This window comes from Coptis chinensis, chromosome 4 (assembly GCF_015680905.1).
Source record: "Coptis chinensis isolate HL-2020 chromosome 4, ASM1568090v1, whole genome shotgun sequence".
NCBI lineage: Eukaryota > Viridiplantae > Streptophyta > Magnoliopsida > Ranunculales > Ranunculaceae > Coptis > Coptis chinensis.
This window is the reverse complement of record NC_141459.1, coordinates 50,922,528-51,066,706: the sequence shown is the minus strand read 5'-3', so window position 1 is coordinate 51,066,706 and position 144,179 is coordinate 50,922,528. Positions and strand designations below refer to the sequence as shown.

The 144,179-nt window shown below is 39.3% G+C and overlaps 4 protein-coding genes across 13 annotated transcripts; 3 read left to right on the top strand and 1 right to left on the bottom strand.

Annotated features, from left to right (window-relative positions):
* Positions 1–74,148: 74,148 nt before the first annotated feature.
* On the top strand, positions 74,149–74,457 carry LOC147503883 (uncharacterized). The gene has a single exon (XM_086604995.1). It carries the CDS (start codon positions 74,149–74,151, stop codon positions 74,455–74,457), a length of 309 nt encoding a protein of 102 aa, XP_086461121.1.
* Positions 74,458–79,235: 4,778 nt separating this feature from the next.
* On the top strand, positions 79,236–87,461 carry LOC147503882 (uncharacterized). 10 transcript variants are annotated; one of them, XR_015192857.1, is made up of 9 exons: positions 79,236–79,351; positions 79,427–79,582; positions 79,692–79,733; positions 83,055–83,167; positions 83,561–83,941; positions 84,245–84,310; positions 84,626–84,735; positions 84,931–84,996; positions 85,569–85,842. XR_015192857.1 is itself a non-coding variant. In XM_086557031.1 (8 exons), exons 6-8 carry the CDS (start codon positions 84,631–84,633, stop codon positions 86,720–86,722), a joined length of 225 nt encoding a protein of 74 aa, XP_086413157.1. In that variant the 5' UTR covers positions 79,236–79,351; positions 79,427–79,582; positions 79,692–79,733; positions 83,055–83,167; positions 84,245–84,310; positions 84,626–84,630; the 3' UTR covers positions 86,723–87,461. The 10 variants fall into 10 exon arrangements, 3 of the variants coding, with proteins under 3 accessions (XP_086413157.1, XP_086413156.1, XP_086413158.1); XR_015192854.1 differs by having other exon boundaries at positions 85,519–85,842; XR_015192855.1 differs by having other exon boundaries at positions 79,682–79,733; positions 85,519–85,842.
* Positions 87,462–88,429: 968 nt separating this feature from the next.
* LOC147503881 (putative F-box protein At5g55150) lies at positions 88,430–89,799 on the top strand. Its single transcript, XM_086604010.1, has one exon. The coding sequence runs from the start codon at positions 88,430–88,432 to the stop codon at positions 89,639–89,641; it is 1,212 nt and encodes a 403-aa protein (XP_086460136.1). The 3' UTR covers positions 89,642–89,799.
* A 28,871-nt stretch (positions 89,800–118,670) lies between these two features.
* LOC147503880 (uncharacterized) lies at positions 118,671–119,795 on the bottom strand. Its single transcript, XM_086604994.1, has one exon. The coding sequence runs from the start codon at positions 119,793–119,795 to the stop codon at positions 118,671–118,673; it is 1,125 nt and encodes a 374-aa protein (XP_086461120.1).
* Positions 119,796–144,179: the final 24,384 nt, after the last annotated feature.

The window sequence follows — 144,179 nt, the reverse complement described above, 5'->3', positions numbered from 1 at the left end:
GAGAAGAAATCCAAGTATTTGGACATAGTTTCATGTTGTCGCCTCGTCCTGTCGCACATGCCCAACACGTGCGTTCGAAATTAAATTCTTTGACGCCACCTTGCCGTCAGTATATTTTCTAAATATTTCTTAAAAAAATTAAATGAAATATTTGATTAATTGTGATGGCAAAACCCACACAGTGACGCCATAATGGCGTCACAAAACGAAAAAAGCCCTTGTCACAAAAAAAGTTGTTATGGTGTAGTGAGCGCCTGGAGCTCGAGTTGGACATCAGCGCTACCCGCGCCTTACCTAGGCTGATTCTAAGCGCGACCTGCACCCTCTACTCTGAACCACCCGATTTTCACAGGTTAGTTCAAACTTCCATTACTTTAAGTTATTCAGTGTTTCTAACTCGTTATACACACTGAGCACGCGTATACAAGACGCTATTCATAAGCGAAGTAAGGAGGCATTCAGGTATTTCTTTCTTCCACACCTCGCATCTCCTGTTAGAGGTTCATACTACCATATCAGGATTGTTTGGAGTGTTGTCGTGTTTAGTTAAGATTGGTCTTAGCCTTACCTAAAATTAAGGTCAGACCGAAGAAAAACGCCTAACATAATCAACCGACAATGTCAACAAACACGCCTTTCTAGTATACCACTCACTACACCTCTAACTAATATACCACACACCACACCTGAAATAATGGCTGAAGAAAGAGAGTCTCCTCTCTCTGACTTTTACAAAGCCTTGAACGATAGCCCAAAATCTTGTATCGTTCTATCAGACCTAGTGGGGGATTTTCGAATCCCCCCAAATATATTTAATTTGTTACCCGTTTTTCATGGGTTAGACCATGAAAAGCCTTATCCGCACATGCGTAGGATTGACCAAGTCCTTACTACATTCCACTATCCTACGGTTGGTGCTGAACAAATTAAACTGAGGGTGTTTCCTTTCACTTTAGCCGATAAGGTGGCGTCTTGGTTAACTGCCCAAGCGCCTAATTTTGTGGACTCGTGGGCCAAACTTGTTCAACTATTTATGGAACATTTTAACCCACCACTGAAGACCGATGAAATGCTTTCCAAGATTCATTTCTTTCAACAGAATCCTCATGAATCATTTTCAGAGGCTTGGAATCGTTTCACCGATCTTCTTATAGAGTGCCCACACCATAATCTCGCGAAAGACACGTTAGTTCGTGCCTTTTTCAAGGGACTATTACACCACCACAAAAAGGTGCTTGACATAATGAATGGGGGTAGTTTCCTCAGTAAGGGAGCCTCAAAAGCTTATAAATTTTTAGAAGATCAAACAAAGCGTAATAATAACTAGGGGGGGGGGGGTAGTGACGATATCTTCCGTTCCGCTAGTTCTTCTACAACAGTTAAGGCCGTCGGGATGTTCGAGATGAAACCCGATCCTGAACTTAAAAATTTAATTGAATCTCTCACTAAAAAGGTAGAGGCTATTTCTGTTCAACAAAAGCCTATTTTCGTCATGAATGTCAACACAAATCCATGTAATTTCTGTTTGAGTCCAAAGCATCACGACTCTTATTGTCCTCTCGCCTATGAACAACATTAATCACAACAAGATAATGTTTGTTCCATTAATAGCGAACCTAACGCAGCTTGGCGACAAAACCCCAACTTTGGTTGGCGAAATAATTAACAACCTCCAAGGTTTAACAACCAAAATGTTAGGCCAACAAACAATTACAACCACGCTCAACCGAGGCAAGGACAAGGATAAGGAAATTATAATAATTATAACAATAATAATTATAATGCTAATAGAGATATCGTTCCGGTAAATAATAATTATCAAAATCCACCCATTAATAATCAACGTGACATAGTTCCTGTCACACAACCTATAGCTAACACTCCTCCACAACCGGATCATTTTGACGCCTTTATGCAAACCCAACAATAGATTTTACAAGCTATCAAACTTTCCTTACAACAGATAGCACAAGAGAAGGTACAAACAAAAGGTGTGTTTCCAGGTCAAGCAATACCAAATCTTAAAACAACAAACACAGCCTTTGAGGTAAACGGTAATATTAGTACTGAAAATGCAAACGTAGGTGAGCTAAATGCCATCACCACTCTCCGTTCTGGCAGAGTGATTGATAACGCCATAACTATGCCTATAGTTACCCCACCTGTAGTCCCTACACCGGATATCGAACTAGATACTAAAATGATAACTGAAGATCATACCCCTATAGAGGTACCAGTTAAACCACAACCTAAGAAGCAGAAAACCAAAGTTAAACATCCTGTTGATCCATATGCTAAATATAGAGAGAAACCACTATTTCCTCAGAGATTAGCTATGTTAAACAAGGATACAAATTTTGACGAGATTAGGGAAGTTTTTAAAAATCTAACGATAAACTTACCTTTTCTTGAAGCAATTAAAAAGTTACCTCACCATGCTAAGTTTCTCAAAGAGTTGTGCACTACTAGGTGTAAGACAAAGATTCCTAAAGACGCCTTTTTAACTGAACAGTTTGCAACTTTAACGGAACACAATGGAATCGTTAAGTACAAGGACCCTGGTCGTCCTACTATACAATACACCTTATGGGATACTCACATGACCATTGCTTTATTAGACCTGGGGGCTAGTGTTAACTTAATCCCCTATTATTTTTATAGACAAATAGGTCTACAGGAGATGCAACCTACAACAATGATGTTGGAATTAGCTGATAGGTCTATCAAGTTTCCTAAGGGTGTAGTGGAAAACGTGATGGTTAAGGTTCAGGATTTCTACTATCCTGCAAATTTTGTTATCCTCGATATAGAAGTCGCTAATGACTCTATTCCGATTATTTTAGGGCATCCTTTCTTGGCAACTGCCAACGCGCTTATAAACTACTGCGATGGTTCGATGTCCTTGTCCTTTGGCCATCTTTCTGTTGAGGTCAATGTTTTTAAAATGAGGAAATAGTTTCTTAACACGAATATCGATGGAAAGGTTAGCATGATCGAGAGCTTAGCTCATGATTATTTCAAAACCACGTTTCCAGATGATCAGATGCACAAATTTCTTTCCTTTGGAAGTTCCAACTTCGACGAGAACTCCCTGGAAGTCGAGGAAGATTTCTTTCGTCTATTTTGCAACTCTTCCTTGCCACCTCGCGAGTCCCACCCTGCCAACATTCCTTCATCCCTTGACACTATGAGGGAAGATGAATTTTTCACCCTATATCCCAGTGATTCTTTTGACCCACCTGATAAAAGCCCAAAACTGTAGTTTTAACCCTGTAACAGTCATACTATTAGACCAATTATGTGAGTAATAATTAAGAGTTAACACTGATCACGTGTTTTTATGCATTTCAGGTTTCAAAGTCCATTATGTGCAGAAATGTGCCACTTTAGCGAAATAAAGGAGCAAAGGTCAGTTACTAAGGAGTTCCGTGATTAAAGGCCAAGATTCAAGAAGACAAAGCCTTTCTAAAGCCCGGTCAAAAGCTGAAAAGTCGGCCAGGCGTAAACAAAGACACAAAGTAAGCAAAACTTCCGAAGGCCATATCTTTGGACTCAGACCTCGGAATGGGGCCTACCTTATGTCAAAACGACCGGCTCGGAAAGAGCTTTCCAATGGTCCAAGCCTTGATCCAATTAGAGGATCAGAAGTGGACGAAAAGTCTGTTGAAGCCAACTGCAGCTGAAGAGGCCTTTTTGGACTGAAAGAATTGGGTTTTGGGCCTGATTCTATGGCCCAAAACATGGCTCCAAGCCCATGCACGATTTTTGGATCTGAAAGTATAAAAACCAAAGCTTAGCTCTTTGTTAATGGTAGATTTTTTAGTAGAGAGTTAGGTTAGAAAATAAAAGTAGCTTAGAATAGAAAGTAGCCATTAGAATATCTTCTAGATCTAGATTTAATTCTTTATGTTAAGTTTAGTTCAAATCCAATTCTTGTTTTAGATTAAACTCTAGAATCTTTATTCTTAATTAGATTGATTAATAAAATAGCTAGTTTGTTAATTTCGATTCTTGTCATTTACATTTGTGTTAGATCTGATTTCATTTATTACTTGTTATTCAATTCTTAGTTATTAATTAGATTTTAATTATTGTTTAATTTAGATTAGTAAATTTCAATTCTTTATATCATGTTTAGTTTAAATTTAATTGGAAATGATTGCGTAATGATTCTCGGCTAAACCTCCATTAGAGGGGGTTGAGAAGCCTTGATGAAAGCTTGATTCCGATTATCGTAGAGTTGTCATAATTTCCTTTCCACTCTAGAAACGATTAGTTCACCATGAGAATGGGTTTAATCGTTCACATGCTAGTTATGAATTGGTAGGAATGCCATGTGTAATTAGGGATTAGGAAGAACTAATTGTTCTGCGAAGCAGTTCAATTCTGATTACGACGATTTGTCGTTAATAGGATTAAGTTGAGTTAAGGTGGAATCAATCCCCCTCTAACTCCTTATAATCGAATCAACATAGCATTCCCATAGTTATTTTGATAACCGACTAGTTGCATCTTGTGGGTAGTTGCATCGTAGTCTAGTTGTCACTTCGTAAATCTCTCATTAGACTTTTTAGTTAAGATTACTTATACGTAGAGAACATTAACATGCGGAAGAACTAGGAGTGCAACGAACTTCCTACTCCATTATATCTCATAGGATTGAGAGTAGAATCTTTGATAAAATTAGGCACGTAAATTATCGTTTAGTTTTACTTACGTTTAGAGTTTCATCGTTGAAAAGTTCCGGTTAAAAATACACTGAGCGCGACCGCGCCTATAAGGAGCGCACCTGCGCCCTATAGCCTGGAACACGAGCACGACCTGTACCCATGTGGAGCACGACCCGCCCTAAAAACACTGTAATTTGAAAATTACACGGAGCGCGACCGCGCCCTATGAGAGCGCACCCGCGCCCTTTGCTAATTTTTCTGGAATTCAACAGTTTTGACTCGAACTTTCAATTTTCAAGTTTTTCAGTGTTCTAACTTGTTATATACACTGAACACGCGTGAACAAGACGCTATTTATAAGCGAAGCAAGGACGCAATCAGGTATTCCTTTCTTCCACACCTCGTGATCTCGGTTAGAGGTTTCTACTAGTATATCGAATTGTTTGGAGTGTTGCATGTTTAGTTAAGTTCGACTTAGTCTTGCATGAGATTAAGGTGCGGTGAAGAAAAACAACTAACGTAATTACACAACGTCGACAAATACGTCTATCTAGTATACCACCCATTACACCTCTAGCTACTATTCCACATACACCACCGATATAATGGTGAAGAAAGAGAGACTCCTCTCTCGACTTCTACAAAGCCTTGGCGATAGCCCCAAATCTTGCATCGTTCTAGCAGACCCGATGGGGATTTCGAATCCCCAAATATTTTAATTTGTTACCCGTTTTTCATGGATTAGACCATGAAAAACCTTATCACACGCGTAGGATTGAACAAGTCCTAACAACATTCCACCATCCTACGGTTGGTGCGGAACAAATTAAACTTCGGGGTATTCCCTTTCACCTTAGCCCGATAAAGCGGCGTCTTAGTTAACTGCCCAAACGCCTAATTTCGTGGACTCGTGGGCTAAACTTGTTCATTTGTTTATGGAACATTTTACCCACCCCTAAAGACGGATGAGATGCTTTCCAAGATTCATTTCTTTTCGACAAAATCCTCATGAAACATTTTGGAGGCTTGGAATCGTTTCACCGATCTCCTTATAGAGTGTCCACATCATAATTTAGCGAAAGACACGTTAGTTAAATTGCCTTTTCAAAGTTCTACACCACCATAAAGAAGTCCTAGACATAATGAATGGGGTAGTTTCTTAAGCAAAGGAGCCTCGGAGGCTTATAAATTTTTAGATGATCAAACTAAAGCGAAAAATAACAACTGGGGTAGTGATGATATCCACCGCTCCGCTAGTTCTTCTAATCTGATTAAGGCCCGGTATGTTTGAAATTAAACACGACCCTAGCTTAAAACTCTAATCGAATCACTCACTAAAAAGGTAGAGGCCATTTTGTTCAACAAAAGCCTATCCCGTCATGAGCGTAAATTCAAATCCATGTAGTTTCATTTGGAGCCTTGAGCATCCGACTCCCAACGTCCTATTGCCTATGAGCGGGCTTGTTCCATTAATAATGAACCTAACGCCCCTTGGAGACAAAATCCCAACATCGGTTGGAGAAATAACCAACCGTCACACCTCCGAGGTACAATAATCAATATGTTAGGCCAACACAAAGTTTTAACCAAGCTCCACCACGACAAGGGCGGGGTCGGGGTAATTTTAATAATTATAACAACCAAATGCAACCTCGACAAGGTCAAGCACAAAGTCAAGGTATTTATAATAATTATAATGCTAATAGAGGTATCGTTAGATAAATAATAACTATCAAAATCCACCCATAAATAATTCGCGAAATAGTTCGATCCACACCACCCGTGACTACTACACCCACAATGGTTGGATCGTCTTGACACTTTCATACAAGTGAGCCAAAAACTTTTCAAACCATGGCTCAATCTAACCAACGGCTTCTACAATTCGTTAATAATTTAACCCAACAGTTGGCTCAAGATAAAGCCCAACCCAAAGGTGTGTTTCCAAGTCACGAAATACCTAATCCTAAAACAACAAATACAGCCTTTGAGGTAACCGATAATACTAGTAATGAATATGAAAATGTAGGTGAGCTAAAGGCCATCACCACTCTCCGATTACGGCAGAGTGGTTGATAACAAAGTAACTATGCCTATAGTTACCCCACCAAGAGCCCCTACACCTGCTATTTTACTAGATCTTGAAATAGAAACCAAGAGCCTACCCTTTGTAGAGGTACCCGGTTACAACACAACCTAAGAAACAGAAAGCCCGCGGTTAAACATCCGGGTGATACCATCGCTAAATATAAACAGAAACCACCGTTTCCACAAAAATTAGCCGTGTTAACTAGGGATACTAATTATGAGGAGATTAGGGACGTTTTCAAGAATCTAACTATAAACCTTCCTTTCCTCGAAGCTATTAAAAAGCTACCACACCATGCTAAGTTTCTTAATGAATTATGTACTACTAGGCGTAAGACCAATATACCAAATGACGCCTTTTTAATAGAACAATTCCCAACTCTATCTGAACATAATGGAATTGTTAAGTACAAGGACCCTGGTCGTCCTACTGTACAATGCACCTTAGGAGATTCTTATACGACGACCGCGTTATTAGACTTAGGGGCTAGTGTTAACTTACTCCCGTTTTATTTGTATAGACAAATAGGTCTAGACGAGATGCAACCCACTAAAATGATGTTGCAATTAGCTGATCAGTCTATTAAGTATCCTAAAGGAGTCGTCGAAAATGTTCTCGTAAAAGTTCAGGATTTTTACTATCCGGCTGATTTTGTCATCCTCGACCACGAGGAAGTGGATTACGACTCTGTCCGATCATCTTAGGGCATCCTTTTCCATTAACCGCCAATCGCTCATTAATTGCCGCGATGGTTTAATGTCCATGTCTTTTGGCCATCTTGATGTTGAAGTCAATGTTTTTAAAACAAAGACACAGTTACTCGATTCGTCTATGGATGGAGAGGTTAGCATGATCGAGAGCTTTGCTAGAGATTATTTCAACAACACGTTCCCTGATAATCATATGCCCAAATTTCTTTCTTTTGGAAGTTCAGACTCCAACATTTCCATCCCTACACTAGTTGATACACATATTACGGATGAGGATGAGATAGATGACTTTCTCAAAGATGTAGAGGACTATCATAGTAACGAGGATATGACCAATCTAGATGAGCAATTCGATGAGTTTCTTAGAGCAGGTGATAATTCACCCTATCAAGAACTACTTTCCACAACATCCACCTCGACTTCCCTCCTTCCACCCTTTCAAAGGAATCTCGAGTTTGCACTCGATCCTTTTGTTTCTTCTGTGCTTCATAAGTTTTTAAATCCACCTAGTAAATGAATACTTCAGAAGACAAAAGCGTTTGACACCTTCATTTTCAGACTTGAGACAGTCCCTACCTACACCATGAATGAGTTTTGTGCTAAACCCACATCCTTATTTTTTACATGCTATCCTTCTACAACTTATCCATATCCACCATATTCTCCACAACCATTCACTTTTCCACACTTATTTACTAGAACACCCACTCATTCAAAAAATGAAAAAGAAGGTGCATGCTAGGTTACGTAATAGGGTGATCCGACTTCGCTTTCATTTCACTAGGTTGCGTCATTGGAAATCATGGTGCTTGATTGTGTTTGGATATGTTTTTTACGTGATATTTATTTATGGAATAATCCACAACTATTTGGTTGTTGATATATGATAAACTGCATGTTCATACATATGTTTAGATCTGATCTCGAGTATCGACTATAAACGACTCAACTTTTGTGTTTGGTGCATTTCCTTTCATTTTCATATATTGGTGAGTGCACCATTAAGGTAACGGGCCATCCCTACGGAGTGTGTGTGGGCTGTAAGTACGGATCCTAAGTCCCCGTTTAACATAATTCCGTTTTCCACTCTTGCATATTTTTTTCGGATTTTTTTGAGTCATGTTTCTCTACGGGGGTGAATTATGTCTTTCTTGCTCATTGTTTTTCCTTATAAAAGTAAAAAAATATTAAATAATAAACATAGTAAACTAGGAAGTCGGGAATCGACTTTAAAAGACCCATTGCTAAAACAAATTTTCTAAGCCGTTGTAAAAATTTGTTTTGGGTGGGTATATTGTGTTTCCGATCCTAAAATGTTTTATGTCCCATTAGAATTGCTTAGGCCGTTTAATTGTGTTCGATTCGGGTTGACATAATCTATGAATTTAGAGTTGATCGTTAAGCGATAACGTCGTCATGCCGCGACTTCGAGGCATTTTCCATTATCTTATATGTCATCCACGGTCGGAATAGAGTGTTTTATGGATCATTGGATTGGAAATTCTCTCCTGATCATTTTCATATCTCATTCGCAAAAATCGGACCGGTAACGAAGCAGCAATTTTGATTTGAAGTTTCGCGAAAAAATCGAAAAATTCACAAATTTCGAATTGGGCTTGGGCCCAACCCGCGCCCTTACCTTCAACAGTCGCGTTCATATTCTCCAAACCGCCATTAACGCCATTAACAAAGCTTCCAAAACCTAAAAAAAAAAATAAAAAAAAACAAAACCCAATTACCCACGCTCACAATCCAAGACCCAACCCAAATCGACTCCAACCGCACCGCCCACAACCTCCACCAATTTAAATCAACAAAAAACACCAAAAAATCAAAATAAAATAAAAATTTTTGTGCTGCTGCCACCACACCACCACCACCATCGTTCCTTTTTAGTGAGGTGTCCCTCATTGCTTTCCCTTACCTTCTACAAACCTCAAACCGTATTCAAACTTCCAATGGCTCAACAACGAATTTTGCGAGAGCAAGCTTTTACGGGACGACCACCGCAGACCGTTTTCACGGTGATGAAATGATCGATCGAGACTAGAATAGCTTGTGGTACTTTCGACTGAAGCCTATTACCCGAAAACTTAGTCCGGCGATTCTACAATACGAGGGAGTTGGAAGGGACTAGGATTTTTGTTTTGGTGGCGAAGAGGAGGAAGGAAGTGAATACTGGGTTGTTGGATGAGATTCTAGGCATTCCGCCTAGAATCCATCTAGATGTCACGTTACAGGAGTCCCAATATAATGGGGTAGAGCCATTGATGAGCGCGTGGCGATTCTGAAGGAACTACAATGCGAGATCGCACTGTGTTCGCCAGGCATCCCTTAGGACCAACCAGCTGGCTGCAGCTCAGTGGATTGGTCGGAACGTCCTGGGGAAGGAGAAGGTCAGCGACATCGGCCTGAATTGCCTCCACATCTTATGGATACTCCAGGAGCAAAAGTAACGAGTTCTGCATCTTGGAGTTTTGCTTAGCATGATTAGGGGGTAGGGAAGTCATTTGCACCTCTCCCTGTGTTGATAACCAAGATCATCTTTGAAGTTGAGAGCGGCTTCGAGCGTCGATAGGACATACATCACCTACACCAAAAACCCACGCATCTATAAGGAGTGTGTCCAACGAGTTTGGAGGGTTGGTGAGGATAGAAGAAGCGAAGAGGATGGGGAAACGAGAATGCCGAGGAGGATGGGGAAATGAGAATGCCCGGAGGATGAGGAGGATTTGACTTGTTTTGATCGCGGATGCCCCGGAGAGGTCTTTGGTCGGGCGCTTAACGCATGGCCGTAATTCATGCGTGGCATCGCGTTAAGCTCAACACCATCTGCGAAGACCTCCGGACTCGACGGGCAACTATCCATCATAACCGAGATCCATTACCGGAGAGGATGAGAGGGGGGAACAGATGAGGGCGAGCTAGAAGCTTCGGCGCCCGATTCGGACCGACATGCTCGCCGACGATTCCCACCTCACGGGGACTCTCGCCGAGGACACACCATCGAGGCACGAGCGTCGTCGCCGAAGGACGAATGGTGCTGGCCCATCGGGAGCTCAGGAGCCATCTCCTGGGCGTGTGCCCTCCGCTACCAGTACAGGAGTGATTAGGGATAGTATCGTTTGATGTTCTATTTTTATTTGTAGTTTCATTATTGTCATTTATTTTCATGTAAGTTTTATTTCCGTAATTTGAATTTTGTAGTGAAATGTACTTCGAATGAAAATTTTAATATAATGTGGTTATTTTCATTATGCGTGGTTGTTTAATATTGATCCCACCTTCCCAAATTGTTTGGGGGTGGTTTTATCTATTCCAGCATTATTTTTATATGACCCTCGTCTTAGAATTTATTATGAGTCAAGGTGAAAATATGGCGTTTAGGCATATCTATGAATAAGTATTATGGTAGGATGAAATATCGATTAAATAGGTAGATTCTATCATAAATTCAACCTAAAAGATACTAGGTTTGTTTTAGAATCAAGAAATGAGTTGTTTCCGTTTTCGGGTTTGGAAATTTTGGTATTTCCTGAAACTGCCGTAAAAACCTTTTGGAAACTTCCCGATCCGGTTTAGCAACTTAAAACCTATATAAACTTCATACATTATACACTCACAACTCACAATACACCTAACCTCCATAACTTCGCGTTCACTCCCACGAATCCCGCGTTTAGTCTCATTTTTTCGAGTTTCGGCAACTCGCGCATTTCTCTGAGGAGTGCACTCGCTCTGCAAATTTTTTCAGTTTTTTGTCGGGCCTTTTCAAGGTAAGGCTTTTAAGCGACCGCTCAAACACTGGATTTCCAATTCTTGGAGCGCTTTTCGGCTCTAACTTCCGTGGACTGAAAAATTCGGTTTTCTTGGGTAGTTTCGGATCATTCGCACCTATTCGGGCGTAATTTTGAGATGACATCTCCAACATTGATACGGAATAGTCTTTCGAAGATTTGTTCCAAAGCACTACTTATGGTGCTTGGTTTTGTGGCGATCACATCACGTTGGTTGGGAGCAGCTTTATGGTAAGACCGGATGCACTTTATTCTCCAACACTAGCATCTTATTTTTACGATAACTGCATTTTCTTTGAAAGACCAGATGGAGAACAAGTGTTCTCCATCAACATTGATAATGAACTAATGGAAATTACCAGGTTCTTGCTAGCATTTGTTCTTGGACTTGCTATGCCCGCTAAAATAGAAGACCCATGGTGTTATTGGGTAGATAATATGTATGTCTACACTTATGAGTTTTTGCATGAGTCGTATGGGGCGGGCATTTTCCGTATCGAGGACCAAGGGGACTATAACGTCGCTTTTGGTAGCCTGTCCACGAATATAGGAACTGTTATGTTTTGTATCATGCTAAACATTTTAGGGGAATGACATTTTTCTTCTGTGAATGATGCCACTTGCAGCGTTTTCCTTGCTTTAGACACGGGACGTATGTGTCATGACCTTCCCCGAACCTTGATGTCTAGTTTAGCTCGATCTCATAGCATGAGGCATAAGTTCCTTCTTATGCCTGTTCTAGTTTCCGTATTATGCTATGTTTCTTTCCTATTTTTGTACACGTTTCCGCGGATTGGATTACGGTCGATTAACGACGACCCACCAATAGTATTATTCGATCCTTCCGTGTAATGACTTGGCAGGGGTGGAGGATACAACCTCATCAGGTTGCACCCTACACCCCGTCGCAAAGTGGCCCTTAATAGGTTAGCAATAATAGATGATAAATGGCGGGAAGCCCGGCAAATTATCATGGCATGGCAGACTCAAAGGAACCTCACTTCTTTATGGAAGAAGAGGATGAGGAAGATAATGAGTAATCACGAGAGCTAAGGTAAGTTTTCATTCTAGTTAGTGTCTGCTTATGTCCCGAAGCAATTTCATTCTTGTTAACCCCATAATGGGTAGAACTTCATTATAGAGTTGCGTCGGTTTTATTTCCTATATTAGTGCGTTCTAACTTTGTTTTGCAGATGTTCACGAATTTCCACGTTTCAATGGTATTTTTCCTACCCTCTTTATTTACAATCTTGTGAGGACAAAGCATGCTTCTTGTTTGGGGGCATAGAAACCGCGTGTAATTAAGGCATCTGCTAGGATATAGATATGTATAATATCCATTTGTTTTCTAGTTAAAATTTCAAAATTTCAAAAATATAAATAAATAAGTTCTTGTTATACACTTAGGAATATTGGTATTGTTTTCCTTCTCTATGCTCTTAACAATCTAAAAGTCTCACGTAGCTTTTGCATCAGAATAATTGTTAGGAACTTAGGTTAATATGTAGGTAATAATCTTTGCATCTATCTATAAATATATTACATGAGTATCTATGATTGTTAGCAGTAAGTTTCTGAAATCTAGGCTAGAGTACTTATTCTACAAATCCTGTGAGAATATAGCCTAAAGCCTTATATGAAGCGAAACATTTGAGAAATGACACAAGGAGAAGTAAAATCCGGATAGAGAAATCACCGTCCACTTGCTTGATCACTATGCCATATCCTAAGCGAGAATTTAGGCCCTCTTTGGATCGATATAGCCAGAAATTCAAACCTATGAATTATTTTCCGCTAGTCACCCCTCTGAGCCTTTCTTTAGCCTTTCATAAACCACAAATCCTTTACCCTGTTACAAAACAAAACAAAATAAAAAATTCAACCTACCCAATTTAGATAAGTCTGAAAATAGAATGAGGAAGAAAGAAGAAGAGAAAAACTTGTGTAAACAAAAGTTAGTTAATGGTTTCAGAAAATAAAGAAAAGAAGTTTCCATCCAAAGAAAAGAAAAATAAAAATAGAAATAAAATAAAAACTCCAAAAATAAAATAAAAGGGAGTCAAAAGCCAAAGAAAAGAAAAAGAAAAAAAAAATGGCTAAGGATGGAAACAAAGTGTAGAAGCAAAAGTAAATAACAAGGTTTTCTCTAGTTACATAATCTGAAGACTCTATTATCTCAGACTTGTCCTTTTTGAATATCCATTTCCTTCCTTCTTAAACCACCTCCTAATCCCCGCAATACCTAATAAAGACCTCTAGCTCAATTAGGAATATGTTACTGTGATAGTAAGTGGCAGATGTGTTTGATCGACTCCGGCTTCCTTGTTGTCATTGAGATTGTAAGGTAAAAGTGTGCCCACTGACTTTGGAGTAATGTGGAACTTTGAGTGGAAAAATCGAGTGTTGTATCTTGACTATTATTGTGAGAACCTACTTAAGGCGGCTATTCGAGTTTTGAAACGGACTGCTAGGCATTTCATAGTATTACTCATTGTATATATGTTTATTGTAGATGATTGATTATTATGCATATATTAGCTTAGGTTTCGATTTGATTACTCTATATGCATTGCTAGTGAGAGGTATAGTTAATTTGAGCATGAATATGGAGACAATAGTTTTATTTCTTAGTCGTTGTAGTATAGATGAAGTTTGTGAGTACCTTCACTGGAAAACTCTCACGAGGCTATAACTTCGTCCATTAGGGAATTCTAGTGGTTTAAGGCCTTGTTGCGTATAATCAATGCAATCGCTCAATAAACGCGAGTAGATAGAACTCCATTTTTTGGTCACTTATTCTAATTTCTCATCTTTGCTTGAGGACAAGCAAAATGCTGTTTGGGGGTGGTTTGATAAGAGCCCAAAACTGTAGTTTTAACCATGTGAATGCATCATACTATTAGACCAATTATGTGAGTAATAATTAAGAGTTAACAACGATCGTGTTTTATGCATTTCGAGGTTTCAAAGTCCATTTGTGTAGAAATGTGCCACTTTAGCGAAATAAAGGAGCAAAGGTGGGTTACTAAGGAGTTCCGTGATTAAAGGCCAAGATTCAAGAAGACAAAGCCTTTCTAAAGCCCGGTCCAAAAGCTGAAAAGTCGATCTTGTAAAACAAAGCTTGACACAAAGTCGTGAGAACTTCCAAAGGCCATATCTTTGGACTCAGACCTCGGAATGGGGCCTACCTTATGTCAAAACGACCGGCTCGGAAAGAGCTTTCGAATGGTCTAAGCCTTGATCCAATCAGAGGAGTAAAAGTGGATGAAAAGTCTGTTAAAGCTAACTGTAGCTGAAGAGGCCTTTTTGGACTGAAAGAATTGGGTTTTGGGCCTGATTCTCTGGCCCAAAACATGGCTCCAAGCCCATGCACGATTTTTGGATCTGAAAGTATAAAAACCAAAACTTAGCTCTTTGTTAATGGTAGATTTTTTAGTAGAGAGTTAGGTTAGAAAATAAAAGTAGCTTAGAATAGAAAGTAGCCATTAGAATAGCTTCTAGATCTAGATTTAATTCTTTATGTTAAGTTTAGTTCAAATCCAATTCTTGTTTTAGATTAAACTCTAGAATCTTTATTCTTAATTAGATTGATTAATAAAATAGCTAGTTTGTTAATTTAGATTCTTGTCATTTATATTTGTGTTAGATCGATTTTATTTATTACTTGTTATTCAATTCTTAGTTATTAATTAGATTTTAATTATTGTTTAATTTAGATTAGTCAATTTCAATTCTTTATATCATGTTTAGTTTAAATTTAATCGAAATGATTGCGTAATGATTCTCTCGGCTAAACCTCCATTAGAGGGGTGAGAAAGCCTTGATGAAAGCTTGATTAGATTATCGTAGAAGTCGTCGTAATTTTTCTTTCCACTCTAGAAACAATTAGTTCACCATGAGAATGGGTTTAATCGTTCACATGCTAGTTATGAATTGGTAGGAATGCCATGTGTAATTAGGGATTAGGAAGAACCAATTGTTCGTGAGGAAGTTCAATTCGATTCTGACGATTAAATGCCGTTAATAGGATTAAGTTGAGTTAAGGTGGAGTCAATCCCCTCTAACTCCTTATAATCAAATCAGCATTAGCATTCCCATAGTTATTTTGATAACCCGACTAGTTGCATCTTGTGGGTAGTTGCATCGTAGTCTAGTTGCCCATAGCAAAATCTCATTAGACTTTTTAGTTAAGATTACTTATACGTAGAGAACATTAACATCGGAAGAACTAGGAGTGGAGCGAACTTCCTACTCCATTATATCTCATAGGATTGAGATTAGAATCTTTGATAAAATTAGGTAACGTAAATTATCGTTTAGTTTTACTTACGTTTAGAGTTTCATCGCTTTATTCATTAGTAAAATTATTCTTTTACGTTTATCACCACCTATCGAGGAATGTCTTGCATATCTCAAGGCTTCTAATAATCTAGACATGAGAGCTCTAGCTGACATTCATTCATCTTCCATCACCAATTTTCCCCACCTCCCACCTTTTCAAAGGAACACGGAGTTTGTGCTTGACCATCTTGCTTCTTCTGTGTTTAATGATTTTCTAAATCCTCTTAATACAGAAATAATTCCCAAGGGAAATGCACTTGACACCTTCATTTTCAAAATTGAGACAGTTCCCACCTGCACCATGAATGAGTTTTGTGCTAAACCCACATTCTCCTTTTTTCCATTCCTTACTTCTAAAACTTATCCATATCTAACATATCTTCCACAAACATCTATTTTCTCACGATCATTCACTTGGACACCCTTTCGTTCAAAGATGAAGAAGAAGGTGCATGCTCGGTTACGTTCTAGATCTATCAGACTTCGCTTTCATTTCAATAAGTTGCGTCATAGAAAATCTTGGTGCTTGATTCTGTTTGGGGGTGCATTCCATATTATTTATTTATGGAAAGACCCACAACTCTTTAGGTTATTGATATATGGAAAACTGCAGAGTATATATAAATATATATATCCAATTATTTGTTAAAGTCTCGAGTATTTGACTATAAACGGCTCATTTTGTTGTTTTGTGTACTTCCTTACAATTTCATATATTGGTAAGTGCACCATTCAGGTAACCGGGTGATAAAACATATGTTTACACACGTTTATTGGTTTTCGATTACTTATTTCCTTAAGTCAGAGGTCTACGGTCAAAGTCCGAGGTCCACATCCAAGTCCAAAGTCCAAAGTCCAACGTCCATTATAGTTAAATGCGTTTTAGTCAAGTTACCTTACTCCGTGGGATTGGCGGGATAGGTCGAGTAAAGGGATCGTCAAACCTTAGGGCTCGGATAGGTTCACAACGGAGGAGTTACACTTTAAGTGAGTAGGATTTTTAGGTTTCTTTTTAGTTGGTTTTAATTAAAATAGCGGTAATGCAAATAAAATAAATTACTACGGTGATTATATATAGGTAAACAAAAGTAGAGAAACAGGGGAGAGTTAATCATGCTCATGCAAGAATCATTTTTCAAGGTTTTATTCTTGAATCATTACATCTCTAATTCGTCTCGTTTAGGAGCGACGCCGAATATTGATCCCTAGTGCATGCCCACATCTCTAGGTCGCATTTCACTAGCATAAGGAGTTTCGATAATACCTCATCTACGGTATATTATTTCAGCTCGGCACAAGTTCACATCAGGTTGGACGAATTGGAGAGGAAATTTTGTCGACACCAGAGGAGAGTAGCGAGACATTTTAGACATTTTGGCGAAGGCTGTTCTGGAGCATCGGACTCCAACTTTATGCGATCTCGATCATTTTGGGACGGATGTTAATTCTATGCCTAATTCTAAGTAGTGATTCTAGAATATTAACGAGTCAATCCGGATTTTTCACCACGGCGGCATAACCACTCCCCACGGGGGATTAGCTTCATCATCATAGTAGGAATAATAAAACTTCTTTGTATACATTAAGTAAATAAATGCGGGGAGATGAAATTAAACAAGACAAGAAATGGTCATTTATTAAGGGTAAAATAACTTCTAGCGTATTAAGGCTCTTTGAAATAAAATGGCGGAAGGTAAATCTTGAAGAAAAACTAAGCGTAGCTAAAGCATTAATATCTTTGAAGACCTTATAATGAAGGCGAACCCCTCATATATATAAGCGGATGTCCGGAGGATCATTTAATTCGGTTTTTGGCTTTGTTTACTCCATTTGAGACATTCAAAACTTTGAATGTCGAGGTTTTTGTTTTCACGTGACTAAGTTTTGTTTATGAAACAAAACTTATTTAAAGTTTATGTTTTGTTTGCCTTATATTTGTCCCTTTGCTTAATTTCATTTCCATCTTGAGCAGTGCGTGTCTTCTCTCATTGCAAGGTGGCATCAATTTGAAACCATTCTTTGCCACCGCCTATCTTTGACTCATCATGTCTTACGGGCCCGATAGTGTGATTAATGGCGGCCAAAATTGGCGTTTTACGACTTTTTGTCTTTTGCGCGAGTTCGCCGCCGGGTTGCTATATGGCGGCTTCACTAGCCAATGTCGGCACCTAGATTTATCGATTTGAACCGGAAGTTTCACCGCCTCTTTATATGTGGGCGGATTACGCGGTGGTCGTTTTTTGGAAACCCGGCTCTAGTCGGGCTTTGTTTGGGCTTTTACGGGGATTGGCGGGAATTCAATATTCCCGTATTCTTGTACTTGGCGGCTTCACTAGCCAACGTCGGCACCTAGATTTATCGATTTGAGCATCGAAAGTTTCTGTTTCTTTATATGTGGGCCCGTTACGACCGGTTACGTTTCTTTTGGGAACCGGCTCTAGTCGGGGCTTTGTTGAGCTTCCGCGGGGATTGAGTGTGAATTCCAAATATTCGTATTCTTGTACTTGGCGGCTTCACCAGCCAAGCGTCGGCACCTAGATTTATCGATTTGAGCATCGGAAATTTGCTTCTTCATATGTGGGCCCGTTAAAAATGCGGTTACGTTCTTTTGGAAACCCGAACTTGCGGGGTCGAGTGGGAAACTCCAAATATTCCGTATTCACGTACTTTGATGCATGTTTTATCCTATATTCATTTTAATTGCGGAAAACGCAAAGTCACGAAAATATAGTTATTACATGATTATTAAACACATAATCGACCAAAATGTTATGTCTCGGGGTTTAATATTACAGTTTTGGGTGCTTATCACACCACCCCAAACAGCACTTTGCTTGTCCTCAAGCAAAGAAGAGACGATAAAAGCGATAAGTGATCAAAAATGTGTTGTCCTAAGCTAAATCTCATTTAGCGAGTCGCGGTTGCATTGACCGTATGCAACAAAGCCTTGAACCACTAGGAATTCCTAAGTGGGCCGAGTTATACCTCGTGAGAGTTTTCTAGAGAAGATACTCACAAACTTCATTTATACTCAACGACTTCATTAACAAAGGCTTGTTTCCTTAATTAATCTCAGGTATCTAGTCATCTCTAAAGCGAGGGAAACAAGGATTTTATTCTTTCGAAATTCAAGTTAATATACATACAATAATCGAAACATCTACGTATGAGCATACATGCGATTGATCTAATAATGAAATGTCTGGCGGGGCCGTTTTCGGATCCTTTGGATAAGCGTCCTTAAGTAGGTTCTCACGGTGTATGTGTCGAAACACAATTTCTCTCTTATTTTTCCACTCAAGCTTTGCTATCTCGATTGTGCGGTGGGCACACGTTTCCTCACATACTCAATGGCGGTCGGAGGGCGAGGTCGAGAAGTCACAACTACTACTTATTATCACACTATCCTATTCCTAATTGAGCTAGAGGTCTTTATTAGGTGTTATGGGGCTTAGGTGGTAGTGTAGAAGAAAATGGAATGGAAAGTTCAAAAAAAAATGATAAGTATGAGAGAATAAGGTCTTGAGATATTTATACTAGAGAAATCTTTTTTTCTTTCCTTGCTTCCAACATGGTTTCCATACTTGGATTTTTCAAGCTTTTGTATTCCCTTTTTGATTTGATCTTTGGGGAAATTCTAACCTTGATATTTCTTTTGATTTTTGGAAACATATTTCTATTTTTCTTTTTTTTCTTAAAGTAAGTGGCGATTTTGATTTGTGACAAGGTTTTTCTCTTCATTTTTCGCAAGACTTCATCCTATTTCTCATACTCATCATCTAGGTAGGCTTATTTATTTGTGGTTACTAGATGGGTAATGATTTTATTGGTGAAGTAGAAAGGATTAATGAAAGGTTCGATTAAGGCGACTAAGCGGTAAAAAAATTTTTTACAGGTGCGAATTTTTGGCTATATCGATCCAAAAAGGCCTAAATTCTCGCCTAGGATTTGGGTAGTGATCAAGTAAGTAGGCGTGTGAACTTCTCTATTAGGAAGAACTACTCTTCGTGTCATTACTCATATATCATACAGTTTGAGGCTTTTGGTTAGATTCTTACGAGGATATGGAAACTAAGTTGTCTAACCGTGGGTCCCTTAAACTTCTTATCATTGTACATTTAATGATAGTCGGTCGTGAATGCTCATGAAAAGATGTAAAAACTATTGCATCGTATTAAATTAAGTTTCTAAGGACAAGTCCTAATTTTGATGCTAGGGTGAGATTTCTAAATATTTTTCATCATATAAAGAAAGCGAGAATTTGTCACTAAATCGTTTATTTAGACATTAAGTAACTATGTACAACTATGCATGCCTAATTTTTGCAAAGGTTCTCACCACCCCAAACAATTAGGACCTTTGTGTCCTCAAAGTGTTAAGAGGAAGAAAGAGTATACACCGAGAGGCTTTGAGCAAAAATAAAGTGACATCTTCCACAGAAATTTATTGTAACACACTATATATTATACATCATAAAAGTAGAAGCACACCTTGTTAGAGTAGCACCTTTGTTAGGTCCTTATTTATTTCACATCAAAACATAAAACAAATATGTACATGCATCAACTCACATTGCCCTGACCTTGAGGCGGGGGATAGTCCTTCCTTGCCTCGTCCACAGCCAGAAATGCCATTCTCGGCATCCGCCAATCTATCATAGCTTTCCGGACTTCACTCCACTTCCTTTTCTTTGCATTGTCTAGATGAGCTATCATTTTATCATCATTAGGGAAAAGAGCGAACTTTCTTAAGATACCTTGCAGAGGCGTGTCCATGTCGAAATCGCAAAGGAGCGAATTATCTTGTTTGTTGGACACATAAAGTCGACCTTTACCCGGTCTTGAAGGTGGCTGCAAACTTCGAGGAAATACGTCCTCACTATCCGCATCTTTATGTGGCGGGGTGATATAGTCTTTGCGAAAAAGACCGAGCCTTCTTAAGATTCTCAATTACTAGTTACGTAATGTCGAAGGTGGTGCGTTCTTTGGGCCAATGCATGGAATGTCTTACTGCTGCCTTTGATGCCGTGGAAAAATGCCAATCTCCCATGATGTTGAGGAAGAATAAATAACATAGCGGTTCCCACATTCATGGTCATCTTGGCTAGTGGAATAGTGAATTTCGGCCATCGGCCCGACCAAACTGCGTTCTTTGGCGTGGGCAAGGCCATCGCCATAGCGGGCGACAAAATCTTCCTAGAGTAGTCATTAAGGTCATTCTCTATCATGTATTGGATGGGGAGATCTGGTGAAAGAAGGAAGGTCTAGAGCCATAGCCCCGCTGTTGGCTCATAAAGGCGTGTCGGGTGTTACCAATCGTGAGTGTAAACCCATTCAAAGAAAACTGTGGACGGTGGTAGATCTTCCATGTTATTATAAAATAAGTTGCCAAACTGGGGAGTATGCGCTCGGGTGTAGAATGAGAGAGTTCCATCGACTTGGTGATGTAGTCTCACGAAAAGATGTCCATATCTTGGGAGAATTTAGCAAGGAATGGAAAGATTGTTGCAGGATCATCTTTGGAGCTTCCATTATGAAAAAAATGTGACTGTTTAGACAAGGATAAACAAATATTAGAGCATGATGAGATTAAGTAAAACAAATTACCATACGAAAATTAAAAATTAAAAAGAAAATGATAAATAAATAATATAAAATTGCAAAATTTAAATGGTTTTATTGGTGAAATGCTTGGCGAGGATCCTTTTGTGGAAGGGATCCGTTTATAAGATTTTCTATCTTGCGTCAATCCGTGCAATGACTGTTTGCAACATTTTGCTTTAAATGCGGTAAATCTCGGTAGTTTTCCATTATGAGAGTGTGATTTGCCAAGAATTGGTTGTGGTACGTGCAAGAATTGTGCTTGTTCCTCTTAGTTTATTGTCCGCGGGTCTTGAAATTCAAGAAATTTGGTGATAATAATGTTTCGGCGTTTGAATAATGTCATCAGTCCTTGTTGAATTAAGCGAAGCCCTTCCATGGGATTAAATCGTTGCATAAGGCATTTTCATAAAGATGTTGTCGATTGGAACAATCTTCGTTGGTTCTCTGACCGACATGGTTCTTTGCAACGTCGGGGTTCGAATCCATTCCTACATCTTGAGTGAATGGTAAGAATGTTAGGCTGTTGAAGAGGTGTATGAGGAGAAGTACTAGAAAAATCCCAATGTATCATGATAAGTGTCATAATGGTTGGTAAAGGGGCTGCCTTTTTTCGCAGCGCGTCGCGATCGCATTCGAGAGAAATTTTATAATGCAAAAATCATTGCGGTTAGTCTGCAACACCCGTGAGTAAATGGAGGAGTGGTTTGGTTATTTTGGAAGTCTTAGATGTGCCTAGGACATTATGAGCTACCCATTGGATCCAGATAATTGGTTCTTTTGTAAAGATCTCGATAAAACAATACGGTTTTCGGTTGTATTACGCCGTGAAGGATAGTTGCAAACATCAGATGCGGATATTCGAAAAGGTGAATCTGAAGGTGAACTCCTTGGTTTTGTAATAGGAATTTGAAGTACCTCGAGAGATGATTTCCATAGTCAATTCATGCTGCATCCGTTAATGCGGACAAAGAATTGTCCGTTTTGGAAATAACCGCTTTTATAGAATAACAAGACCAATTCTACGGAATAAAATGTTTGCTTATGGTGTAAAAGAGGGGTACCATCCTCGGCGTAATATTTCGATGTCAAAAAAGGATGAAAAAGACCATTTTGAAAATTTTCCATAAAATTTTGCTTTCGAGCCTGAAACTTCAGTGAGGGCCATTAAAGATGGAGTGGTGAAAAATTATTTTGGAAAGGGAAGTTAAATATTTTGAGGTGCTCATCCTTGGTATAAATAGCCACCCATCGAAAATGTAAAAGATAACGTTTTGAGGTGTCACGGGGGTAGTTATACCACGTGTATCTTCTAAGATATCGCAAAAGTGGATGAAGTGTGGATGAGAAGAATGGGGCATGTGACAAGGAGTGCCCTTGTTTGTTTTTACGTAGAAGTAGAAGGACAAGGAAAATGTAGATATACTATCACAATAGGATGTAAGAACATACAATGGTATGGAAACACAACATAATGATACGATAACTTAACTACAAACCTAAATATTAGATAGAATAATATGCCACATTAACAACATGACTATAACAAAACAACCTAGCATGAAAAACTTGAGTAGCATATTCAAGGCTCTTTGCTCAAACTTTTCTAGTGCATCCATGAATCTTGAACTTGGAGTGATCTAAAAGCGTTTTTAGAATAAGAAGTGTAGAGGGAAGAATAAGAAATGAGTGAATATGGAGGAAGAGGTGAACTTATTTATAGAAAGAAATTTGCCGTTTTCGACCGTTTTCTAGATGTGGTCATGACCGTTTTCGACCGTTTTTAGATGTGGTTCATGACCGTTTTTCGTTTTTTTTTTTTTTTTTTTTTTTTTTTGTTATTTTTTTTTTTTCATTATCGGTTTCTGAGCGTGTTGAATTCGTTAAAATTTGTTGTTTAAGTATGACATATGAAATATATTTATATATATATGTATGTATATAATTTATTATTAGCAATATATGTTCCTACCTATATACTATTAGATATAGCTAATATATCAAGATAAAATATTTAGGAACCATCTACTATTAAGCTAGAAAGTGCAAAAATCGTAAAATAAAATATCGATATAAATATTATACAAGACCGAAAAAAATAAAACTAGCTCTTGATGATCCTGCAGTGCTGTAGTAGAGTCCCGGGGGCTCGCGGAAGAAGAACCGGGGATTCTGCGACGTCGTGCGATCTGAGCTCCGTGGAGGCTAAGCGCTCTGGATATCACCAAGAGTATCCATCACGAACTGGCCCGATCTTTGGCTCGCCATGAACATTATTTGGCCCGGTTACGGCGGTAAGCATCTTGTCTGAAATGTAGTCATGGAGGCTCTCATTTCCTCTTTGGAATTCACCCATGCTATCTGTCATCGACTTCGTGGCGAGTGGTCATATCGGTCCTTAACTTCGCTTAAAGTGCGTCTCATCGATACCTGGCGAGTGTACATGTCTCTCGGACCCTATTCACTGCCGTAGGACCTCTATGGGTTGGGTGATCTTACTCATGGCGATCTCATCAAAGTATGGTGGGTGAGAGGATCTACAGCTAAGCGTGCTTTCGGCAGCCCCTAGGTGCTTTGGGTTCCCAAGGGTCTTGTATGCATTTCTTAAAGACCAGCATATTCTCATATTGTGGTATAGGGGTAGTGGGGTGGCGCATGAGAAAGCCGGATTAATCATGACTTGCGTTACTAGAGCGGCAAGGGGCTGACCTAAAAAGTGGCATGTGTGATAATATCAAAAAGAAGGGATAGCGATCGAGAAGTTACCGCTTCAGCTCTGAAAAGGATCGAGAGAAGGTGGAGGAAGGTCTTGTTGATGTCGGAAGGCGAGGTGCCAATGGCGTTCAGTCCGACCATTGAGTCACTGCTAGGCTGGTTCCGTCGCACCGTGTCCGATCTGTCTGGCGCATTTCCGTCGATGTTGTACTCTCCACCGATAAAGCGTGTCGAGCATTGGATTACCGTAAGTCGTGGGTACCACGAACTGCTCTTGAGTCGATCCAGGTGGTCGACCTAGTGGAATGCCCCGTGATCGGGAGAAGCAACACCGGTGTGTGACCGTGGCGCACACCCTCGGTGGTGATCAAAATGGTAGCCATTAAAGCTTCCATTGTCGTAGTAGAATTTCATCACCAAATCCTTAGAATAAAGCCCTCCATTGGTATATAACAAACTCTCCCATCCTCTAGAAGTGAATTTTCGTGATCAAAGAATGGAGCAAACATCCGTTTTCAAACAAATTTCCAAAATGTTTTCCACACAAATCCGTACTGTTTCCAGCCATTGCTGATCTAAGAGGGAGGATGGCTATTGATTATTGATGAGGGGAAGAATTGGGATGATAAAATGGGAGGGAAATCTTGATCAGGTTTTGTGAGGGTCTCGCTTGATTGAGACCTGGTTTTAGTGTGGGCCTATCATCCGTGCGAGGAAGCCGATTCGAGAGGGGCAAGATCCGGTTTTAGGAAGGCGAAAGCGTGGATTTGTGGCAGCGTGTTATCGGGTATTTTTGGGTTTAAATGGGCCGAGAAATCGATATTTTTTTTGGGCCAAAAATTTTCTCGAAGCCCAAATCAAAAGCCCCTAAAGCCTGATTTAAACCTAAAAATCTAGTTCGTACCCGACTTCGTTTGGACTCGAATTGGACGAATGAAATATCAAAAGCGATCGGTTACGAAAAATTCTATCCATTATATGAGTCATTCTTGAAAGCCACAATTTTTTTTTTTTTTTTTTTTTTAAAGAAGGAAAGTGTAAAGGGTTTTATTTACATACAAAGGGAGATATACATGAAAAACCTTTGGATGTCGAGTCACCATCTTAAATCATAGACAAGCTGTCATGTAGGCTCTGGAGGCGAACCCAATCCGGCTAATTTGTGGCTTCACCTCTATGTATTATGGGGTTAGAGGCGGGGGCGGTACCATCTGGACCCGTCTTATGCGCTTCGGTCTAATAAAATTGCCCTTTTACATCGGCTATCCTCAGAGCCGCCCCATGGGACTCAAAGTAACCAATTCTAGGGTTGAGTGCGAGGTGGAATCCATTGCCGTTTGTGTTCAAGTATGCAACATCTGAGGTTTGACACGAATCCCTTGTGCTGAAACTTAATGCAAAGGAAAAGGTAACAAAATAAACATATTTACAAAGCGGAGTCTTTTAGCGTCCCGGATCCTCAAGGCGAATCGAGTCTTTTTAGCGTCAGATTCTTAAAGGCGAATCGAGTCTTTTATCGTCAGATTCTCAGGCGATCCGAATCGCATGTGGGGCTTGGTGGCGGCGAAGATTATCATCGCGATTGGTGTTAGACAAAAGTATACCTTAAAGCGGCTAGTATCGGATGAAGTCGGGCCTAAGCGAGGAAGGGTGTTTAACAATGTCATACACCGGCCATCACTTGGCGCCGTCGTTTCACGAGCAAAGAACTCACGACCATTCCCATTAAGTGATGAGTGAGACTTACACCAAATGATTAGCTGAAGTTAAGCGAGGTAGAGAGGTAGAAAAGGGAAGAGAAGGAAGGAGTTGAAATTTTAGGTACCCATCGTTTACGAAAATCGCGTTTGCTGCAAGTAGTTAATTACCCGAATACATTTATACTCCGTTACGTAAAAAGAGTTTTTAAAGTGGACTAAGGTTAAAGGCTTGCAACCACACCTGCTCAAAAAGAACTTTGGAGATCATATGATAGAAGATGCCCGGCTACCAAAATGGTACCCTCTATAGAAACAAGATCGAATGCGTAAGCGAAACATCTAGTCGATTTAGCGAGTTTAGAAGAAGAGTCATTGACATCACGGTGGCGTAATTTGTGGTAATGTTTTGGCGTTGTCCATTGACTTGAAATTGATGTTATCTTTTGGATTAAGCAAAGAGATTGCCCCATAATGTTTCACCCGGTGACACAATGAAAGGACGGACCATCGTGTTTTCAATAAGGAATCTCGAAGTTTGCACTCTGATCCTTTTGTTTTCCAGGCTTCATAAGTTTTAAATCCACCTAGTAAAATGAATACTTGTAAGACAAAAAGCGCTTTGACACCTTCATTTTCAGACTTTGAGACATCCCCTACCTACACCCATTTAACGAGTTTTGTGCTAAACCCACATCCTTATTTTTACATGCTATCCTTCTACAACTTATCCATATCCACCATATTCTCCACAACCATTCACTTTTCCACACTTATTTACTAGAACACCCACTCATTCAAAAAATGAAAAAGAAGGTGCATGCTAGGTTACGTAATAGGGTGATCCGACTTCGCTTTCATTTCACTAGGTTGCGTCATTGGAAATCATGGTGCTTGATTGTGTTTGGATATGTTTTCTGTGATATTTATTTATGGAATAATCCACAACTATTTCGGTTGTTGATATATGATAAACTGCATGTTCATACATATGTTTTAGATACTCGAAAGTATCCGGACTATAAACGACTCAACTTTTTGTGTTTGGTGCATTTCCTTTCATTTTCATATATTGGTGAGTGCACCATTAAGGTAACGGGCCATCCCTACGGAGTGTGGTTTATGAAGTACCGGATCCTAAGTCCACGCTTAACATAATTAATGTTTTTTTCCACTCTTGCATATTTTTTTCGTTTTTTGAGTCATGTTTCTCTACGGAGGTGAATTATGTCTTTTCTTGCTCATTGTTTTCCTTATAAAAGTAAAAATATTAAATAATAAACATAGTAAACTAGGAAGTCTCGAATCGACTTTAAAAAGACCTACTGCTAAAACAAATTTTCTAAGCTTCGTTTGTAAAAATTTGTTTTGGGGAATGTACGGTATTTTCCGCCCCTAAAATGTTTTATGTCCCATTAGAATTGCTTAGGCCGTTTAATTGTGTTCGATTCGGGTTGACATAATCTATGAATTTAGAGTTCAGCTGCCGTGATAACGACGTCATGCACGCACTTCTCGGCATTTTCCATTATCTTATATGTCATCCACGGTCGAATAGAGTGTTTTATGGATCATTGATTGGAAATTCTCTCCTGATCATTTTCATATCTCATTCGCAAAAAATCGGACCCGTCTGAAGCAGCAATTTTGATTTGAAGTTTAGCGAAAAAATCGAAAAATTCACAAATTTAATTGGGCTTGGGCCCAACCCGCCATACTTACCTTCAACAATACGGCGTTCATATTCTCCAAACCGCCATTAACGCCATTAACAAAGCTTCCAAAACCTAAAAAAAAAATAAAAAAACAAAACCCAATTACCCACGCCACAATCCAAGACCAACCCAATCGACTCCAACCCGCACCGCCCACAACCTCCACCAATTTAAATCAACAAAAAACACCAAAAATCAAAATAAAATAAAAATTTTGGTGCTGCCGCCACCACACCACCACCACCATCCTTTTAGTGAGGTGTCCCTCATTGCTTCCCCTTACCTTCTACAAACCTCAAACCGTATTCAAACTTCCAATGGCTCAACAACTTAATTTTACCGTGAGCAAGCTTTATAGCGACCACTTCAAGACCGCTTTACGGTGATGAATCGATCAACGAGACTAGAATAGCTTGTGGTACTCGACCGAAGTTTTCTATTACCCTAAAACTTAGTCCCGACGATTCTACAATACGAGGGAGTTGGAAGGGACTAGGATTTTTGTTTTGGTGGCTAAGAGGAGGAAGGAAGTGAATCTTTGGGTTTGATGAGATTCTAGGCATTCCGCTTAGAATCCATCTAGATGTCACGCTACAGGAGTCCCAATATAATGGGGTAGAGCCATTGATGAACGGATGACGCATTCTGAGGAACTACAATGCGAGATCGATCGCGGTTCGCCAGGCATCCCCTTAGGACCAACCACTGGTCAGCAGATGGATTGGCCGGAACGCCCGGGAAGGAGAAGGTCAGCGACATCGGCCTGAATTGCCTCCACATCTTATGGATACCCGGAGTGAGCAAAAGTAACGAAGTTCTGCATCTTGGAGTTTTTGCTTAGCATGATTAGGGGAGTAGGGAAGTCCGGTTGCACCTCTCCCCGTGTTGATAACCAAGATCATGTTGAGGTTGAGAGCACTCAAAGGCCCGATAGGACATACATCACCCCTACAATCAAACCCCTCGCGATCTATAAGGAGTGTGTCCAACGAAGTTTGGAGGTTGGTGAGGATAGAGAAGAAGACGAAGAGGATGGGGGAAACGAGAATGCCGAGGGAGGATGGGGAAATGAGAATGCCTCGGAGGAGGATGAGGAGGATTTGACTTGTTTTGATGCGGATGCCCCTGGAGAGTCTTTGGTGTCAGACGCCAGCAACGCATGGCCGTAATTCATCGGCATGCGCTCGGCCAACACCATCTGCTGAAGACCGACTCGACATGCAACTATCCATCATAACTTCGAGATCCGGCATCTACGAGAGAGAGGATGAGAGGTGGGAACAGATGAGGTCGAGCTAGAAGCCTCACGCCGATTCACGGACCGACATGCTCGCGACGATTCCCACCTCACGGGGGGGACTCTCCTTCTGAGGACACACCATCGAGGCACGTCGCGCCGTCACGAAGGATCTAATGGTGCTTCGGCCATCGGAGCTTTCGGGAGCCATCTCCGAGCGTGCCATCGCTACTAGTACAGAGTGATTAGGGATAGTATCGTTTGATGTTCTATTTTTATTTGTAGTTTCATTATTGTCATTTATTTTCATGTAAGTTTTATTTCCGTGAATTTGAATTTTGTAGTGAAATGTTCAATGAAAATTTTAATATAATGTGGTTATTTTCATTATCGTGGTTGTTTAATATTGATCCCACCTTCCCAAATTGTTTGGGGTGGTTTTTATCTATTCCAAAGCATTATTTTTATATGACCCTCGCCTTAGAATTTATTGGCGGAGTCAAGGTGAAAATATGGCGTTTAGGCATATCTATGAATAAGTATTATGGTAGGATGAAATATCGATTAAATAGGTAGATTCTATCATAAATTCAACCTAAAAGATACTAGGTTTGTTTTTAGAATCAAGAAATGAGTTGTTTTCCGTTTTGGGTTTGGAAATTTTGGTATTTTAAACCGCCAAAACTTTTGGAAACTTCCCGATCCGGTTTAGCAACTTAAAACCTATATAAACTTCATACATTATACACTCACAACTCACAATACACCTAACCTCCATAACTCACCGTTTCACTCCCCAACGAATCCCGTTTGCGTCTCATTTTCGAGTTTCAAGAACTCCGAAAGCTCTCTCGCCTCTACAGAGTGCATTTCGCTTCGCAAATTTTTTTCAGTTTTTTTGTCGAGCGCTTCTCGGCTTCAAGGTGAGCGACCAGCGCTCAAACACTGGATTTCCAATTCTTCTTGAGCGACTTTCGCCTCTAACTTCCGTGGACCTGAAAAATTCCAGTTTTCTTCCGGGTAGTTTCCGGATCATTCGCACCTATTCCGGGCGTAATTTTGAGGATGACATCTCCAACATTGATACCGAATAGTCTTTCGAAGATTTGTTCCAAAGCACTACTTATGGTGCTTGGTTTTGTGGCGATCACATACGTTGGTTGGGAGCCGCTTATGGTAAGACCGGATGCACTTTATTCTCCAACACTAGCATCTTATTTTTCACGATAACTGCATTTTCTTTTGAAAGACCGGATGGAGAACAAGTGTTCTCCATCAACATTGATAATGAACTAATGGAAATTACCGGGTTCTTGCTAGCATTTGTTCTTGGACTTGCTATGCCGCTTAAAATAGAAGACCCATGGTGTTATTGGGTAGATAATATGTATATGTCACTTATGAGTTTTTGCATGAGTCGTACGGTAGGGCATTTTCGTATCGAGGACCAAAGGGGACTATAACGCCGCTTTTGGTAGCCCTCCGGTCCACTAATATAGGAACTGTTATGTTTTGTATCATGCTAAACATTTTAGGGGAATGACATTTTTTCCTCGAATGAATGATGCCACTTGCGGCGTTTTCCTTGCTTTAGCCACGGGACGTATGTGTCATGACCTTCCCGAACCTTGATGTCTAGTTTAGCTCGATCTCATAGCATGAGGCATAAGTTCCTTCTTATGCCCTGTTCTAGTTTCCGTATTATGCTATGTTTCTTTCCTATTTTTTGTACCGCTTCACGGATTGGATTACGGTGATTAATCGCACGACCCACCAATAGTATTATTCGATCCTTCCGTGGTAATGATTTGGCAAAGGTGGAGGATACAACCTCATCGTTGCACCCTACACCCCACGTAATTAAAGTGGCCCTTAATAGGTTAGCAATAATAGATGATAAATGGCGGGAAGCCTGGCAAATTATCATGGCATGGCAGGACTCAAAGGAACCTCACTTCTTTATGGAAGAAGAGGATGAGGAAGATAATGAGTAATGCGAGAGCTAAGGTAAGTTTTCATTCTAGTTAGTGTCTGCTTATGTCCCAAGCAATTTCATTCTTGTTAACCCCATAATGGGTAGAACTCGTATAGAGTTGCGTCAGTTTTTATTTCCTATATTAGTACGTTCTAACTTTGTTTTGCAGATGTTCCTGAATTTCACACGTTTCAATGGTATTTTTCCTACCCTCTTTATTTACAATACTGTGAGGACAAAGCATGCTTCTTGTTTGGGGGCATAGAAACACGCGGTAATTAAGGCATCCGCTAGATATAGATATGTATAATATCCATTTGTTTTCTAGTTAAAATTTCAAAATTTCAAAAATATAAATAAATAAGTTCATGTTATACACTTAGGAATATTGGTATTGTTTTCCTTCTCTATGCTCTTAACAATCTAAAAGTCTCAATAGCTTTTGCATCTAATAATTGTTAGGAACTTAGGTTAATATGTAGGTAATAATCTTTGCATCTATCTATAAATATATTACATGAGTATCTATGATTGTTAGCAGTAAGTTTTTTCAAATCTAGGCTAGAGTACTTATTCTACAAATCTGCAGGAGAATATAGCCTAAAGCCTTATATGAGATTTAAACATTTGAGAAATGACACAAAGGGAGAAGTAAAATCCGGATAGAGAAATCACACGTCCACTTGCTTGATCACTATGCCATATCCTAAGCGAGAATTTAGGCCCTCTTTGGATCGATATAGCCAGAAATTCAAACCTATGAATTATTTTCCTATAGTCACCCCTCCGGGCCTTTCTTTAGCCTTTCATAAACCACAAATCCTTTACCCTGTTACAAAACAAAACAAAATAAAAATTCAACCTACCCAATTTAGATAAGTCCGAAAATAGAATGAGGAAGAAAGAAGAAGAAAAACTTGTGTAAACAAAAGTTAGTTAATGGTTTCAGAAAATAAAGAAAAGAAGTTTCCATCCAAAGAAAAGAAAATAAAAATAGAAATAAAATAAAAACTCCAAAAATAAAATAAAAGGGAGTCAAAAGCCAAAGAAAAAAAAAAAAAAAAAAATGGCTAAGGATGGAAACAAAGTGTAGAAGCAAAAGTAAATAACAAGGTTTTTCTAGTTACATAATCCAAGACTCTATTATCTCGGACTTGTCCTTTTTGAATATCCATTTCCTTCCTTCTTAAACCACCTCCTAATCCCAAATACCTAATAAAGACCTCTAGCTCAATTAGGAATATGTTCTTGTGATAGTAAGTGGCAGATGTGTTTGATCGACTCCGGCTTCCTTGTTGTCATTGAAGAGATTGTAAGGTAAAGTGTGCCCATCGCGACACCGGAGTAAATGAACGAGTGGAAAAATCAGAGTGTTGTATCTTGACTATTATTGTGAGAACCTACTTAGGGACGCTTATTCGAAGTTTGAAACGGACCGGACCGCTAGGCATTTCATAGTATTACTCATTGTATATATGTTTATTGTAGATGATTGATTATTATGCATATATTAGCTTTAGGTTTCGATTTGATTACTCTATATGCATTGCTAGTGAGAGGTATAGTTAATTCAGAGCATGAATATGGAGACAATAGTTTTATTTCTTTAGTCGTTGTAGTATAGATGAAGTTTGTGAGTACCTTCACTGGAAAACTCTCACGAGGCTATAACTTCGTCCACTAGGGAATTCCTAGTGGTTTAAAGCGCCTTGTTGCATATGGTCAATGCAATCGCGACTCAAATAAACGAGTAGATAGAACTCCATTTTTGGTCACTTATTCTAATTTCTCATCTTTGCTTGAGGACAAGCAAAATGCTGTTTGGGGTGGTTTGATAAGAGCCCAAAACTGTAGTTTTAACCCCGTGAATATGATCATACTATTAGACCACAATTATGTGAGTAATAATTAAGAGTTAACACCGACACGTGTTTTATGCATTTCAGGTTTCAAAGTCCATTATGTGTAGAAATGTGCCACTTTAGCGAAATAAAGGAGCAAAGGTCGGTTACTAAGGAGTTCCGTGATTAAAGGCCAAGATTCAAGAAGACAAAGCCTTTCTAAAGCCCGGTCAAAAGCTGAAAAGTCGATCTTGCGTAAAACTTGACACAAAGTCGTACAGAACTTCCAAAGGCCATATCTTTGGACTCAGACCTCGGAATGGGGCCTACCTTATGTCAAAACGACCGGCTCGGAAAGAGCTTTCGAATGGTCTAAGCCTTGATCCAATCAGAGGAGTAAAAGTGGATGAAAAGTCTGTTAAAGCTAACTGTAGCTGAAGAGGCCTTTTTGGACTGAAAGAATTGGGTTTTGGGCCTGATTCTCTGGCCCAAAACATGGCTCCAAGCCCATGCACGATTTTTGGATCTGAAAGTATAAAAACCAAAACTTAGCTCTTTGTTAATGGTAGATTTTTTAGTAGAGAGTTAGGTTAGAAAATAAAAGTAGCTTAGAATAGAAAGTAGCCATTAGAATAGCTTCTAGATCTAGATTTAATTCTTTATGTTAAGTTTAGTTCAAATCCAATTCTTGTTTTAGATTAAACTCTAGAATCTTTATTCTTAATTAGATTGATTAATAAAATAGCTAGTTTGTTAATTTCGATTCTTGTCATTTATATTTGTGTTAGATCTGATTTTATTTATTACTTGTTATTCAATTCTTAGTTATTAATTAGATTTTAATTATTGTTTAATTTAGATTAGTCAATTTCAATTCTTTATATCATGTTTAGTTTAAATTTAATCGGAAATGATTGCGTAATGATTCTCGGCTAAACCTCCATTAGAGCGGGTTGAGAAGCCTTGATGAAAGCTTGATTCCGATTATCGTAGAGTCGTCGTAATTTTCTTTCCACTCTAGAAACAATTAGTTCACCATGAGAATGGGTTTAATCGTTCACATGCTAGTTATGAATTGGTAGGAATGCCATGTGTAATTAGGGATTAGGAAGAACCAATTGTTCTGTGAAGCAGTTCAATTCTGATTACGACGATTCGTCGTTAATAGGATTAAGTTGAGTTAAGGTGGAGTCAATCCCCCTCTAACTCCTTATAATCAAATCAACGTAGCATTCCCATAGTTATTTTGATAACCGACTAGTTGCATCTTGTGGGTAGTTGCATCGTAGTCTAGTTGCCACTTCGCAAATCTCTCATTAGACTTTTTAGTTAAGATTACTTATACGTAGAGAACATTAACATGCGGAAGAACTAGGAGTGGAACGAACTTCCTACTCCATTATATCTCATAGGATTGAGATTAGAATCTTTGATAAAATTAGGCACGTAAATTATCGTTTAGTTTTACTTACGTTTAGAGTTTCATCGCTTTATTCATTAGTAAAATTATTCTTTTTACGTTTATCACCACCTATCGAGGAATGTCTTGCATATCTCAAGGCTTCTAATAATCTAGACATGAGAGCTCTAGCTGACATTCATTCATCTTCCATCACCAATTTTCCCCACCTCCCACCTTTTCAAAGGAACCTGGAGTTTGTGCTTGACCATCTTGCTTCTTCTGTGTTTAATGATTTTCTAAATCCTCTTAATACAGAAATAATTCCCAAGGGAAATGCACTTGACACCTTCATTTTCAAAATTGAGACAGTTCCCACCTGCACCATGAATGAGTTTTGTGCTAAACCCACATTCTCCTTTTTTCCATTCCTTACTTCTAAAACTTATCCATATCTAACATATCTTCCACAAACATCTATTTTCTCACGATCATTCACTTGGACACCCTTTCGTTCAAAGATGAAGAAGAAGGTGCATGCTCGTTTACGTTCTAGATCTATCGACTTTCGCTTTCATTTCAATAAGTCAAGGCCATAGAAAATCTTGGTGCTTGATTCTGTTTGGGGGTGCATTCCATATTATTTATTTATGGAAAGACCCACAACTCTTTAGGTTATTGATATATGGAAAACTGCAGAGTATATATAAATATATATATCCAATTATTTGTTAAAGTCTCGAGTATTTGACTATAAACGGCTCATTTTGTTGTTTTGTGTACTTCCTTACAATTTCATATATTGGTAAGTGCACCATTCAGGTAACCGGGTGATAAAACATATGTTTACACACGTTTATTGGTTTTCAGTTACTTATTTCCTTAAGTCCGAGGTCTACAGTCCAAAGTCCGAGGTCCACAGTCCAAGTCCAAAGTCCAAAGTCCAACGTCCGTATAGTCGTACGTTTTAGTCAAGTTACCTTACTCACGTGGGATTGGCAGGATAGGTCGAGTAAGGGATCGTCCAAACCTTAGGGCTCGGATAGGTTCACAACTGGAGTTACACTTTAAGTGAGTAGGATTTTTAGGTTTCTTTTTTTAGTTGGTTTTTAATTAAAATAACGGAAATGCAAATAAAATAAATTACTACGGTGATTATATATAGGTAAACAAAAGTAGAGAAACAGGGAGAGAGTTAATCATGCTCATGCAAGAATCATTTTTCAACAGTTTTTATTATGAATCATTACATCTCTAATTGCCTCGCTTCGAGACGACGCCGAAAGTATTGATCCCTAGTGCATGCCCACATCTCTAGGTCGATTTCACTAGCATAAGGAGTTTCGATAATACCTCATCTCGGTATATTATTTCAGCTCCCGGCACAAGTTCACATCAATTTGGGACGAATTGGAGAGTCCGTTCGACACTGCAGAAGTCGCTTGAGAGACATTTTTTGTCGCTAAGACCGTTTCGAGCATCGCGACTCAACTTTGTAGTCTCGATCATTTTGGGACCGGATGTTAATTCTATGCCTAATTCCTAAGTAGTGATTCTAGAATATTAACGAAGTCAATCCGGATTTTCACGACGAAAAGATAACCCTCCCCACGGGGATTAGCTCATCATCATAGTAGGAATAATAAAACTTGTTTGTATACATTAAGTAAATAAATGCAGATGTAAATTAAACAAGACAAGAAATGACTGTTATTAAGGGTAAAATAACTTATCGTATTAAGTAAGCTTTGAAATAAAATGGCGGAAGGTAAGTCTTGAGAAAAAAACTAAACGTAGCTAAAGCATTAATATCTTTGAAGACCTTATAATGAAGCGCGAACCCCTCATATATATAGGCGGATGTCTGGAGGATCATTTAATTCGGTTTTTGGCTGTTTACTCCATTTGAGACATTCAAAACTTTGAATGTCGAGGTTTTGTTTTCACGTGACTAAGTTTTGTTTATGAAACAAAACTTATTTAAAGTTTCGTCCGCTTGTGCCTTATATTTGTCCCTTTGCTTAATTTCATTTCCATCTTGAACAGGTACGTGTCTTCTCTCATTGCAAGGTGGCATCAATTTGAAACCATTCTCTGCCACCCGCCTATGCTGACTCATCATGTCTTCTGGGCCCGCATAGTGTGTCCAGTGGCGGCGCCAAAATTGGCGTTTTTACGACTTTTTGTCCTTGCGCAGAGTTCGTCGCCCGGGTTGCTATGGCAGCTTCACTAGCCAATGTCGGCACCTAGATTTATCCGATTTGAACTTCGGAAGTTTCCTGCCTCTTTATATGTGGGCCCGTTCTGCACTGGTTCTGTTCTTTTGGAAACTTCGGCTCTAGTCAGGCTTTGTTTGGGCTTTACGGGGATTGAGCGGGAATTCCAATATTCCTGTATTCTTGTACTTGGCAGCTTCACTAGCCAACGTCGGCACCTAGATTTATCCGATTTGAGCATCGAAAGTTTCCTGTTTCTTTATATGTGGGCCCGTTTACGCGGTTACGTTCTTTTGGGAACTTCGGCTCTAGTCGGGCTTTGTTGAGCTTCCGCGGGGATTGAGTGTGTATTCCAAATATTCCCGTATTCTTGTACTTGGCAGCTTCACTAGCCAACGTCGGCACCTAGATTTATCCGATTTGAGCATCGGAAATTTTCTTCTTCATATGTGGGCCCGTTCGCATCGGTTACGTTCTTTTGGAAACTTCGGCTTCACGGGGTCGAGTGGGAAACTCCAAATATTCCCGTATTCCTGTACTTTGATGCATGTTTTATCCCTATATTCATTTTAATTGCGGAAACCTGCAAAAGTACGAAAATATAGTTATTACATGATTATTAAACACATAATCGACCAAAATGTTATGTCTCTCGGGGTTTAATATTACAGTTTTGGGTGCTTATCACACCACCCCAAAAGCACTTTGCTTTGTCCTCAAGCAAAGAAGAGACATTAAAACGATAAGTGATCAAAATGTGTTGTCTAAGCTAAATCTCATTTCGCAGAGTCGCGGTTGCATTGACCGTATGCAACAAGGCCTTGAACCACTAGGAATTCCCTAGTGGACGAAGTTATAACCTCGTGAGAGTTTTCTAGAGAAGATACTCACAAACTTCATTTATACTACAACGACTTCAAGAACAAAGGCTTGTTTCCTTAATTAATCTCGGTATCTAGTCATCTCTCTAAACAAGGGAAACAAGGATTTTATTCTTTCGAAATTCAAGTTAATATACATACAATAATCGAAACATCTACGTATGAGCATACATGCGATGATCTAATAATGAAATGTACGAAAGCGGGGGGCGTTTCGGATCCTTTGGATAGCGTCCTTAAGTAGGTTCTCATTGTGTATGTGTCGAAACACAATTTCTCTCTTATTTTTCCACTCAAGCTTTGCTATCTCCGTTGCGGTGGGCACACGCGTTTCCTCACATACTCAATGACGGTGAGGGGCGAGGTCGAGAAGTCACAACTACTACTTATTATCACACTATCCTATTCCTAATTGAGCTAGAGGTCTTTATTAGGTGTTATGGGGCTTAGGTGGTAGTGTAGAAGAAAATGGAATGGAAAGTTAAAAAAAATGATAAGTATGAGAGAATAAGGTCTTGAGATATTTATACTAGAGAAATCCTTTTTTCTTTCCCCGCTTCCAACATGGTTTCCATACTTGATTTTTCAAGCTTTTGTATTCCCTTTTGATTTGATCTTTGGGGAAATTCTAACCTTGATATTTCTTTTGATTTTTGGAAACATATTTCTATTTTCTTTTTCTTTTCTTCAAAGCAGTAACCGATTTTGATTTGTGACAAGGTTTTTTCTCTTCATTTTTCTGCACTTCATCCTATTTCTCATACTCATCATCTAGGTAGGCTTATTTATTTGTGGTTACTAGATGGGTAATGATTTTATTGGTGAAGTAGAAAGGATTAATGAAAGGTTCATTGGCAACTAGCGGTAAAAAATTTTTTTACAGTCGCGAATTTTTTTTGGCTATATCGATCCAAAGAAGGCCTAAATTCTCGCCTAGGATTTGGGTAGTGATCAAGTAAGTAGACGTGTGAACTTCTCTATTCGGAAGAACTACTCTTCTGTGTCATTACTCATATATCATACAGTTTGAGGCTTTTGGTTAGATTCTTACGGGATATGGAAACTAAGTTGTCTAACCCGTGGGTCCCGAAAACTTACATTGTGTACATTTAATGATAGTCGATTGCATGAATGCTCATGAAAAGATGTAAAACTATTGCATAATGTATTAAATTAAGTTTCTAAGAACAAGTCCTAATTTTGATGCTAGGGTGAGATTTCTAAATATTTTTCATCATATAAAGAGAAACGAGAATTTGTCACTAAACACGTTTATTTAGACATTAAGTAACTATGTACAACTATGCATGCCTAATTTTTGCAAAAGGTTCTCACCACCCCAAACAATGGGACCTTTGTGTCCTCAAAGTGTTAAGAGGAAGAAAGAGTATACGAGAGGCTTTGAGCAAAAATAAAGTCGACATCTTCCACAGAAATTTATTGTAACACACTATATATTATACATCATAAAAGTAGAAGCACATAATTGTTAGAGTAGCACTTTGTTAGGTCACTTATTTATTTCACATCAAAACATAAAACAAATATGTACATGCATCAACTCACATTGCCCCAACCTTGAACTGGGGGATAGTCCTTCCTTGCCTCGTCCCTGTAGAAATGCCATTCCTTCGCATCCCGCCAATCTATCATAGCTTTCCAGACTTCACTCCACTTCCTTTTCTTTGCATTGTCTAGATGAGCTATCATTTTATCATTAGGAAAGAACGAACTTTCTTAAGATACCTTGCAGGGCGTGTCCATGTCCGAAATCGCAAGGAACGAATTATCTTGTTTGTTGGACACATAGAGTCGACCTTTACCCAGTCTTGAAAGGTGGCTGCAAACTCAGGGAAGTACGTCCTCACTATCCTGCATGCTGTAACTGGCAGGGTGATATAGTCTTGCCGAAAAGACCGAGCCTTCTTAAGATTCTCAATTACTAGTTCTGTAATGTCGAAGGTGGTACGTTGCTGGGCCAATGCATGGAATGTCTTACACGCTGCCTTTGATGCCGTGGAAAAATGCCAATCTCCCATGATGTTCAGAAGAATAAATAACATAGCAGTTCCAACATTCATGGTCATACTGGCTAGTGGAATAGTGAATTCTGGCCATCGGCCAGCTTCGGCACGTTCTTTGACGTGGGCAAGGCCATCGCCATAGCGGGCAGCAAAATCTTCCCTAGAGTAGTCATTAAGGTCATTCTCTATCATGTATTGGATGGGGAGATCTGGGTGAAGAGAAGGAAGGTCTAGAGCCATAGCCTTTTTTGTTGGCTCATAAAAGGCGTGTCGGGTGTTACCAATACGTAGTGTAAACCCATTCAAAGGGAAACCCTGGACACGTTGGTAGATCTTCCATGTTATTATAAAAATAAGTTGCCAAACCTGGGGAGTATGTCTGCTCCGGGTGTAGAATGAGAGAGTTCCATCCAACTTGAGTGATGTAGTCTCTGAAAAGATGTCCATATGCCGGAGAATTTAGCAAGGAATGGAAAGATTGTTCTGGGATCATCTTTGGAGCGTCCATTATGAAAAAAAAATGTGACCTGTTTAGACAAGGATAAACAAATATTAGAGCATGATGAGATTAAGTAAAAACAAATTACCATACGAAAATTAAAAATTAAAAAGAAAATGATAAATAATATAAAATTGCAAAATTTAAATGGTTTTATTGGCCCAAGTAACGGCGAGGATCCTTTTGTGGAAGGGATCCGTTTATAAGATTTTCTATGCCGTCAATCCGTGCAACAGCCTGTTGCAACATTTTGCTTTCTGTCTGGTAAATCTCAGCGTAGTTTTCCATTATGAGAGTGTGATTTGCCAAGAATTGGTTGTGGCTGTGCAAGAATTGTGCTTGTTCCTCTTCGTTTATTGTCCGCAGGTCTTGAAATTCAAGAAGGCTGGTGATAATAATGTTCTGACGTTTGAATAATGTCATCAGTCCTTGTTGAATTAAGCGAAGCCCTTCCATGGGATTAAATACGTTGCATAAGGCATTTTCAGTAAAGATGTTGTCGGTGGAACAATCTTCGTTGGTTCCTGCACCGACATGGTTCTTTGCAACGTCAGGGTTCCAGAATCCATTCCTACATACTGAGTGAATGGTAAGAATGTTAGCTGTTCGAAGAGGTGTATGAGGAGAAGTACTAGAAAAATCCCAATGTATCATGATAAGTGTCATAATGGTTGGTAAAGGGGCCGCCTTTTTCCTGGCACGTGCGATCGCATTCCAGAGAAATTTTATAATGCAAAAATCATTGCAGTTAGTCTGCAACACCGAGTAAATGGAGGAGTGGTTTGGTTATTTCGAAGTCTTAGATGTGCCTAGGACATTATGAGGCTACCCATTGGATCACAGATAATTGGTTCTTTTGTAAAGATCTCTGATAAACAATACGGTTTTTCCGGTTGTATTCGCCGTGAAGGATAGTTGCAAACATCAGATGCCGGATATTATCGAAAGGTGAATCCTGAAGGTGAACTCCTTGGTTTGTAATAGGAATTTGAAGTACCTCAGAGATGATTTCCATAGTCAATTCATGCTCGCATCCGTTAGTACGGACAAAGAATTGTCCGTTTTGGAAATAACCGCTTTTATAGAATAACAAGACCAATTCTCTGGAATAAAATGTTTGCTTATGGTGTAACAGAGGGTACCATCCTCGACGTAATATTTCAGTGTCAAAAAAAGGATGAAAAAGACCATTTTGAAAATTTTCCATAAAATTTTGCTCAGGCACGAAACTTCGAGTGAGGGCCATTAAAGATGGAGTGGTGAAAAATTATTTTGGAAAAAAGGGAAGTTAAATATTTTGAGGTGCTCATCCTTGGTATAAATAGCCACCCATCCGAAAATGTAAAAGATACGTTTCGAGGTGTCACAGGGTAGTTATACCACGTGTATCTTCTAAGATATGCGCAAAAGTGGATGAAGTGTGGATGAGAAGAATGGGGCATGTGACAAGGAGTGCCCCCCCCTTTTTTTTTTTTACGTAAGTAGAAGGACAAGGAAAATGTAGATATACTATCACAATAGGATGTAAGAACATACAATGGTATGGAAACACAACATAATGATACGATAACTTAACTACAAACCTAAATATTAGATAGAATAATATGCCACATTAACAACATGACTATAACAAAACAACCTAGCATGAAAACTTGAGTAGCATATTCAAGCTGCTGCTGCTCAAACTTTTCTAGTGCATCCATGAATCTTGAACTTGGAGTGATCTAAAAACGTTTTTTAGAATAAGAAGTGTAGAGGGAAGAATAAGAAATGAGTGAATATGGAGGAAGAGGTGAACTTATTTATAGAAAGAAATTTGCCGTTTTCTGACCGTTTTCTAGATGTGGTCATGACCGTTTTCTGACCGTTTTTAGATGTGGTTCATGACCGTTTTTTAGTTTTTTTTTTTTTCGTTCATTTTTTTTTTTTTTTTTTTTTTTTTATCGTTTTTCATTATCGGGTTTCGAACGTGTTAGTTACGTTAAAATTTGTTGTTTAAGTATGACATATGAAATATATTTATATATATATGTATGTATATAATTTATTATTAGCAATATATGTTCCTACCTATATACTATTAGATATAGCTAATATATCAAGATAAAAATATTTAGGAACCATCTACTATTAAGCTAGAAAGTGCAAATACGTAAATAAAATATCTGATATAAATATTATACAAGACCAGAAAAAAATAAAACTAGCTACCGATGATCCTCGGTGTTTGTAGTAGAGTCCTCGGGGGGCCGCAGAGAAGAAGAACCGGGATTCCCGCTGACGTCGTGCGATCTGAGCTCCCGTGGAGGCTAACGCTCTGGATATCACCAAGAGTATCCATCACGAGCACTGGAACCGATTTGGCTCGCCATGAACATTCATTGAAACCGGTTCCGCGGCGAAGTAAGCATCTTGTCTTGAAATGTAGTCATGGAGGCTCTCATTTCCTGCTGGAATTCACCCATGCTATCGTCATCATCGACTCGTGGCGAAAGTGGTCATATCGGTCCTTAACTTCGCCCAAGGTACGCGTCTCATCGATACCGGGCGAGTGTACATGTCTCTCGGACCAGCATTTCACTGCACGTAGGGACCTCTATGGGTTGGGTGATCTTACTCATGGCGATCTCATCAAAGTATGGTGGGTGAGAGGATCCTACGCTTAGCGTGCGTTCGGCAGCCCTAGGTGCTTTGGGTTCCAAAGGGTCTTGTATGCATTTCTTAAAGACCGGCATATTCTCATATTGTGGTATAGGGAGTAGTGGGGTGGCAGACAGAAAGCCCAGATTAATCATGACTTGCGTTACTAGAACGGCAAGGGGGGCTGACCTAAAAGTGGCATGTGTGATAATATCAAAAAGAAGGGTAACGATGCAGAAGTTACCCTTTCGCTCCTGAAGGATCCAGAGAAGGTGGAGGAAGGTCTTGTTGATGTCGGAAGGCTTCGAGGTGCCAATGACGTTCAGATCCGACCATTGAGTCATCGCTAGCTGGTTTCGTCGCGACCGAAAGCCGATCTGGCGCATTTCCCATCGATGTTGTACTCTCCCTCGATAAGCGTGTCGAGCATTAGGTCGTAAGTCCGTGGGTACACGAACTGCTGCTGAGTCAGTCCGTGGTCGACTAGTGGAATGCCCGTGATCCCGGAGAGCAACACCGGTGTGACTTCGTGGCGCACACCCTCGACGGTGATCCAAAAATGGTCGCCATTAAAGCTTCCATTGTCGTAGAATTTCATCACCAAATCCTTAGAATAAAGCCCTCCATTGGTATATAACAAACTCTCCCATCCTCTAGAGTGAATTTCGTGATCAAAGAATGGAGCAAACATCCCGTTTTCAAACAAATTTCCAAAATGTTTTTCCACACAAATCCGTCTGTTTCCAGCCATTGCTGATCTAAGAGGGAGGATGGCTATTGATTATTGATGAGGGGAAGAATTGGGATGATCTGACGGAAGGAAATCTTGATCGGGCTGTGAGGGGTCTCGCGAGACCGGTTTTAGTGTGGGCCTATCTCGATGCGAGGATTCGAGGGGCAAGATCCGGTTTTAGGAAGGCCTAAAGCGTGGATTTGTGACGCGTGTGATCGGGTATTTTGGGTTTAAATGGACCGAGAAATCGATATTTGGGCTGGGCCAAAAATTTTCTCGAAGCCCAAATCAAGCCTAAAGCCTGATTTAAACCTAAAAATCTAATTGCGTACCCACGACTCGTTTGGACTCCGAATTGGACGAATGAAATATCAAAACGATCGGCACGAAAAATTCTATCCAATTATATGAGTCATTCTTGAAAGCCACAATTTTTTTTTTTTTTTTTAGAAGGAAAGTGTGAGGGTTTTATTTACATACAAGGGAGATATACATGAAAAACACTGGATGTCCAGGGGAGTCACCATCTTAAATCATAGACAACTGTCATGTCGGCTCTGGAGCGAACCCAATCCAGCCAGACTGTGGCTTCACCTCTATGTATTATGGGGTTAGGGGCAGGACGGTACCATCTGGACCCGGCGCCACGGCCTAATAAAATTGCCCTTTTACATACGGCTATCCTCAAACCCTGGGACTCAAAGTAACCAATTCTAGGGTTGGTCTGGTGGAATCCATTGCCCGTTTGTGTTCCAAGTATGCAACATCTGAGGTTTGACACGAATCCCTTGTGCAAAACTTAATGCAAAGGGAAAAGGTAACAAAATAAACATATTTACAAGGCGAGTCTTTTAACGTCAGATCCTCAAGACGAATCGAGTCTTTTAACGTCGATTTTAAGACTTAATCGAAGTCTTTTATCGTCAGATTCTCAAGACGAATCCCAACCTGTGGGAGAAACGGCGCGGCGACGAAGATTATCCTGCGCAGTTGGTGTTAGACAAAAGTATACCTTAAACTGGCTAGTATCGGATAGGAAGTCCGGGCCTAGACAGAAGGGTGTTTGGCAATGCATACACCAGCCCATCCTTCGCGCACGTCGTTTACGAGCAAAAGAACTACGACCATTCCCTATTCGTGATGAGTGAGACTTACACCAAATGATTAGCTGAAGTTCGCGAGGTAGAGAGTAGAAAAGGGAAGAGAAGGAAGGAGTTGAAATTTTAGGTACCCATCGTTTACCGAAAAGCACGTTTGCTCGTGTTACAGAATACATTTATACTCCGTTCTGTAAAAGAGTTTTCGTGGACTAAGGTTCCGGCGCTTGCAACCACACACTTCAAAGAACTTTGGAGATCATATGATAGAAGATGGCCCGGCTACCAAAATGGCGTACCCTCTATAGAAACAAGATCGAGTACGCCAAACGAAACATCTAGTCAGTGTAAACAGGATTCTGAAGAAGAGTCTGTTCAACATCTGGTGAGCGTAATTCGTGGTAATGTTTTAGGCGTTGTCCATTGACTTGAAATTCGCTGTTATCTTTTGGATTAAGCAAAGAGATTGCCCCATAATGTTTCACAGCTGACACAATGAAAGGACCAGACCATCGTGTTTTCAATTTACGGGGAAAGATGTGTAATCTGGAGTTGTACAGTAAAACTTTTTGGCCAATTTTGAAAACCCTTACGCAAAATGTGCTTGTCGTGCACTCTTTTCATATTAGCCTTGTAGGATTTCGAGAGATCATAAGCATCACTCCGAATCTCCTCCAGCTCATTTAATTGCAGTTTTCGCTTCTCACCTGCCTCGATGATATTGTAATTGAGGCTTTTGATGGCCCAAAAGGCACGGTGCTCAAGTTCAACTAGCAGATGACAAGGTTTTCCAAAAACAATGCGGTAAGGAGACATCCCTATAGGTGTCTTAAATCTTCGTTCGGTATGCCCACAAGGCATTCGATAAAGCGTAGAGACCGATCCTTTCTTGATGGGTTGACGGTTTTTCTCGAATAGACTTTATCTCTGTTGGAGACTTCCACTTGGCCCTCGTTTGTGGGTGGTATGGAGTAGCAACCTTGTGAGTAACTCCATATTTTTCATTAAAACCCAAAAATTTTGTTACAAAATGTGTACCCCCATCACTGATGATAGCTTTGGGAACACCAAAACGAGAGAAAATGTTTTCTTTTACAAATCTCACGACAGTCTTATGGTCATTTGAGTGACATGCGAGTGCCTCAATCCATTTGGACACATAGTCTACAGCGACTAAAATGTATAGAAAACCTTGAGAAATAGGGAAGGGTCCCATAAAATCAATGCCCCAAACATCAAAAATTTCCACAATCAAGATAGGATTTAGGGGCATCATATTTCGTTTGGTAATTCGACCTAGGTGTTGACAACGAATGCAAGCTACGCAATGTTCGTGTGCATCGCGAAAAAGGGTAGGCCAGTAAAAACCACATTGTAACACCTTGGCCGCAGTTTTCTTTCCACTGAAATGACCTCCGCAAGATTGTTCATGGCAAAAGGATAATACGTCGGTGTGTTCCCAATCGGGAATGCAGCGATGAATGAGTTGGTCGGAACAATACTTAAAGAGGTAGGGTTCATCCCGAAATAATATTTTACTGATGGATAAGAACTTTTTATGATCGGGGCGTGACCAAAAGGAGGGACTTCCTCGGTAACTAGGTAGTTAACGATATCCGCATTACCATGGGGATGAGAAAATATAGTACAAGTATTCGATGCGGGAAGGAATCACCGATAGCTTCGAATCACTATCGATGTCACCAACCAGCCTTGATAAATGGTCGGCTTACGACATTTTCGGTTCCTTTCTTGTCTTTGATTTCGGGGTGAATTCTTGTAAGAGAAGGATCAGTGGAACAATCGTTGTTTTCGTCCTTTTCGAAAGTAAGTACCAAATTGCGGCATGGTCGGTATATATACTATGGTCGATGTTCCAACTAGGTAGGCGAAACTTATCCAAAGCATAGACAACAGCTAGGAACTCTTTCTCGGTTGTGGTATAATTACGTTGGCGTCGTTAAGAGTTTTACTAAGCGTAGTAAATGACAACGGGTTTGTCGTCACGTCGTTTGGCCTATACGGCACCAATAGCAAAGTCGCTAGCGTCACACATCGATTCGAATGGTTGAGACCAATCGGGGGTTGAATGATAGGGGCGGTAGTCGAGCGGTTTTAGAGTATCAAAAGCTTGTTTGCAATTGAAATTGAATTCGAATCATGCATCCTTAAGTAGGAGATTGGTTAAAGGGTCGAGCAACTTTAGAGAAATCTGAATGAATCTCTGTAAACCCCCGTGGCCTAAAAAAGGCCGCGGATATCGAACCATGCGTGGGAAAGGGTAGCGAAGAAATTTTAACAATTTTAGCTTTATCAACCTCTATCCCGTCTTTTGAAACAATATGACCTAGAACAAGTCCTTTGGTAACCATGAAATGACACTTCTCCCAATTGATTACCAGATTTTTCTCCTCGCAACGCGTTAAAACTTTGGAAAGGTTGGATAAACAGTCGTTAAAGGAATTTCCGTAAATGGAAAAGTCGTCCATGAAGACTTCCATATAACGTTCCACCATATCACTGAAAATGTGAAGCATGCAGCGTTGGAAAGTGCCTGGAGCATTACAAAGACCAAAAAAGGCATTCGATGCGTATGCAAAGGTTCCAAAGGGACACGTGAAAGTTGTCTTTTCTTGATGGTGGGATCGATGACAATTTGGAAGTATCCGGAATAGCCATCAAGAAAACAGTAGTAAGCATGACCGGCTAAACGTTCTAGCATCTGGTCAATGAATGGGAGAGGAAAGTGATCTTTACGGGTTCTGGCATTAAGTTTGCGATAGTCGATGCAAATTCTCCATTTCAAAGGAATGCGAGTGGAGATGCACTCACTATTTTCATTTTGCACAACTTGAATGCCGGACTTTTTGGGAACAACGTGGACAGGACTAACCCATTCACTATCTGAGATAGGGTATATGATACCCGCATCAAGTAAACGTAGAACTTCCTCTCTCACTACTTCCTTCATAGCGGGATTAAGGCGGCGTTGTGGTTCTCGTGATGTCTTTGTGCCGTCATCAAGATGTATACGATGCGTGCATATGCTAGGGTCTATTCCCTTGATATCATCTAAGGACCATCCGATAGCGGAGCGGTGTTCACGAATGACATGAATCAAACGTGTCTCTTCGTCTGTAGTCAAGTGAGCAGAAATTATTATAGGATGACTACCATCGGAATCGAGATGTACGTACTTCAAATCCGGGGGTAGAGGTTTTAAATCCGGAGTTGGAGGATTGGGGATCAAGGATTCGTGAGGGATCATCTCTTCAATGGAAAAGAGCGAATCCGGTTCTTCTGAATTAGTTTGCACGAAGCATTAGGGTCAAATGGTGATGCCCGACTCTAATAATGCATGGACATCCCTTATGTACGAGTCATCGTCAAACTCCGGATTATCAAAAGAAAAAAATTGGTGTATCTCGTCTGGGGGAAAAGAGTTTGCGAAATAATCATGTTCCAGACTATCAACCAAGCTAATCTCGCCCTCCATCATAGGATCGAAACCTGTTTCATTAATTTGAACCGTTGAGTTAAATGAGAAAGGTTCGAAAAGACAATGTCATTGAACCGTCCCGACAATTTATGAGAGCATTGGCAGTTGCCAGGAAAGGACGTCCCAAGATGATAGGGATGGAGTCACAAGCTACTTCAGTATCTAGAATGACAAAATCAACTGGATAGTAAAAATCTTGGACCTTTACTATAACGTTCTCTACTATGCCTTTTGGGTACTTGATGGAGCGATCCGCGAGTTGCAGAGTCATATTGGTAGGTTTCAATTCATGAAGACCTAACTACTTAAATAAGTAGTAGGGAAGTAGGTTAACACCGGCACCTAGGTCTAAAAAAGCCGCGATAGCGGTATACTTGTCTGTGGCGTGCATGCATGGTACGGTTGGTCGACTGGTCCTTGTACTTTACCACACCATTGGTAGTGGTAATCGAGGGAAACTTTCGATGAGGAACGCTTGTTGAGGTACATTAAATGCGTCGTTTGGTGGTGCACATGTCCTTCAAAAACTTGGCATGCTTGGGCAAATGCTTTAAGCGCATCTAGGAAAGGTAAGTTTATGGTCAAATTTTTGAAGGTTTCCACGGATCTCATCAAAATGTTCGTCATGTTTGTTCTTTACCAAACGGGCGGGGAACGGAGCTTTTGGATGGAATCGCGATATAAGGATCGGTGGTATCTTTTCCTAGAGGCGTGGGTATAGATTTTGAAGGTACAACCGTCCGTTATAGGTTCGCGAGGTAGGAGTTGGAAGGATGTTAGTCGTGGCTTCCGCCGATTTCTCGTCGGCATATGTATATTATTGTCGATGGTTTCGCCGTAGCGAAGAGTCGTAATGGCATTTACCTCACCCGGCTCGGATTACTAGGTCTGGTGCATTGTTGAGTTCAAAGGCGGTGTTTGTAGGCTTAGGGTTTGGATCGCTTGCTTGGCGAGGGAACACCCTTTGACTTTTATCCCGAGCTAACGGTGAAGAGACTTGGATAGAAGCTAGGATTTGATTCTGTTGATTCATGTATGTCGGGGAAAGTTTCAGCCCTTTTTATCGGCTGTGGATTGTACTAAGGAGCAAAGCGGGAACTAGTTCACGGTTGTTATTCACGGGTTGATTTTGGTAGCCATATCCTTGGTTAGTGGGAACAAGGTTTGGTTGTTTTGGTATCCCATATTTGCGTTGTTGGGAAAATTACTTTTGCCCTTGCTGAAATTGTGGAGGATTTCCTTGACGATAGGAATTGTAGTTTTGCGGGTGGTCGACAGAAGCGTTGTTGCCCACGAAGTAGCTTGTTGTTGGACGGGGGTGCCCAAGCTAAATTCGGATGTTGTCGCCAAGGTGCGTTAGGGATGTTGAAAGCACAAACCTCTTGAGGAAGGTTGGGGAGGACACTCGTATACCAAAGGACAATAAGAATCGGGCGCTTTCGGGACTTAAGCAAAGAGGGCATGGGGGAAGCGTTGGCGGCCATGACTGTTTGGGTTTTGTTCATTTACTTGTACTTGAAAAGAGCATCGACCTTTTGTTTAGGGACTCGATTAGAGTTTTTAATTCCGGATCGGGTTTGACCTCGAACATAGACGTAACTTTGGTAGGAGTGTCTTTAGAAGATCTAGAAGAATCAGTGTTTCCCCAATGGGTGCTTCGTGAGGCCTGTTTCTCAAGAAAAGTGTATGCTTCCAGATGGCGCCCTTGTCCATGAAACAACCGCCGTTCATGATATCTAATGTTTCCTTTTGATGGTCAGAGAGACCATTAAAAAATGAACGGACTAATACAGCGGTGTCGAGTTGATGATGGGGACATTCGAGAAGTAGATCAGTAAATCTGCTCCACGCCCGAAAAAAAGATTCTGGGGGTCTTTGGCGAAAAGAATTGAATCTTTTGAAGCATTTCTGTAGTTTTCTTCTCGAGTATAGAACTTTATCATGAATGCTTGAACAAGTTTGGCCCATGTATCAATGGATTTGGCGCTTTGTCCGGGTGAGCGGTGAAGCTTTATCAGCTAAGGTGAAGGGAAACAACCTAAGCAAGACTTGTTCGTTGGTAACGGTCGGATGGCGGAAAGTGGTGACTACTTGTTGCATCCGGCGAAGATGATTATACGGTTTTCATGGTCTAAACCATGGTAAACAAGGTAACAAACCGAAAATGTTTGGCGGAATACTGAAAATCACCTACAATCGCGATCAAGTTTAATGCGGGAGCGAGTCCTTCTGTAAGGCGATATAGAAACCGAAAGGGTTTCTCATTTGTGAGATTTTCTTCACCATAATTAAAGGAGATAATGGAAACGGAGATGTTTGACGAGGTTGATTTACGGAGGAGGAGCTATGCCTAGGAGATAACATAAACAGTTGTTTCTTGTATTTTCGGCGATGATATGTAAGTTCTAATTCCTTATGTTTACCGGACCGTAGTCTCATACAAATATGAATTTTAATTTAGTGCTCATAAAGGAGCGAATAATGACTGGAGTTTTTAGAAGCTAGGAAGGAGGGAGTTGAAGCACGTCTTCCCGAAAGTTGTTGCTAACTTTCGGCGAGGGAAGCTAGGATAGCGTGTGAATATTCAGAGCAGCGGTTACACGAGAGAATTGAGGGAGGTTGTTCGTGCTAGCACGTTCCTTAATTAGGCAACCTCATTTTTTTCTCAAGTTTCCTAGGCACTGATGGAATAGGATGATGATTTATGATGGTGTATTATGCGGGGTGTTATTAAGATGATTTAGATGAAATTTTTAATTACTATGATTTTTTTTTTTTTTTTTTTTTTTTTTTTTTTTTATTTTTTTTATTTACGTAATTAGTGTATTATGGAGACGTGATTACGAAATATGCAATTAAAAACGATAGATGCTAAAATAAAAACTAACTAACATATACTAGTTACGCAGAAAGTCTACCCATGCAAATCTATATTACCTATACGTGCAACTATGTGTAAGTTATACGTGAGCTAGGGGAATGTCGAGAACGAACTCATGCAATTGAATACCGCGTACGTGAATTGATGTAACATACACATACAAAAATATTCTAAGCAGGTGGTTTGACGCTACGCATATATCAAAATATATTCGAATCATATTAATTGTGTTACGTGAATATATGATGACGAACCACCTTTACATGCACAGAGTTCTCATGCCAACATACAAATATACGAGGTAAAACAGGTTATAGCAAATAATATCCTCGACAAAGTTTGAGGAGTTTAAGAGTTTGAAACCTGGCGTCCCGCGATTCCTCGTATAGCGGTCGACTACTCCCAAGCTTATGCTTACTAGAAAAAACAGGACCAAAGAGCCCAAAAGAGTACTGAAAAGGAAAGTGGCATGTACCTAAAACCGGAGTGTTGATACTCCAGGTTAGTTTCGCTTGCTTACTAATTCAGTCTCGTCCGAGACTCTTTTGTCTGTTTAGTACTTCAAATTCCTACGGAGTACTTAGACTGTGCTAATGAAAATAAACAACTTGGCTCACAGTTATTTGTTAGTAGAAAAAATTACGGTAAAAAGTTAGTATTGTAACAGAAATGAAAATTAAAAAGATGATGAGGTAAGGGAGGGGTTTTTATAGATGTATTCCAGTTATTACGTTAAGTCCAGAGTCCTTCGGCGTGCAGCGGCGCCATTTGATAAAACATATGTTTACACACGTTTATTGGTTTTCAGTTACTTATTTCCTTAAGTCCGAGGTCCACAGTCCAAAGTCCGAGTCCCAGTCCAAGTCCAAGTCCAAAGTCCAACGTCCGTGATAGTTAAATGCGTTTTAGTCAAGTTACCTTACTCACGTGGGATTGGTAGGATAGGTCGAGTAAGGGATCGTCCAAACCTTAGGGCTCGGATAGGTTCACAACTGGAGTTACACTTTAAGTGAGTAGGATTTTTAGGTTTCTTTTTTAGTTGGTTTTTAATTAAAATAACGGTAATGCAAATAAAATAAATTACTACGGTGATTATATATAGGTAAACAAAAGTAGAGAAACAGGGAGAGAGTTAATCATGCTCATGCAAGAATCATTTTTCAACAGTTTTTATTATTAAATCACTACATCTCTAATTCGTCTCGTTTCTGAGACGACGTCGAGTATTGATCCCTAGTGCATGCCCACATCTCTAGGTCGCATTTCACTAGCATAAGGAGTTTCGATAATACCTCATCTCTGGTATATTATTTCAGCTCCTGGCACAAGTTCACATCAATTTGGGCCGAATTGGAGAGTCAGTTCGACACCAGAGAGAGTCGTAGCGAGACATTTTTAGTCGCTACAGCGACCGTTTCGAGCATCGACCTCAACTTTTATGCCTCGGTCATTTTGGGACCGGATGTTAATTCTATGCCTAATTCCTAAGTAGTGATTCTAGAATATTAACGAGTCAATCCGATTTTCACACGAAGCAAAGATAACCCTCCCCCGGGGATTAGCTCATCATCATAGTAGGAATAATAAAACTTTGTCGTATACATTAAGTAAATAAATGCAGGATGAGAAATTAAACAAGACAAGAAATGATCATTATTAAGGGTAAAATAACTTCATGTATTAAGCCGCTGAAATAAAAATGGCGGAAGGTAAGTACTGAAGAAAAACTAAACGTAGCTAAAGCATTAATATGCTGAAGACCTTATAATGAAGGCGAACCCTCATATATATATAGGCGGATGTCTGGAGGATCATTTAATTCGGTTTTTGGCTGTTTACTCCATTTGAGACATTCAAAACTTTGAATGTCGAGGTTTTGTTTTCACGTGACTAAGTTTTGTTTATGAAACAAAACTTATTTAAAGTTTCGATCGCCAGGCCTTATATTTGTCCCTTTGCTTAATTTCATTTCCATCTTGAACAGGTACGTGTCTTCTCTCATTGCAAGGTGGCATCAATTTGAAACCATTCTCTGCCACCCGCCTATGCTGACTCATCATGTCTTCTGGGCCCGCATAGTGTGTCCAGTGGCGGCGTCCCCAAAATTGGCGTTTTTACGACTTTTTGTCCTTGCGAGAGTTAAGTTCGCCGCCGTCTCTATGGCAACTTCACTAGCCAACGTCGGCACCTAGATTTATCCGATTTGAGCCGGAAGTTTCCTACCCTCTTTATATGTGGCCCGCTCGCGACTTTGGTTCGTTCTTTTGGAAACTTCCGCTCTAGTCGGGGCTTTGTTTGGGCTTTACGGGGATTGCGGGAATTCCAATATTTCAGTATTCTTGTACTTGGCGGCTTCACTAGCCAACGCGTCGGCACCTAGATTTATCCGATTTGAGCATCGAAAGTTTCCTGTTTCTTTATATGTGGGCCCGTTTGCGCGGTTACGTTCTTTTGGGAACTTCGCTCTAGTCGGGCTTTGTTGAGCTTCACCGGGGATTGAGTGTGAATTCAAATATTCAGTATTCTTGTACTTGGCGGCTTCACTAGCCAACGTCGGCACCTAGATTTATCCGATTTGAGCATCGGAAATTTGCTGCTTCTTCATATGTGGGCCCGTTCCGTACTGGTTCTGTTCTTTTAGAAACTTCGGCTTCACGGGATCGAGTTGGAAACTCCAAATATTCCCGTATTCCTGTACTTTGATGCATGTTTTATCCCTATATTCATTTTAATTGCGGAAACCTGCAAAAGTACGAAAATATAGTTATTACATGATTATTAAACACATAATCGACCAAAATGTTATGTCTCTCGGGGTTTAATATTACAGTTTTGGGTGCTTATCACCGGGCCCTCCCTATAGAGTATGTGGCTGTAAGTACCGGATCCTAAGTCCATGGTTAACATAATTCACGTATTCCACTCGTGCATATTTTCTCAGTTTTTGAGTCATGTTTCTCTATGGTATGAATTATGCATTTATTGCTTTATTGTTTGTCTTATATTAAATTTTATTCATAAAAAGTAAAAAAATATCAAATCCATAAAAATAGTAATCTAAGAAGTCTCGGGAATCTGACTTTAAAAGACCCACGTTTAAACAAATTTTCTAAACTCTGTTGTCTAAAATTTGTTTGGGGGTGGTGTGTCGGTTATTCCATCCGTGATTGCTAAACTTTCCATTTGTGTTGCTTAGGACGTTTAATCATATTACGATTCGGATTGACATTATCTATGAATTTAGATTTCATTCGTTCGCATAACTTACGTCATGCATGCACTTCGAGGCGTTTTCCATCTTATTATATGTCACCCACGGTTGGAATAAAGTGTTTTATGGATCATGGGATTGGAAATTCTCTCTTGATCATTTCCATAGCTCATTCGCAAAAATCAAACCGGTAACGAAGCGGTAATTTTAGTTTGAAGTTGCGTGAAAAATCGAGAAATTTCGATAAATCGAATTGGGCTTAGGCCCAATCTTGTACGCACGTGCGTCTCCTTCCTCAAAATCAAAAACAGAATCGCGATTTTCTTCACTTCCGCCATTAACAAAGCTTTAAACCCTAACTAAAAAAAAACCTAAATACACCTACGCCCAAAGTTCAAATCAAGTTCAAATCTTCTCCAAAACATTCCCCCACCAATTCCGACCTTTCGGAATACCGAAAACATACAAAAATTCACAAATTTCGAACTGCCACTGCCACCACCGCGTCTCCTCCAATTATTTTTAGTGAGTTTGATTTTAACTCCATCCCCACATTGCAATAAAACCCTCAAATCGTTTCAAAACTCCAATAGCGCAAAGACGGAGAATTTTGTCGGAACAAGTTTTTATGGCCGACCGCTTCGCGCCGTTTTACAGTGACGAGATGGTTAGGAGAGATTGGAGGCATTTGTGGTATTCAACAAACGATTTTTACCACGAAGATTTGGTCCGACAATTTTATAGGACGAGGGAGTTGGATGGGAATAGAATTTTTGTTAAGGTGGCTGATAAGAGCCCAAAACTGTAGTTTTAACTCTGTAACAGTCATACTTTTAGACCAATTATGTGAGTAATAATTAAGAGTTAATACTGATTACGTGTTTTTATGCATTTCAAGCTTCAAAGTCCATTATGTGCAGAAATATACTACTTTAGCGAGATAACGGAGCAAAGGTCGGTTGCTAAGGAGTTCTGTGATTAAAGACCAAGATTCAAGAAGACAAAGCCTTTCTAAAGCCAGGTCAAAAGCTGAAAAGTCGACGCGGGTAGAAACAGCACTCAAAGTCAGCAGAACTTCCGAAGGCCGTATCTTTTGACTCAGACCTCGGAATTGGGCCTACCTTATGTCAAAACGACCGGCTCAGAAAGAGCTTTCCAATGGTCTAAGCCTTGACCCAATCAGAGGAGCAAAAGTGGATGAAAAGTCTGTTGAAGCTAACTGCAGCTGAAGAGGCCTTTTTGGACTGAAAGAATTTGGTCTCTGGCCCAAAACATGGCTCCAAGCCCATGCACGATTTTTGGATCTGAAAACATATAAAAACAAAAGCTTAGCTCTTTGTTAATGGTAGCTAATTAGACATAAAAAATATAGATAATTCTAGATCTAGATTTAAGTGTTTTTAATTTAGTTTAGCTTCAATTCAATTCTTGTTTTAGATTAAACTCTTAGAATCATTGTTCTTAATTAGTTTGATAAATAAAATAGCTAGTTGTCAATTTCAATTTTGTCATTTCAAATTATAGATCTAGTTTTAATTCTTATTGATTATCATTTCTGAGTTGTTAAATTAGATTGAAGTATTGTTAGTTAAATTAGTCAAGTTAGAATTTTGATATGATGTTTAGTTATAATAATATGGGAAATGATGGTTTGATGAATCAAGGCTAAACCTCCATTAGAGGGGTTGATGAAGCCTTGATGAAAGCTTAGTTGTATAAGTGTAGAATCGTTGTAGAGTCTATTCCATTCTAGAAGGTCGTGTTTCGCCATGAGAATGGGTAAACGACCTCACATGCTAGTTATAATTGGTAGAAATGCCATGTTAATTAGGGATTAGAACGAGCAATTCTTACAGTAAGAATGTAAGAATTGGATAACAACAGTCTATGCTAGGTGATTAAGTTGGATTCGAGGTGGAATCAATTCCCTTCTAATTCTTTATCTAGATTCACATTCAGTATTCAGTATCATTTCGTTATTCGTAACTTGTTAATTTCATTCACCTCGTAGTATAGAATTCCCCTCGTAAACCTCTCATTAGACTTAAGATCGATTAGTTAACTATGAAATCATTCCATGCTAGAGAACTAGGAGTGGAACGAATTTGTTACTCCACTCTATTTTGATAGAATTGAGAGTAGAAAACTTGATAAATATAGACTCGTAATAAGTTTTAGTTTACTTACGTTTTGAGTTTCATCGTTCATTTCGTAGGTAAACTATTCTTTTTATGTTTTATCAGTGGCCGGGACGAGGAGAGAAGTATCTACGAGGTTGCTGGCTGAGATTTTAGGCATTCTGCCTAGACGCCATCTCGACGCCACATTGCAGGAATCCTAATTTGGTGGGATCGAGCCTTTGATGAATGCAACGGTTTTGGAAGGGAACTACAATGCGAGCTCGCATTGTGTTCGCCAGTCGTCTCTGTGAACCAACCAGCTAGCTGTAGCTCAGTGGATTGGTAGGAATGTCATCGGGAAGGAGAAGGTCAGTGACATCAGTCTGAACTGCCTTCACGTTCTATGGATACTCCAGGAGCAGAAGTATGAATTCTGTATTCTTGAGTTTTTGATTAATATGATTAGGGGAGTTGGGAAGAGTATTGCACCTCTCCCCATTTTGATAACAAAGATAATGATGAGTTTGAGAGCAACTCTGAAAACTAAGCGTACTATGATTAAGTTGCATAGGAATGTCATAGCGTATACGGATTGTGTTCAGAAGGTTTGGAGGGTTGCTGGAGAGGGTAGGTAAAGAAGAGACTTTCGGATGATGATGAGGAGGACATGACATGTTTTGATGTCGATGCCTTGGAGAGGTGTACGTCTGATGCAGAACGCATGACTGTGCTTTATCGTGGCATGCGTTCTCTTAATACAATTTGTGAAGACCTCCGGACTCGCCAGACTGTCATACATCGTAACTATGAGACTCGTGCCCAGCATGAGGATGAGCGTTGGGAAGAGATGAAAGCCGAGATGGAAGCACAACGCAAGTTCCGAGAAGATATGCTTGAACGCTTCCCACCCCACAGGGGTTCTTCTTCTGAGGAAGCGTCTATAAGGCACGAGCGTCGTCGCTGAAGGACGGATGGCTCAGGCCCATCGGGAGCTCAAGGCCCATCCTCATTTCATGCTCTATCTTCAACCAGCAACGCGTGGTTTAGGGATATTATGAGTTGATGTTGTTTGTTTTATTTTTTTTATTAGTTCGGATGTTAAGTTCTTTTGAATTCAGTAGTTAGATTTGTATTTGGTAGTTAATTATATTTGAATTTGAATTTGAATATAATTTGGTTCTATTCAAATTGTGCGTTGATTTTATTGTAATCCCACCTTCTTGAGTTGTTTGGGGGTGGTATTATTTATTCTAGCATGATTTATATATGATCCTCAATGTTAGAAGTTGTTTTGGAGTGATTGTTGGGAATATTGCCGATATTGGCAGGCTATGAGTAGATATGGTGGTAGGATGAAATCTAAAAGAATTTAGAAGTTACTATTCTAAATTCAATCTAAAAGATATTAGGTTTGTTTTAGAATCAAGAATATGGGTTGTTTCCATTTATATTTCGGAAATATTTTGTTTCCGGCAATTGCCTTAAAACTTTTTGGCAACTTGCCGATTCGTTTTGGAAGCTTACAACCTATATAAACTTCCTTCATTCTACACTCACAACCCACACTACATCCCACTTTCATCTCTCACCTTTCACTCCCAAGTTTCCCCTTTTTCTTCTTCACTTTAGGACTTCAGCTGCACGGAGTGCGCCTGCGCCTTAGTTGAGCGCCACTTGCGCTAGCCCACCTGTAACTCAAAATTCACCTGAGCGCGACCCGCGCCCATCCCAGGCAAAAAGTGAGAGCGCCCTGCGCCTAAGTGCCTTGAAATTGAAATTCACCTGAGCGCGACCCACGCCCATCTCAGGCAAAAAGTGAGCGCACCATGCGCCTAAGTGCTTGGAACTCACTCATAGTCAGAGCGCACCCCGTGCCTACACAAGGCTTAATCAGAGCGCACCCCGCGCTCTGACCTCCTTAGGCACGAAAAAAAAAATTCCAAATTTTTGTGGGTTGTTCCGGGATCGATTGTAGCTGTTCTGGAGAGTAGTGTTGTGATGACATCCCCTTGTATCATACCGGAACAGTCTTTTGAAGACTTGTTCCAAAGTGTGCTTGGTTTTGCGAGGTTATTATTCATGTAGGCTGGAAACCGCTAATGGTAAGACCTGATGAACTTTATTCTCCCGCACTTACATTTTATTTTTATGATAATTATAAGTTCTTTGATAGACCAGATGGAGAACAAGTGTTCTCAATCACCATCGGGGATGAACTGATGGAAATTTCCAAGTTTTTGCTAGCCTTTGTTCTTGGACTTGCTATGCCTGCTGAAATACAAGACTCATGGGCATATTTGGTAGATAATATGTACATGTATAACAATGAGGATTTTCATGAGCATTACAGGGCATGAATCTTTAGGATAGATGACCAAGGGGATTATAACGTCGCCCTTGGTAGCCTGTCTATGAACGTGGGCACTGTTATGTTTTGGTTCGGTTCATGCTAAACATTAGAGGGGAATGGCGTTATTCTTCTGTGAATGATAAAACTTGTGATATTTTCCTTGCTTTAGTTGGGAGACGTACACTCTATGATATTCCCTAGACCCTAATGTCTAGTTTAGCCCGAGCCCATAGCAAGAGGCATAAGTACCTTCTTATGCCTGTTTTAATTTGCCGTATTATGCTATGTTTCTTCCCTATTTTTTGTGCCCGCTTCACGGATTGGGTTGGGGTCGACATTGTGAGACCCACCAATTGTATTATTCGATCTTTCCGTGCAATAACTTGGCAAGAGTAGATGATACAACATCATCAGGTTGCACCTTACACCCCATCCGACCAAGTGGCACTTGACAGGTTAGCTATAGTAGATGATAAGTAGCGTGAAGCCTGGCAAATCATCATAGCGTGGAAGGATGCGAAGGAATCTCATTTCTTTATTGAAAAGGATGAGGATAATGCTTAAACGCGGGAGTTAAGGTAAGCTTTTATTTCAGTTAGTGTCTGCTTATGTCCCAAGCAATTTAATTCTTATTAACCTCATAACGGATGGAATTCTTATAAAGTTGCGTCAATTTTTATTTTCTATATTAGTATGTTTAACCTTGTTTTGTAGATGTTCCAGAATTTCACACGTTTCAATGGTATTTCTCTACCTTTTTATTTAAATACTTTGAGGACAAAACATGCTTCTTGTTTGGGAGGGGGCATAGAAACACGTGTAATTAAGGCATTTGTTAGGATATAGATATGTATAATATGCACTTGTTTTCTAATAAAAATTTCAAAATTTCAAAAATATAAATAAAAAGTTATGTTATACACTTAGGAATATCGGTATTGTTTTCTTTCTCTATGCTCTGAATAATCTAGAAACCTCACGTAGCTTTTGCATTAGAATAATTTTTAGAAACTTAGTTTAATATGTAGGTAATAATCTTTGCATCTATCTATCTATAAGTATATTATATGAGTATCTATGATTGTTTGGCAGTAAGTTTCTGAAATCTAGGCTAGAGTATTTATTCTACAAATCCTGTGAAAATATAGCCTAAAGCCTTAGATGAGTGAAACATTTGAGAAATGACACAAGGGAGAAGTAAAATTTGGATAGAGAAATCACATGCCACTTGCTTGATCACTATACCATATCATAAGCGAGAATTTAGGCTCTCTTTGGATCGATATAGCCAGAAATTCAAACCTATGAATTATTTTCCGCTAGTCGCCCCTCTAAGCTTTTCTTTAGCCTTACATAAACCGCAAATCCTTTACCCTATTACAAAAACAAAATAAATATATATATATATATATATATATATATATATATATATATATATATATATATATATATATATATATATATATATATATATTACCTACCCATTCTTTGAATGAGTCTGAGAATAGAGATGAAGAATAGAAAAGAGAAAGACCTTTGAAATCAAGGTTTGTTAGTCGCTTCAGATAAGAAAAGAAAGTTTCCATCCAAATAAAAAAATAAGTTATAAATAAATAAAATAAAATAAAGAGTTAGAACTCCAAAATAGAATCAAAGGAGTCAAAAGCCAAAGAGGAAAAAAAAATATGGCTAAGGATTGAAACAAAGTGTAGAAGCAAAAGTAAAGAACAAGGTTTTCTCTAGTTACATAATATGAAGACTCTATTATCTCAAACTTGTCATTTTTGAATATCCATTTCCTTCCTTCTTAAACCATCTCCTAATCCCCGTAACACCTAATAAAGACCTCTAGCTCAATTAGGAATAAGTTAGTGTGTTAGTAAGTGGCAGTTGTGTTTGATCGACTCTGGCTTCCTTGTGTGTCATTGAGATAGTAAGGTAGAGTGTGCCCACTGCACATTGGAGTAGCAAAACTTGAGCGGAAAAATCAGGGTATTTTTGTCTTGACATTTATGTGAGGACCTACTTAAGGACGTTATTCGGAGTTTTCATAAATGGACCTGCTAGTGCACTTCATAGTTTTATTCATTGCATATATGCTTATTCGTAGATGATTGATTATTATGCATATATTAGCCTAGGTTTTGACTTGATTATTCTTTATTCATTGCTAGTGAGATATATAGATAATTGGGAGCATAAATAAGGAAACAATAGTTTTATTTCTTAGTCGTTGTAGTATAGATGAAGTTTGTGAGTATCTTCACTGGAAACTCTTATGAGGCTATAACTCGTCCACTAGGAAATTCCTAGTGGTTTAAGGCCTTGTTGCGTATGGTCAATGCAATCGCACTCAGCGAAACGAGATTAGTTAGAACTCCATTTTTGGTCACTTATTCTAATTTCTCATATTTGCTTAAGGACAAGCAAAATGGTGTTTAGGGGTGGTTTGATAAAAGGCCAAAACTGTAGTTTTAGCAATAATACTTTTAGACCAATTATGCGAGTAATAAATAAGAGTTAATGCTGATTATGTGCTTTTATGTATTTCAGGCATTGAAGTTAATTATGTGCAGAAATGTGTCACTTTGGCGAGATAAAGGAGCAAGGGTTGGTTGCTAAGAAGTTCTGTGATTAAAGGCCAAGATTCAAGAAGAAAAAAACCTTTGTAAAGCCCGGTCAAAGCTGAAAAGTCAAAGTCAACGCGGGCAGAAACATCACACAAAAGTCAGCAGAACTTCTGAAGACCGTATCTTTGGGCTCAGACCTCAGAATTGGGCCTACCTTATGTCAAAACAACCGGCTTGGAAAGAGCTTCAAAATAGTCCAAGCCTTGACCTAATAAGAGGAGCAGAAGTGGACAAAAAGTTTGTTGAAGCAAAATCCAGCTGAAAAGGCCTCTGTGGACTGAAGAAATTGGGTTTTGGGCTCGATTTCCCAGCCCAAAACATGGCTCCTCAGCCCATGCACGAAAATGTGAATCTTATCTTCTCCATTTCAATACACAAGACTTAACTCTTAAGCAATCCTTAGTTTTAGGTAGAAAGTAGCAATTAGATAATAGTTTTTTAGATCTAGATTTAGACTCTATTAATTAATTAGTTTTTTTATTATCTTTTTTTAACTTAGTTATTGAATTATTGTTATTGTTATTTATTAGATCAATAAAGTTAATTAGTTCTTCATAATTTAGTTTCATTTTCCATTAATTATTTAGTTTCAATTCATAGATTTAGTTATTTGTCATTACTAGTTTCAATTAATTCTTGCATGATTAGATTTCCATTTGAATTAAAATAAGCAAAGTTAGAATCTTTATACCATGTCTTGTTTAAATTCAATTGGAAATGATAGCATAATGATTCTAGGCTAAACCTCCATTAGAGGGGGTTGAAGAAGCCTTGATAAAGCTTGATTTTTGTTAAGCGTAGAATAGTCATGATTTCTCATTCCATTCGAGAAAACAATTAGTTCACCATGAGAATGGGTTTGATTATTTCACATGCTAGATGTTAGTTGGTAGAGATTACCATGAACAATTAGGGATTAGGAAGAACCAATTGTTATGTGAAAGCAGTTCAATTTGGATTACGACAATTCTTCGTTAGTAAATTAAGTCGAGTTAAAGTAGAACGAATGTGTCAAGGAATCATCCAGCCGAGTGCGGTTAGCAAACACAAAGGCCTGGACATGCTCAACCGGAGGGTCCATATTAAGAGAATGCCAATAGTTATCAAATTCTTCCTCCGTCACATCTTTATAAATATCTTCTAATGTGTCATCATTATATTCATCTTCAGATGGATCAGTGGGAGGTTCCTCGGAGGCATCTATCGAATTTGAGTGGTCTTCCAAAACATGTCCTAAAGAGTCGTCTTCAAGAATTTCCTCATCCAGGTGGGGTGTGGAGTCAATATAATGGTTAATGGGAGGGTCATGAGAATGTAATGATTCATGAAATTTAGGGTAGGTCTTAACTAGGTCGAATGGTGTGGTTATAGGAATAGGTTGTTCTAGTTGTGTGTCGATCTCTGACAAGGTTGAAAGTTCTTTATTAGGCGAGGAGATAGTGGAAATCATCTGGGCTATGTTCTGAAGCATAGTTTGGGAAATTTGGTCTGGGAAGGGTGGCGAACTAGATGGGTGGGTGATTTATGGCATGGTGGAAATGTTTTGTTAGTATGGTGTTTGATAGTCATAGTTATTGGCGTTTGAGTGACTCTGGTTGATCTCATATTGTGATGGGATAAGTTGAGGTTGAATAAATATGGGACATGAATGGGCAGTGTGGTGTGGATTTGAACAAATTATGCACGAAAAAATGTTTGGTTCGTTATACACACTCATTACGGAACTAGAATTATACGACACTGGTTGACTCCCTGTATAGTTTGGATGACTAGAAAACTCTTGATTGCATGGGTCACTATAAAAATTTGAAAATTGAGGTTCATAATTATTATTATATCCTATAGTAGGCTCAAACTTTTGATATGATGGGCAATGAGAAGCCCAATGGTAAGGACTACCACAGCATGAACATGGTGAAGGGTTTGCATAATAATCATATGATTGTTGGTCTACATATTGATATGCCATATTGGTTTTACAAATATATTATAGGACAATTAATATGCAACCAAAACTCTAACTATAAATTTCTAGATAGGCATGTACATTGATGTTTACGATAAACAAGCCTGATTATACTAGAATTGAAACTCCTCTGACAGAAGAGGCGAGGAGTGGAAGAAGGAGTATCTGAATGCCATCTTGCTACGCGTATGAATAGCGTCTTGTATACGTAATCTCAGTGTATTGAAGAAGTTAGAAACACCGAATAACTTGAAGAAATGGAAGTTTGGACTGACCTGTGAAAATCGGGCTGCTCCAGAAAAGGGCGCGGGGTGCGCTTAGAATTTACTTGTGAAGGGCGCATGTCACGCTCGTTCCTGAGGCAATTTTCAGTGAGTTGAGTGTGGGGGGCGCTCAGAATTTGCCTGTGAAGGGCGCGGGTCGCGCTCAGGTGGAACTCGAGTTACAGTGTTTTGAGCGCAGGTTGCACTCAAACTTTGCCTTGTATGGGCGTGGGTCGCGTTCTCCAAATACTTTGAAATTTTTACAGTAGGTTGCTAAGATGTCCAGTATGTAGCCTGTAAAATTTCAGAACAATCGGAGCTATGAAAGTCCTTCTACTGCCCTGCAAAGTTTGCGAAACAGTTTTTGGATACAATACAAACAACTGAATGGTTAACCAATCAAAATAGAGCCAAAAATTGCCAAAATTTTACTGGAGACTTCTGACAGATCATGCGTGTTTCTGTAAAAAAATTTAGAGAAATTGGAGTTCTACAAATCCTCCTTATCGGCTATTGTTCCAGAAATTAAGTGTTGCAAAACTGCAGAAACACACTGGAAACACTCCACTAGTTAGGAGGTCAAAACAAATAAAAAACTCGTCAAATTTTTGGAACTGCCTAAGTAACCTACTCGTCTGTTTTTCAAGAACTTACGGTTTGAAAACTGAAATGCAGCACTGTAAAGATCGTATTTGTTCACAAGGTAAAACAATTAGGAAAATTCTGAAAATATTCCAGTAAATCAATAACACGTTAGATATTATGCCTGAAATTTTTTAGAATTTTCAAAAATTTAGAAATACCTTTACCGCAGTATTCGTCACTGTGATTCCACAATCTTAAGGGAGCGCGGGCGCGCTTTGTGCAAGGCAAAAGGGAGGGCAGATTAAAACAGTGAATTTCAAGCATGAACAGTAATGAAAATATGAGAAACAAGAAAGAAAAATTAAAAGGGTGGGTGGGTAGAGAATGGGGGATTGCCCCTTGGATTCAAGCAATTGAATTCTTGTCCTGAAAGAGTTTAAGATGGCAGTGACGCCATTTGATAGCCCGTAAAAACTCAATTAGATTTACTTTAACCTTATTCTTACGGTATCAATTATTTATTTCCTACTCTCACATATAGATTTATGCAATATATAGAGTACGGAATCGTTCCACTCCTAAACTACCAAGACATAAATAAATCAATTAATCAACACAAGGGAACAATGGTGAGAGTAATATTTATAGAGGTGAATTTATACTATGAAACTAAATATATAAATTTAACTAAGCAATTGAATATGAATTGAATAAAATATGGAGAAGAGATTAGGGAGATTTTATTTCATTTAAATAAATTCCTAATATGCTAGTGTAAATTATTGCAATCATATCCAATTAAGATTAATTGTGATCCCTAATTATTCATGGCAATATCTGTCAACTAATAATTAGCATGTGAGGAAGTTCAACCCATTCTCATGGAGAATCAACTAATCTACTAGAGTGAACTCTTAAATACAATAATTCTAACTAACACATCAAGTCTTCATCCAAGCTTCATCAAACTCCTCTAATGGAGGTTTAGCTAGAATTCATTATACTATCATTTCTAACACAAGAACAGTAAAAACAAGTCAGTATTGAATAACTAATTAAACTTTCTTAATCTAAATTAACAATAGTCTAAGAGTCAAACATGGATTACAATTGAAATTTAAATTAATTTAGAACTAAGATTATGAATACAAATTATCAAATTAAAACAACTAAATCTATGAATGCAAGATTAAATTCGAAATTAAAGATTGAAATATAACTAAGTATTTTATTCTAAAACTCAAAAGTTGTTCTAACAACTAATAAAATTGACAACTAACTAGATTAATCTATATAAACTAATTTAATGAATTAAAACTAATTATATATTCCCAAAACTAAATTTTATGAACTAGAACTAGGTTTAGATCTAGATAGCTTAAGAGCTAAGCTTTTGTCTCTTGATATAGAAGAGCTAGATCCCCAAATTCGTGCATGGGCTGAGGAGTCATGTTTTGGGCTGAAAAATCGAGCCCAAAACCCAATTTGTTGAATCCAAGACTTCCTATTATGGTCGTATTACTGTAGCATGAGTTTTCACCAACTTATACTATTCTGATCGAGTCAAGATTAGGACCATTGGAAAGAGCTTTCTGAGCCGGTCATTTTGATATAAAATGGGCCCAAATCCGAGGTCTGAGTCCAAAGATATGGCCTTTTGAAGTTTTATTGACTTTTCTTCAGCTTTCTAATCCGGTTTGACTTTCATTTAACAGCTTTGACTTGGGCTTTTTAAGGGCTTTTTCTCCATGAAACTTGGGTTTTCTTCATAGAACTTTCATAGCAATCCCTTTGGCTTTTTTTAGCACCTAATTAGTAACGAATTTACATTTATTCAACTCCAAAGCCTGAAATACTCAAAAGCACGTAATTAGTGATAAACCTATATTATTAATCACATAATTGGTCTAACAGCACTATTGTTAAGGGGTTAAAACTACAGTTTTGGGCTCTTATCAGTACTGAGGAGTGGAGAATGTATGGACAATCTTCCACTTGTCCAGAAACTCCTTGACTGTCTTTCTCTTGAATTGTGAACCATTGTTTACCACCAATGTATGTGGCAAGCTAAATCTGGTAATGATGTGAGTCTAGATAAAGTTTCTGACATGTGATTCCTTAACATGAGCTAAAGGAATTGCTTCGACCCACTTAGTGAAGTAATCAGTTGCAGCTAATACGGTACATTTTTGTGGGATGAACGGTCCCATGATGTCCATGCCCCACATGTGAAATGGCCAAAGGCTCGCAATGCTAATCAACTCGCAAGCTGGTTGAATGATGTTGTGACCAAAGGTCTGACATTTGATACACTTGAGGACATATGTTTTGGCATCTATCTGCATTCGAGGCCAAAAGTATATTTGGGAGATCGCTTTGTGAGCCAATGAGCGACCTCCTGCATGGTTTCCGTACTCTCCCTCATGAATTTCAACAAAAATTAATTGACCTTGTTCTAGGCTTATGCACCTCAAGTGAGGTCCGCCAGCAGATTTTCGGAATAACTTGTGATTGACCAAGCAATAACAGCATGCCTGATAGGGAATTTGTCTAGCTTTGGCACGCCCGTCTGGGAGTGTACCGTGCTGGATGTACTCTATGATGGGATGCATCCATGTTTGACTCATCTGATCTTCAGAGAGTGGGCACAAGTCGCTGATTTCTAGGATGTGTTCAGATTGGTAAGCAGGTCGGTCAATTACTTCAATGATTAACTGCCTAGGGGCGCAAATCGGTGTTTGGGTAGCAGATACGCTAAACTGTCTGTGTGACGATTTTCGTCACGCAAAAAATGATGTATTGTGGCTTTTTTGAAAGAAGGAAGTAATTGATAGATAACTTGAAGGTATTTAGAAATGTTACCTTCGTGGGTAGTGTACTCTTTAGCAATTTGGCGAATAACCAATTGCGAGTCACTAAAGACTTGGAGCTCTTGTACACCGAGTTGTAGCGCCATTCGAAGCCCCATGATTAATGCCTCGTACTCCGCCTCATTATTGGAGGTCGCAAAGTCGATGCGAACTGATTTCTCCATCATTTCTCAATCTGGTGACACTAAGACAACTCCGATTCCACTTCCTCCGGGGTTGCTAGATCCATCCACATAGAAAGACCAGATGGTTTTGTCCTTTTTCTTTGTGGGTGGGATATCTGCAATAATCTGCCCTTTCTAAGAAGTGCATATGACGAACTCGATGTGGTGTTCCCTGAGTTCTTCGGCCCATACTGCCATGCAAGTTGTCTTGTTCTCCTTGTGAATGATTTTCTTCAGTGGGAGGTCGGTGAGTACTTTAATGGGATGCGCTTGAAAGTACGGCCTGAACTTCCGTGCAGAATATAACAATGTGAGTACTACTCTTTCTATATAAGAATAATTCTTTTTAGCTGGAGTTAGTATCTTACTCATAAAGTAGATCGGTTTCTCTAAATTATTTTCTTCTTTGAAGAAAACCGAACTGATGGCAAAGTCCGATATTGCGAGATAGAGCCCCAGCGTTTTGCCATCTGTTAGTTTTGCCAGGACAGGAGGTGTAGTCAAGTATTCTTTGAGGGTGGAGAACGCTTAGTGGCATTGGTCATTCCATGAGAACTGCTCACCTTTTTTAAGAAGTTGCAGGAACGGTCGGCATTTGTCTGACGCTCTGGAGATGAATCGGTTAAGTGCTGCGACCATTCCTGATAGCTTCTGTATTTGCTTCTTTGTCTATGGATCAGGCATGTCCAAGAACGCTTGGGCTTGGTCTGGGTTAGCCTCGATCCCCCTCTGTGAGACTTGGTACCCCAGAAACTTACCTAAGGACGCTCCAAAAAGGTACTTTTCTGGATTCAGCTTCATTCGAGTTAGGCGTAATCTGGAGAATGTTTGCTCAAGGTGAGTAAGGTGGTCACCTGCTTTCTTGCTCTTGACGACCATGTCGTCGATGTAGACTTCCATGGTGTCTCCTAACATGTCCTAGAACATGTTAATGACCAACCGTTAATAAGTCGCTCCAGCATTCTTGAGACCGAACGGGAGGACGTTGTAGCAATAAATTCCCTGCTCTGTAATGAATGACGTCTTCTCTTGGTATTCTTCAGCTAGTGGTATATGGTTGTACCTACTATATGCATCCATGAAGGACATGAGCTTGTGGCCACAAGTCTGGTCCACAAGTCGATCGATTCTAGGTAAAGGAAAGTTGTCCTTAGGTGTTTCTTGGTTGACATTGGTGAAGTCAACACAAAGGCGAACTGTGCCATTCTTATTTGGAACTGCTACTATGTTAGCGATCCATTCGGGGTAATCAACCTTTCAGATGAAACCGACTTGTTTGAGTTTGTCGACCTCATCGTTGATTGCTTTTTGAAACCGCAGTGATAGTCTCCTAGGTCGCTGTCGAACTGGTCGAGCATTAGGGTTGACATTTAGTTTATGACATGTAACATTAGGATCTATACCCGGTACATCAATATACGACCAAGCGAAAACATCTTTATTCATGGATAAAAAGTTTACAAGCTGGGCCCTGAGTGTAGGATCAAGGTTAGCCCCTACATAGACGAACTTAGGATCGTCTTCGGTTCCTAAGTTCACTCGCTTCCTTTCTTCAGCTTGTACCATGGCTTGTGGTGGCTACACGTCCTCTGGGGGACTGTGTTCTGCAGATGCTTTGGCGATCTGAGGAATAATGGGAGTGGCCGTAGGAATTGGAGTGTCTTCTGTGGTTATGACAACAAGGTCTGGTGTGACTTCTGTGGTCATGACAACAGAGGTTGGAACGATCTTCTGAAGCTGTATTGGTTGTATGATACATGGTGGGGCAACCTATGGGATGGGTGGAGCGACAACTGCTAGAGCTACTTCTAGAGTCCTGACTGGTGGATCAACAACTGCTTTAGCGCCCCTTGGGGTTGGTACAGATGAATAGACCTTTTTGCTAGAGCCCCCAGCGTTCTATTTTGGTGGTTTTGCTCTGAGTTCAGCGACCAAGTTTTTGGCCATTGTGTAGCTAGTGGGCTCGTTCCTTGTGCTGATAGGTGATAAGAGCCCAAAACTGTAATTTTAACCCCTTAATAATCATATTTTTAGACCAATTATGTGAGTAATAATTAAGAGTTAACACTGATTACGTGTTTTTATACATTTCAGGCTTCAAAGTCCATTATGTGCAGAAATGTGCCACTTTAGCGAGATAAAGGAGCAAAGGTCGGTTACTAAGGAGTTCCGTGATTAAAGGCCAAGATTCAAGAAGATAAAGCCTTTCTAAAGCCCGGTCAAAAGCTGAAAAAAGAAGCGGCGCGGGCGTAAAAGACACAAGTCGTGAGAACTTCGAAGGTCAGATCTTTGGACTCAGACCTCGGAATGGGGCCTACCTTATGTCAAAACGACCGACTCGGAAAGAGCTTTCCAATGGTCCAAGTCTTGACCTAATCAGAGGAGCAGAAGTGGACAAAAAGTCTGTTGAAGCCAACTGCAGCTGAAGAGGCATTTTTGGACTGAAAGAATTGGGTTTTGGGCCTGATTCTCTGGCCCAAAACATAGCTCCAAGCCCATGCACGATTTTTGGATCTGAATGTATAAAAACCAAAGCTTCACTCTTTGTTAATGGTAGATATTTAGACCTAGATTAGAAATTAGATTAGTAGCCTCCATTAATTAGTTTTAGATCTGGTTTTAGAATTTCATTCCCGTTTTAGATTAAAACTTTAAATCATTGTTCTTTATTGATTAGATAAATAAAATAGTTATTCTTATCAATTTTGATTTTTGTCATTTACAATTTATTAGATCTAATTTCAATTCTTGTTATCATTCAATTCTTAGTTATTAATTAGATTTCGATTATTGTTTAGTTAAATTTCATAAAGTTAGAATCTTTGTAATATGTTGTATTCAATTTCAATGGGAAATGATGGTTTGATGAATCAAGGCTAAAACCTCCATTAGAGGGGTTGATGAAGCCTTGATGAAAACTTAGTTGTATAGTGTAGAAGCGTTGTAGAGTCTATTCCATTCTAGAAAGGTGTTTCGCCATGAGAATGGGTGGGCGACCTCACATGCTAGTTATAATTGGTAGAAATGCCATGTTAATTAGGGATTAGAGCGAGCAATTCTTTACCGTAAGAACATAAGAATTAGATTACAACAGTCTATTCTAGGTGATTAAGTTGGATTCGAGGTGGATTCAATTCCCTAATTCTTTATCTAGATTCAAGAACATTAGTATTTCCATATATTTAAGTAGTGACATTCAACATATTGCTTTTCATATTGCATCGTAGTATAATTCCCCCTCGTAAAACTCTCATTAGACTTAAGACCGACTAATTAGATTAGAAAACATTCCATGCTAGAGCACTAGGAGTGGAACGAATTTGTTACTCCACTCTATTTCGATAGAATTGAGAGTAGAAACTTTGATAAATATAGACACGTAAATAGTTTAGTTTACTTACGTTTTGAGTTTCATCGCTTTATTTTGTAGGTAAAACTATTCTATTTTACATTTTATCAATAGGTGAGTCAACGGTCTTGTTCGCTGAGAGGATTTGGTTACAATGATAAGTCTCGAGCTGATTGCTTCGAAGCTCTATCATGCCCCTAGGGCCTGGAAAGTGAAGAACTTAATGCAGTGTTGACGGTATAGCTTGCATTTGATGAATCCAACGCCGTCCTAAGATAGCGTTGTAGGACGACTTGATGTCCAGGACGCTGAAATGCATATTGAAGCTGACTTTGTCCTCTCTAGATCCCACTGAGACTAGGAGTATGATATCACCTATTGGGTCGGCTCTAGAGCCATTAAACCCGTAGAGGCGGGCGATTGGATCGATGAAGACTGACTTGGGCAGGTTCATCTCTTGGACGGTATGGTAGAACAAAATGTCACACGAACTACCAGGGTCTATCAGAACACGCTTAACTATCCAGTCGCTGATTTTGACATGGACTACTAGTGCATCATTGTGCGGGAGGCAAACCTTGTTGAGGTCGGCCTTTGTAAAAGTGATATCACCTGAACTGCGACCAGAACTGCATGGAGCAGGTGCGGCCTGAGAAGAGAAATGGTAAACTTCTTGAAGGGCGCCAACATGCCTTCTCTTCTCTCTGGACGATATTACTGAATCATCTGGAAACGTGATCATATGAATGGTTCTGTCATTGTTGCGATCGGATGAGTCGACACATCTTCCATGCGTGAAACGGTCTCGGGGCGTCCTCGCCCCGGGGGGCGAGCTTGAGCATTGTGGCGATCATGGCGGGGTGGAGTTCTACTCCGCACCTTGCGAGCCATAAGTTTATGGCGCAGGTTGCCATCGGTTATGTTAGTGTACTGTTTGATATGCCCTGCTTCGATGAGGTCTTGAAGCTAATGCTTTAGCCCCCAGCATGCATCGGTCTCATGACATTTTGCTCGGTGGAAAGCGCAGTAAGGCTTTATCTTGGTTTATGTAATTGGGACTCATGACATCAGGTCGGTAGTATGCAGCTCGCTTTATCTTTTCCAGTATGTAATTGGGAAAGTGTGTGAGGACAGCGAACTCTTAGTTGTTGTTTGTTCTGTTCTCCAACTTTTGTTCCTACTGATCACGAACCGCTTTTTTGGTGGGTGGGGTCGCGGATCTGAGATCATTTGCTACTTCTTGGTCTTGTTAGCCGTGGACGTCTCGGGCTTTCAGTAGCTTAATGTACTTGTCTACTCGAGCGTATAGCTCGGACAGCGTTTCTAGACACTCTTTCATCAGCGACTTGGAAAGGTCTGTGTTGTGTACTCGACAGGCGTTAGAGAATGCCAGTGTGGCAAAGGACTCTTTGAGACCACTTTCCATGCATAACAGTTAAGCTTTGAATCGACCTAGAAATTGGCGAATGGTTTCATCTACACCAAATGACAGCTGGAAGAGTGAATCAATATCAGCTTTCTTACATCTGTTGTGGACGTACTGACTAGCAAACAAGCCAGTAAGTTGCTCGAAGGTCTTGCGGTAAACAGAAAGATCCTCAGTTCTAAATAACTAAGTGGGAGCGGGAATTTAGTTTCATATAAATCCCACGGTCTCCATTACTGGTTTGTTGGTAATGTAATTATACTTGCGCGTCGGTTTTAGTGCCTTCCTCCATATCGGATGAGTCTAATTACGGATTACTAGAACAAACTTCTAAAGGACAACTATATGAAGTTATTAATGTATGGATTCACTTCTCCATCTGAAGGGATTCATTACTGATAGAGAATTAGTCAGTCTAATTAAATAGACTAATCTAACCCTAGTTAAACCGCAAGCGCACAGCTATCGTTGAAAATAGTTCGCGACAAGCGAATTCGATCCCACGAGGGATTGCTACTCGGAAAGCGAGTACTAAAATATTACCTAACCTAATTCGACAATGTTGTTTTATAGAAATTTGGAATTATTATTAACTAAAATTAACTAATTACTACGAAAAGCAATAAATTAAATGGATTAACTATTACCGAAAAAACACTAAAGGCGTTGAATCCACCCTAGACCGTTGTAGGTTATCCTAGTCAAATCAGTTTATAGTTCTCTTTTAATTACGAGTAGCATGAGGGAAAGGTAACCCTTGCTTGCTCGAAGATGTAATCATGAAGCTCTTATATTTATTAGATTGATTGAATTTCAGCAAACGAAAATATAAATCCCTAGCAAGAGTTGTCTTTTTATAGCACAACTATTCACAGATTTATTTAAATGATAAACGTAGTGCACTGATATCAATAAGAGAATAATCTAACTATTAATTAGTCGAGACATGAAAACATGCAAGATATAATTAATGAAAGTAATCCTATTACTATCTAAAGAAATCAATCAAGTTTAATCTTTAAGTTCTGAGAACAGTAAACTAATTAAACATAAAAAAAACCTACGCAAGTCTAGGGTTTCATCTAAGCCCTAGCTTATAATTTAGCTACACATAATAATCGAACTGAAAATAAAGTAAGGTAAGAAAAAACTCATGTCGACGATTGAAGTCTCCTTGGCTTTCCTTCGTCTCGTTCTCGATTTCCGTCGTCTCTTCTCGCCTCTTGGCTCTCGGTGTTCGTTATCTCTTCCGGATATACGTGATTCGGTGCCTCTTCTGGATATTCTCCTCCCTTTATAATGGATTGGTTAGGGCAGTGTTTTATTTCGATTGGAATTCGAAGTCGGTGGCGAGAGGTTCGGTTGGGCGATTTTATCGGAAAATCGCGAAGTCGGTCTCCTGTTTGTAAACAAAGATCGATAGAAGGTGGTGATCAGGTGGTTCAGTTGTATGGTGGGCTATAGTGGTATGGGATTTAGGTTGCGTGGGCGCGTGTTCGATTTGGTTAGCCAAAATTTGAGGGATCGGTTTCTCTGTTATTGCGAATTCGATTTGGAGAAGAAAACTAGAGACTGCTACGGTACATCAAGCCAGATGGGGGATGGTGTGACCCTTAGTGGGTATGGGATTTTGAGTATTAATCAGGCATACCGAAATTCAGCACTTGATGGGTGCGGTTTTTATAACCCTTTATTTTGACTCCATCCCACATGGCCGGTCTGGGAGAAAGAAATTCAAGTTTAAAAAAAAACCTTGTGATACGAGGTTTAAAATATAGGTAAGGTTACCTTGTGATACGAGGTTTAATAAGGTTTAAGAAAAGTTGGCCCATAGCTTGCAAGTTTGTATTTTTCACGTGCATTTACCAATATTCATATCCATAGTCTCTGGCCTTGTTTCTCTACTAATGATCAGGTGCTAAGATACCAAGTCCAAATCAATAACGCCTCAATTCTCATTAGCAGACACGCAAACGGTATATTCCCAATATCACAGGGCACCTCCATTGAACTGAACAACTAGCGCCAGATCAATCTAACCACAAGTTCGCACAATAATATCCTGGAATCTCGATAGTTTCAACAGTTTTAATCAATAACTCCAATTCCTGTAAAACCACCAAAAATACACTAACTATATCAAACGAATAAATTAAAGCGAACTAACTAATATAAAATTGATCGTAAATATATAACATTTATGCGTTTATCAATTACAAATAATGGACTAAGAAGTTGAGTAATGGTATACAGTTAGATGCAAGTAATGGTATCCTCCCCATCGGAGTCACTGCTATTATTTGTAGGACCAAAGAAGGTCAGCATTTTAGTTTTACTTGTCTAGATGGCATGTGTCCACTCTAACGAGTGGTGTGCTATTAAGTTGACGAGAAGTAGAACTAATAGGAAAAACCTCTCTACATGAATGTTGATAGGGTAAACGTCCATACTATCGTGGCTTACTACATCTCGGTGTGTAGGGTGCTGACGGGTTAATTAATTGATTTTTAAGTTAACTCCATAAGTATTTCCACGAATGTAGGATGGTAAACGTCCACACTATCGTGGCTTACTACTTCTCGGTGTGGAGGGTACAAGTGATGGGTTGATTAATTAATTAATTTTTGTTATTAACTCAAGAAGTTTTTACCCTACATAATAGTTATTTTATGTGATTCTCAGGTTTTCAAAATGGTTACTTTCAACCCACTAGCAACTATTCTTAAGGAAAACAAACTTCTTGACCCTAATTACATAGACTAGAAACACAACTTGGATATCGTGTTGATTGCTGAAGAGTACAAATATGTACTCAATGAGGAATGCCCACCTAAGCCTGAAGATATTGCTGGAGAAGAGGAGAAAGAAGCATATAAGAAGTGGAACAAGGCAGATGAGATGTCGCGGTGTTACATTCTGGCATCTATGTCAGATGTGCTGCAACATCAACATTAGGCCATGACCACGGCTTATGATATGATGCTCAATCTCAAGGAACTCTTCGGACACCAGAATAGGGCTGCTAGGCAAACCGCTTTGAAAAATTTGATGACCACAACTATGACTGAAGGGACTCCTGTAAGGGATCATATACTCAAGATGATGGCTTATCTGAATGAGTTGGAGATCCTTGGAGCTGATATCGATGCGGAAACGCAAGTCGATATCATTCTCATGACGCTGCCTGAAAGGTTTGAACCGTTCCGCCTTAACTACAACATGAACAAAATGTTGTATTATTTGGCGGAATTGATGACAGAACTTTAGTAAGCTGAGAGCCTCTTTAAGCAGAGTTATGTTTAGGTTTATGCTTCTGAGAAGGTTTCTACTTCTACGCCTAATGGCAGAAAGAAGAAGAATAGTGTTCAGAAGCATAAGAATATGGCAAAGAAGGGCATGGGACCTCAAGGAGCTGTGAAAAAGCTTAAGGGCAAATGCTACAAGTGCAAGCAGTCAGGACATTGGAAGCCAGATTGTCCTCTTCTCAACAAAGAGAATAATGGAGGTATGTCTCATGCACTAGTAGTTTAAACATGTTTAGTGGTGTTATCTACCAGAACCTGGTGTGTAGATACGGGAACCACTAACCATGTCTGCATTTCGTTGTAGAGGTTCCAGGAAACTAGAAAACTTAGTGCTGGAGAGATTGCCATATCTTTGGGGATGCTACGAAAGAAGTAGTTGTTGCAGTGGGAGATGTTTATTTATCTTTTGGTAGAAATAAGACTAAGGTGTTAAAGAATTGTCTTTATGTGCCTAATTTTAGAAAGAACTAGATTTCAGTTTCTATGTTAATTAAGGATGGATATTCTGTTTCTTTTAAATGACAAGATTGTCATTAAGAAAAATAAACCTTTTATCTGTTCTAGTACATTAGAAGGCAATTTATACATCATTAATCTTATTCCACCCACAGTGCATTAAATTTTACCCCAAGTAGTATTATTCTAAAAGTATTGAGAGGAGAGACATTAAACTACTTCAGTACCAATTGTACAAGAATAGGAACCACAACGTGTCACCAATGACTTACAAGAACAAGAGGTGCTTCGTCGTGTTGTTAGACAACCTAATAGGTGATTGGTTTGGGAATGTCTTTAGACATAACCACTGATAACCAAGATCTTGATCCCTGGACCTACAATGAAGCACTCCAAGATAGAGATGTAATATCTTGGCAAAAGGCAATGAATTCTGAGATGGAATCTATGGATTCTGATAAGATCTGGGAGCTTGTAGAGCCACCCAATGGTATAAAACCCATTGGATGCAAGTGGGTCTATAAAATGGATGTCAAGATAGCTTTCCTTAATGGAAGTCTTGAGGAAACCATCTATATGGAGCAACCAGAAGGATTCATTGAAAAAGGACAAGAGCATCTTGTTTTGTATAAGAAATTTGATGGAAACATAGTGGTAACTCTTGTGCTTTATGTAGATGACATCTTACTCATTGGAAACAATGTGAAAGTGCTGTCAGATATAACGGTATAGTTATCAAAGAAATTTGATATGAAGGACTTGGGAGAAGCGGATCACGTCCTTGGGATCAAAATTATAAGAGATCGCAAGAAATAGATGTTGTGCTTATCTCAGGCTACCTATATTGATACTATGTTGACTCGTTCTAACATGCAAAACTCCAAGAAAGGTTTTTGCCTTTCAGGCATGGAGTTCCTCTATCAAAAGATATGTGTCCCAAGATACCAAAAGAGATAGAGGACATGAAGGTGGTTCCTTATGCTTCGGCTGTAAGAAGCTTAATATACATCATGCTATGCACGAGGCTAGACATCTGCTTTACCGTTGGCATGGTTAGCAGATATCAGAAGAACCTAGGACAAGGGCACTGACCTACGGTAAAACATATACATCAGTACCTGAAAAAGGACTTAGGATTATATGTTAGTATACCATGCAGATAGTTTGGTTCCCTTAGGGTATACAGTCCACACTATCGTTAAGTCCAAAAGTATTTCCACAAATGTAGAATGGTCAACGTCCACACTATCGTGGCTTACTACTTCTCGGTGTGGAGGGTGCTGAAAGGTCAGATAGGGACAAGAGTAAGTCTACCTCAGGTTGTGTGTTTACCTTATGAGGTGGAGCCATAGTATGGAGGAATGTCAAGCAGAAATGCTTGTCTGACTCCACCATGGAAGTTGAATATGTGGCAGCCATTGAGGTAGCCAAAGAATCAGTTTTGGATCCGAAACTTCTTGTAAGCAAGTAAACACATTGAGCGCAAGTACCACCTAGAAAAGAGGAGATGTTTATGTTACCAAGATAACCTAGCTGACCCCTTGACAGGCATGTTGAGGGGATGGGAATCAGATGCTTGGCAGCATAGCTTTAAGTATAAGTGGGAGATTTGTTAGTAGTATACTAAAAAGCAATGCTTTGAGTATAAGTGGGAGATTGATAGGGTTATATACTAAAAACATTGCTTTTGTATTAACTCTAATTATTTATATTTTGAATGAGAATCATATGGGCAAATGTTATGCATATTATATATGTTATTAGTTATATGCATGTGTCCAATACTTTATGTTGTAGATGATATGGTGTGGACACACAGAAGATTATATCATCAGTACCTTATAAAGTATAAGTAATTGTTCACAACCTAGATAGATTTGGACAAACCATTGGTACGGTTGTAGTATAATATGGTATTAGTCTATCTTGACTATAGGATTACACTAGTACACTTTGTGTCTATTGAACAGGACCAAGTGAGGTTGTTTCTCCTTATACTGACTATATAAGAGAGCAAACACCTCTGTTATTATGGATGTTTGTCCTCCTAATCCGGATATAATAACGGGCACTTACATGCATTGTACATTGTTTTAAATCATCAATGAGTGAGATTCATTTGTGAATCAACAAACTTGATGGATTGGGTAATGACATTGTATGTAAGGTGTGATGTTGATTATAGAAGGAATCCGTGTCCCGCAAGAAGTCGTGCTGATGATGTCTCCTGGAGGAGCTTAAAAAGATTGTCATGTAAACCCTGCAGGTGGATTTATTTCGACATGACAATGAGGTTGAGTGGTACTACTCAAGGATGTAAGAAGTTGATTAATGTAGTTGTCAGTAACTTGACTTAATCAACGGACATTCGATATCTTAAACATGGGGAGATCAACGAGCATATAATATAGAGCCCATAAACGCTGACACGTAATTTGAGATTAGGGCGGTAGTGCAACAATGGCCTTTAGTGGAATAAACCATTTGTTGACGGACTTGGGCTGTGTGTTCTGGGCGAACATGGGAAGCCCAAGCCCGGCAAGAGGCCCAACCCTAATTTCTCCTCATGGTCCTTGTTGTAGCCTATAAATAGAATACTCTCTCTCTGGCCGAAATTTACTATTCACTGTATTAGAAAAAGAGGCAAGAAAAGATAGATCCAAAATTGGATCTAGCTTTGTGAGAAAGAAGGGGATTGGTAGATCATTGCCCACACAACGTCCAATCTGTTCTAAAGGAATACAACATAAGATCAAGGGGTTGATTTCGGATTTGATAAAGCCTTGATTCTCAGAGATTACATTTTAGCCGATTCTAAAAGGTATGTTCTCTAATCCAAAATCGTGAGAACCCATTAATTCCGTTGTGTGTGGTTCTTGCGGTTTGTAGAAATATTTGTTCTGAAATAACGGTTCCTACAGTGCTGACCAGGACACGCGGGTCCATCATACATCGGAAACCGTGGTTGGATGAAATATGGAGGAGAAGCTCTACTGAGTACCTCAGCAGTAAACGGGGACGTGCGGTATGTCTTCAGCATTTTTTGGACGATCTGGGTGGCATTTTTCTTGACTGCACTTTGGTCGATCCATTGTGACAGTTCGTTAATCTGTTGATTAACTACGTTGATGTCGTCTTTTGCTATGGTAGGAAGTGGATTCTGTGTGTCTACTTGCGTGCGAAGTATGATGTTCTCCTGCCTGAGCAGGGTGATTTGCTCATTCATCATTCCTAGCTAACCTGCCAAACTCTGGATTTGAGCTTCGAGGCTTGCCATACTTCGTGGGCTTAAGTATTGTTCTTTTTGGTTTAAAGATTTGTGAAGTAGTTTCTCAAGAAATCAAGACCACAGACGACGCCAATGTAAAGGGAGCGTTTTAGTTCACCTTTACATACAAGGTAAGAAGGATAATGGGATTGAAGGTGGGAAAGATCGAGTTCGTTGATGAGCGAACTGCCTACGTATCTTACTCTCGATTCTGGGGGGAGAGAAGAATCATGTCTGGCGTAGTTCATATAGGAAGTATTTATAGGTGATCAAAGTGAATTTTAACCCAACACGTGTAAAGATCAGCACAAATGTAGGGTGGAGATTGTGGAAGCGTGTGAGAACTGTGCTAGTAGGTCTGCCGTAATGATGTGGATTAGTAGCAGGGGTTAGTAGTTTGCGGCAGTGGTTAGTAGCTGGTGGCAGTGATTTGTGTACATGCAACTTTAGTCATGATTGCTTCTAGAAGGCGGGCTGAGTCATGATATAGAACGATCTGCGTAGTGATACGAACTGTCCTAGAGCGATCTCGTAGCTCATGGACGCGATCTGGTGACGTAGGTCGGAGAAGTAAGTCGGAGATCGGTGTGGTATTTCCACCATGCTAAGCACGTGCTTGATATTCCTGAAGGAGAATATTACTCCCTCACACCCACAAACATATCAGACCCAATATTCTTCTCATTTTTCACCAAAAACTATTAAACGACGGTTTTTAGAAATCAGTTAATCGGAAATTGTCCGATTAAGCGACAATCCCATTCAGACCTCAAACTTTTTACCTGATCGGATCAGTGTAGTATCGCTTAAAGCTTATGCGGCGATTAATCAGCAATTAAGCGGCGCTTAAACTGCACAGTTTTAGGGCTTAGGCATGCCAGGTTGTACGACCTCAAGTTGGGCTTGGGCTCTAACCCGGAAGATCGACGAACACGTGCCAGCTAACCATCGCAACACCTGTCCTTATCTCGTTTCCCACGCCCACAAGTATAAATAAGACCAAAACAGTTGGAAGAAAGAAAGAAAAAAAAATAAAAATGTGCGGGAGGGCTCGTTGTACCGTAAGAGCAGATGACATTCCAAGTGCTTGTCACATCACAAACGGCTTCACTTCCACCCATCAAATGGATCAGTAATATTTTCTTATACTTAACTTTAATTAGAGTCAATTACTGGTGTACGAAATATTGATCAAAATAAATTTCAGGTATCGTCCACGTTACAATGTTTCACCGGGGTCCTACATGCCCGTTGTTCGTAGATGTCATGGTCAAGTTCAAGGGGGTGTTGCTCTTATTGCATGAAATGGGGACTTGTTCCTAGTTTCACTAAAAAAACTGATAAAGTTGATCACTATAAAATGGTACTTCCTCATAAGACATAATTATGCGTAATTTTTTTGTTTAGGTTTATTATTGGACATAGAATGTATTTATTATTAACTTGGGCTAAATGTTTTCAGTTTAATGCAGGTTCGGAGTCCATATGTGAAAAAGCATTGTGACAGTGGAAGGGTATGCTTGTTTACTCAATTTGAGCATTGGAATTTTTAATTCTCTGTTTATCTTAGTTTTAATTCAGATTTTGTCTAGTGTTGACACACCAATCTTGTTGTGTTTCACATTGAAAGCATATTGCGGCTTCTTTTATCGAAACACATTTCAGTTATATCTTTGTTGGAGATAGAACTGGTTATATTGTACTTTTAGGAATTTGAAGTGAGTTATATCTTCATTGTATGTTAAACTTTATCAACCAGTCTGTAATGGATAGGCAGATTGTTTGATAAACTATTATAAATGGAGAAAGATTTTGTTTTCGCTGCCTGTAAAATAGGGAGCACTAACACTGTTGGTTTTGATATTTTTTCCGTTTAGCTAAACAAAAAACGTTGTTGTGCAAAAAAGAAAAAGAAGAAAAGTAGATTACAGAAAGGTTAGAAGGAAAAGGATAGTGAAAGGTTATAATTCTATTCGTAAGAAGACCATTCCCACAAAAATTAGGCCAATCGAACATGTCTATGTGTGTCAAACAAGGTGTGAGTATTTTTCTGTTTTTTCCAATATCCAAGGGTTAGGCAGAGCCCAACCTGTAATGATATACATATTCCTCTTACATCCTCCACTGTTACATATGCTCATTTGTTTAATGGAGGAGTGCTAAGTAGTAACATGTTCTTAGAAAAGTAACTAAAGTTTTCCAATCAAGTCAACTGCTCTACTAGCCAACTGACATGCCATGGTTGAGTAGTATTCCTGAACCTCCTAATGTTTATTTCTTTCTCCAAATGTAGCTCAGTGCAGGACAAGCATTATTGATTTCTGCTTCTAGTGTGCTGTTCTTGCATATCCACATGAGCCAATGCCATTCACTGTTTGTGGTTGGACTATGTAACCCTAGCTGATTCTTCTCTGAGTTCCACACTTGTTTACTATAAGGCCACTCAATAAGTTCTCTCTTCAGTTGTTGCACAAGCAACAAGATGATGTTTGTGACACTTTTCTTTCTATCAACCTGTTGTGTAGGAAGATTTTTTGAGATTTTTTTTTAAGAGGTGAACTACTGTCTAGGCATTACACACTTTCCTTAGACTAGGTTATACCAATTTTCCCTAGGGTTCCTCTCTATTTTTAGTTGTGTACAGGCTTTTTGTAGCTTGACAATGCTCATTTATTCTATTCTAAAAGAAGTTAAAGGCGAGAAAGAGAACACCTACTGAGATATCTTCGGGCCTTGTTGTGTTGCATTGAGATGGTTTTTGGTTTGAGAGTGAATCTGTCTAAGAGTGCTATTTTTGGGGTAGAGAGTTTGGAGGTGGATAGTTTGGACCCCTTCATTGTATGCACTGTGGGGGCTCTACTGTCCCTAAATATTTAGGACTTCCCTTGGGCACTGAGTATAGATCTAGAGCCTTTTGGGACCCGATTATTGAGAGTTTTAGTAAGAAATTTGTTGGTTTGAAAGGGCGTGTCCTATCTACAGGGTATTGGGTTATTTTAATCGAGTACCTTATCTAGTTTACCGGTTTATCACATGTCCCTTTCTCACTTGCCCATGAGTGCTGCTCAACACATTGAGGCGAATAGGTGATTACTACAAATTTTTTTGTGGGATGATACTGAGGATAGACGTAGATATCATTTGGTGGGGTGGAACATACTATGGTCTGGGTTTTAGGATGCTTCATGAGTTGAATTTAGCTCTGTTAGGTTAGTGGCTATGGCGGTTTGGAGACGAAAGAGAGAGTTTGTGAAGAATGGTAATTTCGTCTAGGTTTGGCGAGGTTTGTTTTGGTTGGGCTAGTGGCCTTGTGACTACTCCTTATGGGTGTGGGGTTTGGAAACGTATTTTTATAGTGTCAAGTGCCTTCCAAGGGAACATTAGGTTTTGTCTGCGGGATTGGGTTTGGAAGGATGTCTGGTTAGATGAGAGATCTCTCGATCTACTTATGCTTTAACAGTTTTCAAGAATCGCCCCAGTTTGTGCGTTCACGTGGGATTATATTGATCGTATTGCTTGGGATCTAGGAATTGATACGGAGCTGTCGGACTGGGACGTAGTGATCGTGGAGGCACTCACATGTAACTTGGACTCTATTCCTTATGTGAAATCGGACAGAGATAAACGCCTATGGTCTATTAACAAAAATGAGAGGTTTTCTACAAATTCTTTTACTTTTGGCTTTTAGCCCTTCATCCCCCTCCTTTCCTAAACCATTGGCTTCTTGCTCTTCTCTCCCCTTCTTTTCCTAGATCATTGTCTTTCTTTCCTAGCCATGTTATTTGAGGTTCCAAAGTTGTTTACTTTTTTGGTGTGCTTCTTTGGGTCATATTTCAACTATCGTTGATAACCTTCAAAAGAGATATTTCAAGGAGGTTTTGATCAATTTCTGCCCTTTATCTTTGTTTGATTTGATGGTGATTTTTTAACCATACCCTTATTGCGTGCCCTTTCTCTTGGAGGGTATGGAGTGATTCTGATGACAGGTGCTCATTGGAATTTAACAGTTCACTTTGTTATCCTCTTTGAATTTATATGTTCACTGACAAAAGGGGAGGAGAATTTGGAGTATGGTTCCCTTTGCCACCTTGTGGGGATTATGGTTGGAGCGAAACAACACTTTGAGGGAGTTGGGAATGTCTTTGGAGGTCATTATAGTCATAAAAAGCTTTTTAATTTGGTCTAAGGTGCATGAGGAGATAAAAGACATCCCTTTTGAGCCTTTTGTGTGTAATAGTTTGTGTTCTAAGTTGGAGATGTTTTGTGGAGAGACCTTTTTTGTTTTCTTTTAGTTTTTCTTTCTTTGTAGGGTATAGTAGGAGTTGGAGATCCTTAATTTGTCTTTTTAGTCTTTCTTTTTGTTTCTTGTATTTGTAGGATATCTCATCCTTTGTGTAATAGTTCCTGATTTTACTGATAAAAAAGGAGAATACCTAAGCTCTTTCTGGATAAGAAGGGGTTTAGGTTATATTAGGTGTGCATATTTCTTGAGTCTCTTATGTTGTTTTCCATTTATAATCTCACATCATGAATCATGGCTTGAAAACTTAAGGCCATTGGTTTTGCTTCTGCCGTAAACATATGAATAATGAATTAGCCTGTTCCTTTCTAAAATAAGATGGTTTCATCTTCCTATTCGCCTGCATACTAAGATTCATGCAAGTTAAAACTTCAAAAGTGTCTGTTTCTTGCAAATTTCTGCTTCGAATATACATACACATTGGCTAGTTTACATGAGGATGTTATTTAATTTTGTTTGGTGAAATTCATATGTTTTGAAAATTCACTTTCTCTATGGCTCTTCTCCCCAATGTAGTTTTATAACGTGCTTGCAGATTTTATGAGTGGAAGAAGGACGGGTCTAACAAGCAGCCATTTTATATTCATTTAAAAAATGGTCAGCCTCTTGTTTTTGCAGCTCTTTATGACTCCTGGGTAAACTCCGAGGGTAAGTTTACAAACTCCTATTTCATTCTAGGGCTAACGTATTTTTGTTTCAAAGTGAAACAAGATTTGTATGACTAGAAAGTAATTTGATTACAACTACCCAAACTCTTAAAAGCTGTTTTCTGTTTTTGTAGAAGATGTATGGTTTTTTTTTAGATATGTTTGTTATTCCTGTTTATACATTGTGGCAAATATAATGGTTTTTTAGATGCATAAAATTGACCAACATAAACGTGGCTTGCTAGTCTGTGAGTATACATAACTAGTCAAACACAATTACGGAGAGTTGAAGGCCAATGCCGAATGAGATGCAGAAAACAGTATACTGTTCGTCTCCCTCCCTTTTGACTGCTACATGATACCCACCTAACCATACACTTTTGGTGCTTGACAGGTTTTTGCAATTTGACCGTCATTTTGGAATGTAGATGTGCTTGTAATAGGATAGTTCTGTAATAAGATGGTTATGCCAGCTGAATCCTGTAAAGAACCATAGCACAAGATAAGTCCCCTTTCATAAACGTGCTTATCTCATTATCGAAATAAGGAAGAATGTTTCTTTGGTTTTTGTCAACAGTTGTGAGCTCTGTCAAATTTGGTGGAGATAACAGCGGGTTAAAATTAGATAACTTTTCCAAGATTAGGAAGAAGTTCTGGTGTCTAGCTGCCGCGTCTTCTGCATTGTTGTCAAGTTTGTAATTGTTGCCTTTCCATGTGAGAGATGAAAAACTAGGCCTTGGGAGCTTGGAGGGCAGTTAATTTTGCCAAAGCAGTGGTAGGATATCTAGGCCTTCATTTGTGTTGAGGGTTGAGAGTCAGCATCTCACCACCTATTCTAAATTTTTTTTCTTAATCATTGTAATGTTGGAGAGACTAAACAAGGGTCTTACAAAATGTAAGCATTATATTCTTTATTAATACAATTACCCTTTAGCAAAAAAAAAGGTTGTAAATAATGAACACTTTAAGTATATTTAGAGCTAGTCAATTATCAATCTTTGTGGAGAATGTCTTTATTTTTGCAAGTTGTACAAATGATGCTTTCGATTGCGGACCTGATACTACAAATGCTTTGCAGGAGAGATTTTGTATACATTCACTATTTTGACAACATCTTGTTCTTTAGCTTTGCACTGGCTTCATGGTCAGTTCTGTTTATTTTGCTTGGTTTTCATACTTTCATGTAAATCTTTTTAATTGGAATTGATCTTGGCCTGGCTAAATTCCTCAATCATATATGTGTATGATTCTGTTTGTGCTGACACATTAAGAGTTATTTATTTACCTGGAAAGGCGATAGGTTTAGTAATAAAACTTTCAGGCTGTCTTCATAAATTCAATTTGGCCTACTGGGTTTTTTTGTTTTTATAATGTTATTTATTTTCTAGAAATTAGTGAAATCGTGAATCTGACGTCTAATTTTGTTCTTTTTTTTTTTTTTATTGTGCTCCTCTTGCAGGTAGAATGCCTGTTATCTTGGGTAATAAGAGCTTAATTGATGCATGGCTAAATGACACATCGTCTTCCAATTTTAATACCGTTCTTAAGCCATATGAAGACTCTGAATTGGTAAGAGGTGCCAATTTTATCATATATGTTTGTTATTTTCAACATGCATTTACATGATATTATTTAATGTCTTTTGGAGTTCTTTTTTTACTTTTAATAAGACTGGTTTGTATAAGGTGAGATGTACTTATGTGTTCGAGTTCACTTTCTTGTAACAACTAATCTGTGTTGGTTATTTGTGCTTATCTGTTGTAGGCTTGGCACCCTGTGACACCTGCCATGGGTAAACCATCTTTCGATGGGCTGGAGTGCATTATTGAGGTATGGTTATATACCCGTGTTTACTCCTGTATATATTGACGTACTGATCCACATTGCCTAAGAGATAAGTGCTGTCTGTACCCCTGTCAAACTGTCATAGAGGATCTTCTACAAAGATGATACAGTGCTGTATTAACAAAATGAGTTGGAGAGATTTTATTGATAGTTGTTTATGTACAGTAGCATTGATAAAGGATTTTCGTTACATAACGATGGTAAAATCGTATATCCTACCTTATCACCATTTCAATTTCGATTTGTCTCAGGTATGACAACTCAGGCATTTAAATGGAAAATGACATTGCTTAAGAATAGAAGTAAATCTTAAATATAACCTAAATATCATGATATATTGCACCCTCGTTATGCATCTTTTTTTGGAGTGGCACGGCATGCTACGTCTTTAAAAGATAAAACCTACCAGTAAATCCTATATTGAGGTACTATATTGTATGTGAGGTTAGTATCAAGACCCATCGCTTTGCTCTCTGTTTCAGTCTTTGCTCTCCATTCTCTACACAGATTTACAATTTCCAAATTCTAGTAGACATGATCACCAGTGTTGTCATTAGATGGTAATAGCACGATGTTGGGTGAAGAGATCCAGAAAAAAAGGGTGACCAAAGGATTGGGTGGCTCACTGCAAAAGAGCGATCACATCAGAGGAGATGAAGGAGATGGCCAGTGGTTATATAGACTGTTCAAACTATGTATGTGTGGATGTACAGACATAAGAACCGTCTTGAATGCCCATCTATTGCGTACTAGCAATCAAGATTACGTGTCTATTTATTAATTTTTGCATGTAAATATCTCCGTTCAACTAGTTGATGGGGTTAAGGCTGATTCCAACATGTATGACTAAACTTCAAAGCGTTACATACCTCCCTAAGAGTATGATCGTTAAAGGGAGGTTCATGACTACAAAGATAGGCTGCTAAAGGGTGATTGATTAATAAATAAATTGAGAAAAGTTACAAATAGGAGCAGTACCAAGTAGCCGTGACATTGACCCAGGCTGCTCGCTCCTTAAGACTGCCAAATAGAATTTAACTTCCAATGCACATTGTCACTTCGAAATGCTTGTGCCACTGAAGAAGATTGGGTCACCACCCAAATACTTTTCCAACCCATTTCTAGTGCCTGTTTAACTACTTCCTTTCTGCCATGTACGCCTAAACCCCCAAGTGCGGCTCCCAGCACTACACCATCTACCCCATCCGGACTCCCCAGATTTCAAAATGCCTGCGGGGGTGGGGAACAAGCCAGAAACGAGAATTCTTGGAGCTGTTCTAAGCTTATGGCCTAGTCTAAGAGAGTGAAGAATATGTAAGTCATGCATACTGTTGCTTTTATATCTTTTCGATAGTGCATGAGCCCGAATTGCAGCACTCCTAATGTGATAACATATGCCCTTAAAATCAGAAGCCTTATCATCATAAAGTATTTTGTTTCGGTTCTTCCATAGGCTACAAACCTTACATTCATGAAGCACTCATGAAACAAAATTCACTTGGGTACATGTAAAAACAAATTATCTCCATTACAAAACTAGAATACTCGCCTAAATGAATCTGTCAGTGAGAGCAGTGGATGAACGATAACTTTTATCCAATTGTGTTGTAGTACCTTATCAGTTGGGGATAATTAATGTGTTCTGTCTGCGCTGTAGATACCACTGAAAGCTGAAGAGAACAACCTCATCTCTAAGTTCTTTTCGAAGTAGAAAGTTGATAGTGAACAAAAATCAACTTCACAAATTGTAAGTTCATCAAAAGAATCTGTTGATGAAGATCTAGAAGTGTTGGAGGGAAAAACGTCTTCAACTGATTTTGAAGAACCTAACGAAAGTTCTGACGCTGGTATTTCTCTTATAAATCATAATGAAGCCGAACTGTGTGGATCTAAATGAGATTATGAGTCAATGTCTGACCTGAAGCCATATGCCAACAACACTGAGAAGTGCGCACGAGCCAAGTGAAGAAGAAAAGCAAGCTGAAGAGTACAGAAGATAAGCAACAGACACTGTTTTCTTTCTTCGGAAGAAACAGCTAAATGAAGCCTTGAACATGTAAACGGATGTATATATAGTAGATGGAGTTAAGGGAAGATGTTTTTTTGCTGTATCAAGTCAGCCAAAGAGTAAGCTTTATTTCTTTGGCAGGTTTGAGTTCTTGGACCATTCTTCACTTTTTGAACTGACTTGACTGCTGGGTGATGTTCAATCTCAGAAAAGTTAGTGCGGAATTTTGCTTTGCGTCTCTGTATTGTCCTATATAGAAGTTATGTGAGGGCATGCTCTGTTTATCTTGGAGCAGCCAACTCAACCAATTAGCATGGCTGGAGTGCGCTGAAAATATTGTACACTGTCATGAGTGGCCTTATGCCCAATATGAGAATATATCAAGTGACAACATTTCCTAATTTTGAAGAGTAGAAATCCAAGAGTTCAACATTTTGTGCCATTGTTTACACTTTACTCCATAGACCAAAGTTTTTGCTCGTTTATTATTAACAGTTCTTTCATTGGCTGCAAAAACAGTTCTTTCATTGGCTGAGAGGGTCGTACTAAACTTTGCCAAGGCGTCTGCAGTGATATTTCCTTCCCTGAAGATAGTGGTTATCAATAAATAGAAGTAATAGCTGTTAGATTGAGATTGACCTTAGAGAGTGCAGCATGTTGCCTCCCTAAACACCTTTTGTACGTAAAAGCTATTGAGTACCAAAAATATTAATAACCATTGAGCAGTAGCCTTCGAGTTTGGTTGCAAAACTGCAAAAGCGTGTGTCCGTAAAGAGCCTCCAGGTCACGTTTCATCCTTCAATGCGTAGTTTGCTTGGGTTGTGCGCAACGACTGTGTGACTGTGTACATGAATACGTTTTATTTTATTTATTTCCAAAAAAATGGAGTCTGAATATAAATTGTTGTTCTACTAATGAATAATGACTAAGCAAATGAATTAAAAGGTAATTGCGTTATATATAGTAAAACAATAATAATAATGACGGAAATTTTATCACTACTGAAAAAGAGAGTTACCTATGATTTCCTCCTTAAGTGAGAATATGGATGATTCTTATTGTTTAAGAAATGTCAAAACCAATATTTGACTCTGAAATCCAGAATTGTGTGGCGAATAACATCCTACTAAATTTGTGCAGTATCACTTCAGTTAACTTCCTAAAGCTCTGGATTGCATTTCATGAGCGAGGATACTACCTATAGTCTTATATATATATCTAGATAAGCCACGCACATTAAGACACAGTGCTCAAAAAGGTGATCTCTGAAAACTTTTTCTCCTCTTTCTTATTTCCATTTTGTTTTTCAATGAGAATAATATATGCATTTTTCTGAAATTTTTGGTTTACTACTGTATCTAATACTTCGTTGTATAATCACTTTTTCTTGTTTGCTCAGGAAGAAGCAAGATGGAGCTTACAAAGGAAAAGGCAACAAGAAGAAATGACACGGAGCTTATTAACCAGGTTAAGTGGCTGAATCTCCCGGACCATCTGTTAACTCTGATTGCAGAGAAGATTGTTGACGTTGAAGACTATGTTCGGTTTGGTGCTGTTTGTCCCTCTTGGCGATCTGTTTATATCGAAAACAAACCAAAGCACCTTCTACTACCTTTACTCTTGATTCCTACCAAACCTACACGTAATTGTCCAACCCGCAGTTTTTTAAGTCTGTCCTCACAAAAAGTGTGCAGTTACATGAAGTTCAATCTTCAATATAACTTCTCCTTAAACGGTTCCACCAAAGGATGGTTGGTAGCAGTGGACAAGACAAACACACTGAACGACGAATATACACAGTGCATAATTACTTCTAAATTATCTCTGTTCAATCCCTTATTGTCAGTCAACGACGAAATCGAGCTTCCTACTTTAATATATATTATAGATAGGCCAACTGAATTTTTTTCTAACTTTGAAGTGCCCAAGCTATTTTTGTCTGCAAATCCAATATCGAATCCCAGATACACAGTTGTGGCAATCTATGGGGACGGTAGCAGATTGGCCTTTTTCAAGCCTGGTAACAAAACTTGGACTCGCCTAGATTCCAATTATGAAGCCATTATGGATATTATTTTCTATAACGAACAATTTTATGTGGTCAACAACATGGGAGAAACTTTTGCTTTTGATTTAAATAATCATGCTTGTCCCAAGGTGTCGGCAATCTCGCGAGCACCAATACCAACACCAACACCAACACCACCTCCATCTGATTACTGTGCTGCAGCTGAAAGGAAGTATCTTGCTGAATTGTTTGGTGACTTGTTGCAAATTGTAAGGTTTAGGGACTGGGTAGGTAAAGGTGTATACAAAACTTTCGGATTCAGAGTATTTAAACTTGATACTATTCGGGATGAGTGGGCTGAGATGAAGAGCTTAGACGGACATATGTTGTTCCTGGGTGACAATTCTTCCGTGTCTCTACCTGCTTCTCACTTTCCTCAGTGCAAGCCAAACTGTATCTACTTTACAGACGATTACCATGTTGGACATGATCTAATGGGGCCAGGCGATATGGGAGTCTTCAACTTAAAAGATGAGAAAATTGAACCCCACTGCTACCAAATATTTCCTAAGCAGAAAGCTCCACACGCCATTTGGGTTGTGCCATCACTGTAGTAGCATTGTCGTGGAATCTTGCATCTTCTGTTTTCTGGGAATCATTGTGGATGATAGAAATTTATAGGACTTTTACAGTTTTACGTAATACTATCCATCAAAAACTTGCTATTTTAGATGTTTCATTTGTCAGAAAGATAGTTGATGGTTAGAGATAATGATCAAAAAATACATTGAACTTTGCACTTGGTTTCAAAACAGACGTACTTTTTTTTTATTCAAATAAACATTGTACTTTCACAAAGTTTCAATTTAGGCATTCCCTCCAATTAATACAGCTTACATGGACAGTTAAAAAATTTTCCAATTCTAATTTGCCTATGTGGCAGTTGTTTAGACCATGAGGTGGCATTCATTCAACATTTCGACACGCCAACTCATCAAATTACAAATGATCGATATTTCGACACGCCAACATTTTGATATTTCGATAAGCCGACATTTTGACACGTCAATTCAAAATATCAACATTTGGACCGATATATCAATTGTAATTTGATGAGTTGGCGTGTCGAAATGTCAAAATGTTGGCGTGTTGAAATGTCGATCATTTGTAATTTGATGAGTTGGCGTGTCGAAATGTTGAATGAATGCCATCTCATGGTCTAAACAACTGCCACATAGGCAAATTAGAATTGGGAAATTTTTTAACGTCCATGTAAGCTGGACATCCAATTAATTGGACGGAATGCCTAAATTGAAACTTTGTGAAATTACAATGTTTATTTGAATAAAAAAAAAATACTGTCTGTTTTGAAACCAAATGCAAATTTCAATGTATTTTTTTGGTCATTATCTCTTGATCGTTATGTGCCATCTTTTACCTGGCCAAACCTCATTCTTAAGTTAATTTACTCAAATTTGAAAGTTAATAGGGAATTTTATGTTTTCTTTTTTGTTCCAACTTCAAAGCTGTATGATATTCATGTTCTCATTCTAATTCCAGTTTTATGATGCAAATAAAGAAGAGAACAACTTACATTTTCCTAAAAGTTAAAGGCCTTGCAAGCTACATGGTCAATGCTTAGCAAGCTACCATGGTCTAAGCGATGATTCCCAACATATTATCATTATCATATATCCATTACGAGCGACGTCCAGTAACTTTATACATCTACAGACAGGTTTGTATTATACGGTGAGAAGAGATTGCAAAAGAAAATGGAGCATGCTCCTCCGATCTTCTTTTCCTTCAACAATTTTAAGGGGAAATGTTACATACAGCAACATATATGGATACATGTAGATAACACAAAACTAACAGAGAAATCTTAACCAATTATAAAATCGTTATCATATTACTAGATTACTCGCCTGCATTGGCCCGTCAGTGAGAGCAGGGAATTTATAATCTGGTACGCTGATCTGGTTGTGTTTTGCAGTACCTTATCGATCACTTGGGGATAATTTAAGGCTGAGGAGAACCTCATCTCAAAGTTCTTTTCAAAGAAGAAAGTTGATAACAGTGAACAAATTCACAAATTGTAAATTCATTAAAAGAATCTTTGATGAAGGAACATAAGTGCTGGAGGAAGAAACATCTAAGGTTTCAACTGATATTGATGAAAGACCTGACACTGGTATTTCTCATATAAATCTTGATGAAGCTGAACTGTGAGGAACCAGCCGAGATCCTGGTGACTTAACATTTGACCTGAATCCATATATATGCTAACAACACTGAGAAGCTGCGCACATTCCTAGGGATGAGGATAAAAGGCAACCTGAACTTCTCAAGAATAAATACTGCTTTCTTTCTTTGGAAGAAGCTAAATAAAACCTTGTTTGGGCCCAAGTCATTTGTTGTTTGCAGATGACATACTCAATTTTCCTAGAGGGGAGCACTTCTAAATAGATATGATCGAGCTTTCCTCTGGTCAACAACGTGTCAACAAAACAAAGAGCAAGCTTTTTACTGGTGCCATAATAACAGCTAGCACTTAGACAAGAATCGATAGAGAAGGACATGGATAACAACTGTTATTTTCCTGAAAAATATTTAGGAGCGAGTATAGTACCACTTCAATTTACAAGGAAGAATTAAACATGCATGCACAAATCAGCTGTGGGGTAAGAAGATCGTGAAAGAATTTCTGGCTAGGCAGAAAAGCCCTTGACCTCTTGTTTATTCAAGGAAGAGCCTTAGTTCAATGTAGGAATGTAGCATTCCACTATACAATATATATGGGAATCTCTACAAATGGCCAAGCACTCTAGCTAATCAAAGAAGCTGATCGAGACAATATATACCCAGGGATTTCGTATGGTCTGGTGACTGGTGACCCTTGTACTAGAAAGGAGATTACAACTGTGAGTTGATACAACTGTACAAGTTCTGTAAACCTTTTGATGAAGGAGGGCTAGGGTTGAGAAGACTCAAAGATGTAAATCAAAGCATGCTCATGAAGCAGCCAAGCAGGGTTGGTAATTTCTGAATGGCAAAGACGACTTCCGTTGTTTTATGCAGAATAAGTACTTCAATAAGCATGGAGATATGATAAAGTACCATAGACCGGCCTCTTCAGCATGGAGTGGGATCAAATGTGCTATGGGAGAGATAAAAAGCAAAACACAATGGATTGTTGGTACTGGGAATTGGGTGGGAATCGGAAGCAATCAATGTTGTATGCAGATAAAAGAAAACAATAGAAGACAAGGACAGAATAACAGGTAATAACCAAGGCGCGGATTAGGCTATCCTTAAAGAAAGATTTCGCCCCTTCCAATGGTGCAGAAAGGCAACAGTGGCGTCTTCCTCACAGGATTCAATGGTTAACAGCAGCCTGACTTTGCACTAGAACAGACTACCCTCTAGAACAGCAATATATAACTCTCTCTGGCGGCTGACAGGGAGAAGAAGAATAGGTGTGAATCTCTGTTTCTGAAAAGTGGGATGAAGGCTGATAGAGTATTCACGATTTCTGGTTTTCTCTTGAATTGGATTCGCTGGTGTATAGAGGCAGCAGCAGCACGACTTTTGTCTCTCTCGATATAGAGGCAGCAGCAGCAATAGGCAATTGGTAATCCACTACCCACTAGACAATCAGCCCAAGCCCAAGCCCAACCCGACACGACGCGACTCGGCTCGGTGTGGGTGGTAATCCACTACCCACTAGACAATCAGCCCAAGCCCAAGCCCAACCCGACACGACGCGACTCGGCTCGGTGCGGGCGGGCGCGCGTGTGGCATTGGGTGAGTCCTCCCTCCTAACACAAAATCCTTTGTACCCTAAGGGCACGCCCTTATGCTAGAGGATCACCTCATATACCTCACTTGCTAGTGGTGGCTCACCAATGTGGGACTAAACAACACACAAGTATTTTGAAATACTCTTTAGAGATTCCAACAATCCCCCACTATTTCAAAATACTAATAGTCCCCCACTATTTTGGAATAGGATATTACAAAAGAAATGGGTTAACGAAATGCCAGAGAGAATCGAAAAAACAATGCATAAGATAATCTTGGTGCTTTTCGGGCTTGAACCCGGTCATAGGGTAACATGTCTTATAATCGTGAAAGTGGTGGATTAAAAATCTTTGAACCAACATTCCCTTGTAGTAAAATAGAGGACATGCACCCACATTGCTCTTTCATTATATGTATGTTAGCGTGTTTTGCTTTTTGGCCCTCTTGTTTTTGTGTGTTCCATGAATGCTCTAGAGTATTTGCCTGAATACTCATAAGAACCGACCCAGTTCTACATTCACGTAGGTGGATATCCATCAAGTGTACATTGCAGTTAAAATACACTATCTCATAAAATTAATGGACTATGGATTCCATTAAGAGTAAAATAACTCATCCTTTTCTCATTGCAATTCAAGTTATACAAAGTATACAAAAATGCTATCTAGTCATAGGGTGGGACGTCTCAAAGAAAGACAATAGCATACTAGAGCGACGAGGTGACTTGTTTTTCCCTTTGAACCTACTTCATGGGATCTCCAATCACATAGGTGGGGTTGCCGTCAGTGTCGCCCTCTATCTAAGGCAAAATTCCCATCCCCCTCGACGTGTCAACCACTTGTCTCCTGTTAAGTGGTTTTGTCAGAGGATCGGCCAAATTTAACTCTGACCTCACATAATCTAGAGCCACAACTCCGATTCCAAAGAATCGCTTTATAGACTGTAGTCTCGCGGGCGAATATGCCTCGCTTTTCCCATTATACAATTTGCTTTTTGCCTTTGCTATCAAGGGCCCGACAAATACAATGCATAGAGTACGGTGGAGACGGTTTTGTACCAATAGGAAGATCTGCCAAGAGGTTTCTAAGCCACTCAGCCTCATCACTTGCTTTATCTAAAGCAATAAGCTCGTACTCCATGGTTGAACGAGCTATCAAGGTCTGCTTAGAAGATTTCCAAGCGATTGCACCTCCACCTAGGGTGAAAATATAACCACTAGTGGACTTGATATCATGAGAATCAGATATCCAGTTTGCATCACAATAACCCTCTATCACAGGTGGAGTTTGTCTAAACCGTATGCCGTAATTCATTATTCCTCTCAAGTACTTGGCTAGTCTCTCTAAGGCACTCCAATGTTCCTGGCTAGGACAATGAGTGTATCTGTTTAACCTGCTAACTGCATAAGCAATGTCAGGTCTAGTGCAATTCATCAAGTACATGAGACTACCAATAATTTGGGCATATCTAGACTGAAGGACACCATGTTGAGCATTTTTCTGAAGTTCACTATTTGCCTCATAAGGTGTCGACACAGGCTTACTATCATAAAAGTTAAACTTCTTCAAAAACTTCTCAACATAATGCTTTTGTGAAAACGTATAGCCATCACAGTTTCTGATGATTTTGATTCCAAGAATCACATAAGCTTCTCCCAAATCCTTCATTTCAAATTGGGAGGATAAAAACATCTTGGTGTTTCTCACAACATCAAGGCTAGGACTCATGATTAACATGTCATCCACATATAGACATATAATCACATATGTATTCACATCAAAAGATTTAAAGTAAATACATTTATCAGCATCATTTATATGATATCCATTAGACATCATGACACTGTCAAACTTTTCATGCCATTGTTTTGGCGCTTGTTTCAACCCATATAAAGACTTAACTAACTTGCATACCTTATGCTCATTCCCTGGTACTATCGTACCCTCGGTCGCATCATATATATTTCATCATCAAGATCACCATTCAAAAATGCAGTTTTTACATCCATTTGATGAATAAATAAATTATGAATAGCAGCTAGAGCCATTAGAACTCTTATAGAAGAAATCCTAGTTACAGGAGCATAAGTATCAAAATAATCAATGCCTTTTTTCTGGGAGAACCCCTTGACTACAAGTCTAGCCTTGTATTTCTCAATGGAACCATCTAGTTTCAATTTCTTTTTGAAGATCCACTTATAACGTATATATTTCGCCCCAGGAGGTAGATCCACTATCTCCCATGTGTGATTAGCTATAATCGAATCTAGTTTTGAGTGTATAGCATCCTTCCAGAAAGGTGCATCTCGAGAACTGATTGCCTCATTATACGTCACAGGATCATCATCAAGGAGAAATGTGTAAAAGTCATCACCAAAATTGGTGGATTTTCTGTCTCTTTTACTCTTCCAAATTTTTTGTTCAGAAATTTCAGGATCTGTTGATTGTTGTTCACTAGGAGCAACCAACCTCTCAATGCCAATTTTCAAAGGAAACAAATTCTCAAAGAAATCAGCATTTTTACTCTCTATAATAGTGTTAGCATCGACAAGGTTATTATCAGATTTTACTACTAAAAATCTATATGCAGCACTATTATGAGCATAACCAATGAACATACAATCAACAGTTCTAGGTCCCAATTTTCTCTTTTTAGGTTCGTTCACAAGAACCTTAGCAAGACACCCCCACATTTTTAAGTATGTCAGGTTAGGTACATGACCTTTCCATAACTCATAAGGTGTCTTATTCCCTGTTTTCTTGTTGGGTATCCTATTCTGTATATGGTAAGCAGATAGGATTGCTTCCCCCCACAAGTTCAGGAAAGCTCCAGAACTTACAAGCATAGCATTCATCATCTCTTTTAGTGTTCTGTTTTTCCGTTCGGCTACTCCATTAGACTCAGGAGAGTATGGTGGAGTAGTCTCATGAATAATGCCACTCTTGTCACAAAATAATGCCACTCTTGTCACAAAAGTCCTGGAAGGGGTTAGACCCTCATACTCTCCACCCTGTCAGACCGAAGTCTTCTTTGTACTTGAGCCCTTGTCAGACCGAAGTCTTTTAATCTTACAGTTAAGCTGGGTTTTCAACTTCAGCTTTGTACTTGAGAAACATCTCACCTGCCTCATGCTTGTTTCTAAGTAAATATACCATGGTGTACATGTAATATAATAAAACTCCCCCCCCCCTTCTAGACATGGTACTTTTGAATTCACCCAAGCCCAGCCCAGCCCAACCCAACTTGGTGCGGGGCGGGCGGGCGTGTGTGGCATTGGGTGAGTCCTCCCTCCTAACACAAAATCCTTTGTACCCTAAGGGCACGCCCTTATGCTAGAGGATCACCTCATATACCTCACTTGCTAGTGGTGGTTCACCAATGTGGGACTAAACAACACACAAGTATTTTGAAATACTCTTTAGAGATTCCAACAATCAATTCAGCAAATGCTTCTTTTATCTGGTGAAGATATGATCAGTCATGCAAAACTGCGCTTCATTAATTATTTAAGGGCACCAATGGAGGTCACCAGAGAATTGAATCTCCTAAATTTGTTCCAGGCTATTACAAACATGGACACCAGGGTAATTGCATTGGAATCAAGCCAAGACGTAGTTAAATTCTCCTTTATAGATTTGAGCGATGACTCTTCATGTTCAAATGGCGGCCTTGGTGTTCTGTATCAGGTTTAGACATTGTAACTGCAATCATTATGTCTTCTGAGATGTTTAGGTTGATGTTATAAATGACCAGCAATTAATGACATCAATCGTACTGTGTGATGATTTTTCCTAATCAAGAAACACAAATATTTTGTTGATGATCAAAGAACAACTAGAAGTATTGAATCAATAAGGAGAAGAGATTTAGAAGATGATGAGTTAAACCACGTTCTTTAATGGTTGCCTACGTATCCTGTGTATAGGAATCAAACTCAAAGCGTAGTTCAACTATTCTATTTATAAGAATAGATGAGGTTTCCCAATTAGTGTTTAACTAGGAGACCGTCTCTTGTTAAGTATCATCTTGATGAATAGATGAGGTTTCCCAATTAGTGTTTAACTAGGAGATCGTTTCTTGTTAAGTCTCATCTTGACTCTTCTAGAAGCCCCATGTTTCCCAAGTCAAATAGGTCTCCTTTATTGACTTAAACAACAGAAAAACATGTTTTAGGTTCGGATTGGGAGTTGGAGTTTCAAACTTAGTAGTTCCGGATTTGGTGTTCCTAGTCAGGAGTTGGTTCTCTCGAGCCTACAACTCGAACTAGATCCGAACCTCCAGTTCTCCGAGCCTACTACTCCAACCGGTTCCGAACCTCTAGTTCTCCGAGCCTATTCCAACCAATTCCGAACCTCCTCTTCTTATTTCACTTCTGAACCTAGGAAGTAAGAGGATTTGGACTTGAAATGTGTTCTGGTACTTTCTACCCACACCAAGACCATATCCGAGCCTTACGAAGATGCTACCACGTGCTACATATCTATTTGCTAAAATATGCACACACAGATGCCCCCCTTTTTTATTCATGGGTTGTGAATCAAACCCTTAAGGAAAAAGGCCGGGTAAAAATGTATCGGCAAAATTTCGCATTACTTTAGTGCAAGGAACTGTAAATTCGGACCTGCCATGACCATGCCCCGAACCTTGTATATTAGGCCGAACCTGGTGAAAACCGGTCCTACCATGCCTTGTGATGATCCGGATTTGAACATTAGGAACTTGGTGAAATCCAGACATACAATGCCTTGTGATGACCCGGACTTGAACTCCTGCAAGTGCAACCTGGAACCGAGCCTTGCGAAACTTGAATTGTTGAACATGAAACTCTTTTAGGTTCGGGCACGTTCATATTATATAACCCGTAAGTGTAACTCTTTTTAGGTCCAGACATGTGACCCGGAGCTGTAACCCTTTTTTTTTTTTTTTTGGGTCCGGACATGGACCCCTGAACTTGGGCTCACATCCCATAAGCCCATAACCGGAACTGTAACTTGTCAACCCGGAACTGGAAGTGAAACCCGGAACTGGGCCTTGCGAAACTTGAGCTGGGCCTTGCGAAATTGAGCTGTTTAACAAATATAACAAAAGGATACCCTTCGTTAACTTCTTCCTTCATCCTTTAAGTTTTGCCCAACGCGAATTCTTCGCCAATTTTCTTTGCAGAATGCAGTTTTAGCCCGAGTCAGCTCTTGCTGGTCTATATGCTAAAAAGGGGCCTTACGGTTGATTCCTCAGTCCTGCTGAACTTTACTTTGAGAGCAACAACACTCGTGTGGAGATATGGGCAGATAATGTCTCGTTACAGCCGTTCACCAAGGAGCAATGGAGATCACACCAAGATCAAAGTATCGAGAAGGCGTAAGGGAAAGGTTAAAATCCAAGCTGTCGACTCTCAAGGTAAAATTCTTCTTTGGAGCAAAGGTCTCAATCAGACAAAACTCAGCAAGTTCCCCTTTGGATCAGCCATAACTAAGGATATCTTGACCAACCAAGCATATCAGAACTGGTTTACCTCCGATTCACCGCGGACCGTCTTTGAAAATGAGATGAAATGGTACGAAGATGAAAATACCCGTGGCAAGGATGACTATTCTGTTTTACGATGCAATGGTTAAGTTTGCCCAACAACATGACATTGCCGTTCGAGGCCATAACATCTTGGGGTGATGAGCGGTATCAGCCCCTGGCGGGTCAAATCTCTTACAACAGATCAACTTAGACAAGCGGTGAAGAATTGCGCTTAAAGCGAGAGTTGGGTCTCATCGCGACTTAAGCGTCTCATCAGGGTGACGACTTGCAATAACTCGAACCACACTCATTCATCCGTAGTTGGGAATACTTGAGCAGGAGATGTGAAGCCCACCAATCATCCGGAAGTCATCACGAAGAGAGAATAAAGGAGAATCTTTATACTTGTGGAAGGAGTCGTTTCCTTGTTGAACTTCTTTTCTCTTTCAACTAGAATTCGTTTCCTCGCTGAACTCCTTTTCTCTTTCTATTTGTATAGCTCTTTTATAGTTTCAACATTATATAAACCTCCTGTGAGCCTCCATTACCACCTCAAATTTATAGTTAAACTTTTTCTGTGATAATTTCTCCATTAGCGGTACGCGGACACAAGGTGTTGAACCCGTACTTTCTTTGATTGATTGAGAGATTGTGTCCAAAGTGTGCTAAGGTTTGTGTAGAAGAACTTGAAGTTTTGGGTGCCAACAACCACGTTTTTTCTGTCTAAAGTTTTACTTTCAATGTCTCACCCATCGCCTTCGGGTCCTTTAAATAGCAAGGCGGTTTGGATTGATCTTGGGCAATGCCGTTTCAGGTTCAATTGCTATAGCAGTTCAGGTTATAAAGCAATTACGCTTTTTTCTTTTCGACCGCCGAAAACTAAAATCCCCACTTTTGATTGGAATATTATCCCATTCGGTGATATTTGGATTTGGAAAAGATCCGTAACACATTTGCAATTCCAAAAGAAATCAACATTGAATATCCATGGATGCCGACCTTGGAACCGATGAAAATCCCTTGATATTCCTTGGATGCTGAAAATTTGGACTCGACTCCCTTGCCCGTTTATGGCGGATGCCCTTGAGTACTTCCAAGTCTCGATCAACGAGTAATGCCTTGGTTTGTTCGCAATGTCACATACATGCACATATTGGGGACGAAAGCACAATATATTGGTGACTTGCGGAGTGATATCATACTTCTATAAACCGATGATCCTAAATAATGGAGATCGCACTCTTTTCGCTAAACCAGGAGTTGAGCAGCGTCATATTATCACGAAGGTAAAACAACGATGACTACTTGGCGTAAATATGCTATCCGTAAAGCGGTGGTGAATGGGGTGATGTCACCTTTGATAATAATCGAAAGAGGATCCGGTCCGGCTTTTCTTTGTCAAAGGGAGAGTGGGCGTGGGACCCCCTCTCTAACTACTTGTGGAGCGAGATCTTTGTGATAGCCCTTATTGCACTCCCAAACTCAGAAACGATGCTGCGTCCATAGTTCCGCACCCATTATTAATCTCGAGTATCGACTATGTCACCAATGGAGTTGCAAGCTTTGGAGCCCGGAGTTGGGTATATGGGTGGGAACCCGAAAACTGCTACAACTTCGTACCCAAAGGGAGGCCTTTATGGCAAAGAAGGTCCTTGGTCTTATTTCCAAGTCAAATTCTATCATAAAAAGGGAGCTCGAAGCAAATCAAATAAACCTCCTCGAGGTTGTCGGGTTTTCTGGGAAGGTGAGTAAGCCGAAGGTGAGTAAGGCTATAAAAAAAAACATACCGAGCGAGGAATGGGCAAGCTTCCAACGCTATCATTCTCGATGAAGATGAAAATCCCATTAGAACTGAAAGTCTAGAGTCTTTGTCAATCCTCGGGGAATCAATAGTACGGTGGAAACACCGAACCTTCACCTTTTACGTTTATGATACAAATAAGTCAAATGTTGAAGTGGGTGGTGACACTATGGGGGTAGATAGTAATGTCGAGTTCCCTTTGACTGATATTGAAAATGTGGACTTCATGCAATCCGATCCGGAATTGATAATGAACCTCGAAAATGTGGAACAAACCTACTCTACCAGTATTGTATCTGACAATAACCGTGTTCCATCCATTGAGTCGAATAAAAGGAAATCTCCTTCTCCAATTTCCCAAGATGAGGACATTCGCTTAAGGAAAAAGACTAAATCGACATCTTTGAACTCTAAACTTACTCCAAACCCATTTGTTCCAGTTCCGAGAGTGCTTGGATTACCAGAGAATCCCTTGATTACTGACCAAGATACGCTTAAGGACCCTGGAGTTGCTTTGGGATTGGTTGAATCTATGAGGCTTCCCAAAGAGAAAGCAAAACATAAAAGAGTACTTCGCGCAACGGCAGGCCTGGAACGAATGTGTCGACATATGTTGAAGGTAACCATTTTGTACTTCAATTCCTTACATCGTTTTCGGTTGTCTTTTTGTTTATATACACTAGCTCCTGATACATAAATTGTAATTCTTCTGGCACTGCAGGCTAGCATGGATGCGTCCACAACTTATGCTCTATTGCGTAAGAATCAGGATGCAGTGGATAAATTCACAAGAGAGAAAAGTGACTTGACGAAGCAACTCCTCATATCCAACCAAAAGATTAAAAGATTAGAAGGTGATTATGATATAAGCAAGAGGAAGAATGAAAGACTAGCCGATGAGATTGAGAAGGGTCGAGCCGTTCAGAGAGATCTTAGAAAGACCAGAGAGAAGAACAAGAATCTTGAAAGAGACCTTGAATTCACCAAACTTGAGCATCAAGAAGTTCTTAAAGTAAAAAACAACTTAGCCGAATGAGCTTCCCACTTTGACGGCTGTCGTGAGGCATGGCAAGCTGATCGAAACCGTTTGAATGGCGAGTTTGCAACGTTGAAGAACCAGAAGATGTATTATGAGGATAAAGCCACGGCTTTACAAAAAGAACTGGATCCTTTAAAATCCGAGCTAACCGAAGTTAACAAAAGTGCCGCGTTGACAGAACTAGAGTTGATAGGCTCTCAGTTGATAAATGGGGAGTTGGGAGAATCACTAAGCAAAGCTAACGCAGAGCTTGAGCTACTGAGAGATCAACTTGTATCTCCTTCCAATTCCTTGCTTGCCCCAGTTCCGATTCTCGAAGTTCATGAAAGGAGCGTAAAAGGAGGTGAACGAATTCTACACCGAGCTAGTTGATGTGGTGGGTTCTCGAAGCATACAAGAATGGTATCTCCACCGCTTGTCGTGTGCTTGACATTCTTGAACCAGAGTAACGACAAAGCGATATGGTGAGAAACTTCGATCAAGCTTGGGCATCCGAACCCTCCCTCATGATGATGGCGACGCCCCGTATCCCGATCTTGAGATTGATGTTGACAAACTTCAAGAGAAGTTAGAGGATGATTTGGCCTCACAAAAGTATCAACAAGGTTCGAGGGGAAGGTTTGGAAGTAGGTTCTGAAGAAGACCATGATGCAGATGTGCATGAGGCAGAGGAATTGACTGATAACTCGCCTGTAGCTCCTGAAGAAACCTGATTCTGTCCCGATAAGTAAATCCTTAAAATGCTATTAAGTTGCAATTTACTTATCTATTAGCAATTGACTCAAATGCTTATCTATACTTGAGTATTTATTTTGAGTGAAACTTTGCTAAATTTGATTCAAAATAATCAAGTATGTGTGCAATCAAACGTGGAGTTCCTGACTAGCTAGGAAATGAAATTCCGAACTTGGACAAGTTCCGAACGTGGAGTTCCAGACTAGTTAGGAAGTAGAGTTTCGAACGTGGAGTTCCTGACTAGCTAGGAAGTGGAGTTTGGAACTTGGACAAGTTCCAAACGTGAAGTTCTAGGCTAGCTAGGAAGTGGTGTTCTTTTCTCCTTATTTGCATAAATATGTATACATAATTATATTTTATACAAATTCATATTCCGAATCTTAGAAAAACAAGGTTTTGTAGGAAAATAGGGTTTGTCCCTGTGTCAATTCCTGTAAAAACCTTTAGTTTTGTTAAGAAATAAGACTTTGTAGGAACGTAGGGTGTGCCCCTGTATTATTTCCTGTAGAGTCCTTAAATGATCTGATATCTAATGCATAAAACGACACTTATAAGCATAAGGCATTAGAATTGCGCTTAGCTAGATAAAATCCAAGCTAAGTGTAAACTTTCTTAAGCACACACATGGAACAACATATGAGATCTTTCACTCATTATCCAAAGAAAGCTTTCTTAAGGTTACGATACAAGTGTGGGCCAACATATGGGATCTCTAGACCCAACATCCAAAAAGTATCCCAACATAAAAATAATAAATTAAAAGAAACAACACTCTGAAAAGAGAAAGATAACTTTTATTAAAAATACTTGCGGAAATTCGCAGTGTTCCATGGGTAACACTCTAACAAAGAGAAAGATAACTACTATTGAAAATACTTGCGCAAGTTTGCAGTATTCCAAGGTTTAACAAAAACTTCACCATCCATGGATTTAAGATAGTAACTACCATTGCCAACTATCCTATCAACGACATCACGGACCTTCCCAATTAGCTCCTAACTTCTTTAGGCGGGGTCCATCTGGAGGACCAAATCCCCTTCCTTGAAAGATCGAGGTCGTACTCTTTTATCGAAAGACCTTTTCACCGGTGCCGATAAGATGCGGTCGTAAAGGTCGCAGATTCTCTTTTCATCCAACAAGTCCAATTCCGACAAAGAATTTCCTCATTGTCGAGGGTGAGTACTAAATCTGACTTACGGGTAGTGACCCTCATCTCGAGGGAAGGACGACTTCGGTACCATAAGTGAGAGTGAAAGGTGATTCTCGGTCGAGCGTCGAGGAGTTGTTGGTAGGCCCAAAGTACTTTAGGCAACTCCTTAACCCACAATCCGCTTCTCTCCACGAAGTTTCCGTTTTAATTATCCAAAAAACGCGGTTAGAGGCTTCCGCTGACCGTTACCTTGAGGATATCCAGAGAAGAGAAAAGTTGCACAATGCCCCAATCTCGGCAAAAGCGTGTGTTTTGGTGCCCGAAATTGTGTCCCATTATCGAAAAGAATGACTTTAGGTAATCCGAACCTACAAATGATATTGTTCGGATAAACCCGTGACATCAACCTCCCCGATATTCGCTAAAGGAACGCCTCTATCCACTTAGTAAAATAATCAATTTGCAACTAAAAGGAACTTCATGTTACCGGGGAGCTATAGGTAGAGGACCAACAATGTCCATTCCCCATTTGGCGAATGGCCCACGGAGATGCCGGAGGATGGAGTTCTTCGGCTGGAACATGGATGTAGTTAGCATGTCTTTGGCAAGCATCACACTTCGGACATAAAAGCGTCCATCTTTAAGCATATAAGGCCAAAAGTACCCCTGCCGGAGTATCTTGAGTACCAAAGATCTGCCCCAAAGATGATTTCCACATTAAGCCCGAAAGTGTATCTCTTCAAGTAAAGTATGAGCCTCGGCATGAGTAACACATCGCAGGTGAGGTCCTAAGTAAGACTTCTTATACAAGTTCTCACCAACAAGTAAATAACGCCCCACTTTGGCTAACAACATTCGCTTACGTCTTCTCTGCGGGAAGAGTGCCATCTAAAAGATAAGAACGATCACGGATCCATCCAGGTCCCCACTAGAGCTCTCGCAAAATTGGAGCCACAAGACAAACTAATTCTTTTTTTCAATACTAGGCATCGACCGATATTCGACGGGAATGGAGCGAGCTTCAATATCCCCAAGCAAAAAGCTAAGTAGGCAAGTGAATCGGCATGCCCTGTTGTCTAGTCTAGGCAAATTAATGAAATTTAGATCTTCAAAATGAGAAGTAAGAGATCTAACCAACTCCAAGTATTGAGCCATCACGAGGGTCTCGAAGCCAGAACCACCCTCAATCTGTTGCACAACTAATTGAGAATCGCTGAATCTTGTGAGATGTCGTACTCTAAGTTTAATGTCATAGACAAGCCCGCTAGCATAGCCGTACTTCGGTTTTAGTTGTTAGATGCCTTGAACCCCAAATGCACTGATTTTTCTAACTTAGTGTTATCACGGAGTCAAGAGTACCGCACCAATACCTGCTCCTTGGTCATTGGAAGATCCATCTAACAACTTCCAACCTAGGATATGACTCCAAGGTCGAAACGACTATGAGGAAGTGAGTTAGGTTCATCTAACTCCATAAAAGCAGGAGGTGACTTTTCGAATCTGCTACCGTTTCGGTGAGGTATCTAGAGGAAAATCGATTAAGAACTCAGCCAAAGCTTGCCCCTTCTCGAAATTTCGGCCATAAATAATGTCAAATTCCCCTAATTGAATGGACCATTTCAAGAGGCGTCCGCCCTATCTGGTCTTGCCAAGATCGACTTCAAAGGATACTCGGTGATGACTCGATGGTGTGTGCTTGGAAGTATGGTCGTAGCTTCTCCGCAAAGCAAAGATTAGAGCTAGAGCTATTCTCTCAATCTTCGGATATCGTGTTTCGCATCCGGGAGGGCTCTACTAACAAAGTAGGCAGGCTTTTCGATATTCCTCTCATCAATTGTACTAATCTGATGATGCCATGCTCGGAAGAGGCTAAGTATAACCTAAAAACGTCTCCTTGCCCGGGGTAGTGAGCACGGGAGGGAGGACAAATAATTTTTAAGTCCTTAAAAGCCATCTCACATTCGTCGGTCCAATCAAAGCGTATATTCTTTCTTAGTAACTTGTATGTAGGGCGACACTTATCCGAACTTCTACTAATGAACACGTTAAGTGCGGGCAAGAGGCACCAATCATGTACCTCTCTTTCGGAGACCTTGGAAGGCATATCAAGAATAGCTTTGATCCGGTCCGGGTTAGCTTCAATTCCACGTTTAGTAACCGGATGTCCTAAGAATTTCCGGAGGTAACACCGAAGGTACATTTAGTGGGTTAAGTTTCATCCGATACTTCCTCAGGATCTGGAAAGACGCACGAAGGTGTACAAGATGATCAGACTTCTGTTTACTTTTGATCAGGAGGTCGTCAACATAGACTTCGACAAAATCACCGATATGATCTTTGAACATCGTTGTGACCAAAGCGTTGATACGTTGCCCTGCATTTTTAAACCAAAAGGCATAACCCGATAGCAATATGTTCCCTGTGCCGTGATGAAAGTAGTATGCTCTTGATCAGGAGGGTACATGAGTATCTGGTTGTAACCTGAAAAGCCATCACAAAAAGAGAAGATCTCATGTCCTGCAGTGGCATCGACCAATGTGTTAATCTGAGGAAGAGGAAAACAATCCTTCTTACGGTGCTTGTTCACATCCATTATAATCGACACACGTTCGCGCCGGTTCCCATTCTTTTTCTTAACAGCTACAACGTTAGAGATCCAAGTAGGGTATGTGATCTTTTCAGATGTACTTAGCCTTAAGCAATTTATCCACCTCTTTGTCGATAGCCTCAGGACGTTCGGGACCCATCTTTCTGAGTTTCTGCTTAACTGGCACGACGTTGGATCCAAATTGAGCTTATGGCAGGCGACGGAGGGATCAATTCCAGGCATATCCTCATAACTCCAAGCAAATACATCTCGGAATTCTTGTAAGAAATTTATCAACTCTTCTCTAGTCTTCGGGTCCAACATGGTGCCAATTGAGACTCGTCGAGGTTCGGAACCATCTCCTATGTCGACTTCGTCAACTGGTTCTAATGTTGGGGGAGTCCTCCTCTCATCTGGCCCTATAGAATCTAATGGAATTATATCCAAAGGTGCCAACACTATGTCTTGAGAGGGAGACTCGTTCTGTAATTGCTATTTGGCGGTGTACCCGAACGCGCTGATGTTATTGGGCAGTTCCGAACCATTTTTAGAAGAGCTGCATAGCATCGCTTGGAAGCTTGTTGATCTCCTTTGATCACCCGCGATATTGCCTTGGTGAGGGAACTTCAAGGTTTGGTGGTAAGTACTTGGAACCGCTTTCAAGCGATGAAGCCAACTCCTACCAAGAATAGCATTATATTGCGTAACTCCCGACAATCGTGAAGTTGACATTTAGGCGGCGTCGGCAGCTTTTGATTGTCAATTCAATCTCTCCTCTTGCATCGGCCATGTCACCATTAAATCCATACAAAGAAGATTTCACGGGATGAAGTTCCGTTTCTAGAATCGGCATTTGTTTGAAAGCATGATAGTAAAGTATATCTACAGAACTCCCAGGGTCGATGAGGATCCTATGCATATCACACCCAGCAACTTCTAAGGACAGAACCAACGCATCCGAGTGTGGAAAGAAAACCCCTTTTGCGTCGTCATCAGTGAAAACAACCGCGGAGTTAGATTCCTTGGTCGGTTTGGAAGTGACATTGTTAATGCTTCGCAAATGCTTCGCCTGTCTTTCCTGGTACCTTTGCCCTCTACTCAACTCTTCAAATGGGCGTTTAGAATTGCCCCCAGCGATCGTGTGAATCACTACCTTATCCGTTCCTGTCTCTGCATTGTGTACATTGGTGTCAGGAATTGCGGTAGTATTCTGAATCGGAGTACCCTTATATTCATCTAGTAACCCTCGGTCTACGAGATCCTGAATTCCATGTTTAAGAGACCTACAATTCTTAGTTCCATGACCGGCCTGTTTATGGAACTTACAGTATACGTTTGTATTCCTAGCTCCAATAGCACCGGGTTTCATCTTTGGAGGGTTCTTTAACATGTTCTTGTTCTTGATGGCATCGAAGATGTCCTCGTAAGGATGAGTTAAAGTGGTAAAGTCCCTATCCAGCGGGGGTAGTTGCTCACTTCCTAACGTGTCACTAACCTTTTGCCTCTTGGACTTATCTGGATAGGAATTCCTGTCGACTGACTTGTGGTCCGACTGTGGTTCCTCGGACTTCCTATCATCATAATGACTATCAGAACTCCTACCAACAGGAGCGGAGGTGACACTGGTTATCACTCTTTTATGAGAAGAGTCCCTGTCCAATAGGTCTTCTTCGGTTCTGCGATACTTATCAATCCGAGCACGTAAACTCTGTCATGTTTGTAGGCTTTTTTCTTCAAAGCGTGTATAGACCCGAAGCGGGATCTAATCCTTTTCTAAAGGCCACGATGGCGAGGGTCTCATCAACGTTGTCAACATGCAATTGAACCTCGTTAAATCTTTTGGTGAAATCCCCGATACATTTCGTCCTTCGGATTTTCATATCAAGCGATTGCATCAACGGTTTTAATGTAGGGTCGGTTGCAACTGAATTTTCGCGAATGAAATTGATGGATAGCACCTTAAACTTCGTGAATGCTGCCCCTGGGTAGCCGTGTACCAGATGAGTGCCGAAGTCCGTCAAACTTGAAGCAAAATACCGGCACAAATAATGATCTTTTCGTAGAAAGACCCACCATTGCTTGACGATAACCGAGCACATGAGAGATTTGGATCTCCTTTGCCATTAAATTTAGAGAACTTCGTGGTTTATAATCATGGGGATGTATCCACTCATAACATGTCGTGAAAAGGGGTTCCAATGTCACCCTTGATTGCTGACCGAACAACTGACTTATCCATCTTGGTTGGTTTCGAACCTCGTAGTTCCTCTAGTATTTGCGCCTTGAGTTGTGCAAGAGTAGTCGGTTCATGAATTTGAGTTCTCTCATTGTTGTACCTCAGACCTAGACTCTCATAGTTCTCATCTTGATGATAACGTGGTTCCGGTTCTCGAGATCGAGTGGAGGAGTTTGCAAAACTGGATCGGGAACCGAGGGATTCGAGGCAATGAAGGTTCCCTTGAAACCGAAAGTCTTCTTTCGTGCGAGGTTGACCTTAATAGTTGTGGATTCGGGCAAACACATTGGACGTCCATCCCTCGTACCTTGAGAACTTGAATACCAAGAGAAGTCGGTTCGTGTGAGCTCGAGTGTTGGGTGGGATCAATTCGGATTATAATCCGAATCTGGTTGGTCGCTATGATACCCAAATAAGTAAGGTATATAAGGTGTAGGGACGTAACCCTCACCGTGGTCGAGACTTCGGTGGGCCGGAACTGCCCCTCGGCGTTTCCATCAAGAGGGCAACACTTGGAGGTGAACGACCCTCTAGCGTCGCGGTAGTAGTCTTGTAAGAAACGCAAAGCGAGCCTCCCCGTCGACCACGTTCGGCCATCACATCATCCATGATGGCTTGGTTGGTTAGGGCAGATTGGGGAGTATCGTTGTTAGGCTCATTTTCTTCACGACCCTGTCCAAAACGACGATCTCCTCTACGTTCAGATTGTCTTTGAGAAGTAACATGTGGGTTATTGATCTCGTTATTCCCCTCGTTACTTTGATTCGCATTGGCTCTTGTAGTAACCATGATTTTGAATCAAAGTGAAGAAAATATATATATATATTTTTAAAGAACAACCAACCAAAAAAAAAAATTCGGTGGGTAGGAGAACCTAGAACTGAAAAAATTTCGACCAAGAAATCAAATCAATTCTGTATAGTTCCCACAGACGGCGCCAATTGTGTGATGATTTTTCCTAATCAAGAAACACAAATATTTTGTTGATGATCAAAGAACAACTAGAAGTATTGAATCAATAAGAAGAAGAGATTTAGAAGATGATGAGTTGAACCACGTTCTTTAATGGTTGCCTACGTATCCTGTGTATAGGAATCAAACTCAAAGCGTAGTTCAACTATTCTATTTATAAGAATAGATGAGGTTTCCCAATTAGTGTTTAACTAGGAGACCGTCTCTTGTTAAGTATCATCTTGATGAATAGATGAGGTTTCCCAATTAGTGTTTAACTAGGAGATCGTCTCTTGTTAAGTCTCATCTTGACTCTTCTAGAAGCCCCATGTTTCCCAAGTCAAATAGGTATCCTTTATTGACTTAAACAACAGAAAAACATGTTTTAGGTTCGGATTGGGAGTTGGAGTTTCAAACTTAGTAGTTCCGGATTTGGTGTTCCTAGTCGGGGAGTTGGTTCTCTCGAGCCTACAACTCGAACTAGATCGAACCTCGGTTCTCGAGCCTACTACTCCAACCGGTTCAACCTCTAGTTTCTCGAGCCTATTCCAACCAATTCGAACCTCCTCTTCTTATTTCACTTCCGAACCTAGGAAGTAAGAGGATTTGGACTTGAAATGTGTTCTGGTACTTTCTACCCACACCAAGACCATATCCGAGCCTTACGAAGATGCTACCACGTGCTACATATCTATTTGCTAAAATATGCACACACACGTACTAATAATCGTTTATTCATTTTCCTCCATAAGCTAATGCATTGGGTATGTTCGTGAGCTGATGAGGTAAGTAAGAAGGTTCTTGTAATGGATCTGTAATAGATCACACGTAGCGAGCTGATACTCATAACTTAGGTGATCGAGCACGAGTATAATTAGATTGATCGCACATGTACAACGAGCTGATGCTTATCGAGCTAGTGAGCTTGAGACAGACGTACATATGAGATATTCATTGGTAGTGAATATTAGCTCCTTACAGTAATGCAAACACCATTTACACATGAAGATTATAGGGTCCGCTGTCCTGAAGCAAAAGAACAATTCTTCCAACTTTCAGCCAATGATGAGATTAGAAAGAAAGGAAACAAGATCAGCTGGCCGGCCCAAAGTTACCAGGAATTGATGCGTGCCACGACACTGATGCAAAAGCCAAAGAACAGGAATATGTCTTGTGCTACAGGCTGCTGTGTGTGTAATCAAGATAGTATAAATTGAACTGAAACATTTAGTCTGGGTTGCCAATTTTCTAGACACTTTTGGAGTTGGAACTTAGGTAAATTTAGGTTCAAGACAACTTTGCTTCATTTCATTATGGTGTCACGAAAGGTGAAACTAGCTAGTAGTTTTATTATTAGGCACATGTGGGGAGTAGCTGCAGTGGGAGGAATGGCGAGTCTATGCCTGCACAGAAACAAAGTTCTGTATATGGGCAGGTGAAATGCACTACACTTCTCTTTATAGGACACAACAACAACCGTGCTACTGACAGAAGGGTAACTAATGGATGGGGAGCTGACTTCAAGCATGGAAAAACACCTTAGATCAAAGCGTGTTGGTGGTTTACTAATAATAATAACAACCATCAAATTAAAACCAATGCTCATCTTCTTTTCGGAATCCACGACTCTCAGGATAGGGGGCTAGCAAAACTGCACCCGTGTTGCGCCTGCAATAAATGTTGTTGTTTATATATGAGACTTTCAAATGAAAACCCATGAATCGACATAACTTTTTTTTCTTCTTCTTATTCATCAAAAAGAGTATCAATACACTGAAAGTTACATACTCAAAAAGAAATGTGGTTTATTAATCAATTGACAATCAAAATTCCGTATCAAAATAAATAAAACAACAAAACTATCACTGAATATGGGAAAATGAGAACATGAGTTGGGGCTCAGAACCCTAATTCCATAGCACATAATATTAGTCTAGATTCCTTTTGTTTTTTTTTGTTAGTGTCCGTACTCTAATAAAAGTAGTGTCGTCTTAGATCATGCCGCTGACCTAAAGTTATACAAACTGCATTGCCTATGCACTCCCGTGAGCTTCACTGAAAAAGGGAAACAAAAAAACATAAAAGAGAAGTAAGAAATGGAGAATTGACGTTGTGATTGTTAAAACGGAAAACAACATTTGATTAAACTGATTGCCATATTAGCTTAGATAAGGAGGTAGAAGTGTTTATGTCATTTCACTAAGATATGGGGTATAGGCAGTGGCGGAGCCAGGGGCAGGGTACACCCTGGCGTACCCTTAACTTGACCAAAAAAAAAAACAAACTAGTTATCACTTATCAGGCGCAAGTGTTAATTGAGAAGCAAAAAAAAAAAAAAAAAAAAAAGGCATGTGCTGATCTACCATGTACTTGATGTATTGTAGTTACGTGTAAAAAGGAAAAAGTAGAAACGAAACCAAAAAACACATGAATTGTGCTGATGCGTGACTCGTCAGAAGTGAGAACATTAAAAAAAAAAAAAAAAAAAAAAAAAACCTCCACCGAAAAAAGGTGATCTTGGACATACCCAACAAAACACTCCCATCCCCCATAACTAACATAAATTTTTGAAATACCCCAATAACTGTCTAAATCCAATAATATCTCCCAAATAAATTTGGAGTATTTCCAATAGGGGCACAAAATAAAATAAAAAAATAAAAATAACAACCACTCTTTTTGGTACCCGCCTGTTTTGAGTGAAAGTTTCTTTCACACTCTTTTTCTTCGTAAACGCAGAGTTTCTCTAAAGCTAGACTATAAAAAAACTCGTGGATGATCTTGTAGAAGAAATACATTTGCTGTTTCAAGTCATATACAATATTAGTTTCTAATTTCTATGTAAACATCTTTCCAATTTTTCCCAGCAAGTCATTTTGTGGTGTTTTGATATAACTTTTTTTTTCCGGATCTTTTGGGCATTTTCGATATACCCGAGGAGGCAGTTGCAATTCTTCCCAATTAGTTTTGCTACAAAGAAGCGAGAAATGTGGATAATCTAACACAGGGCAATATGTATTCCCGCTTTCGAGATGCTTGTTTTCTCTTTGATTTTGCATATTTGTATGTAATTTAGTGAGTTTATCCTCCCTGAAATATTTCTATCCATTTTTATTTATTTGTATTTCGTTTTTCTACTTTTCTTCTCTAGTCTCCCCACATTTTGATTAATGGAAGCTGGTTTTTGAATTTTTCATTAAATTTTGTGAGCTTTTTGTTGTTGTGTGTTCAGTCATTTGATATTATACCCTGTCAAAGAGATGGGTGTTGTTGGTGCAATAAGAAAATATAGTTCAGATGTGGAGAAGTCTAGTTTTTTCGATACAAACATTTTATAGATGGATTTATAATCATGCCTTAGTTTTGGTTGCACTATTTTTCTTATGTACTGTATATAGATTTTTCCCATCTGTGCTAAGATTTTTTATTTCTTCTTCCCCTATTTTTTTATCTATACTGCTGTTCTTTTAAACATACTTTTAAGTTTCGGTAGTCCCAATAACCCAGAAGCTGAAGTGAAGAGGGTCCATGCAATGTCATCTCTAAATGGTAGGATATAGAGAAAGATGACAGATATTTTGTAGAAAGTCGTGCGAGGAAGAGAAGTGACGTAAAAGAAAGAGCATTAGAAATTGGTAGTTTTCCCATTGGAGGCAAGGCTTTAAGTAGTAAGGATAAAAAGGTGTCATTCTCCACTAAGCCTTATGAAGGTTTCATCGTAAAAAACGGTCGGGGATTGAGGGCGACCTCGAGAAATTCCTCGGAATGGCGTTGATGACTTTGAAGTGCAAATCAATTCGAGGGCGATCTTTGAGAGTTCAAATTTTGGTTACGATCAAGCAACATGTTCCTCTCCGATACTCCTCCGGCCGATCTACTTCCGGTGATTGATGAGAATGATCCATTTGTTAGATCCCAAATATCCTCGGCTTGCCCGTTACCCTACTGGATGAATTTGATGCTACTTTGGATTGTTCGGATAGATCCCTTGATGGGAGTGCAGATTCAAACCGAGAACCATGAAGAAAAACATGAGAATGAAGAGGATGGAGCTAAATCTGTATTCTCTGGACGTAAGACGATGAGAAGAATCTAATGGATCTTGGGACTTCGAAAGTGGGAGCATGATCAACGATTAGAGAAACTAATTGCCAAAGCGAAAAGCAAGGCAAAACTTCAAACAAGGTAGTGGAGAAGAATCTAATAGACTTTGATAGCAATGATGCTCCAGTTCATATTCCATCCATTACAACGGTGAAAACCAACCCTTTTGAGGTTCCATACAATTCCAATATGCGTGACGGCTTACCAATTTCCTCGCTTCGCTCCTTCGTTTTAGTCGAGAGGAAATCCTTTTGATATTCCTTATGACCCTTGAAGAAGAAAACCCAATCTCACCGAGGGACGGTTTTCATCAAGAATTCATGTCGGCAAGATTTCGTAAAGATATGTACTTAGCAGGCATGAAAGCTTTAGTTTGGGACCTTCGTTCATGGGGGACTTAAGCAAGAGAGAAACAACACTAAATTAGACCCTACTATGCATTTGAAGCATCACTGCAAAACGAGTATTCAGATTACATGGGAAATTAGGTGAAAAAGTAATATCTGGATTGGTTTCTGTCCCAGAGTTTGAATCACCATCTCCTCCTACTGATCGAGAAATTTACATGGCACAAACCGAACAAATTTTTTCTCAAGGAGCATTGATCTCCCAGATCAACCATAAATTTGATCTTATTGAGCAAGAAAGGAAATCCTCTACTGAAGTAGACTTGATGAAGTCTGGCGAAGAGGCAAAGGGAGATGCTGTCCTCAACAAGGTTGAGATCAAAGGGGTTGGAAAAGAAATAAGCCTGCCTGACAGACTTGAAGCTTTCATAAAATCAGAAGTAGTTGAAGAAAAGTGCCATGACTCAAGCGATTCCTCGTCAGCGGGTATCAATGAAGAGGTCTCGGGTATTAACATTGAAGAAGTTCGATCAAAAGATATTGAACCATCAATAGCTGATCTCAACAATCCTTATAATGAGCCAAATAGACCATCATTGTCATTGGAGGTCTCCGAGATTAATAGCAGGGTAATGGAGGATGATGATGCTCATACCAAAGAACCAGTTTATGACTCAAGTCCATCTGCTGTTGAGAAGAGGACAATTGATGAATATTTAAATTATTCGGTTAAAGGTCATGTTCTCACTACTAGTTCCTCTGTAGCTTCTGATATGCAGGTTGAGGTCTCGAGCGAGTGTTCACCGAGGGAGCCTTATGATAGATATCTATATGCTGATGGGGAATCTTCATTTCTTGGTGGTATTGATGAAAATGGGAAAGATTCTAGAAATGAAGTTAAAGAAAAGGAATTGAGACCAGTAGAAACAACTGAGAGTAGTGAGGATGATGCTGTCAAAGTGGTAGTAAAAGGGTATGACACTGATTTGAAATGGTTGGTTGAAGATCCCACGGAGCCGAAATTTGTGGTTGAACAATTTGTGAACAGCTCAAACTCAGCTCTTCCTCCTGTCAATGATGCACCTCCTTCAAGCACAGAATCAGAAGCTCATGTTGCATTCAAACATCCAGATGCAGAGGTGTTGGAGTTCATCATTCCTAGTCCTTCGCCAAACTTGGAGAACAGAGAGCTTGTGCATGATAACTTAACGGTTCAACCATCACCTGAAATTGATCATCATGAAGAATCTCAGGTTAGTTAAAAAAAATATGTTCTTGCATTTTAAGCTCGAGTACATTAGGATTCGTTGTTGGAAACTTGTAACTAAGCACGCCTTGGGTGAAATTTTGGGTGAGCCAATGTAACAATCTTCCTTTTTCCTTCCTAAATATCATAGTCTCTTCTCATATGCGTTTGCAATAGAACTCTAGGGAGAAAGGATCAGAATAATAAGATATTACGTCTTAGTTAGGCTTGTGGTAGAGCCTATATATTCTAATCATGAATCTTTACTTAGCTGTAGGATGTTTCCTGATGGGCTAAGTCATCTTTAGCAACCATTCCCTGCTTTGTTTTCCCAAAATCATTTTTTGCATACATAAAATAGTATTTCTCGATTTTGATCGGGAAACAATTTTAGTGTCTTTCAAGGAGCCGGCATCATTGGCAGTGTGAATGTGAATGAGGTATTATTCAACGACAAGAAGAACATTTCTTAACGAATCTCTAGTGAAAACATTCAAGGGGATGACAGCGGTTCATCCAAAGCTGAAGTTCTCATAAACGAACCAAACCCAATAGATGCTGCATTGATAGATGTGGAAGCAAGTGATAGAGGTCATGAGACTGCGGATAATGTAATAGAGTAGCAAGTTTCTGAAGCAAGTAAAGAAGAAGACAAGGCTTCTAAGCTGCCCCAAGAAGAGGTTGCATTGATGGATGTTGAAGCAAGTGATCGTCGTTGTGTTCATGAGACTAGCAACAATTTAATAGAGCGGCAGGTTTCTGAAGCAAGTCACGAAGAACACAAGGCTTCTAAGCAACCCCACAAAGAGGTTGAGTTGGTTGATGTTGAAGCAAGTGATCGTCTTCACAAGAGTACCGACATTGTAATAGAGCGGCAGGAATCTGAAGCAAGTCAAGAAGAAGACAAGGCTTCTAAGCAGCCCCAAGAAGAGGTTGCACTGATAGCTGTTGAAGCAAGTGATCGTGTTCATGAAACTAGAAACAATTTATTCGAGCGGCAGGATTCTGAAGCAAGTGACGAAGAACACAAGGCTTCTAAGCAACCCCACAAAGAGGTTGAGTTGGTTGATGTTGAAGCAAGTGATCGTCTTCACGAGTGTACCAACAATGTAGTAGAGCGACAGGTTTCGGAAGCAAGTCATGAAGAATACAAGGCAACTACGCAACCCCACGAAGAGGGAGCATAAGCAAAGCATCAAAGATTATTAATTTAAGCGAAGATATCTTTGCCGGCATGTTCAAAACTGTCAAATTTTTAGCTGTCAGTTAGTTATACCACTTTCATGTGATCTGCCTGATATTAGGATGTCATATTGTTGATATTTCAGGTTTCAATTCAACACTTCGTGAAGGAAATGTTACTCATCGTGAATACATGCAAGTTGGTAAAGGGAGAGATGTGGGCCTTAACCAGATCTCTCTGTTTGAAGCAAAGATAGCTAATGGAAACGGTGAGTAGACATTAAGTCGTGACAATACAGGTTGTGTTTTGTCTTTCTTTGCTCTTGTACCCTTTTTTTGCTGTGCTGCTGCTATAATCAACTGCTTGTCTCTGTTTTTCCCGTGCTGTGATAGGACCCCATATATGCTAAGATGTTTTTGTAGTTGTGATGTAAACGACTTTGGATGGTTTTTATTTACTTCATCAAAATAAATGTTAGTTTCCCTATGTGTTTGCTATCAATGGATCCATAAGCTCAAAATGGAAAGAGCGCTCACTAGTTGAGAGGTTGATGGTTCGAATCCATCTGGGTCTAATATCATGATACAAGAAAAGTGTCTTTTATCTTTTGAGATGTTATCCACTTCTCTTTTTGTTGACTATTTGTTCTCTCATATCAGTTCATGATGTTGTCCCACCATATGAAGGTGGCCTAACAAATGCAGGTTTATAAACGATCGCGTTATGTATATGGCAAAAGGCAGAAATGGGAAGTACAATCTAAACACAGATGTACCAAGGGCTGTTAGGGGGGTTGGCCAATTGTCTTAATAGGAAACACAGCTGTAAAGATAGAAAAAGAAGTGAAGAAAATGTGCCACATATGCAGAAGAAGAAGGCAGGAACAAATACATCAAGAGTACTAAAAGTGGTAGCGCTGCAGAGGAAACCAAGTCACAAGAGCAAACTAATTTCAAGTAATGCAAAGGTTAGTAGCAGCAACGAAGAAGGGCCTACAGTGTACCAAGTCTTCCATATATTTCAAAGAATCAACGACGGAAAAAAATTATATTTCAACGATGGAAAAAAATTAAAGGGGCATTAACAGAAACATCAAAATGGCGAAATGCAGGTTTATCTTCCATAGTAACTACGCAAGTTAAGTATATATATATATATATATATATATATATATATATATATATATATATATATATATATATTAAGAGATCTTTGTTCTGTTGACACTCAAAACCTCATATTATAATCAATATTGCCATAAGCCATGTTCTATAATGAAATAAGCACAGAGTAATTCTTGAGAAACTGATGGTTCATCCACAGAAAATAATTAGTAAGTTACAACTAACTATTTTATTTTTCTATCCAACAACTAAAACTAGTATGGATAAACATATTGTAGGTTCTGCATATTGATCGGAACTGATCCAGCCCACCTGCCTAATTTTTCTTTCAGAATAGTTTCCCACACTGCTGCTTCTGGCCATCTAACACACTGCCAATCTCGCCAAACCGGAGGTAGTGGAGCAATATCCTTGAGCACAACTGGCACAAAATGTCCTTTGTTTATGTGGAAAATTGTAATTATCCGGAACATTTCTTCTTGACCTGTCCTCATCGGAAAGTACGTGACACCTAATTGCCACGGCGCTATGATGACAAAAACAGAATTAAAAGCACTTGCAACTAAGGAACCCATATCCGGGAGATCAAGCCATTCTTTCTCATTCATTGTAGAAGACTCGGTACACTCTAAGTTTCTTTTGTGGTTTTCAAACCTGTCATTACCGTACAACTCTGTGTAGTAATCTGCATACTCATCAACTCTTCCAGCATAAGACCCCTTACTGTCCGCCATGCTAAATCATCTGTATATCCTAGCAGTGCAGCTATGGATCTATAACCACAATGCCCATCCAGGGTTACCTCAGCCAAATCTTTAATCATATTGCAGATCAAAGGATTAAAGTCGTGTAAAATATTTACCCACTTATGCTCAATTTCCATATTTTTTAGAATTATCTCTGACCTAGTATTTTTTTTTCTACTTCTCTTCATGTTCTCTTTGACCTTGTTAATGAGTTCTTCAAAGCTAAACGAGTCAAGGTCAGACGATCCACTCACTTCAGGATGAACATCTTCATTTAAATCAGGTAGTCCGCACATGTTGGTTAAAGAATTGGGACATGCAGTTGCTTCACCAATGTTAGAATGAATATTTTGGTCGTTGCTTGTGCCTTGAGCAATATTTGTATCACCTTGTTCTTCAAAAAAGAAATGGGTATGAGACAAATTAAAATGTTACGCAAAAGTGAAATAAGACCAATCCAACCAGAAAAAATAACAAACCGAGATATACACTATTACTACAGAACTCTCAAACTAAACTACATAAAACAAGCCATTTGGGATTGCCATTTAGAACTGAAACACCCATACATAAAGGAAATATATATCAAAAGTATCAATCTAGTACGGAAGGCAGTAAGGGCCGGGTTGAATCAATGCGTTAAGAATTAGGATCGAAACCCACATTTATACATTGAAGTTATTCTGATAATTCAAAACAAACTCTTATTATATAACACGCAAAAAAGGCATAAAACAAGGAGGAAAACAGAGACTTGAACAAACATACATGTTAGAAAAAGAGAACCTTTATGAAAAACAAGTCCTAAAACAAATAATCTGCTACAGTCAACCCATCGATATGACATACCTTTCTTATTTCTATTTCTCTTTTTTGAAGTCCCCTGTGTTGTGCTTGTGCGTTTTTTTTTAGTTTGCTCATGTACAACCTGCTCAACATCTTACTAAAATTAATTCAACAAGCCTGGGCATTACAATAGACATAATTTAACAAACTCAAATCAAGAACAAAAAATGCTTCCACCCAAGTACATCATATAATTTTTTAATATTTACCTTCCTATCCCAGTCGAGAAGTTTTTCTTAAACCTTTGCTATCCACAAGTCAGCGATGCCCGGGTAGGCTAGATTGTGGTAACCTGATATAACTGGTGGCAAGGGAGCATCATCACAAAGTCTAAGCGGCACATAATGTATGCCGTTATTTATATGAGCAATTGAGATAATGAGAGTATGCTCCAAGTCTGGTGGAGTTCTCAAAGGAAGGTAAGTTAATGCTTGCTTTGGCGCTAGGGTGACAAACACACAATTATAAGCACAAGCAGTTAACCAACCCATGTCAGGAAGTTCAAACCACTCAGTCGGGTTCATCGTCATCGACTTTGTACATTGTAAATTTCGAATTAAGTGTTCGAAAATGGTGAATCTAGACCATTCAATGTACTCTTCTGCATATTCCATCAACTCTACCAACAACCTCTTCCTCACGGTAAACCATCCAGTCTCATCACCATAGTTCAATAATCTTGCTATGGACCTGTATCGACAGTGTCCATCCCCAAGGACATCCTCACATAAAACAATAAAGTTGCTAAGCAATGGATTAAAATCTTCTAGCAAAGATGTTTGAACTGGCTTCTTAGGTGGTCTGCCTATTTTTTTTAGGTACTTTTTCAATTGCTTGAGTTTCTCCTTGGTTTTCATTGGTCCGCCTCTCTCTTCTTGAACTTGTTCACTTGTTTTTTTTCTCCTCTTTGCGTGCATTGCATACTCAAAAGGTGGTTCTCTTCTTGTGTCATTCTGATCTTGAATTGATACTTTCACATGTTTCTTTGAAATTGATGGTTTACCTTTGACATTGAGTTTTTCTTGAGGCTCTTGCATATGTGTAGTCTTTGGATCAGCAAGCTCTAAACATTTCTTCATCAACATTAATTTTTGGTGTTCTGGTAAGCAGTTGAACTTCTTCTTAATTCCTTCCACCTCAGGTGAAATGTCCAGCGACCCTCTTGGAAGTTCCATTGGCTCAAAATCAAGTTGCCGCCAAAGACGATCAATGGACCTCAAGGGTATGTAACCATCACCAAGTTTTACCATATGTACCAATTCATGAGCACATGGAAGACCACAAGTACGCCTCAAAACACACCCACATTCTTTTTCATAAATGCCCACTTTGTTTGAATGTACAAGTTCTTTCGACAACATATCAATCGCCTCCCTAGAGATAAATCCTCTAATCTCACTGTATGCCTTGTTGATAAGAGCCCAAAACTGTAGTTTTAACCCTGTAACAGTCATACTATTAGACCAATTATGTGAGTAATAATTAAGAGTTAACACTGATTACGTGTTTTTATGCATTTCAGGCTTCAAAGTCCATTATGTGCATAAATGTGCCACTTTAGCGAGATAAAGGAGCAAAGGTTGGTTACTAAGGAGTTCCGTGATTAAAGGCCAAGATTCAAGAAGATAAAGCCTTTCTAAAGCCCGGTCAAAAGCCGAAAAGTCGACGCGGGCAGAAACAGCACACAAGTCAGCAGAACTTCCGAAGGCCGTATCTTTGGACTCAGACCTCGGAATGGGGCCTACCTTATGTCAAAACGACCGGCTCAGAAAGAGCTTTCCAATGGTCCAAGCCTTGACCCAATCAGAGGAGCAGAAATGGACGAAAAGTCTGTTGAAGCCAACTGCAGCTGAAGAGGCATTTTTGGACTGAAAGAATTGGGTTTTGGGCCTGATTCTCTGGCCCAAAACATGGCTCCAAGCTCATGCACGATTTTTGGATCTGAAAGTATAAAAACAAAAGCTTAGCTCTTTGTTAATGGTAGATAGTTAGACCTAGATTAAAATTAGATTAGTTAGCCTCCATTAATGAGTTTTAGAACTTAGTTTTAGAATTTCATTTCTTGTTTTAGATTAATTTCTTGAATCATTGAATATCATTCATTAGATAAATAAAATAGTTATTATTCTTGTCATTTCGATTTTTGTTATTTCAATCTATTAGATCTAGTTTTAATTATTGTTGATTATCATTTCTTAGTTGTTAATTAGAATTTAATTATTGTTTAATTTAGATTAGTAAATTTCGCATCTTGATATTATGTTTAGTTTAGATTCATATGGAAATGATTGCGGAATGATTCAAAGGCTAAAAACTCCATTAGAGGGGTTGATGAAGCTTTGATGAAAACTTAGTGGTATAGTGTAGAAGCATTGTAGAATCTATTCCACTCTAGAAGGTCGTGATTCGCTATGAGAATGGGTGGACGACCTCACATGCTAGTTAGTATTTGGTAGAAATGCTATGAACACTAGGGATTAGAACTCGAAATTCTTGCCGTAAGAACGTAAGAATCGAGATACAAGAATCTATGCTAGGTTATTAAGTTGGATTCGAGGTGGATTCAATTCCCCTCTAATCCTTTATCTAGATTAAAAAACAATCGTATTTCCATAGCATTCGTAGTTAAATTCAAATAATCAATTTCATATTGTATCGTAGTATAACACCCTTCGTAAAGCTCTCATTAGACTTAAGACCGACTAATTAGACTAGAAAACATTCCATGCTAGAGAACTAGGAGTGGAACGAATTTTTTACTCCACTCTATTTCGATAGAATTGAGAGTAGAAACTTTGATAAATATAGACACGTTAAAGTAGTTTTAGTTTACTTACGTTTTGAGTTCATCGTTCATTCCGTAGGTAGACTAAACTCTATCATTTTATGTTTATCAAATGGCGCCGCTGCCATCTTAGTTTCACTTTAGCATTGTTTTCATAGTATAATTAGTCATTTTTAAGTCCCATTTCACCCACCGACCCTTGTTTGATTCATACTGTGGTTGTTCATTTCAGCATTGAAAAGTTCGCGAAAAATTACCGCGGGTGGCGACGCCCATACCGAGGCGACCGCGCTAAGTTCTTGGAACACGGGGCGACCAGCGCTAAGTTCTTGGAACACGGAGTAGCGACCGCTTCCAAAAGCGCAGCAGCCCTAAAAGCTGAAATTTGCCAGATTTCCACAGGTTTGTTTTGAATTTCGATTTTTCAAGTTTTTCAGTGTTTTAACTTGTTATATACACCGAACACGCCGTAAACAAGACGCTATTCATAAGCGAAGCAAGGACTTAATCAGGTATTCTTTTCTTCCACACCTCGCATCTCGGTTAGAGGTTTCTACTAGTATATCGTAATTGTTTGGAGTGTTGCATGTTTAGTTAAGTTCGACTTAGTCTTGCATGAGATTAAGGTGCGGTCGAAGAAAAACAACTAACGTAATTACTGCGGCAACGTCAACAAACAAGTCTATCTAGTTTCCCACCCACTACACCTCTAGCTACTATTTCACATACACCACCCGATATTATGGATGAAGAAAGAGACACTCCTCTCGACTTTTTTATAAAGCCTTGGCGATAGCCCTAAATCTTGCATCGTTCTAGCAAACCCGATTGGGGATTTCCGCATCCCCAAATATATTTAATTTGTTACCCGTTTTTCATGGTTTAGACCATGAAAACCTTATATCAACACATCGTAGGATTGAACAAGTCCTTACAACATTCCACCATCCGGCGGTTGGTGCGGAACAAATTAAATTGAGGGTATTCCCTTTCACCTTAGCTAATAAAGGCGGCGTCTTGGTTAGCTAGCGCAAAGCGCCCTAATTCTCGTGGACTCGTGGGCCAAACTTGTTCAAATTGTTTATGGAACATTTTTACCCACCCCTAAAGGCGGATGAAATGCTTTCCAAGATTCACTTTTTTCACGTAACCCTCATGAATCATTTTCAGAGGCTTGGAATCGCTTTTACCGATCTCCTTATAGAGTGTCCACACTAACACCTAGCAAAAGACACGTTAGTTCGCCTTTTTCAAAGGACTTCTACACCACCATAAAGAAGTCCTAGACATAATGAATGGGGGTAGTTTCCTAAGTAAAGGAGCCTCGAGGCATATAAATTTTTGGAAGATCGGACTAAAGCGTAATAATAATGGGGGTAGTGGCGATTATTCCCGCTCCGCTAGTTCTTCTTCAACAGTTAAGGCTACCAGTATGTTTGAGGTTAAATCAGATCCTGAGCTTAAAACTCTAATTGAATCCCTCACAAAAAAGGTAGAGGCCATTTATGTACAACAAAAGCCTATCCCCGTCATGAATGTAAATTCAAATCCATGTAGTTTCGTTTGAGTCCCGAGCATCCCGAGCTTAATCGTCTCTATAGCTTATGAACATTCTTGTTCCATTAATAGTGAACCTAACGCCCATTGGAGACAAAATCCCAACTTCGGTTGGAGAAATAACCAACAAGTCACACCTACATGGTACAATAATCAATATGTTAGGCCAACGCACAGTTATAACCAAGCTCCACCACAACAAGGACATGATCGGGTAATTATAATAATTATAAGAACCAAAGCTTAACCTCGACAAAGTCAAGCACAAGGTCAACGTAGTTATAATAATTATAATGCTAATAGAGGTATCGTCGTTAGGTAAATAATAACTATCACAATCCGGCTCATAAATAATCAACGCGAGATAGTTCCATCACACCACCCGTGACTACTACACCCACACAACGGATCGCCTTGATACCTTCATACAAGTGAGCCAACAACTTTTCCAAACCATGGCTCAATCTAACCAACACATTCTACAATCCGTTAAAAATTTAAACCAACAGTTAGCCCAAGAGAAAGCCCAACCAAAAGGCGTGTTTCGTGCCAAGCGATACCCAACCCTAGAACAAAACACAGCCTTTGAGGTAAACGGTAATACTAGTGCGGAAACTACATCCGTGGAGGTCGGCTAAATGCCATCACCACTCTCCGCTCGGAAGAGTGGTTGATAACAAAGTAACTATGCCTATAGTTACCCCATCAAGACTCTACACGGATATCGAACTAGATACCGAAATAGAAACCAAGAACCTACCACCGTAGAGGTACCGGTTAAACCACAACCTAAGAAACAGAAAGCCAAGGTTACACATCAAGTCGAGCCATACGCTAAAAAAATAGAGCTTAAACCACCGTTCCCTCGAAATTAGCCATGCTAACCGGGGATACTAACTTTGAGGAGATTAGGAACGTTTTCAAAAATCTAACGATAAACTCTTTTTTCGAAGCTATAAAAAGCTACCTAACCACGCTTAAGTTTCTTAAGGAGTTGTGCACTACTAGGCGTAAGACCAACATACCTAAAGACGTCTTTTAAACTGAGCAGGTCCCAACTTTATCCGAAAATAATGGAATTATGAAGTACAAGGACCCCGGTCGCCCCATCGCACAATGCACCTTAGGAGATTCTCACAAGGCGACCGCTACTAGACACGGGGGCTAGTGTTAACTTACTCCCGTTTTATTTGTATAAACAAATAGGTTTAGAGGAGATGCAACCTACTAAAATGACATTGCAATTAGGCGATCGGTCTATTAAGTATCCTAAGGGTGTGGTTGAAAACGTCTTTGGTTAAAGTCCAAAATTTTTACTACCCCGACCGTTATTATCCTACGACGAAGTCACTAACGACTCTGTAGAGCTATCATTTTAGGGCGTCCTTCTTGGCTACGCCAACGCGGCTCATAAACTGCCGCGATGGTTCGATGTTCTTGTCCTTTGGCCATCTTTTTCGTTGAGGTAAATGTTTTTCAAAACGAGGACACAAGATCCCGATTCATCTACAAATGGCGAGGTTAGCATGATCGAGAGCTTAGCTCAAGATTACTTCAAAAACATGTTTCGGGAGAAACAGATTAACAAATTCCTTTTCTTCGAAATTCGACTTTAACAATGACTCCACGGTAGTAGGCCTAAATTAAAAGAAGAATTCCCGAACTCTTTTGCACCGCTTCTTTACCACTTCAAGCGAGTCCCCTTTGCCAACAACCATTCATCCCTTTGATGCTATGACGGAAGATGAATTTTTCAATCTCTATCCGGTAATCCTTTTGACCCACCTATTGAGGAATGTCTTGCATATATCAAGATTTACGATGATATGGACTTGAGAGCTCTCTGGCTGAGAATCATTCACCTTCCATCACCAATATTCCCCACCCTCCACCTTTTCAAAGGAACCTCAAGTTTGCACTTGATCCTTTAGTTTCTCCTGTGCTTCATGATTTTTTAAATCCACCTAGTAAACAAATACTTCCCAAGGATAAACCACTTGACACCTTCATTTTCAGACTTGAGACAGTCCCTAACTACACCATGAATGAGTTTTGTGCTAAACCCACATCCTCATTTTTTCCATGCTTTCCCTCTAAAACTTATCCCAATCCACCATATTTTCCACAACCATTCACTTTTCCACACTTATTCACTAGGACACCCTCTCGTTCAAAGATGAAACATAAGGTGCGTGCTCGATTATGTTATATGTCTATCCGACCGGCTTTCATTCCACTAGGCTGCGTCGTAGGGAAATCTTGGTGCTTGATTGTGTTTGGATATGTTTTCTGTGATATTTATTTATGGAACGATCCACAACTATTTCGGTTGTTGATATATGATAAACTGCATATTCATACATATATTTAGATAAAGTCTCGAGTATCTGACTATAAACAACTCAATTTTTGTGTTTGGTGCATTTCCTTTCATTTCCATATATTGGTGAATGCACCATTCAGGTAACCGGGCCCTCCCTATGGAGTGTGTGGTTGTAAGTACCGGATCCTAAGTCCACGTTTCACATAATTCACGTTTTCCACTCTTGCATGTTTTCTTGGTTTTTGAGTCATGCTTCTCTATGGTGTGAATTATGTCTTTACTGCTTATTGTTTTCCTTTATATTAAACCTAATTCATAAAAAGTAAAAAAGTTTAAAGCTATAAAAATAGTAATCTAGCAAGTCTTGGGAATCGACCTTAAAAGACCCAAGTTTTCAGTACAATACCAACTTTCGGAGTATAGGCCAAACAAAAATTTCAAACTTAAAAGAGTTTTCCAATTTTGTTTGGGGGTGTATGATTTTGGTATTCATTTCAAATCTTGTTGCCACCCTAAGCCTGTCATGTTTACTCCAGTAGAGTTTGTGTTAGTTAGTACATAACAGTTTAATTATGCTTCATATTATCATATCATCTTTACAATATTTTTGTTACAGGTACTACCAATTTTTGCCACGTTTCTATGGTAAATTCTTTTCTTATCTCTTTACACTTTGAGGACAAAGCGTTCGATTGTTTGGGGGTGGGATATAAACATTTGCAAAAATTAGACACTTTTAGGATGTAAATTATGCACTTTTATTTATAAAATGTTAAAAATTATAAAAATTAGTTAGTTACATAATTTAATTGTGCTATTGAATTGTTTCATGAACCCCCTTCTCCCAAATTGTTTGGGGGTGGTATAGAAACACGATGTAAATGTTAAGCACATATTAGGTTGTATATATTATTATTATTTGTCTTAAAAATAATAAAAATAAAAATAAAAATAAAAATAAAAAGTTTATGCTATACACTTAGGAATATTGGTATTGTTTCTTTCTCTATGCTCTTAACAATCTAGAAGTCTCACATAGCTTTTGCATTAGAATAGTTTTTAGAAACTTAGGTTAATATGTAGGTAATAATCTTTGCATCTATCTATAAATATATTACATGAGTATCTATGATTGTTTGGCAGTAAGTTTCTGAAATCTAGGCTAGAGTACTTATTCTACAAATTCTGTGAGAATATAGCCTAAAGCCTTATATGAGTGAAACATTTGAGAAATGACACAAGGGAGGAGTATATTCCGAATAGAGAAATCACACGTCCACTTGCTTGACCACTATACCATGTCCTAAGAGAGAATTTAGGCCCTTTTTGGATCGATATAGCTAGAAATTCGACCTAAGTATATTTTCCGCTAGTCGCTTAATCGAGCCTTTCATTAGCCCTTTCATAAACCACAAATCCTTTACCCTGTTACAAAACAGAACAAAATAAAAAAAAAAATTCAACCTACCCAATTTAGATAAGTCTGAGAATAGAATAAGGAAGAAAGAAGAAGAGAAAAAACCCGCGGTAAACAAAAGTTAGTTAATTGCTTCAAAAAATAAAGAAAAGAAGTTTCCATCCAAAGAAAAGAAAAATAAAAATAGAAATAAAATAAAACTCCAAAAAAAAATAGAATAAAAGGAGTCAAAAGCCAAAGAAAAAAAAAAAAAAAAAAATGGCTAAGGATGGAAACAAAGTGTAGAAGCAAAAAGTAAATAACAAGGTTTTCTCTAGTTACATAATATGAAGACTCTATTATCTCAGACTTGTCCCTTTTGAATATCCATTTCCTTCCTTCTTAAACCATCTGCTAATCCCCGGCACAACTTATAAAAGACCTCTAGCTTAATTAGGAATAGGTTAGTGGGATAGTAAGTGGCAGATGTGTTTGATCAACTTCGGCTTTCTTGTGTGTCATTGAGATTGTAAGGTAAAGTATGCCCACTGCACACTGGAGTAACAAAACTTGAGTGGAAAAATCAGAGTGATTTTTGTCTTGACTTTTGATAAGAGCCCAAAACTGTAGTTTTAACCCTGTAATAGTCATACTTTTAGACCAATTATGTGAGTAATAATTAAGAGTTAACACTGATTACGTGTTTTTATGCATTTCAGGTTTCAAAGTCCATTATGTGCAGAAATGTGCCACTTTAGCGAGATAAAAGAGCAAGGGTCGGTTACTAAGGAGTTCCGTGATTAAAGGCCTAGATTCAAGAAGACAAAGCCTTCCTAAAGCCCGGTCAAAAGCTGAAAAGTCAACACGGGCAGAAACATCACAAGTCAGCAGAACTTCCGATGGCCGTATCTTTGGACTCAGACCTCGGAATGGGGCCTACCTTATGTCAAAACAACCGGCTCAGAAACAGCTTTCCAATAGTCCAAGCCTTGACTCAATCAGAGGAGCAGAAGTGGACGAAAAGTCTGTTGAAGCCAACTGCAGCTGAAGAGGCCTTTTTGGACTGAAAATATTGGGTCTCTGGCCCAAAACATGGCTCCAAGCCCATGCACGATTTTTTGGATCTGGACATATAAAAACAAAAGCTTAGCTCTTTGTTAATGGTAGCTAGTTAGACCTAAAACAATATAGATAATTCTAGATCTAGTTTAATTAATAAAATTAAGTTTAGTCCCATTTTCAATTCTTGTTTTAGATTAAGTCTTTGAATCATTGTTCTTGATTGATTAGATAAATAAAATAGTTATTTTTATCAATTTCGAATTGTGTTATTTCAATCTATTAGATCTAGTTTTAATTATTGTTGGTTACCATTTCTTAGTTGTTAATTAGAATTTAATCATTGTTTAATTAGATTTGTAAATTTCGAATCTTGATAATATGTTTAGTTTAGATTCATATGGGAATGATTGCGGAATGATTCAAGGCTAAAACCTCCATTAGAGGGGTTGATGAAGCCTTGATGAAAACTTAGTGGTATAGTGTAGAAGCATTGTAGAGTCTATTCCAATCTAGAAGGTCGTGATTCGCCATGAGAATGGGTGGACGACCTCACATGCTAGTTAGTACTCGGTAGAAATGCCATGAACACTAGGGATTAGAACTCAAATTTCTTGCCGTAAGAACGTAAGAATCGAGATACAAGAATCTATGCTAGGCTATTAAGTTGGATTCGAGGTGGATTCAATTCCCCTCTAATCCTTTATCTAGATTCAAAACAATCATATTGCCATAGCATTCGTAGTTAGATTCAACATAATCAATTCCATATAGGTATCGTAGTATAACACACCTTTGTAAAGCTCTCATTGACTTAAAGACCGAGTAATTAGATTAGAAAACAATTCCATGCTAGAGCACTAGGAGTGGAACGAACTTCCTACTCCACTATATCTCATAAGATTGAGAGTAGAGAAATCTTTGATAAGCATATAGGATCATAAATAAGTTTTTAGTTTTACTTGCGTTTTGAGTTTCATCGTTCATTTCGTAGGTAAGCTATTCAAATTTATCAATTATCAAATGGCGTCGCTGCCATCTTAGTTGCACTTTAGCATTGTTTTCATAGTAGAATTAGTCATTTTTAAGTCCCATTAAACCCACCCACCCTTGTTTGATTCATACTGTGGTTATCCGTTTCAGTGTTGAAAAATACCGCGACAAATTTACACCGAAAGCGATCCGGCGCTGTAAGGAGCGACTCGCGCTCTATAGTCCGAACACGAGTCGCGACCCGCCTATTTTATTTTATTTTGGACCACGAGCCGACCCGCCCACACCGAAGCGACCCGCTTAAGTCATCGAACAAGGAGCGACGATCAGCTTCTATATTCGAGCGACTCGCCAAAGAAAATTTTCCAGATTTCTACAGGTTTGTTTGAACTTCGATTTTTAAGTTTTTCAGGTGTTCTAACTTGTTATTTACATCGAACATGTGTAAACAAGACGCTATTCATAAGTTTAAGCAAGGACGCTTATCAGGTATTCCTTTCTTCCATACCTCGCGATCTCCGTTAGAGGTTCATACTAATATATCAAGATTGTTTGGATTGTTTTCGTGTTTAGACTTAGACTTGCATGAGATTAAGGTCCGGGGGAGAGAAAACACCGAACGTAATTAACCGTCAACAAACAAACATATCGAGTATACCAATCACTACACCTCTAACTAATATCCCACCAACCATACCCGACATAATGGGTGAAGAAAGAGAGACTCCTCTCCGACTTCTACAAAGCTTTGGCGATGGCCCAAAATCTTGCATCGTTCTAGCAAACCCGGTGGGGGGATTTCGAATTCCCCAAACATATTTAATTTGTTACCCGTTTTCCATGGTTTAGGCCATGAAAAACCTTACCAACATCGCGTAGGATTGAACAAGTCCTTACAACATTCCATCATCCTACGGTTGGTGCGGAACAAATTAAACCGAGGGTATTTCCCTTCACCTTAGCCGATAAAGCGTCTTGGTTAACGCCCAAGCCTAATGCAATGGACTCGTGGGTTAAACTTGTTCATTTGTTTATGGAACATTTTACCCCCTAAAGACGGATGAGATGCTTTCCAAGATTCATTTTTTCCCACGTAATCCTCACTTAATCATTTTCTCGAGGCTTGGAATCGTTTCACCGACCGCTTATAGAGTGTCCACACCATAACCTAGCAAAAGACACGTTAGTTCGTGCCTTTTCAAAGGACTTCAACATCACCATAAAGAAGTCCTTGACATAATGAATGGGGGTAGTTTCCTAAGTAAAGGAGCCTCCGGAGGCTTACAAATTTTTAGAAGAACAAACTAAACGCAATAACAATTGGGGTAGTGATGATATCCCCGCCTCGCTAGTTCTTCTTCAACAGTTAAGGCCGCTGGTATGTTTGAGAGGAAACCCGATCCAGAACTTAAAAATTTAATCGAATCTCTAACTAAAAAGGTAAAGGCTATTTCTATTCAACAAAAGCCTATCCCCCATGAATGGTAACTCCAACCCATGTAATGTCTGTTTGAGTCCCGAAAGCACCCCGACTTCTATTGTCCTCTCGCCTATGAACAACAACAATTAGAGCAAGATAATGTTTACTCCATTAATAACTATCCTATTCCTAATGCCCCATGGAGACAACATCCCAACTTTAGTTGGCTTAAACAATCAACAAGTTTCACCTCCGTGGTCTAATAACCAAAATGTTAGGCAAGCAAACAACTATAATCAAGCTCCACCTAGGCAAGGCCAGGGACTAAGTTAGGGGGAAATTATAATAATTATAACAACCAAGCAAGCTTAAACCACGACAAGGTTTAGCACAAGTTCGTGGTAATTATAATAGTTATAATACCAATAGAGGTATCGTTAGGTTAACAATAGTAACTATCACAACCCACCCATAAATAATCAACGGAGATAGTTCCGTCCACACACCACCGTGACTACTACACCTACACAACCGGACCGTGATCGACGCCTTTATACAAGTTACCCAACAACTTTTCCAATCAATGACTCAATCAAATCAACAGATCTTACAATCCATAAATCGGGGCATACAACAATTAGCCCAAAAGAAAGCCCAACCAAAAGGCGAAGTTTCCGTGACAAAGCGATACCAAACCCTAAAACAACTAACACAACCTTTGAGGTAAACGGTAATACTAGTACGAAACGACAATAGTAGGCTTACCTAAATGCCATCACCACTCTCCGCCACGGAAGAGTGGTTGATAACAAAGTAACTATGCCTATAGTTATCCCATCAAGATTCTCTACACCGGATATCAAACTAGATAATCAAATAGAAACTGAAGAGCCTACCACCGTAGAGGTACCCGGTTAAACCACAACCTAAGAAAAACAAAGCCAAGGTAACACATCAAGTCGAGCCATACGCTTAAAATATATAGCAAAACCACCATTCCCCGGAAGTTAGCCATGCTAACCCGGGGATACAAACTTTGAGGAGATTAGGAACATTTTCAAGAATCTAACGATAAACCTTCCTTTTCTCGGCTATTAAAAGCTCCCTAACCACGCTTAAGTTTCTTAAAGAGTTGTGCACTACTAGGCGAAGACCAACATACCTAAAGACGCTTTTTAACCGAACAGGTTCCCAACTTTATCCAAAAAATAATGGAATCGTTAATACAAGGACCCCGGTAGTCCTACTATAAAATGCACCTTAGGAGATTCCTACACGACGACCGCTTTATTAGACACGGGGCGAAAGTGTTAACTTACTCCCATATTATTTGTATAAGCAAATAGGTCTACAGAAATGCAACCTACAAAAATAACGTTGCAATTAGCGGATGTGTCAATTAAGTATCCTAAGGGTGTAGTGGAAACGTGTTTGTTAAGGTTCAGATTTTTACTATCCCGTTGATTTTGTTATCCTCGATACAGAAGTCGCCAACGACTCTGTATCGATCATCTTAGGGCGCCCCTTCTTAGCAACTGCCAACGCACTTATAAATTGCCGCGATGGTAAGATGTCCTTATCTTTTGGCCATCTTACAGTTGAGGTAAATGTTTTTAAAATGATGAAACAATTACCAGATCCGTCTATAGATGGGGAGGTTAGCATGATCGAGAGCTTAGCTCAAGATTATTTTAACAACACGTTTCCTGAAAACAATATGTACAAATTCCTTTCTTTTGGAACTTCAGATTTTGTAAATGACTCTTACTTAGAGGAAGTCAACACCATCCTTGAGTCCACCCCAATTGTAGACACTTCGGTTGCTCCACATATTGAGTATGAAGACTTGCTACCTAAGCAAGTATTCATTATGCAAAATGAGGACCCCGACGAAATATCTATTGATTTTCCTTCCACCCCAGTGCTTAAACCCCTTCCCCCAGAGTTAAAATATATTCAACTCGATCCGATGGTAGTCATCCGTAATTATATCTTCTCTGTTATCTAAGAATGAAGAGACAAGTTTAATCCGGTGATTAAGGAACATCCAGATGCGATTGGTTGGTCCCTAGCCGACATTAAGGGAATTGACCCTAATATTTGCACTCATCGTATCCATTTGGAGGATAACGCGAAGACTTCTCGCGAACCTCAGCGTTGCTTGAACCCAGCCATGAAAGAGGTGGTTAGGGAAGAAGTCTTACGATTACTCGATGTGGGTATCATATACCCCATCTCTGATAGCGAATGGGTAAGCCCCATTCATGTAGTTCCTAAGAAATCGGGAGTTACCATGGTACGAAATGGGAAGGGTGACTATGTTGTCACACAAGGCCCTATGAAATGGAGGATCTGTATTGATTACAGACGTTTAAATGCTATGACATGAAAGGATCACTTTCCTTTACCGTTTATAGATCAAATGCTCGAACGCCTAGCTGGTCATGCTTTTTATTATTTTCTGGATGGCTACTCAGGCTATTTTCAGATTATTATTGATATTGATGACCAAGAAAAGACTACCTTCACATGTCCTTTTGGAACGATGCCTATAAACGAATGCCTTTTGGCCTTTGTAATGCTCCCCGAACCTTCCAAATGTATATGCTTCATATATTTAGTGACATGGTAGAGCTTTTATGGAAGTTTTCATGGATGATTTTTCTATCTATGGAGACTCCTTCACGATCGTTTGTCTAACCCGTCTAAGGTTTTGACACGTGTGAAGAAAAGAGCCTCGCTTTTAAACTGGGAAAAGTGTCATTTCATGGTGCAAAAAGGGCATAGTACTAGGTCACATTGTATCTAGTGATGGCATCGAAGTAGATAAGGCCAAACTAGATAAGATAGCTTAATTTACCTAAACCACGGACCGTCCGCGGATATTAGAGCCTTTCTAGGCCATGTGTTTTATAGGCGATTTATTAAAGACTTCTCGAAAATAGCTAGGCCTTTAACTAATCTGCTTTTAAAAGATGCAATCTTTGATTTTAATTTTAACTGTAAGCAGGCTTTTGAAACTTTAAAAGCCACCCTAACCTCTGCACCAATTATACAGCCTCCCGATTGGTCTAAACCTTTCGAACTCATGTGTGATGATAGTGACTATGCAGTTGGTGCAGTCTTGGGACAAAAACTAGATAATAAGTCCACTGTTATTTATTATGTTAGTAAAACATTAAACGATGCTCAACGGAATTATTCAACTACCGAAAAAGAATTCTTAGCCGTCATTTATGCTTTAGATAAGTTTCGTCCTTATTTGGTTGGTTCTAAAACCTTAGTTTACACTGCACCATGCAGCCTCTTAAGTACCTTCTTGCGAAGAAGGATGCTAAGCGAGATTAATCCGATGGATCCTTCTCCCCGCAAGAGTTCACATTAGAAATAAAGGATAAAAAGAGGGTCGAAAACGAAGTTGCCGACCACCTATCTAGACTCACAAACGACGATCGATCGATTCTCGAGTCCATACGGACTCTTTTCCCCGATGAGCATCTATATGCCATTTTTTCAGCACCATGGTATGCTGACATTGTAAATTATTTAGCGGCTGATGTTATGCCTTATAATTGGTCAAGAAATGAACGTAAGAAGTTCTTGGCCAGAGTTAAGTTATACTACTGGGATGAGCCCTATCTTTTTAAGTATTGTATGGATCAGATTATTCGTCGTTGTATTCCCCAGTGGGAATACAATGAAGTTCTATCGTTCTGCCATGACAGAGAGTGTGGTGGCCATTTTAGTGGGATGAAAACAGCCGCTAAAGTTCTTCAATGTGGATTTTATTGGCCTACCCTTTTAAGGATGCCCAAGTGCATTGCAAGACGGTATTCGTTGCCAACAACTTGGGACGAATCACGGCCGTAATATGATGCCATTAAATCCAATCTTGATAGTTGAAATTTTCGACGTTTGGGGCATTGATTTCATGGGTCCTTTCCCAGTTTCCCATGGTTTCATTTATATTCTAGTTGCCGTGGACTACGGTCTAAATGGATAGAGGCCCTAGCTTTGCCGAGAAATGACCATAAGACCGTTGTATTTTTATTAAAGAATATATTTTTGTCGGTTTGGCATTCTAAAGGCATCATTAGTGATGGTGGAACACATTTTTGCAATGTGAGTTGTTGCATCCCTAGTGAAAAAGTATGGAGTTACACACAAAGTAGCAACTCCTTATCATCCACAAACTAGCGACAAGTAGAAGTTTCTAATAGGGAAATCAAAAAGATTTTAGAAACAACCAGAACCCCGATAGGAAAGATCGGTCAAAGCGCCTATCGGATGCCTTACGGGCGATAGAACTGCTTTCAAAACTCCTATAGGTATGTCTCCCTTTAGACTTGTATTTGGGAAACCATGTCATTTGCTCGTTGAATTAGAGCACCGTGCTCTGTGGGCTATAAAAAGCCTTAACTTCAATATTGATGAGGCAGATGTCAAACGCAAGTTGCAATTGAATGAGCTTGAAGAAATCCGTAGCGATTCGTACGATCTCGCGAAGGATTATAAAGCTAACATGAAACGTGTTCATGATAAGCATATCTTGCACAAAGAGTTTGTGGTCGGTCAAAAGGTCTTGCTTTACAATTCCCATCTACATATTTTCCTAGGAAACTAAAAACCCGTTGGTCTGGCCCCTTTCTGGTTACTGAAGTCACCCCTTACGGGGTAATCACCTTGGTAAATCCAAATGACAACAGTACCTTTCAAGTTAATGGTCAACGGTTAAAACATTTTCACTTAACTTCGTCCCCTCGATGTAGAGGAAGTCCTTTTACAGACCCCTATCTATGAGGATCGACCTTGTCATTTGGTGTACTTCCTTTCACTCCCATATAGTGGTAAGTGCACCATTCAGGTAACCGGCCCTCCCTATGGAGTGTGGCTGTAAGTACCGGATCCTAAGTCCACGGTTAGCATAATTCACGTTTTCCACCTTTGCATGTTTTCTCGGTTTTGAGTCATGTTCCTCTATGGGGTGAATTATGTATTTATTGTTTTTGTGTTTCTTATAATAAACTAAAAAAATAAAAAAATAAAAATAAAAATAAAATAAAAATTCTAAAATCATAGAAATAGCAATCCAACAAGTCTTGGGAATCTGACTTTAAACGACCCACGTTTTAAACAAATTTTTTGTTTGGGGGTGGGCAGTCGATCTTTCCATCTGGATTGCTTGAACTTTCCATTTGTGTTGCTTAGGCCCATTACTTGTAGTTCAATTGGGTTGACGTAATCTAAACTTAGATTTCCTTCGTTCGCATAACTTACGTCACACACGCACTTCGAGGCGTTCTTCCACCCTCTTATACGACACCCATGGTTGGAATTGAATATTTTATGGATCATTGGATTGGAAATTCTCTACTGATCATTTCCATAACTCATTCACCAAAATCGGGCCAGTAAAATCGGGAAATTCACATTGGGCTTAGGCACAAACCGCACGCACGACTGTGCGTGTCCTTCCTTCCCAAACCGCACGCACAGTGTTTCCCTTTTGAATCCCGCCGGTTACCAATTTTAAAGCAAACCTTGAACACCAAAATAAAAATAGAGATAGAGAAGAAAATCAAATCCACCTAAAATCTTCTCTAAACTATCATCCAAACCAACCCAACTCCGAAAAACAGCCACCAATTAAAGTCTCCACCACCGCCATCACCGCCACCAACGTTGTTTTTAGTTGTTTTCTCCAAACTCACCTCCCCCACAGTCTACAAAACCATTAGTTGTCTAACAAAACTTCAATGGCGCTACGACGTAGAATTTTGCCGAACACGTTTGTTTACGGTTTAGCCGCCATTTTATGACGCGGAGATGATTAAGAGGCATTGGAACGGACTGTGGTACTCGACTGAGGAGTTCTATCTCTATGATTTGGTAGAACAGTTTTATAAAAAGTGAGAATTGGAAGGGGATAGGATTTTCATAAAGTTAGGAGGAACGAGGAGGGAAGTAACGAGACAGTTGTTGGCCGAACTGTTAGGAATTACGCTTGAAAGCAACCTGGTAATGACAATTCAGGAATCCCAAGATACCGGAGTTCCCGCTTTGATGAAGGATACCGCCCCGAGGGTGAATACAATCCGACATCTCATTGGCGCCCGCCATCCATTTCGAGAACCATTCAACCGGCCGAGCTCGGTGGATTGGTAGGAACGCCGGGAAAGACAAAGTCGCTGATATCGGCCCGCAATGTCTGCGCAGACGTTCTCTGGATTTTGCAAACAAATAAGTATAATTTCTGCATCCTTGATTTAATGTTTAATGTGATTCGAGGAGTGGGGAAGAGCTTGCCTTCTTTCCAGATTGATCACTAAGATCATGCTCTCTTTAGAGCTGTCGCAAGATCTGCTCCTATTAAGATCAAATTGCATTCTAATGCAAGTATCTATATGGATTGCATCCAAGAGACTTGGCCGTTGTCCAAGAAAAATGGTTGAGTCGAGGATGAAAGGGAGGATATGACATGTCGGATGAAGATGCATTAGATAATTGTAATTTAATTTAGAACGATGCAAGTGTTGCAAACCGCCTTGCATGCGTTTATGGTATTTGTGGAAATATCCGAGATAGACAGATTGTAGTTCAAAAGAAGCAAAGGAACCTTCGAGGAGATTTGAAATGCTCGAAGGGGTTCGGACGATATCTTGTCTAACATGGAGACTATCCACCAAAGATCAACAAACCCAAGATAAGACGGCAGATCGAGATGGAAGCCCCGCTTTGTTCCGAATAGAGATGCTACGACGATGCCACCCGTGGAGGACTCGTTTCAACCGAAGTCCGACAGCATGAGCGTCGCCGCCAAAGGACGATGGTTCAAGCCAATCTCCATCCCTGGGCCCATCATCATCACGTAACTAGGTGTTCACCATCGGTTGTGTTCGTTGTTATTTCATGATTGTTTTATTAGTTGAATTTTAATTCAAGAGTTAAATTTAAATAGTAATGTGTTTATTTAAGGTTGTTTGGATTTAAATTTTATTTTTAATATAATTGGTTATTTTCGAAGTAATCGCTTGTTTTATCATAAATCCCACCTTCCGAATTTGTTTGGGGTGGAAATATTTATACCGAGCATAAGTCGTTATATGATCATCCATTTGTAAAGTTGTATTGGAGGAAAGGTTGATAATTAGGCCGACATCGCATATCTATGATTTTTTTTGTGGTGGTCATGAAATCTAGGAGAGTTTAGAAGTTACTATTCTAAATCAAGTATGAAAGATACCAGGATTTATAGAAAATCATGGAAATGGTTTGTTTCCGCTTTTTCGGGTTTGGAATTTTTCTATTTCTCGAAATTGCCTTCAAACAATTTAGGAACTTCCCCGATTCGTTTTGGTAGCTCGAGAACCTATTTAAACTCCTTTCTTTCTACACTAACAAACCACACTACATCCCACCATCATCCCAAGACCTTCCACTCCAAGTTTTTCTTTCTTTTTGCTCTAAACTCGGTTTCAAAGATTTCCGAGAGCTACCGCGCCCTTTACATTTTCGAAAAATTTAGTCGAAAGCGACACCCTTTCAAAACATCACTGTAAAAGCATTAACACACGAGCCGATCCGCTTCTATGTGAGCTTAACCATGTTCGCTTGCCTTTTGTTAACGCTGAAAATTCCAATTTTCGACGGTCATTTCAGGATTTTTGTGGAGCTATTCAAAGAGTTATTGTGATGACATCTCCTATAGTCATACCTGAACAGTCCTTCAAAGATGTGTTGGGCACCGGAGACCTATGGACATTGGTTCCGACAAAGAATCCTACAGATTAGGATGGCGCCATCTATCGGGTAAGTGATGACGATTCATATTCACCACACCATCGCTTATTTCTACGACCTTGTTAAATTCTATTGTAATCGGGATGGAGAACAAGAATTCTCTCGTCAGAGTCGGAAGACACGACACATTAATTCGATAAAATGTGGTCGCTCTAGTTTCGGGATTACCAATACCGATCCCGCTCACACATGGGCATATATGACCGATAATGCATATCTTTATGATTATACATATTTCCATGAGTATTATGGGGAGGGATATTTCGAAAGTAATGGACCAGGGCTTATATAGCATTGACCTTGGTAGCCTTTCCCTAAACGTAGGCACCACCATGTTATTCATCCCGATGAATATTTTGGGGAATGGCGCATTCATTTCGCAAACAAGATCGCTGGTGACATTTTCCTCGCTTTAATGAGGGACGTCGCCGATATGACATTCCCCGAGTATTAGTCGCTAGTCTTAAGAGAGCCCAAACCATGAGGCGTAAGTATCTTCTTATGCCCGTGTTAGTAAGCCGCATCATGCATAGTTGTTTACCTCAGATTCGCGCACAATTCACAGATTGGAAAAGGGTTGAAGTCATGAGACCCACCAATCGGGTGGTTCGCTCGTTGCGAATAATGACTTGGTCGGGATGGCAGGTGCAGCCTCATTTGGTTGCCCCGTACATCCCATCAGACATGATAACACTTAACAAAGTTAGCAATAGTAGATGATAACCGCGCAAGCTTGGCAAATTACAATGGACGGGGATCAGATGCGAAGGAACCTCGCCTCACTAACGAGGGGAAGAGGATGTAAAAGCCGGAGATAAGGTAAGTTTTAGTTTTTTGTTAGTGTCCGCTTATGTCCAAGCAATTTAATTCGGTTAACCCCATAATGGGTGGAACTCTTATAGAGTTGCGTCAGTTTTTATTTCCTATATTAGTACGTTCTAACTTTGTTTTGCAGATGTTCCTGAATTTCACACGTTTCAATGGTATTTTTCCTACCCTCTTTATTTACAATACTTTGAGGACAAAGCATGATTCTTGTTTGGGGGGGCATAGAAACACGTGTAATTAAGGCATCTGTTAGGATATAGATATGTATAATATGCATTTGTTTTCTAGTTAAAGTTTCAAAAAATTCAAAAAATATAAATAAATAAGTTTATGCTATACACTTAGGAATATTGGTATTGTTTTCTTTCTCTATGCTCTTAACAACCTAGAAGTCTCAATGTAGTTTTGCATCGTAATAATTGTTAGAAACTTAGGTTAATATGTAGGTAATAATCTTTGCATCTATCTATAAATATATTACATGAGTATCTATGATTGTTAGCGAGAAGTTTCTGAAATCTAGGCTAGAGTACTTATTCTACAAATCCTGTGAGAATATAGCCTAAAGCCTTATATGAGCGAAACATTTGAGAAATGACACAAGGGAGAAGTAAAATCCGGATAGATAAATCACACGTCCACTTGGTTGATCACTATGCCATATCCTAAGCGAGAATTTAGGCCCTCTTTGGATCGATATAGCCAGAAATTCAAACCTATGAATTATTTCCGCTAGTCGCCCCTCTGAGCCTTTCTTTAGCCTTTCATAAACCACAAATCCTTTACCCTGTTACAAACAAAACAAAATAAAAAATTCAACCTACCCAATTTAGATAAGTCTTAAAATAGAATGAGGAAGAAAGAAGAAGAGAAAAACCTGTGTATACAAAAGTTAGTTAATTGCTTGAGAAAATAAAAGAAAAAGAAGTTTCCATCCAAAGAAAAGAAAAAAAAATAAAAATAGAAATAAAATAAAAACTCCAAAAAATAGAATAAAAAGGAGTCAAAAGCCAAAAAAAAAGAAAAAAAAAAAAATATGGCTAAGGATGGAAACAAAGTATAGAAGCAAAAAGTAAATAACAAGGTTTTCTCTAGTTACATAATATGAAGACTCTATTATCTCGGACTTGTCCTTTTGAATATCCATTTCCTTCCTTCTTAAACCATCTCCTAATCCCCGCAACACCTAATAAAGACCTCTAGCTAATTAGGAATAGGTTAGTGTGATAGTAAGTGGCAGATGTGTTTGATCGACTCGGCTTCCTTGTTTTTCATTGAGATTGTAAGGTAAAGTGTGCCCACCGCACAATCGGAGTAAATAAACTTGCGGAAAAATCAGAGTGGTTTTGTCTTGACATTTATGTGAGGACCTACTTAAGGACGCTTATTCGAAGTTTTCAGAAACTAACCGCTAGGCATTTCATAGTATTACTCATAATATATATATTTGTATCATAGATGATTGATTATTATGCATATATTAGTTTAGGTTTTTGAATTGGTTATTCTTATTCAATTGCTAGTGAGATGTATAGATAGTTGAGACATGAATGAGGAAACAATAGTTTTATTTCTTAGTCGTTGTAGTATAGATGAAGTTTGTGAGTACCTTCACTGGAAAACTCTCACGAGGCTATAACTCGTCCATTAGGGAATTCCTAATGGTTTAAGGCCTTGTTGCATATGGTCAATGCAATCGCACTCAGCGAAACGAGAGTAGATAGAACTCCATTTTTTGGTCACTTATTATAATTCTCATCTTTGCTTGAGGACAAGCAAAATGCTGTTTGGGGGTGGTTTGATAAGAGCCCAAAACTGTAGTTTTAACCCTCAGAATAGATCATACTTTTAGACCAATTATGTGAGTAATAATTAAGAGTTAACACTGATTACGTGTTTTTATGCATTTCAGGTTTCAAAGTCCATTATGTGCAGAAATGTGCCACTTTAGCGAGATAAAAGAGCAAGGGTCGGTTACTAAGGAGTTCCGTGATTAAAGGCCAAGATTCAAGAAGACAAAGCCTTTCTAAAGCTCGGTCAAAAGTTGAAAAGTCAACACAGGCAGAAACATCACACAAGTCAACAGAACTTCCGATGGCCGTATCTTTGGACTCAGACCTCGGAATGGGGCCTACCTTATGTCAAAACAACCGGATCGGAAAGAGCTTTCCAATGGTCTAAGCCTTGACCCAATCAGAGGAGGAAAAGTGGACGAAAAGTCTGTTGAAGCCAACTGCAGCTGAAGAGGCCTTTTTGGACTGAAAATATTGGGTTTTGGGCCTGATTCTCTGGCCCAAAACATGGCCCCAAGCCCATGCACGATTTTTGGATCTGGACATATAAAAACAAAAGCTTAGCTCTTTGTTAATGGTAGCTAGTTAGACCTAAAACAATATAGATAATTCTAGATCTAGTTTAATTAATAAAATTAAGTTTAGTCCCATTTTCAATTCTTGTTTTAGATTAAGTCTTTGAATCATTGTTCTTGATTGATTAGATAAATAAAATAGTTATTTTATCAATTTCGAATTGTGTTATTTCAATCTATTAGATCTAGTTTTAATTATTGTTGGTTACCATTTCTTAGTTGTTAATTAGAATTTAATCATTGTTTAATTAGATTAGTAAATTTCGAATCTTGATAATATGTTTAGTTTAGATTCATATGGGAATGATTGCGAAATGATTCAAGGCTAAAACCTCCATTAGAGGGGTTGATGAAGCCTTGATAAAAACTTAGTGGTATAGTGTAGAAGCATTGTAGAGTCTATTCCAATCTAGAAGGTCGTGATTCGCCATGAGAATGGGTGGACGACCTCACATGCTTGTTAGTACTCGGTAGAAATGCCATGAACACTAGGGATTAGAATTCGAATTTCTTACCGTAAGAACGTAAGAATCGAGATACAAGAATCTATGCTAGGCTATTAAGTTGGATTCGAGGTGGATTCAATTCCCCTCTAATCCTTTATCTAGATTCAAAACAATCATATTGCCATAGCATTCGTAGTTAGATTCAACATAATCAATTTCATATAGGTATCGTAGTATAACACACCTTCGTAAAGCTCTCATTGACTTATAGACCGATTAATTAGATTAGAAAACAATTCCATGCTAGAGCACTAGGAGTGGAACGAACTTCCTACTCCACTATATCTCATAGGATTGAGAGTAGAGAAATCTTTGATAAGCATATAGGATCATAAATAAGTTTTTAGTTTTACTTACGATTTGAGTTTCATCGTTCATTTCGTAGGTAAGCTATTCAAATTTATCAATTATCAACTTTTATGTGAGAACCTACTTAAGGACGCTATTCCAAAGTTTCAGAAACGGACCTGTTACTGCATTTCATAGCATTACTCATTGTATATATGTTTATTTGTAGATGATTGATTATTATGCATATATTAGCTTAAGTTTCGACATGATTATTTTGTATTCATTGCTAGTGAGATGTATAGATAATTGAGACATGAATAAGGAAACAATAGTTTTCTTTCTTAGTCGTTGTAATATAGATGAAGTTTGTGAGTACCTTTACTGGACAACTCTCACGAGGCTATAACTCGTCCACTAGGGAATTCCTAGTGGTTTAAGGCCTTGTTGTATATGGTCAATGCAATCGCACTCAGCGAAACGAGAGTAGTTAGAACTCCATTTTTGGTCACTTATTCTAATTTCTCATCTTTGCTTGAGGACAAGCAAAATGCTTTTTGGGGGTGGTTTGATAAGAGCCCAAAACTGTAGTTTTAACCCGTAATGATCATACTATTAGACCAATTAAGTGAGTAATAATTAAGAGTTAACACTGATCACGTGTTTTTATGCATTTCAGGCTTTAAAGTCCATTAGGTGTAGAAATATGCCACTTTAGCGAGATAAAGGAGCAAAGGTCGGTTACTAAGGAGTTCCGTGATTAAAGGCCAAGATTCAAGAAGATAAAGCCTTTCTAAAGCCCGGTCAAAAGCCGAAAAGTCGACGCGGGCAGAAACAGCACACAAGTCAGCAGAACGTCCGAAGGCCGTATCTTTGGACTCAGACCTCGGAATGGGGCCTTTATCTAGATTAAAAAACAATCGTATTTCCATAGCATTCGTAGTTAAATTCAAATAATCAATTTCATATTGTATCGTAGTATAACACCCTTCGTAAAGCTCTCATTAGACTTAAGACCGACTAATTAGACTAGAAAACATTCCATGCTAGAGAACTAGGAGTGGAACGAATTTGTTACTCCACTCTATTTCGATAGAATTAAGAGTAGAAACTTTGATAAATATAGACACGTTAAATTAGTTTTAGTTTACTTACGTTTTGAGTTCATCGTTCATTCCGTAGGTAGACTAAACTCTATCATTTTATGTTTATCACTTGTCTCGACTATAATGACGCATAATGTTGCGACTAATATTAAATGAAGCTTGTATACCATTGAGCTGATTTTCAAGGAGGTTATCAATCACATCCCAATTTTGGTACAAATTGCCGCGCGAACTCCTCAAATTTCTCTTCAAAGATGAATGTTGGGATTCTACTCTATTGCTGGTGTGAGTGCCGAAGTGCATCACTAAATCAACCCAAGCCGCCACAAACTGTTCCTTGTACTTGTTCAACAACTCTACGACGTACTGTACCACACATGTCATATGTGCATATTCATTTCTAAACATAACCAAATTTTCATTATAGACATCTTCAGTAGGTGAACTGAATAAATCACAAACCATTTCGTAGAACTTCTGAAACTCATTGTTTTCTTCAAAAGATTTTTTACAGTTAGTAATCACATTAGTCTGAATGTGCCAACGACAAAGGAGGTGTTTAGCCATAGGAAATACACGCCACAGCATTCATCAATGCTAAGTCTCTGTCAGTCATAATAACTTTCACACTAGATGCCTTGCCTTCCAAAACACTGTTTAACATTTCCAAAGCCCAAACAAAGTTATCTTCCTTCTCTGAATCTAAATATGCAAAAGCAATAGCAAACGTCTTCATTGTAGACGTAAACCCAACAATTTCTAGCAATGGCAGATTGTGAAGATTAGTCCTGTAGGTACAATCAATAATCAATACTTCCAGAAAACACTTGGCCAATTTAATTGATCTCGAATAAGCAAAAATAATATCCTTGCAATTTGTTGCATCTGTGATCGTTCAACATCTTCAATAATTGTTGCATCTGTGATCTCCCTTGCAATTTTGTAAGACGATGTTTCGCTTGAAAATTGTAGATGGTACTTAGGGTTGACAAATTCTCTAGACCGTCTTTCCTTTTCAAAGTATTCAAAATTTCTCTTGGTTTAACGCCAGCCTCAGACATCTCGATCACAATCATTTCTTCATCTCGTGTTAGCCTTCCCACAAAAGAATGGCCTGTAAGATTTTCTGTAAGACGGTGATTATGAGTTCCGCAAACTATTACCACTTCCCATCCCCCTTGATTACGCTGATAACCCTTCAACTTAAATGAACACTTGCACTTTTTCGTTCCTGTCTATCGAGGGAGTTTCATGGATAGCTTGTATTGATCTATCTGCTTTGGTTTTTGAGGTTTAAAAACACCACCTCTCTCACA

What these genes read in the sequence shown, in the direction of transcription:
- LOC147503883 (XM_086604995.1), top strand. Translation starts at nt 74,149, where the DNA reads ATGACCACGGCTTATGATATGATGCTCAATCTCAAGGAACTCTTCGGA.
- LOC147503882 (XM_086557031.1), top strand. Translation starts at nt 84,631, where the DNA reads ATGCCTGTTATCTTGGGTAATAAGAGCTTAATTGATGCATGGCTAAAT. An exon ending in CATATGAAGACTCTGAATTG is followed by an intron (nt 84,736 to 84,930) that starts GTAAGAGGTGCC and finishes TATCTGTTGTAG; the next exon opens with GCTTGGCACCCTGTGACACC. An exon ending in GGCTGGAGTGCATTATTGAG is followed by an intron (nt 84,997 to 86,668) that starts GTATGGTTATAT and finishes TCTGCGCTGTAG; the next exon opens with ATACCACTGAAAGCTGAAGA.
- LOC147503881 (XM_086604010.1), top strand. Translation starts at nt 88,430, where the DNA reads ATGGAGCTTACAAAGGAAAAGGCAACAAGAAGAAATGACACGGAGCTT.
- LOC147503880 (XM_086604994.1), bottom strand. Translation starts at nt 119,795, where the DNA reads ATGTTGTCGAAAGAACTTGTACATTCAAACAAAGTGGGCATTTATGAA.